Source organism: Pagrus major, chromosome 10 (assembly GCF_040436345.1).
Source record: "Pagrus major chromosome 10, Pma_NU_1.0".
Lineage (NCBI taxonomy): Eukaryota > Metazoa > Chordata > Actinopteri > Spariformes > Sparidae > Pagrus > Pagrus major.
The window spans coordinates 3,794,770-3,938,948 of record NC_133224.1 but is presented as its reverse complement, the minus strand read 5'-3'; the positions used below and the strand labels follow the sequence as shown (position 1 = coordinate 3,938,948).

The 144,179-nt window shown below is 42.9% G+C and overlaps 1 protein-coding gene and 1 long non-coding RNA gene across 2 annotated transcripts in view; both read right to left on the bottom strand.

Moving 5' to 3' along the window:
* Positions 1-42,828: 42,828 nt before the first annotated feature.
* On the bottom strand, positions 42,829-134,888 carry LOC141003408 (uncharacterized). The gene is made up of 4 exons (XR_012179713.1): positions 134,827-134,888; positions 133,869-134,019; positions 57,555-57,602; positions 42,829-42,938 (listed from the first exon to the last, which is right to left on the bottom strand). It is a non-coding gene; the product is annotated as an uncharacterized lncRNA (long non-coding RNA).
* Positions 134,889-140,413: 5,525 nt separating this feature from the next.
* dysf (dysferlin, limb girdle muscular dystrophy 2B (autosomal recessive)) overlaps positions 140,414-144,179 on the bottom strand; it is a 73,495-nt gene continuing 69,729 nt past the window's right edge. Inside the window, exon 56 of the mRNA XM_073474519.1 lies at positions 140,414-144,179. This exon is cut by the window's right edge and continues 627 nt beyond it. The gene's annotated coding sequence lies outside the window, so the exon portion shown is untranslated.

The following is a 144,179-nucleotide window of genomic DNA, read 5'->3' as shown; positions in this document are numbered from 1 at the left end:
GAAGAAGCTGCACGGAGGTCAAAGAGTCAAGAGCCAGCGGTGCATAATTAAGGAGATAATAACGCGAGTGATTAATTAGGACATTGTCTTTATCACTTTTTTTTGGTCCTTGTCTTTGGATCTCCACCTTTACTCGTCCTTCAGAGACCAGACTCCCCCTCCTTCTCCTCTCGCTGCCTCTGTCTTCTTCCCCTCCATCTCATCATCTTTCATCCAGATGCCATGTTGTTGATGAATTCAATCAGAAGCTCATTTGTCACTGTCTGGAAAACACACAGCGAGAGTGGGAGCATCCTGTGCTCTGACACATTGCGAAAACAATCACTGGATGCTTTGTGTGCGCTCGGGCGTCCTGAGAAAACCCTTTGTCACGCACCTAAAAAGGTCGAGTTTGAATGGGAACTCAGAAGTAAACACGGTGGTTCCTGTTGTATTCGGTGATATAAAACACACTTTCCATCTTTGCCTCCGGTGAGTTGGATTCCCCGCTCAACTCAGAAGGACAGCCAAAGGTTACCAGATGCTAAAAAACACAATGCAAATGTTATATAACCAGATACTGTATGAGTCAGTGTGTATTAACATCATGCAAATGTAGATTCTCGCTCCGAGAAGTTTATTCATGCAGTCGTGCCGTAGCTTTTTTCTTTTTTACTGTATATGCATCAAACTCTTTAGAGAGTTACTCTTATTCCACCAAATCAACCAAGATCTCACTCTCTCACTCTAAGTTTGGGTTAAAATGCTTCTCAATTAATCAATGCCGACATTTCCACCCAATCCTTGGGGCTCTACCTGGTTGATTCATGTTGATCGACATGTACCCGACACAAACAACATACTCTGGTGACATCCGTTACAAGTTGGGGCTTAAAGTAGTCCTACCATTTTGCTGCCTGACCCGAATTCCATCTTTCGGGCTTCAGCGCTTAATAATTTGCTATTATTGTAATCGAGAAAATGACTGGACAGAAGACGTCAGTCCCTGCCTCAAAATTCAACTTGACAAACAGTTTCAGCTGTTGCTAGTGATGATGGTTGACCTTGAACTTATGACGGGACATGTCGGGTTATGCCCTCGGGTTTTGAGACCACTTAAATGCCATAAAAGAGCTCAATTTGTTTCCTTTTTTTAACCAGTCTGTTACAAGATTACTGCCGCTAAAAAGTAACTTGTTATGTTACTGTGTTATCTACTGAGAAACGCTTTAGAGTACTTTAGAGTTACCAAAAATTACGGTGAAACCAAAGTCCAGACGGCCCGTAGCCAACTGTACATGAACCTTTGAATGTATTGACTCTACCGTCATTTTGTAGCCTTATTTACGGCCCACAATCGGTAACTCCGCAGCCTAATAATAGGAATGACAGACGCAATATAACATCTGCAGTGGCTGTATAAGAGAATCATTCTCCCCAAGAAAGCTGGCAACAACTGTGGACATTTATCATTATCACGACATTATCGTTAAAGAAAGAAAAGTGTTTAGAGCCTTTGAAAGCGGCTGCAGGATGTGCAGAGACCTCGCTTCGAGGGAAGAGATTTTGCAGAAGGGGACGATATGGGAGCGAGGACAGTGGAAAGAAGATAGATGGAGCGAGAAGTCGATCCAGGTGTTTTTAATTACGACCGCTGAGAAAACGGCAAGGAAGAGAAAAATGAAAGAAAGAGGATTAAAGATAGAAAAAAAATCAATCCCTTGCAGAGAAGATTTTTCTGGTTTTGTATTTTTCAAATTATCATTCTGTGGTCTGCAAGTGGCTGTGCACATGTGAGTGTTTAAATGTGTGTGTTGCATTCTGCATAATACGATCTGCATTCAATGACAACAGGGCCAGCTGTGTGAGTGTGTGTGTGTGTGTGTGTGCACGAGTTTGGGCCTAACGTGCGAATACATTTGTCTCAATGTGTTCTGGATGTAAATGTGTGTATGTATGAGTGAAAAATATGACGTGTGTGTGTGAGAGAGATGGATTAGTGGTGTTGACTACGTGTTATAAGTGTCATTGCTGTGCTAAGAGATGTTTTATCACACTGACACTCAACTACGACATTTAGCGCAGAAAACCCACATCCCCTACACACACACACACACACACACACACACACACACAGACACACACACACACACACACAGATACCCAGTAAAAATAAAACATTTTGTCGTCCTTTAAGGTTGCAGGGTGGCTGTAGCTCAGGAGGTAGAGCAGGTTGTCCAGTAATTGGAAAGTCATAGATGTAACCGATCTTTCTCGTTTTGACGAGTTGAGAATGACATTTAAAAATTAACTTTCTTACAAATTGGACCTTTAAGGGTGCTTCCACATCCGGGCCCGGATTGTACCGTACTCCGGCATGGTTTGCGATCCACATGAAAAGGTGGTCTCGAGTACGGTTCACATCAGGTGTGAAAGCAACTGTACCAAAGAACAGAAGTGGACTACGATGACCGTATGTTGGAGACGCAAGTGTTCGCTTCTTCTTCTTTAGGTAAATCGGTGGACTGCAAACCAACAAGGTGCATACGCAAGTGTACTCGTGGACAGAACGAAGCAATCGTTGGGATACTTAAGTTTAACTTGCACCATGATCTTTTCCTAAACCTAACTAAGTAGTTTTAGTGCCTAAGCTGGACAAAACTGCCATCGTTTCACAACAATAACCACGCAATGATGACGGTACAAAGGTCATTTATGTTGTTTCTCTTCTGTCTTTTGTCATTCTGTGAGGATGTGTCAACATTGAATATGAAGCGACATCCAAAAGATGCTTAGTTTAATTTAGCTTAGCTTAGCATAAAGACTGGAAACCAGAAGGAACAGCTAGCCTGGCTCTGTCCAAAGGTAACAAAATACACACCAGCATCTCTAAAGCTCACTAATTAACATCAGGTTTGTTTAATCCACTCTCACAGAGTTTGGTGATGTGCAGCTACAGCGGAGTATCTTCAGACACACCAGCACTAATGCGTTTGCACCATTTAACAGACTCATGATGCAGCTCCATTTACCCCGTCTGTCTCTTTCACATACACACTCAGACAAAGCAGACGACCTTAGCAACGGTCACTGAGTGGACAGACACAACAACATCCACAACACACTGAGGTCATCCTATAGAAAAGGGAGCTTCTCTCCATGCTAACACACACACTGTCTCACACATTTCATTAACAGGTGTGTGGAGATATTAGCATCGTCGGGTTCGGAAGCTAACAGCACAGCGGCGACAACACAACTCATCAATCATAAAACACAACAACGGAGGGAACAACAACAGTGACAACACAGCGACCAAAACACTGATGATTTTAGTTCATTCATCATTGTTGCTTCAGCAAATACAGCGTGATCATTTCCCGACCTTATCCAAGTCGTTTATGTTTCAAACCTGCCCTGATGACCCATTGGTTTCTGGACTACCATTTTGAAGTATTACAATCAACCATCTTGGCCTTTTGGAGCCAGAAGTGACCATATTTGGATGAGAGGGTGGAGCTGAGGAGGATATCCTGATTAGATCTGACGTGGTTGCATCTTGTCAATCAGAAGGTAGCCAAGTCCTAAAGCTTATCCTGCTTTATTGACTATTTTACTCTTAATGGGACCATAATTGACAAAATTAACATCTTGCTGTATTGAAGAAGACTTGAAACTAGCGACTGAGGTCGTGAATTCTTTAGGAAACTGTTCAGTGAGGTAATAAATCAAGTGAGAAGTAGGGTAATTTTCTCATAAGCTTAAATACAATTGGACTTGTTTTTGCAACCATTTGGCTCGTCCCCTGCTGGCCATTAGAAAGAATGCAGGTTAAGGGGACTTCTGCGTTGGCTTTGCTTTTCAGAACCGAATGTTTCATCCACTCGCCAACTGACTTTGGTGAAAAGTTTACCAAACCTTAACAGTCGACTTTTGTCTCATTCCAAACTTATGAAATACTGACGCTCTGGGATGGTGGGGATGGTCGGCTACTAACCCAAAGCAGCAGTGTTTGACGAGTTCGGAATGAGACTCATCAATCAACTGTCTACAAATTTGACCTTAAACAAGAAAGTAGCAGAAGTAGAGAGAGGAGAGGAGAGGAGAAGACAATCAGAGAAGAGCCAGATGGATCAAGTAAAAGTGAAAGTGGAGAAAGACCGAAAGGTAGACCAAAGTGCAGAGAGAGAACGAAAGAGAGAGAAAATGAGGGGAAGAAATATGAGCAACACAAAGAGAAAGTGATAGAGTCAATGATGATTGGTGGTAAGAAGAGAAAGGAAAAGAGAAAATGGAAAATAAAGCAAAGATGACAAATAGAAAGTGAGAGAGACTGTGGGGGAGAGCTAAGAATGCCAAATATGAAGAAGATATGTGTGGAAAAAGACAAAAACAACCATCAGAAGAGAGAAAGAATAATGCAAATAATGGAGGGACTTTAGGATTCAACTTTATGGATTTTGATGTATGAAATAGATTTAAAAACGCAAAAAAATGTAACAAGAATGATAAGAGACAAAAGAGTCTCAACCAGTACAATCTACAAATCTATTAAAAATACAGAATAGGTCAGGAAGGGAAATTAGACCGATGAATGGATGAAGAATGAAAGAGACTAACACCTTTCTCACAAAATCTCTCTCTCTCAGCCTCTAACAGTGTTTTATTCATTCTGCGAAACACAAACGGTGACAGCAGCTCAGCTATCGCAGCTCCGAGCCAGTGGTCAAATCGAATTATCTTACATTTCAACCATACAGCTTTTTGGGCTGCACAGCAGCTGATATTGATGTATTGTATTCTGGGATTTAACCCGATCCAAAACCACAGAGGCTGATCCCTGAAGTGTCAAATACGACTAATACCTGGAATTAAATACACATCTGTAACTCGCAGACACTTTGTTCTGACGTTTTTTGTTTTTTTTTAGCCGAGCAGCCGAGCACAGAGCAGCGTCCTGAGGGAGACGTAGAATTACCGCCAGCCACTGCACTAATCCATCTTTGTGTTTGATGCGGGCACAAAGAATGTATCTCGCATTATGTTTTCTACTAAAGTTTGCTGATGTAGTTCACCCAAAAAAAGAAAATTAAATTATCTTCTCACTCCATGCTGATGGAAAGTGAAGTTTTGTAGTCCACAAAACATTTCTGGAGAAGCAAAACAGCGTTGCAGCATTCTCCTAAACAACTGAAGAAGATGAGGACTTGTTTTAAAACATTAAAAAAACGGTTTAGCTCGTCTGTTGTAATCCAAGTCTCCAGAAGCACTGAGATCCCAAAATGATTTGAAAAGACGTTATTTACACCCTCGATGTCCAGTCAAACTTGTGCACTGGCTTCAGATGGGTTGCGCGCTAATGCTTTTAGCTTAGCAGCTACAGTGAACATTTCGGCTTTAAAAAGAGTGTAAATGACATCTTTTCAAATGAAATCAATATTTTGGATCTTTGGGTCGTTTTTACAAGTTTTTCAAACTCGAGCTCAAGAAATGTTTTGTGAACTGTGAAACGTGATCCTACCTTTTAAAGGCCAATGCTAACTTCTGGGTTAGCCTACAAAAATCATCCTTGAAGCAAAGGGCCCAGTACAGAGAAAATAAGAGAGAGCTTTTATGATTGACTAGCCCAGGTACTAGCTAACTAGCCAAGCGTTTTCCATTGGGTATTACTGTTGGCGCTGGTGTTGCAAACACAGCGTTAGCAACATGGCTACTTCTAGCTGCCTTGCTACTGTCCAAAGCAAAACACAACAGTAAGCATCCCGAGCTGACGGAGAAACTCTTATCTCAGTGCTTTGAAAAGAGTTTAACACCCGGTTGTAACAATAACTAAAGTTTGCTGTTCTTAAAAAGCGATGCTAACTGCTGGGTTAGCCTTCAGAAATAGCTACATCATCCTTGCAGCAGAGGCTACCCAGCTAACTAACGGTTAGTTTGTTGGCTACAGGTGTTTCCCAACTTACCCTGTGAGTAGTCACTAAGCCACCGATGTTATAGGACCAAATATTTCATGAAGAAACACAGATTTTTTTATTTTTATTTTCTGCACTCAGCATGAAGCTCTCTGGGCTGCATCAGGGGTAAAGTTTCTCTACTGCGGTCGAGGATATAATCGGAGTCAAGCTCATGACTAGATCTGGGGGGTCTGATGCTGATTAATACCTGGAAGGAAAGCACAGATCATAGTCTTTTAAAAGCAGGCCACCTATGGTGTTTTATAACACGAGAGCCAAATAAAGCAGGAAACGACAATCAGCTGTAAAATCTTGATTTCTTATCTCGACTAATAACTGTTTCCAAGGTCTCGTCTTTAGCAAGCATCAAAGTGGCTGTTACATGTCGGGATGCAGACACTATTCTGGCCCGAAAGCAGAAAGGTTTGTTTTCTTGCCCTCAATATAAAACTCTCCAGGCTCTGCAACAGCTAATGTTCCTGTATTGTATTCCAGGATATAGCCTAATCCAAAAACCACAGCGGCTGGCTGAGGATTCCCTCTGGCTTGTGTCTCTTTTTCTCAGATCTTTTTTTTTTTTCTTGTCAGTCCATCTTTGGTTCCAACGAAGACAAAGTGCACAAAAGACGTCTGATTGCAGGTCAGGGTAAGAAAGCAAAGGAAATTACCACCAGCCACCAAACATATGATGGTGAAACTTTGCCTGTGGGGGATAGAAATCAGAAAAATGTTTGGTTCGAGATGTTGGTTGAAACAGTGGCTGAATGCGGGGAGTTTGAAGACAAGAATAGTTTTCTGCCCTCAAAGTAAATCTGTCTGGGCTTCGTCACAGCCAGTATCACTGTATTCTATTCCAGGATATAGCCTGGTCCAAAACCACAGCAGCTGGCTGAGGATTCCCTCTGGCCTCAGGCATGGCTAATACCTGGAATAAGACACAGATCAGTTACTCCCTCTGTCTCTGCAGATCTCTTGTGGGATTTTGAAGGACGATACTGATGGTTTTGGCCCGACAACGCCAACAAGTCGATATTTAATACAGTATCTTTGAATTTAAACTTCTGCTTTAATGCTTTTCATGCCAAAATGTCCCACAAAATTACAAGTATTCAATGGAAAGGCATCTGAAACAGCACTTAGGCAATGGAAAAATATGATCTAACAATAATGAAATATGTTAAGCCTTTTCAGAGGTTTAGTTTCTAACCTTGTGAGATAATGTATCACTTTTACGTCACCGCCTCAGCTGTGGTGCATACTGAACTAAGACAGAAGCAACTTCCAAGGTAATAAATATAACACCTTGCATAACACAGGATATTGTCACTGTGCTACCAATTTTTAAATGGTGGACAGAAGTCTCACCAGGGTCGTGCACCCTTGTTGTCACTGAGAAACAGTCGCAGTTTGGTTAGGTTTAGGCACCAACACTAGTTAGTTATGTTAAGGAAAAGGCCGGGGTGTGAATTAAAATAGATAGATATAAAAAAAAGTATATAAAGTGTGATGTGAGTTAAGTTAGTTAAAAAAGGTCACTGCTGACTTTTGGTTTCACACGGGACACCAATAGTGGTCTCCTTGGTGAAAGTCTGATTGTGTTCGACACCTCCACCCACCCCAGCTTCCTTCATATCCTTCTTTTGCTCATAATTACCACGGCCACTAGAGATTCACACCCAACAATAAACATAAATATGGTCTTAATAAGCTGTTTGCAAGTGGTTAAAATCTCCCCTGTTATGTGTGACAACCCTTCGAGACCCTTGTAAGTCATCAATTGTTGTTGATGTCAACAGACACGCCATGCACAAATCAGCAATTAACAATGTAATGTAAGCTTGCTTGCTAGTTCGCTACTGAGACATCATCAAACTAGAAGTACTTATTCTAAAGAAAAGGACCATAAAACGTTGTAATGGCCCCTCAGTTTGGAGGTATGCCGAAAAAACTTCTGTTTTGTAGCCCGAACACTTCACCTTACCTGCGGGTATAGAAATCCATGACCTGTATCTCACCCCAAACAACAAAGTACGATTATACGTATAAACATGGCCTCTTTCTTTTCTTTTGTCTTATAAGTAACTACTAGAGTGCGACCCTCGCTCTGTCCTCTGTTATCACACACTCAGTTCCTCCCACATGTGTTTTCTATCTGTTGTCCTGGCTGTCTGCGAGTATCAGAGGCTGAGATCTCGGCTCACTCTTTGCATGACCCTCGCACTCTGAACAGAAGCAGGCTCGTACGCTCCGGAGGGACGGAGAGGAGAGGCTGACCATATGTGTTCACCATACAGAACATGCTAAATACACAGACGTGGCATGACACGTTACAATACCGCCTGTTAAACCACAAATGTAATAAAAGATGATGTAGTCAGATAATGTAATCCACTGTTTCAAAGTGCGGTGTATCACAATGACAATCTGAAGATCTTATGATGATATAAAGTGGTTTTCATATAGTTTGTGTACATTTAGATAAAGAAACTGTTATATCTTGTCTCAACAGATGTGAAGCATCTTCGGGAGGAACCACAGAGACCACATAAAGGCTCCTGCTTTTTCCAAAAGAAGAGCTTATTCCATCAGAAAAAAATGAAAATAACTGAAAGATTTCACACGTATTGGCTTTAACACATTGCAATATTCTCATTCACATGTATTAGACTGCAGACAGCTGACGAAATACCTGTGACTTCCTTTTGTTGCCTGTTTTATATCGAGTCAAATTAACCGAAAAAAAACGTCACCAAAGTTGAAACCACTGACATGTCTGCATATCTCCAGAGTTACCGCCAATCTATCTTTGGCTTCAGCTACTAGCTGCCGTTAGCTAGTTAGCCATGCAGCTCGTAGCTCTATTAACGGACCGGTTTCTGCCTGAACACAACCTCCAAGACCAACAGATCGGTTTGAAAACAGGGGATACAGTGCAGAGATGATGAGAGGTGTGCAGGTTACAATAAACAGTAAGAGAAAACAACATGAATAAAGTAGTGTAACTCAAGAAAGTAAGTACAAAATAAAAACTTGCAATAAAATATATTAAAATTAAAAGATATATTACATTTAAAGACTAAATTTATGTTTTTAAATAAAACATACTGTACATGTTGTTTTAAATAAATATGATGGAGTGTGTATCAATAGTAGGGAAACTGCAGGTAATGTCAGAAATACACTGAACGGCGTAACACACCTGCACAGTAAAACACCTGAGTTGTTCAAAGACAGCGCGGAGAGAGAGGAAGTGGTGATGCCAAGATTGCATCTCCACGGTAACAGTAACACGGGAGATAGCGTCTGGGCAACAGCGCACACCATGAGGGTGTGAGTGAAAACATTGTGTGAGGCCCGTTTGAAGATCCAAGTGTGTGTACCTACATCTATACAGGTGTGTTTGCTGACCGTGTGTGTCGGAGGTCACGGAGTCGCTTGATGGGTTTTGTTATGGAAATAAAAAAAATACTTGTTTGGAGACACACACCGTGAATCATGGCGTATACAACACACGCGTATCGAGGCTGGAGAGTAAACAGCGATGAAAGAAGAAAGACAAAAGCAGCTGACGGAGGACGGGGGAGTGAGGGAGTGAAACAGAGGACAAGGGGGAGGAAACAACGAAAAGCGGAAACAGTAAATGTGTAACATTTATAGTTCAGCACTTTTCAGGGTCGCTCTGTTCACTGACCCCCAACACACACATACAAAATCCTTCGCCCCCCCCTCAATCTATCTTTTTCTTCCTCAGCTCCCCGTCGGCCTGTATCAGAGCACACACACACTTGTATAGTGATATATGTGAGAGGGGGTCGTCCATAAATTTTTAAATGGAAAAAATCTGTCCGTCTCCGTCTGTTGATTTTTACTTCACAACAAGCCGACCTGGGTGGCTTCTGAGGGAGAGAAAAGGGTATGGATGGTGACTGGGTAGCACCGAGTCATCACGTTGTTGGGAGTTCAGTGCGCAGTATGTCAATTCTGCTGCTAAATCAAAATAAAACCTAAGTAGCGTTGGATCATGGGAGTTTTCGTCTATCCGATGTGAGGTTTCAGTCTCATTCACAGACTTCCTCTCTCCCGGATGTTATAGCGACGGGCGGCCAAATGAAACGCACCATTACCTTGAATATTTGGATTTCTCTGGTTTGAATATTTTTGGAAACATTTGGGATAATACAAGCAGACAGCTCAACAAAATATACAAAAGATTTTGAGTCGTTTTTAGACATTTCAATGCAAAAATGATATCTATAATTACTATCTGGGGACAAAGGTCAGGTTCCTACAATGTTAACCATTTATTTTAAGTGATAAGACTTGTTTTCAGGACTAAGGTAAGGCTATTTAAGTCGTTATATGAGGTTTATTTAAAGAAGATTGTCAAAGTAGATGTGATTTTAGCTTGAACACTAAACTTGATTACCAATAAATCCACCCGCTGAGAAACGGTTAAGAAAGTGATCATCTGATCTCTAAATAATAATCTTTTTGGTCACATTTCTACCTGTTTTCCCACTTATTATGATTTATATGTCTGTACATGGTGCAGTTTTGACTACTAATAATTTCGGAATAACTCCTTCTAAAGGTTTTTGTGAAGAGGGACAATAAATAAACACACTGAGTGCAGTAAAGGATCCATTTTAACACTAATGCAGGCAAACCCCCAAAAAGTTTCATGCTGTAACAACGCTGTGCTTAACGTCTGGTCAGGTTTAAACACAAGAACCACTTGAAATGACCACATTATGATTCAAAATACTCGTTTTCGTCGCTACAAATACGGCTGGAAAATGTTCCGATGTCTCGTTAACAAATTCCTGGTTTTGTTGCCACAAAAATTGGTTCCACGAGGTCCTGACGTTCGCTAAAATTACAAGTAGAAGCTGGAAAAACACCATGGTCTTATTCTTGAACAGCGGTCTGTTCGTTGGCAGCCATCTTGCCTCGCTATCGTGCCACAGCCATCCCCACATGATAAGAAAATCTACATACAAATGTGAAACGAGTTAAAAAAGACGTACTGCACTCTGCCAGAGGTATTTATGGGGGCAGTCAGTATAACAGTAACATGATTTAAAGTTTTAAATAGTTTATTATTAGTTATGGATTTGTCGTAAGTTTCTTTAGATCCAACGACGTTAGCAGAGTCACCTCTCTGTTCTACTCAGTTACATATTTAGGTAGTTTTCTTAACCTCTCGCCTCAGTGACACACTCTGCCATGACGGCCGCAGGATACACACACACTCTGACACACCTCAACCTCGTTTATACAGCTGTCTGAGATGTGTGTGTGTGTGTGTGTGTGTGTGTGTGCGCGTGTGTGCTGCTGACACTGCTTTTGCTATCCCAACTGAAACAGGGGGAAGAGAAGAACAGTTATTTCTTTGTTAAAGATCTTAAACTTACACAATAGTCGAGACCGAGAGGTCGGTGAGTCAAAAAATTTCACTTCACTCATCAATCAGATTTGAAACCGACATCTTTCATCCAAATGACTGATTCATCCACTCCATAATCTCCCCTCTATGACTCTCTCTCTTCACTATACACCCTCCTGTCCTGTGTGTTGAGAGTATAATTAGTCTTAGTGGACCTTTAGAGCGTTGTGTTGATATATACTGTACACCAGAGTCTACACGCTACATACATGTGTTTGTTTATGAATAAGTTTGTCACACTGATGGGAACAGCGATTTATACAGCACCTTTCAAACACAGCAGCACTTCCAACTGAAGGACATGAGGCAAAGAAATGCTTTCCACATGAAATCTCGTGCTTTTCAGATTCCATGTTCGATTCGACGGCTTTCCACATACATTACACCTTCGCTTCTTTTTCTGTCGGTTACATCCACCTTTGAAACTTACCTTCCTGCAACAACTTGTCTGTGAACTTGCATCTTCCCATCTTGGCTCATCCCTAGCTTGTTAGCTAGCTCACAACCACATCTAAAGATAAAGAAAAGATGACGTTTAGCCAGACGACAATGTCTGTAGCTAGCTAACATAACGTAAAACTGCTACTAACGGTGCAATCTCTTATTTATTAATACTAAGTTAAACAAACAATACTGGACTTTTTAAAGTAGGCTACGGCCTGTGACAATTTCCCATCAGCCTTAAACACACCATCTGCAAAAGGCCACGGAAACTCGACAGAAAAAAACATTTCCATGCAGAAACATCTCGTCCCAATTAATAAAAGGAAATAAAAAGTGCAAGGGAGAAAATGTACTAATCAATCAAAGGTGCATAGTCATTGTTGATTTTTAAATCAGATTGACTATTGAGCCAGCTAACTGCTAAGCGAGCTAAGGCTACCACTGACATTGCAGCTGTTATAGCCAAAGAGGTCGGTGTGTTTACCAGGACAACTACAGCTCACAATCCGCTCTAACCAACTGCAAGCAAACACAGACACAGCCCATTAACACCAGACAACCTCTGAACATACAGTTAGGTAAAAATCATGCTAGCTAGGTAATTCTTGTCTCATTTGTGGTGTGATTACACAGCAAATTCACCATGACCCACTGACCACCCTCCCTCTGGTTGTCCAGTGTACGAACGAGGACAGCCAGAAGGCACTTGATTGTGGTCACAGACTGTTTTGTGTTGTCGATGGGAAGAAGGAGCCTATCAGTTGAACTTTTATCCCCCTTTCCTGTTGTAAAACTTGTTGGATGACTTACCACGAGTACCAAAACCACAAAGCCACCGAGGTTATCATCATACAAAAACGACAGGATTGAAACGGTAGGATTCATAATACACTGTTGCACCATTGAATCCTGTCTACTAACTGACAACCACTCCTTTTATGTGGAGGCTTAAATTAAAGTAGATGGTTACAGACACCCAAGCTTTCTCCATTTGTTTACTGGTGGGTGCTGCCAGGACTCGATGCTATTTATCACTTGAGCGACCACCTTTGTTGATTTCTCTGAATGATGTGACCAGACCTTTACAAATAATCTTTGTGTACTACGCCTTCTAGACGATATGCTGTATACTGTATTTTTATTGTATGTATTCTGTCTATAGTAGTTTGTGTTGGACAGAAAGTGTTATGTCTAATTGTCTCATTCAGACCACGGAGGTCACTTAAACTTGTTCACTTTTCAGCGTGGGTCTGCCTCTTAGAAACAAATGATGTAGTCCTCTGGTTATGCAGCGGTTTCTACTTCAAATACAGTTAGGACACACCACACACCCAAACACGCATCCAGAAAGAATTCTGACCAAAGTCCTTGTGTGTCCTCACTAATGGCAGCGCTGACCCTGAATCAGGAATGTGGTGGTTTAGACTGTGTGTCCATCCTGTATGCACTTGTGTTTGTTATTTCCTGACGTGTGAGTGTGCGTGAGTGATATACATGGATCTGTAACGGTAATGTGTCAGTGCATGACATCATGGTGTGTAATGAGAGGAAGCTGGCTGTGCTGCGTGGGAATCAGATCCGATCCCGCTCCCGCGTGTCATCAGATATTTATATTTGTCAGGTCATAAACGCTGCAGGTGGTCTGTAAAATCAGAATGAAACAAAAATCAAATGTTGTACATTTGCAAAGAACAGAAGAGCAGTTAGTCTTCACAACAAGGAGAAGACAGAATGGGCCGACGCTTGCTTATTCTGGACGTGTTTCAGGACCGAAGGTCTGACGATGAGTGACGGCGGGTAACACACCAGGAAGGGAGGGGACGATGAATCAGAAGAGGTTTGGCCACGCTTATTATTATTCTGTGTGTGTGTCAGCTACCAGCACATACCAGTGGTGCAGTGAGTGTGCGAGCCCAGTACGTCTGTAACCACGAAGAAACACTTTGCACTTTCACCCTGTTCCTCTACTTCAGATGAAATCCTTTGAAAATATTTCTGACCTTTTCAAGGAAGGTTTTGAGTTTAATAAGCTACAACTTTGTCTCGTCAAGTTAATAAAAACTGTCTGGAGAAAAGTACTGACATAAAGGGAGGTGCTGAAGTAGCCATTTGATTAATGCTGATTTGAAAAAGACTGACAGAAACAAAAACTAATTGATGATAAAAGACATGTACAAACTCAAAAAAGTAGGGAGGCGCGGGCCAATGTGGAAGGATGTGTGTAAAATGTCACGGTGTAACGATATACAAAATTCAGAGTTCGGTTCAACAAAAGCTCATTGGCCATGAATCCAATAATATCTTGTATTATTTACAGATGAGTTTGGTCACATCTGCAGTGATGCACTGCATTGTAAATGCCTTAAAATCCAAAAACAGCACATGACAACAATGTTTCGTCACAAAGGGATCTGAAAGACCAGTTGGCTTCTTTTCAACAAAGCCTCAGAGCTGAGCATCGGTTTCCCTGCAATCTTTGAAATATTTTTGTTTGCAATTTTTGTGTTTATCTTGAAGAGAAAGCGTCACTGAGCTCAGTGACTCAGTGAGGCAGAAACTGTGGTTGCATCACACTCGAACAACTTGATTTAAACAACTTCTTCTAGGACCAATTCACAAGCGTTTTCTGATCTGCTGCCTCTGTTGGGAAAATCAGTCCAAGGTTAAGGAAACTAAAATTACAAAAACAAAAGATGTAGATGAAAATCTGACGTACTCTAACTCAGGCAAGTTCAGAAAATCAATCGAGACAAGACAATGTGTCAAAGTTTCATTAATCACATGCCGACTCCTTCCTCAATTTTTGACTTATCTGGTGTTTCCCTGGAAGTTATCGTTACATTGAATACAATTTGTTTTTCCCTGGGCTTGGACATTGCTGACAACGTTTAGGATAATGTAAGCACACAACTCAATCAAAGATTTATCAAAGGTCTAGTTGTTTTTAGACATTTCAAAACAGAACATATTACATCTTTCAGAGAACCTGATGTTGTCCGTTGGTAGGGAGCATAAACCAAGATCACTGATGTCGACCTCAAACGACTGCACGCCCAAATATCCACAAGAGGTTACTTGTCAGGAAAATATAAGTCAGTTTATTTTGGACAAAAACGGTGTTGCTTTGGTGAGAACAGTCTCCTTGACGCTGATAATGTCACGTCATCGTCCCACAAGCCTTTTTCTTGATAAATGAGTTTTAAGACTGGAATGCACATGACCAACTTAGGTTTAATGACCCTGACTTGAATCAAGTGAAAGAATGCTCATTAAGAAAACTTTTGTTTAAGGCTCAGTTTGTCCTCATAAGCCTGCTCATATAAATGTTTATTTCATGCTGTGAACTGCCAACTGACAAGCAGAGAGAAGGTTTATGTATTTGTTTTTGACCACTCCTAAACATTTCTCGCTGACGCAAGGACCCACAAAGTAACCACATCAATTTTTTTGTCTTGACTACGTGACACACTGACCCACGACACCAAATGTGCCCAACGTCCTCCAACGCAGTGACCGCAGCAGGCTTCCTCTTGACCCTGTTTTGGAAAAATCTGTCAATTTCGTCATGTTCCCTGTCGGGAAATGACACGTCATGTTGACAGGAGGGAATTCCAGAAAGCAAAAAATTCAAGAATTGTATGTGATTTTTACGGGGGTCTTGTGGGAAAGGGCTGGGAGCGCCACATGTTTTTTTTTCCAGGACAGATTTCCTTGAATGACACTAATGATGTCTGTGGTCTGTCTGGGCTGCTGATGGTCAGAGGGTGAGGAAAGAGAAGGAGGGATGGAAGGATGGAGGGGAGGAGAGTGGAAGGAGCGAAGGGAAGTGGGGAAAAATAAAAGACGGAGGATGAGGCGAGAAAGACCAACAAGAGGGAACACCAGAAGAGATGAAAAATAGAAGAAGACCAAGGTAGAAAGGAGGAGGAATCAGGGTTAAGAAAGGTAGAGGATGGACACAAGTCATGGACTGATGATGGAGAGCGAAAGGAAAAAGGAGGTGATGAAGTCCAGCAAGAAAATCTTGTAAAAGGAAGAAAAGATGGAGTGAATCAGAGAGAAGGAAAGAGTAAGGAAGAGAAAGAGGTGGGGTTCAATAACTCCACGTCCAAATCGCAGCCGCAGACACATGAATTCGGCCAAAACCTAAAGGCATCTGAAGTGCTGTTATATAGTTCATAACAACTGCTTCTATCATTATTAATAATATAAAACCGCACATTGGAATATGTTTTTCTGCCGTTTCACCAACCTGACAATTGGTTATACTCCACACAGACCAATAAAATCCAGCAAACTAGCTTGCACTTATTAAACGAGCACATGTACTCATGTACTGCAGTGGCCCAGCAATATGATTATGCACTTTAACAACCTGACAAATGAATAATATTCCATACAGGCTAATAAAAGATAGAAACAGGGCAATCAATAACAAATAATAAATGTCAACAACTGTAATGAACATCACCACACAGTCTGAGGAGTTGAGCGCTTTCCATTTTGCTCTTGTAAGGAGCAAAAACTGCACATCTGAGAAAGTTAACTGAGATTTTTTAACATCCCCACATAAATTTTATAACAATACTGTACAAGGGTTTGAGGAGGTTTTTAAGGGCTTGAGGATACAGACACTCAAACTCAAAATGAAATGTACAATCCCGATTCCAAAAAAGTTAGGAGGCTGGATCAAATGTGGATGCAAACAAGAATGCAAGGATTTGATAATCCCGTTCAACCTACAGTACAAAGACAAGACTTTCATTGTTCAAACACATTGTTTTTGTATTTTGGTAGATATAAATCCACATTTCTGGCTTACAAGTAGAAAAACTGTGCAAATTCTGTGCAGTTTAGTTAATGCAATCTTCTGCAGTACAAGGTAAGAAAAAGTCGGCAAGTACAAAATGACAAAAACCCCAACTAAGGAAGGTCGCCTTCATTAAAGCGAACTCGTGATTGTGTGTAAGCTTATATGAAAATGATCCCACATCTCACTTTATTTAATAACTCAGCAAACAGTTTCCGAATGAGTTTATGGTCTCAGTCTCTAGTTTCAAGTCTTCTTCAACTCAGAATAATATTCATTTTGTAAATTATGGTCCCATTTTGCGTAAAATAGACAATAAAGCAGGGCGTGATTTAGGGCGTGGCTACATTGTGATTGACAAGTCGCTACCACGGCGTCAGATCCAATCAGGGTATCCACCCCAGCTCCACCCTCTCATCCAAATATGGTCTTTTCTGGTGCCAAAAAACACCTCACAATGGTGAGAAATCCTGTGCCATCTTTGATATTGTGGCCCTTTCTTAGTCTGAGGACGGTGATACAGAATATCATGGTCTTCGTGTGATTAATGTTATGAGACACAGTGGCTGAAATGTGTCCATGATTCAAAGTTTAACATTTCTGACAGCAAGAATTACTCAGACCTTTTGGAAACACGATTGTTGATGTGGATCAGGCCCAGGTAATTGCTTGAATTAAAAAGTCTTTGAAGACGAACCTGAACCTCAAAGCAGCCCTGTATCCTGTTCTTCTGTGTTTCCGTGTTTAAATTAACACAAGGTTCCTGAAAGATGTTAAAAAGATGTGGGACGGAGTCATTTCTCGGCCTTGCTCTCTGGAAGTGTTTATTATTTCATTGTCTTGCTGTGTACTCTACCGCTGAAATGAACAAGCCTGGACTCTGCCAAACACAAACACGGACACGTAAACTTCGGCTCAGTCACTCCGTCCACTACGCCTGATTTTCTGACACACACACTCTCTCTGGCGAGCAATGCTGTGGTCATTTAAACCGCAGCTAAACATCCTGGTACCAGACCTCAGGTTTGCCTTGTTACCATGACAGCACAGCTGTTAGTCTCTCATGTGTATTATGGGATGGGATCGGGGTGAATCCGGGGTTAAACCACACATTTGTCTGTGTGTGTGCGTGCGTTGGTGACCATCCGCTGCCACTGTGACTTCTGTTTACGTGTGTGTAGTCGTTCGGCTGCATGTGTTACGTGTTTTCCTGCATGTGTGTGTGTGTGTGACACGCTGCAGATTACAGGTCTGCTATGGGCTGGCTGCAAGGCGCGGTGACTCGTCACTGTATAAACACTAAGTAAACAAAGACATCTGACTTTTGGCTGCCCTTCCTCACAGTCATATTACAGTGTAATAGTGTCATTCATCCTGCTGTGGTCGAAGAAGGCAGCTCGAGGCCGTAAGGATTCTTGTACCAGTCCCAAAACATTAGGACAGCTACATATGACCTGAATAACCATCAGTCTCACCTGCTTTAACGGGCAAGTATGTAGGTCTGATTGAGCACTTTGAAAAACAGAAGTTGAAAAATGTGCTTTAAAGGGCAGATGGAGAAAATGAGTCAAAAGATGGGTGCAAAGCTATAAAATCAAGAAAAAGAAAGAAGTAACGCAAGATGCTTTTAAAAGTGTTTTTAAAACAGGTGGTGTGTGAAGGAAGACATTCAATCCTAAAAACTGGAGCTGGCTGATAACATTGTATTTGGGATGTGCATGTGAAGTCTGTGTGCAGTAGGATCCAGCAGCGGTTTTATTTTTTGCGAAGACTCAGGATGTTGGACAGAAGACGATGTTGGTGTTTTATCAGGCCCAGTAAACACACAGACCAGTTGCATGTGTTGTATTCGGCCAGTTGAATAGGTTACTTACATGCCTAAAGGACCTATTCACAGTCCTTTAGCCATCCAGACTTGTTGGTTTTTGAAACAGGTTTATAAAGTCCTCAGTTACATTGCAACTGTTACACTCTGCACCCCAGATTGAGCTGCCCCAAGCACTTTCTAATCTAATTGTCGCCCAGCGTGTCTTTCATTTGACTTTTTATGCACCAGTGCAGCCTGTAGAAATCGAGACTCGTAAACTCGCACAAAGCAGCGGTCAACCATCTGACAGACCGACAGTACTTTCCCTAAAGCCACACGGCTAGTGTTGCTAATGCATCGAATGAAACTCCTCCAACAAAACCAAAGTCAGGAGTCGGTTTTATTTATATTTGCTGGTGCTTGCGGTGTTTCACAATTATTTGCCCAAAAATGATCATTTTTCAGGAGAGGCATGGCTTTTGTGACTCATGCCTTGTCACTCCCCTTTGGTTAATATTTCTATTGGTTATCTTCTTTTAAAATATTGAAATGTATGGATGATTTCACCCCAATATGTCAATTTGAGGCCGCTTCTCAACTTTCCAGCCGCAGTGGCCAACAGTAGCAGCCCGAGGCCGTGTCTACTGTTGTGGATGAAGCTCTTTGAAGTGGATGGAGCAGCAGTCTGGAATATCTTAACTACTTGACGGGAATGAGAGTGACCTCTGCTTGGCCCGCAGGTGATCTCCAGACATGACGGATAAAGAGACACTAACAGAGTCGGCAGTGGGTGTTTGAGCGTAAGTGTACATCTCCTCTGTGTGTTTGTGTGCAGCGCTGAAATGTTTAAAGAGGAGGCAGACGGTTCCTTTCCAGTGACATCAGCGCGAGAGGAAGAGGCTGCTATTATAGTCCCGTGGTGTCTTTAAACTCCTATTATTTGTGAGTGCTGGAATCTTTGCAGGTCAGCCAGAGGCTAGAGGAGCACTTGTCCTTGTGTCTTCTCGTCTGTCTCATTTTTTTCTTTTCAGGTATTTCATCCCGTCTTTTTTTTTTTTTCCTTTTCCAGATAAGGAGAGGTAAACAGAGCGAGGAGGAGACGCTAATGAAAGTATGAGAAAGAGGCCAACAGACAGAGGGAGAAGTACACAAGACAGCGATACAGACGGTGCTGTTGTGCCAAATATGTGATTGGTTCAGCTCAAATAATGGCGTCCTATACGTTCCAGTAATTGATTGGCTGTCTGATCCGGTTCCAGTCGCTGATTGGTTGCGATGGCGTCACAGTCCAACAGAAGTGTCATCCAGCGGGCAGGAAGAAGACTCCAAAGCAGGAGGTGACCAGGGCGCCGTGACATTTCAGGTCAAAACATCAAGTGCTGTCCCACTGTTTACAGATGTTTTTGTTCAATTATTTTATAACAATGAAGAAGAGTTCCCGAAAGATTACGGGGTGTGGGTACAAAGCACAATGGCTGAACCAAAGCCAAACTCAATGGCAGTGAAACTTTTTAGTGTCACGTTCGAAAACATGATATCACGTCCAGAGTTACATGTGTCTTTTCAGGGCAACGTCAGGCAGATCCTAATAGTTTCCACATTTGACACTCGAGAAATTGATTTGTGTGTCCAGGTCTGTGACCAATTTCTTATTTGTGCAACATTATAAAAAAATCTTAGGAAAAAAAAAAGAATTACCAGTGCCATCATCTGCTTTTACTTCCCGTTACAAAAACTCTGGAGGTTTGGATATTAAATTTAATTTTAATCAAATTTTATGAAACAAACACAAAACATTTTGATCAACAACGATTCTGAAAGTAGCAGCATGAACTAATTATTCCTTCACAATCCAACTTAAGTTAATTAACACATTTTGACGTCATCACACGAAGGCCTTAGCTTCTCGCTGCAAGAATGGAACAACGATCTCCTGCGGCCAGTTTGGGTGCGTCCAGGGGAAGTTGTTTTTTACTGAGCTTACAGTCAAAGCTTTAACAATTGAACTTAAGGCTGAAACTACTCCATTTTAATATACTTGACTTAATTTTCTCTATTTGTCCACAGAAAAATAACAAAGCAGAGACACGGAAGAAATCATCACAAGCTTGACATTATTAGAGAATCAGAGCATCCATTTGATGACCTGATAAAATCCAGTCTAATCCCTGCAAGACTATTCAAAGACATGCTGTAATGGCAGAAAGCAGACCATGTCGCATATTCTCTACTATCAGTCCTTTAAAGCAGCAGCCAAACTGGCAAACACGTTCGTGCTGGCAAACAGAAGCGAAGAGAATCCCAGAAATGTTGTTTTGAGGGCAGCAGCTTGGGATAAATGGTAAGTAGCTAAGCCCTGGTTAGGACTGGTTTGGCCCTGCTCTGGAAACCATGCTGCTGGGGAGCATCCAGAAGACACAGTAGGACGCTGGCTTAAGTTGAGATGAAACTATTGGCAGGACAGAAGACGTCTATAAAATACAGATATGAAGATGTCTCCATGTCCCTGATGATTCGTCCATCTGAGGCGGGGGCCAAGCAAAGGTCAGAGTGACACACGTCGTAGAAAAACAAACTTATGTACGCAGCGTGATTTGTCACCTCTGGGGTTGACTGTGGTCGGGGGTTATTATTTTTGTTATTGACAAATATAAATTTAACATACTAATATTTGGGTACCTTTGAAAGTTCAGACCACTGGCTGAAGTTGAAAAGAAACCATTGGCAGGCTAATAGACAGCAATGAAAAACTCTCGCTAATGATTTGTCCATCTGCCTCCAGAGGACGTTCAGGGGTCAGTGCTCAGCTCTGATTTATTTTATTGAACTGTGCCTCCTTCTAAGATATACATGACTGTTATGAAAGACACAACCTGAGGAGCCAACAGCTCAGTTACTAGAGGCTCAATTAGAAGGTAGAAATCACCAGGATGCGCCTCTTTATTTTATAGCACAGTCTCATTATTCTCACTCTCACCAGGCACATGTCCTATTAAATTTTATGGACTATAGTCTGAGATAACACAGTCGTGATATAGCCAATGAATGTTTTAGCTCTCTCCTTCTGGATTGAGAGTTGGGTAGGCCCTTCCAGGAAAATATACATAAAAAGAGTTTCAACATTTCAATGAAAATAAAACTCCATCAACAGAATATCCAGTGAAAAAAGATGACAGTGTTGGAGTTCAAGCGAGGCCCTGTGTCATTCTGATCGGATGCCAAACCTCAGCATTGTGTTTAGTTTACAGGTGATGAAAAAGCCTCGAGTCTGTTAAGTCTGCTTATTAAAATGGCAGCAGACACAGTTTGTGCGTAGTTTCCAGTTGTTTTTTGTCTTCATTTTAAAAAGGTTAAAGGTTCATTTATTAGGTTTGGTCATTTTACCACACCAGGGTTGTAGAAAAAGTCAAAAAAAATAAACCCAACTATTATATGTAGTCTGATGGTATGGCAGCGGATACCTCTCTGTCTTTTGCCAGATGGCAGCGGGGTGAACAGAAAAAGTTTTTTTTTATAGGAATTCTCACATAAATCAGTATTATATTGGTTTTCTCAGCTGAGCAGACTTGTTCCTTTCAAACTGCACGAAAAAAATCGAAATATTAAAAGTCAAACACAGAAAAGTTGGCTCAAAAAAACTGCAGGCCTCGATCTCATGAGATTAACATTGTCCACATCAGAGCAAGTTGTAATCAGGTTGGACTCAACTCTAACCGGGATTGATTGGGTTTAGGCATTAAGAAAGAAATTGGCTTAGAGTAAGAATATCAGGGTGAGCCAATCGGAGGCAGGGTAGGGTGGGTCAAGAAAAGCAGCAGGATCCATAATAATGTCTTAGAAACAGCACAGGACAGAAACAACACAGAAGAGGGAACTCAATCAAATCAAACATTTTTAGGGACTAAAACAACAAATGAGTCGTTATTTTTTCCTAAATAATATCAGACTGTGAATCCCACGACATCGTTAGTCACCTGCTTGGACACCTTCTAAGATTGTTGTCTGATGAATACCCTCTTGGACGAAGCATCGGTTTTGATTGAGGACTATGGCGACCGTGTTTTATTGGCGGTTGCACCTCTGAGCCTGATTTCTCTCTGGTGCGGACGAAGATTTATATCAGTGTAGCCACAGGAGAGGCAAAGCAGCTGCGCTCGTGCAAACTGTGGATGTACGGCAGTGCGATCACATAAAACCCAATCTGCAGAATTGGATCTAGAAAAACAGCAGAGAGATGCCAAGTGTAACCAAAGCTCTTAATTATCCCTTTAGTCTGGAGGTCAAAACTGACCAGGTCCATTTGTCAAGACACACCGAGGCTGCACCAAGCTGAAACAACAACCAGATACAGCCGGACGAAGGTTACGGGCAGTGCAAATGACTACAAAAAAGATGAATACACACATACTTAAAATAACTCCCGTATGACTGAACTGAGAGTTTAACACATGCTAGGATCCATCAGGGTTGAAATAACAGCCAGCACTCGGAGCAAACAGCGTGAAGTTGGACAATGTTTGGATGGAGCTGAAGTTGGCAGGCTGAGAGACAGCTATTAGGTAGAAAATGAAGACGTTTCTCCCTGTTGCTCATCGCAGCAACTTGGACTCTCCAGCTGACTCAAAAGGACAGCCAGAGGTTACCAGATGCTACAGTGATGCTAACTAATTAGCTGATGATCAGTCGGAGGCACTCAGCAGCCAGCCATTCCAAGTGTAGTACAACTGGGTAACTTCTCAGTGAGACACAGTTGGATTAATTATATTATGGATTAAAACATCAGATCATAGACATAAATTTTGGTCCGTTCACTCTGCGTCCTCTGCCCTTGTCCTGATGCTCCTCTATGCATTGGGTGCCACTTTGATAAGGCCCTGTGTCCACATAGTGTTTTCTCCTGGCTCCTGTAATTGAAAGATTACAGGCGGTCTTAAAAGTGAAACACCTTTCCCAGATTATTTACCTGCACACCTGAAAAACCTACATGGAAGGGGTAGGCACTTTTCTGAGTGGAAGACTCCTTTGTACACCGAGTATGGATCACTGAAGTGAATGATGAGGCTGCTGGGTGGAGTTACTGTATGTTGAGGTGTGCTTCTGAGTCTCTGTATCCATGGCAACAATGATGTTGATTGACAGACAACTTACCTGTCATTTTCTAATGTCAATTCTGATTGAATACTTTCTCCATAAGTTGCTTTATTTGCACCTATACTGTATGGTATCATATTTTGATTTAGACAGGTAAATATGTATGACGTGTTAACAGTTGGTTTCCTCAGGCATGGAGCCCCACACACACACACACACACACACACACACACACACACACGCACGCACGCACACACACACACAGGGAAAATAAAATGCAATCTGTTACAGGATTGTACGCAAGTGTGAATCTGTGATTCATCTCTCACACTCACACTTTAATTTTCCGTTCCTCTATCTTCCTTTTTCCACATCCCTCTCTTTCTCCATCACACACACACACACACGCGCGCACACACACACACACACACAGTACATGTTGACCTTTCCAACATTTAAACACATTTAAAATCACACACTTTCCCTTGTCTTGTACTCACCATCTCTCCAAAACACACACACCTGCAGACACACACACACACACTTGACCTTTATTAAGTACAATAGACATTCATGACACACACACTTTGGATTTCCAACACACACATAGACACACACATACAACTGGCAGGGGCAGAGGTAAACCAGTGACTTTTGGCCAACATCTGTATCACAGAGTTCAAGGAAAACACACACACACACACAGACACACACGCCAATCCCATGACAGCATAAGTACATACACACCCATGAAGGAACGTTGACAAACAACATGATTATGATGATGATGAGGTCTTTGTTCGTGAACTCTGCAGGACCTGTGGCTGGCTACTGTTACTGTAACGCACACACACACACACACACACACACACGAAGATAAAAAGGTTCTCCATCACACTTCAACGCGCTCAGCCCATGCACACACACACACACACACACACACACACACACACGTGGCTGGCATCCTCCGTTTCTGTGAGGTGACTTTAGCTCAACATCTGTATCACCGAGCTGGAGAAAAACAAACACGCGCAGAGCTTATGTTCGCTGTGGGCCAAAGATGCTGCGTGCTTTTGGTCAGCTCTGCTATTCAGCTGGCTATTCATAGACGACCACAGATTTATCACTCAGCACCGTGTGTGTGACTGCATACGTGTGCATCAGCAAGAAAAAGATGTGTGTTCAAGTAGAAGAGAGAACAAGAATAAGGAGATGAGGATGATGTGTGTGTGTGTGTGTTTACCCCGCAGTCTGTGTGTTTTCCAGTCTGTAATCATGATGTCAACCCAACCATCTGAACTTTAACAAATGTCCCACACTGACAAACAGATCAGAGACGCACATTCCTCGGGGACCTTGAATGCATCACACTGACTATATGTTACACAAGGAAAGTGGCAGCCGCACATGAACACATTCATACCTGTGGTTTTGGGATCTCCTCTGGCTGCGCTTCAACCGGTGAACTTCCACTGACCTGCAGCTTTGGCTCGGCGACTGAAATGTTTTACACCTAAGTACTCAGAGTAGTTTTACTCGAGTAAGAAACTCGAAGCAGAAAAATCCTAGACTATCGTAGGATTTGCGTGGTCTGATGCTTCCCCATAAATTAACAGTTGACTTGGTTTAGTTTTGAATTTTAACTTACACATTGGTCTGATAAAATTCGTGGAGATGTTAAAACTGCATCATGGCTAAATCGTAGCAGAAAAAGTTAAAATGTAACACAACATAACATCGTAAATGAAGAGAGACGTCCCGGCCTTCAAATCAACCAATTCTGTCTTTTCAGTTTCAAAAATCCACAGAAGAGTTTGTTGATATTTGGAAATGAGGATCTGCTGTAACATGGTCCCTCCCCACAAGGATACACAAAACTCTCCACAGGGATTGGGGAGTGACGATATGAACTTCCAATAGCTGTAACTGTTTATCCCAAGATAGTGTTATTGCACAGATAAAAATCATGAGCAACGCTGGAAAGAAACATCAGCCGACTCCTTAATGTCATAAGGTCCACGCTTACATTAACGAATGAGACTAACTACTGTTATTTTCCCGATAATAACAAGAATAAACAATATTTGAGGTCATCCTCGTACCAGAAACATAATACAAGAAGAAATCAAGGATGAAGTAGATTCAAAGAAGAGAGACACAGAATCAAAAAGAAGAAAATGAAAAGGACGTTGCTAATGAGAGGAAACCTGACTCGTTTGGGTTTTGGGCGTCATAATTAAGTTTCACAGTGGCGAGCAGAATCCCCTTGATGCCGATATGCCCGCTCACGATGAACACAACCAAAATTACGTGGGAGGAAAGGAAGGCTGAAGCGAATCCTCATTACCACAGTTATATCAGACTTTTTGCTTTATTTCTCAGGATTTTAAACAAATGTGCTCTCTGAGAATGCTGACGAGCTGTTCTAGAAATTACACAATAAGCTGCAATAATCTTTTGGAGGTGGTTCATTGGACTTTTTGGCTCATGAAAGTCGCTCAGTTTATTTGAGCTTCCCACTCAAATGGATAAATGACAATTCTCAAAGCCGGAGCCAAGAACAGAAGTAAAGCGATCAGGTGACAGCGGTGATTTAATCAGGGTCGTTTTCGCCAACGCTTCAGCACGGCCCTTCAGAAATGAGAGTGTTTCGTGGCAGGTTGCCATTTTATGGTTAAAGTGAAACAGCAAACATATGAGATGAATAAAGATGATGAACAGCAGTCATGCTGGGAGACACACAAGAGGATTACTGAGCTGATTTACACCAGATTTGTCGGGGCAATCAGGAGGTGAGCCTTGATTTGAGGTTTGGTTATGTAGTTTTTAAGACTGCCTGGTCCTCACCGAACCATCGTATCCAGACTTCATCATTCAGATGGTATTTGCTGCACACCTGCATCACACGTCGGTCAAACAGTGGATTCTGTTGAAACCTGCTAGAGAGGAACACATACACTTAAATGTAGTTAAACTATGGTTGCATGTGAAATCACTACTCCCTACTCACTATGTAGTGAGCTCATCGGTCAAATGAAAAGCACGTTTGGACACCACTTGGGTCATGTTTTTTGTTCCTCAAGTGCAATGCATGATGGTATGTAACGCTTGGTTAGTGACCACCAAGCAGAACACGATGTATGTATTCACAGCTACTTTGCACCGCTCGCTCTCTCCACTGCACTTTCTGTCTCTCCCTCGCACACACGTCTTTTGTTTTTGCAATTTAATCATTTCTAGAAATGCAACTGTAGCAAGCAACTCACTATCACTGTGCTCGGTCATATTTTAAGGCACCGCAAGTTAAATCCAGCGAAACACGAAACACGAAAGTACATAGTCGTTGCAGTTGAGAAGATACACCAACAGTCAAGTTTCAGCTCATCTTTATCGCAAATCTTTGGTCAGAAACTGGGCTTCTGGCTTTCTAGTTCGCATGTGATGAGATATGACTTTCTTCATTTTAGGTTAAAGTCCGTCATCGGCCATTTCTGTCACTATTGAGAAGAAACGTTGGACTAAAATATCACACTCTGTGACAAGGTTTTGATTGGAGTTGACTTGGTTTTGATTACAGTTGATCCAGTTAAGTTGTAACATAAGAACAGGTCAAATCAAATTATAAATTTGCCTCAAGGAGTCCATAATCTCAACAGCACGACACCCAACTATCCTTATTTGGATAATGACAAACTCCCCCCAAAAAACCCTTTACAGGGAAGATAATTAAAGAAACCCTCTTCAGGACAAGTGATAAGTTCAGTGTGACACTAACCAGAAGTTGGTGTTGACTTTAATTCGAACTTATGCTCGGCTGGTGCATTGATTTGGAAAATCCAGAAATGTGTCTGCAGGGTTTTATTGAATTGTCAGCTTGCTTTTGTTTTCCATCTTATAGAAGGAAACGACTAACAAATGACACCAAAATCAGAAATCAGTTTCCCTTCAAGTGTTTTTAAATGACGGCTCAATCATTTAAATTCATTTGACTTCCAGAAACTTTCTAGTTTATGGCAGAGAAAGTTATGAGATCTGGTTTGTCATCTAGAATAAGAACCATGACTGCACGAAGTCTCTTCATCCCCTCTGAGTTGCAGAAAAAGTGCATTATCTGCAGTGATGTTTCTCAGTGACTTTAATCAGTTTTGAGTTTCTGTCCCTGTGCAAACACAGACCGGGGGTGGAAAAATGACAACAAGAACTGGGAAGGAAGGATGAGAACTGCAAAACATATCAGAATGTACTCTTGGCCCAGAAACAGATTTTTTAGGAAAGAAGAGTCGGACGATCGGCGTGCTTGAAATACATTTCTACCACTTCCCCCTCATCTCTCTCTTCACATGCCTCTGTTTCTCTATCCATTTCTTCCTTTAACCACTCTCTCCCTTTCTATCTCTGTTATTCCTTCAGTCTTTTTCTATGTGTGTGTGTGTGTGCGCTGTCACACAGTGTAAGTGATACAGATAGAGCGACCGCAGCCTATGATAACAGGATTACTAGACAGCCGTGTTTAATTTGAGCTCAGGGCAAATACAGGCTGAGTGTGTGTGTTTGTGTGTGCATGTGTGTGTGCGTCCGTCTCCTCTGTCTTTTTAGGTGGCCTCGTTTCCAGTAAGTGCAGTGTCTGAATTGGCTTAGTACCTCAATTTACCTTCCTACGTGCACACACACACACACACACCCCTCATATTTGGATAATACCTCGATATCTTTGACCAGTTCACTTATTTTTAGAAGGGATCGCGTCCAAGGAACATTCTTCTTTTGTTTTAACTTTCCTTTCTCTTTTTCTTTTCCCTCTCTCACACACACGTGTAAAGAGATCATCCACGCTGTCCAAAAAAGAAGATGAGGGGAGAAATTTATCCTCCCGTCGCTGCCAAACACTCGAAGTCATGCAAACATAGTCGGTCCTCAGACACACACACACACACACTTTCCCTCTGTGCTGTGGTTGGGATTCTCAAATTAGCTGGTCAGCAGTCGGTCGTATCCGGGGGTGAGGCGGTGGAGCGGTGAGGTGGGGGGGTTGTCGGTTGGATTCCCGTAACTGAAGCAATTTGGTGCTATTTTTTTCTTTTAATGCTATCTACATTCTTCAAATAACCATGACTCTTGACATTCCTTCCTCTCTTTGTTTCAGTCTCCCAGTCTCTACACTTTTATTTGAATGTTTGTATTTTGTTTTTTTCCGTGCAGTATCCTGTTTTTTCATCCAATAAAACCATGGGGGATCATTTAGTTTCAGATTTCTGAAGGCGTTTTTTTCTCACTCACGTGCAGTTTTATTCGTTCCCTGATCCTAACCTTCTGGTTTTCCCACAGGACGGCAGCCTGACCTGTCGCACCAGATGGTTTGTTAAACAGAACCACCTGGAGGGCACCATTAGAAACTGATTGGATGAGCTTTCTGTCTCTCACCGTCTAACACCGGCTAACTTTAACCAATCAGATCAACAGTAGGAGATCCGATCACCAGCAGAGCCCGTTTGTAGATCAAACTCTTACGAAAGTCGAGAAAAGATACTTTTGTGCCATTTTCAGTCAAACCGAGCCGCGCTGCGCTCGTGATTGACCTGCTCCGGGACAGGGCTCACCCCGCCTCCACGCGGGCTGCGTTGACGACTCACGACTGCGTCCGACCCCTAACGAGCACCCGTCTACCCCTTAAAATCAAAACTCAACTCATGTCTGTGCAGGAAACCTATGAGAAAGAGGTGTGTTTTCAGCTCTCAGTACTTTTGTAGCTTCTAAACAAATCTCTTCAGTTTCTCTCGTCCTGTTTGTTCTTTCAAAAATCTTCTGTGTTTTACTGTTTCGAGAGTCGTGTTTAGTTACTGCTGGAGAAAACACAACGTTTCCTGTAACCGCTGCTTCACAATAAAAGCTTTTAAATGACTAAATAACGAGGGTTTTTATTGTGAAGACGCTATAGTGAATGAAACATGTTTGTAACTGAATTAGCAGAGCCACTTTGTTAGCGGTGATTCGATCGAGACAAGCACGTCATTAGTTTAAGACACACCTTCAAGCAGGTAGTCCAGTTGTGGTGGAACCGAGTCAAACCGAGTAGAGTCAGGCCGGCAGATGTGATGGAAAAACGGCATTGGTTGCAGAGATAGCGAGTGCAATGTTAGCATGACACGCAGTCAGAATGGCCACAATTACAAGAATAAAACCCAGATTGGACTTTTTCTTTAAACGTTTATCTGATGAGCTCTTTCTGATGATACGACTACAGATATTTACTTGTTCAGTTTCTCCATGCAGTTGTCTTATATGTACCAGAAAGTACTCGAGCAGCATTTTTGAATTCTGCCAACAAACCTTTTTGAAATGTTAAACTGGATCAGGCCGAGAGAAAGAGCAAGAGAGAAGAGAAAGCAGACGAGAGAGACAGAAAGAAAAAGAAGTAATAAAAGTAAAATAGAGAAATTCTGGCCTGAAAGAAAAGCCCTGAGTTTTGAGGTCTTGTCATCACCTTCTGAGAGGTTTGGACCACTAACACACACACACACACACACACACACACACACACACACACACACACACAACCTCTGGAGAACTGCTTAGTAAGGACCAAAAGCTGTGTAACTCAAAGAGGAATGTCGAAGCAGAGCGCAAGAAGAAGAAGAAGAAGAAGAGAAAGACGGAGGGAAGAAAAAAGAAAGAAACAAGGAGAGAAGTTTAAAGAGATCGAAACGGTTCAGATAAACATAAGAGATGGATCGTCTCAATAAACATGAGAGTGAAGAGACAAAATGTAGAAAATATCATAAGCAAGTTTTGGTTTTTAGTGTTTTCTGGGATTGGTTGAGTTAAAGTTCAGTGGGTGGAGATACAGAAAGCTTGTTCTGTGTGCGAGCTGTTGTCAGTGAACCTATAAAGCCTGAAGTTTTACTGGAGGACTTCACAGTTTATACAACATACAACACTGATTTGGGTATTTCAAGATTTTCCTTTATTGGGAAAAAATGGAAGAAACCTAAGGAGGTCCTAACACCATCTCATATCTAACTGCTGTCCCATCAGCGTCTGTAAATCAGTAATTCTGAAAAAAATTAAACATGTTCACGGAGAACCTAGACACGAGTGTGGGGGAGGCTGGAAACTGGATCCCAGAGGGCAGGCAGCCAAACAGGACCTGACTGGGAGCAACATACTGGATGGCTACTACTTTACTGTCTCTATATACTAAGATGCATTTGCATGTACTATGTTTCTATAAGAGGTCAAACCAATTTCAAGCCACAGGGTGTAATCGACTGGAGGATATGGTATCAGTGTCATGTTTTGCCTTGCAAAGGCATCTAAAGAACACTTACTGTGTGTATGAAGGGGCAATACCGAATGTAGGAAAGAGAACAAGAAAGTCTGCCTACGGAGTCGGTCAGGGTGGATGGATGGGTCACAAACACAGGACAATTTCACCAAGGAGAGCAGGGTTCTTGTCCTGTTTGAAACCAAAAGTCAACGTTTACTTATTTTAACCTACGTGCATGCAAAAGTTAAGTAACGTCCTTAGCTGTAAGTAGTTTTGGTGCCTAAATCAAACCAAGCACTCTGGGTGGGTGGTCGGGTTGGATCGATGGATCAAGTTTGGAGGGTTGGTGTTTATATTTCAAGGCAGATCGATCAACCAATCAATCTTTATTTGTAAAGCGCCTTCACAACAAAAGTCATCTCATGACACTTTCCAAACTGAGCAGGTCTGGACCATACTCCTTGATTAATTTATTTAGAGACCCAACATTTCCCCCATGAGCAAGCACTTGGCGACAGTGGCGAGAAAAAAACTGCCTTTAACAGGCAGAAACCTCGGAGCAGAACCGGACTTGATGGTGGGCGTCCATCTGCCTCGACCGGTTGGGTTCAGATGGTTAGCGTAGCTGCTATAGCATCAGTTATATCAGAACTGGAGAGTGCATTTCATTGAAAGAAGAGACTTGCATACAGTATGTTCATGTGTGATTGGCTTTTTATCACATGTTGATTAGAATTTCACATTTGGAAAATGGCTTAATGGGGAAAAAAGATAACAGACAACAGATAATGTGATAAAATAAAGTTAGCAAGAGTACGATATTAAATATTCACAAACTTAACACAGTATGGATACTAAATGGCAATATTATTAGAAGGTTTTAAGAGCATACCATTAAATTTCTCATAACGTTTTAACCAACCAGCACTGACCTTGACTTAAAGAAACCAAAAATCTGCCTCAGAGCTCATCTCTGGTGATCACACTGCGCTTGTGTTGAGACTACGCAAACACACACACACACACACAGACACACACACACACACACACACACACACACACACACACACACACACACGCACACAGAATTCTTTGCCAATGGTCCATGAGTTGTCGGAGACATAAATAGATAATGAGCCATCAAATACTGTATATGATCCACTTTTCCAGAACCTCCTGTCTGACCACAGAAAACAGAGCGTGGAGATTTACACACACACACACACACACACACACACACGCACACACGAAACACACACACACGAAACACACACACTTGCTCCATCCGTAATCATCTCCCACTGTAACCCCACGTTGTGCCGTCTCATCTTTCTCTTCGTATGCTTCAGAATATCCATGCTGTGGTGAAGTGAGGCAGAACGAGGGAGTCAGGAGGAGAAACTAGAGGAGGAGAAAGAGATGGAGAAGAAAAAGGCAAAGGAGAGACGATGAGGTGAGGAGGGACGGAGGAACGAGAGAAGAAGAAAAAGAGGAAAGAGGCAAAGAAGAAGGAATGTGGGGGGGAAAAAACCCAGAGAATAGCAGAGACAACTTTCCCCTTTGCTGTTCATATGTCCTCTGTCTTTTACTGTCTGTCCTCTCCACTCAGTCTCCCTTACCTCCTCGAGCCATGTTTACTCATCTCATCCTCTCCAACCTGTCATCAACAAGGTGTTACACAACAACATGAGTCCTTCTCCAACAGCTTTCTCGGCAAAACACATGCCCTCTCTGTCTCCCTCTCTCTGGTCATGACAGAATGTACTGAATTCAAAGATACTGACTCCTGCAAATTGGCCAGACTGTGTGTGTGTGTCTGTTTCATGTTCAGCCTCTGTGTTTGTGTGTGTTAGTGTGTGTCCCTTCAGCGACCCAGCACTTGGCCTTGTCCCGCCAAACTGTCTTTGGATGCCACACATACACAAAAATGTAAAACGGTGGAACTTGAAAAAAAAAAAAAAAAGATTTTTGTGTGCAGTTGAAGGCGGCTGACGTTGAACAGACCGGTCTCTGTGTGTGATTTAATTGAAGTGGAGTCAGTCTACCAGTTCTGGATTCTGAGCTGTTTAATTCCATTACATTCATTTTGTTGTTAGCGCCGCACGCTAACAACGAGCTCATCCAGGCTTCTCTTTTTCCCCCTCGTCCATCAGCTTCTTCCTCCATCCCTCTCTTCTTTCTTACATTTCTTACTTTCAATCTTCTTTTTAAATTCAGGTGACTTTAAAGCCTGAAAGGCCTCAAAATGCAGCTAAATTGTATTTCCAGAAATTACTGTTACTGTTGGATCAATTGCCGTAAATTGTATCACACATAGTATTGTGACAACACAAGTCATAACGGCTAAATCGCTTTTCCTCATCATCAGGTCGAATGTAATTTGTCCAACTCTTTGTTTCATGACCAAAGTAGAGACATTCCCATCAGTCTCACCTTACCTACTTTGCACTTGTTCTAATTATCAAATGTTTGCATGCCAACATGCTAATTTTTAGTGGTTAAAGGTCCAGTGTTTTGTGGTAACCAGCGGTGAGGTTGCAGATTGCACCCAACTAACCACACCACACCCATCACCTCAGCCTCTTTTAAAGCCAGTGGTGGTTTTGTCCATTCTGGGCTACTGTAGAAACTATCAGGGCTGATATTCAGCATTTTTCCAATTATCGGTATCACTGTTTCTTGTGTTCAATTGCCAATAAGATAAATGTATTTAAAATGCAGCAGAAAGTCGCAGAAAATGGAAATATGAAAGTACCTCAATCTTGTATTTAAGTGCAGTACTTAGTTACATTTTGTAAGCAGTTATTCACAATTTTAAAAAGACTTGATCAACATTTTTATTTTTACTTTAAATATATATCAGCTCCAATTATTTGCTATCGGTCGGTATTGGCCCTCATCTGTTGACCCCTAGTGTCAACTGGCTCTTTAGCAGAATAAACATAATTTCTACTAAACATTAGCATGTTAGCATTGTCATTGTGAGCACACTAGCATGATAGCGCTAGCTTTCAGCACAAAGTACAACCTCATAGAGTCACTAGCATTGCTATAGATTGTTGTTATTAACCATAACTGTGCAGGAGTTGTAAGAACTTAACAAACATTTTTTGTCTGTAAAAAGCAGAAGAAGTAAAGAGAATAAAGAAAGAACATATGGTCAAAGAAAGGAAACTGTATATGAAGGAGAAAACACACTGGATGACCTCCTCTTCCTCATTTTGAATCCTGTTCAAGCCTTTAATTGGCAGAATTGCAGAAGCACTATATCAGTGAGCGTGGTGTGTATCTGTTGGCTTGGTGTTCTGGCCCTTTAATTCCATACTGTTAATATATAACCTGTGCTCCTTTGTTTCTAACAGCGCTGTCGGTTTGAATCCCTCCGGTGGTCAGCGGTGGACCACACACACACACACACACACACACACACACACACACACAGAGTTTATAATTGGACACTGATGTACTGGAACAGACGATGAATGGTGAAAGTCCAAATGTGTCTCCTCGACCTGATCATCGTCTCATTAGTTGGAGCGACTCAGGCCCAGTGAGCGGGGAGTTTTTAAACTTTGGCCCTGACAGTGTTTCCCACATGTGCTTTTTGATGGTCCACCTGACAACAATCAATACAGGAAGACTTTGGCAAAATCCCAGTAAAGCAATTTTCTGTTGATATGTTTTCCCAATCAAGTATTGATGGGATATGTAATTGTAATCGTAATTGCTGCCTGGTGTATGTTCGTTGGCAGTGTTAATGTTCTTGAACCGTAAGAAAGTCTACAATCAGGTAATCAATTAGTTGTCAGCCATCAAAGTAATTGCCAACTATTATCAATTAATCAGTTTTTGAGTGGAGTTTCTATGATTCCAGCTTCTTAAATGTGAATATTTTCTGGCTTCTTTCCTCCTCTGTGACAGTAAACTGGATATCTTTGGGTTGTGGACAAAACAAGACGTCATTTTCTGACATTTTTATAGACCAAACAACTAATTTGATTGCTCCATCCATTGTCTGCTGCTTATCCTTTGGACGGTCATGGTGGGTTGGAGCCAATTCCAGCTGATGTTAGGTGTTGCCAGCTCTACCTCAGCACCAAACAAGCCACCCAGCTCCCCCTTCAGGTCCTCCGAACTGCCTGCTTACATAAAAAACCTGGATGTCATTTGATTTTCTCAAACTCAAAGACTGGAGATCTCTTCCTCGACCTTGTCTGCACCCCGGGCGTCACCCTGGACTCTACCCTCTCTTTTCAGGCCCACGTCAAATCCTCTTTTTACGATCTGAAAAACATCTCCGGCCATCACTCCCCGACTCCACGGCAGAATCCACGGCTAGTCCATTCCTTCATCGCCTCCCGTCTCGACTACTGCAATGGTGCCCCGCGTGAGGTCCCCAGAAAGGCCCTGGACACCCCCCAACCCCCATTAAGTCCTGCATCAACCACAAAATCCTTCTTTTGACTCACCAATCCCTCCATGCCCTCGCCCCCCAGTACCTAACGGACCTCCTCCACCCCTCAGACTCCGACATCCTCAAACTGTTTCTTTCTTCTCCACTGTGTAAAGCGTCCTTGGGTCTCTTGAAACGCAATGAAATTGTACTTTTTACTTTATTTGATTAATCAACAGAATTAGAATCGGTAACTTTTTTGATTTGTTTTAGTCATGTTTCATGTAAAAACATTTCAGGGCTCAAGATGTGCTGCTTTTCCTTTTAATCGTAGTAATAATCATACATTTTTGCAGTTTTTCAGGCTGTTTGGGGTTAGTACTTGTGAAACCAGGGGTAAAGAGGAGGCAGTAATCAGGGCGTCGTTACATTTCTGTCAAACCTTGCTACATTTCCAGCTCAGATGTCGTATGTCTACAGTAGGTTTAATAATTTCATCCATCTGTTAACATTTCCAGAGAAAATGTAATTTAATTAAAACTCAGACAAAAACATTTGAATGTGATTATGAAAGAATTGTGCATCTTATTGTTTCACTGGCTTCACTTCCTGTTTTGTTCCTGTCCTCTTTTTTTATTGATCTTCTCCTCTCGTCCTCACAGTAATCGAACACAATATTCATCTGGAAGCACTGAAAACACACACACACACATGCATAAACAGAAATACACACATTTCTCCCTCATTATTTGTGTTTACTCTCCGTCCTGCCGCACAGTGCGGAGCGATTCCTGCGATCAATAAAAAAATCGGTTGAGGAAAAAAAAAAAAAAAAGGGAAAACAAAGCTGTTTCTCAGAGACGCTGAGCTCGGCTGTTTGTGTGTGTGTTTTAATATGGCTGTTAGATGGCAGCGCACGAGGTCAGCAACACTATAAACACATCATAGAGCGCGATGTTAGCAGGCACACACACTCCTGACACACACACACACACAAACATCACATGCATTTTTTCTGTGTGTATGTGTGTTTGTGGGTGTTATGTTCGTGTGGGTTCTTGTTTGTGTGTCTGTGTGAGCATGTTTGTGTGTGGACATGCGGTTTCGTGTGTGTGTGTGTGTGTGTGCTCTGTTTGTTTGTGCGCAGTTTAAATGGGGGGCACTGGGAGGTTTGCGAGAGGCAAGCTGGTTTACTGGTCTCTAAACAGAGTTAATGAAGAGAGGAGTCAAGCAGAGGGCAGAGAGGAGGAGAGGAGGAGGAGAGAGGAGACAGAAGAGGAGGAGAGACGAGGAGAGACGAGACAGAAGAGGAGGAGAGAGGAGACAGAAGAGGAGGAGAGACGAGGAGAGACGAGACAGAAGAGGAGGAGAGAGGAAGAGAGAGAAGATAGAAGAGGAGAGAGGAGGAGAGAGGATACAGAAAAGGAGGAGAGGAAGAGGAGAGAGGAGGAGAGAGGGGAGGAGACGAGGTAGAGGAGAGGAGGACAGGAATGGGATGTGGAGGAAAGACTGAAAGAAAAGAGGAACAGTGAGGGAGGAGATCTGACGAGGAGGGAAGACAGGAGGAGGAAAAAGAGGATGAGGAGAGAGAAACAAAACGAGACAAGATAGAAAAGAGGAGGCGAAAAGGAAGGAGGAGAGACGAGGTGAGGAGATAAAGAGAGGGGAGACGAAAGGGAGAAAAGAGAAAAGGGGAGAAAGGAAATTACAATGAGGCAAGAAGAGACAGAAAGGGAGGAGAAGAGCAGATAAGGGAGACAAGGAGATGAGGAGAAAATATAGGAAGTATTAGAGAAGAAGGAGAAGGAGAAATAAGGAGACAAGAGTGAAGAGAGGTAAATAGAGAGGATTTGAGAGAGAAATAAAAAGGAGAGGACAAAAGGAAGAGAGGAGAAAGGAAAGGAGACAAGACAGAGGAGGGGAGAAGAAAAGGAAATGAGAGACAAATGAGACAAACGTGATGTGAAGACTAAAAGAAAGGAGGAGAAGGAAAGGGGGAGAGACAAGGTGAGGAGAGGAGAGGGGGAGGCAAAGACAAAGAAAAATAGAAAGAGGTGAGAAGAGACAGAAGGGGAGGAGAGGAGCAGATAAAGGACACAAGGAGATGAGGAGAAAAGGAAAGGAAAAATGAGAGGAAAGGAGAGATGGTGATGGAGGAAAGTAGCAGGAGAAGAGAAGAATGTGAAAATGACAAGAGAAGAAGAAAAGAAGGAGAGAGGACGAGGAGGACTGGAATAACATTTGAAAGGACACAATGGTTATGAAGAAGGGATGAAAGAGAGGAGGAAGACAAAGGACAAAATGGAGGAAAGAGTGAGGAGCAGAAAGAAAAAATACAAAAGTGTGAACAGAGGAGGAGGATGAAGGGATGAAGGAGGAGGAGAGGAATCTGAACTATTGGCACCGCAGGCTGTTGAAACCATCCCGCTCCGCCCGTCAGCAGGAGATGTTGTTTTGTGCAGCGTGCTAACAGAGAGAGGGAGATCTGAGGCAGACGGAGGGAAGTGTTTCATCACGCTGAAGACTGAAGAGAAGACTGATCTTCAAACTCTGCAGAAATCTGCATCACTCCTCAAAAGTAATTTAGTTTTCGGCACGTCACCTGTAGGAGAGCAAAAAGGACACCGTAACTCAGTGACACAGACACCCTGAAAATAACATTAAGCTAGAATGGAACTCAGTAGAGCGCATACCTCCGCCAAGGCACGACAGTCCCCTAAATTTGCCTGATTTTTTTCATCTAGATCCATGCGTTATTCCCCGAGAAATTAACAAAAATGTCGAAAATGCCCCATCTATGGATCCGACCCTTCATCCAGATCCACACCAAACATTTATGGGGTCTATTCTGGGCCGAGAAACATCCTCCATCTGAGATTTGTTTCAGTAGTTTCTGTGTAATCCTGCTGACAAACCAACAAACGGGTAGAATCACAACGTCCGTGACAGAGGTCATCGAGGACAGAGACTGAATGAAGATAAAAAAATAAATTTACTACCTGAAACTAAACTTTTACTGTGTGAACGTCGTCTGAGAGCGGGTGTAAATTCAAACTAAATTGGACAATTAGGCGCACACAATTAAATCAAACCACCACTTTCTCTTCTGACTAAGCCGTAAACACATTCTGAGAATGCCTTCGTGAGTGAGGATCTTTAGTAAAACACAAATCTACGAGGCCTTGAAGGCACCGTTAAGACAAATGAGATGACTCCTACGCCTGTTCTCCATCCAGCTGGACCACCGTGGAGGTTGGCCTGACGGTAAATCGTCCTGCGGTCTGAACGGGTTCACAACTGGAGGCTTCGACCCTCCACAACGCAGCAGACCCGACGGAGCCCAGCAGGACGTTTTTTTTTAAAAAAAAAAATCTGTACCAAAGGTGTTTGATTTGGTCGGTCCAGTCTGGCAGAGCGCTGCAGTCGAACCCGAGCCAAGACTCACCGAGGCGGGGATCTGTCAGAGATCCTGGCAGCAGCCAATGGGAGCTCAGCTCCAGGGGGAAGAGAGAGAGAGAGAGTGATGTGGAGGAGGAGTGCATCAGACATCCAGAATCAGAGAAAATGAGAAACAAACGGCAAACACATCATCAAATGTGTCCTTTGTTGGGATTTTACTGAGAAGTCAAAGTGAACTGCAGTTTCTCTGGAACATATGGCCAAAAGTATGTGGACACCTGAACGTGTGAGCATTTATCTGCTGCTGTAACAGCCTCCAGTCAACTTTTACAAAATGTTGGAGCCTGGCTGCAGAGATACGTAGTTAAATGGTTTTATTGTTTGTCTGTTTGAAGTGTGTTTATTGTTTATATTTCCGACTTTGTTGTGTTGTGTGAGTCTGAGTCTGCACAGGGAGTTTTATTTTGAAAAATTGACCAGATGCACCATGCCGTTCCTGTGTCTGTCTTCCGGCCTGGCTCGTTCTGCTCTGTGCAGCTGGACGCTGTCCGCTTCCGTCATTAATAGACTTGACGCATATTCGCTGAACCGCTTCTGAAACGTGCTGCGGCTCAGCTGGTCGAGCCACGCGACGTAGACGTGCCCGGTGAAATCTTCCAGTTAGAACGAGCCTTACGTATCGGACAAACCAAGCACAGGCTGCAGAGTGGGCCTTTTGTGTGTGTTGTGGCAACTGTAGGAGAGGACGAGACGAGGGGTGTCCAGTTGGTTGCAATCTGCAACCTCACCCCTAGATGCCACTAAAATCCTACACGCTGAACCTCTAAGATCTTCCTTCATTAGAACTACGAGGCCAAACGATGAGAAAGAGAGTGTGTGAACGGGGGTGTCCACATACTTTTGCCATATACTGTATTTTGAATCGGTCCCTTGTTTTCATTTTCGCCCTGTTTTCTCATGTGAAGGCTTCATATCAGCTCAAATCTGAACCTTTATCTGTTTTTCTCTTTCTGTCTCTGTGCTCCAAATCTCTGTCTTGTGTCTCCAATCGCTCCGCTCTCCTGTCCAAACGTCTCTCATCGTCTCCTCTCTAATTTTCTCTCCTCTTGTCGTCGCTCCAACTCTTTCTGATTTTCTCTCACTCGTTTTTTTTTTGATTGCGGCTCCTACAGAGCGGGACCACCAGTCCGAGGTGCTGAAGACATCCTGGAACGTCGCCGGAGGCCATCGAACACGAACCCGAATCGTGGCTCTGGTGTGTGTGTTTCTGTGTGTTAATGTCTTGCATAAGTCCGTTTGGGTGTGTGTTCTGCTGCAGAAGGGCGCTTCAGCTTCGGGCCAGAGGTTTAAGTGAGTCGAGGAGGGCGGGAATTATGGGAAATGAAACAAAGTTGAACATGAAAAACTTCTGTGCGCGCTCGAACACACAGATATAAAGCAGACAAAAGTTTCAAAAGTCAAACGTGCCTGAGAGATTCACAAGGGACAAACCACTTCGGTGAGGAAAAAAAAATCATTTTTTCACTCTTTGATATGTAATTATCCACTCTCTCTCTCTCTCTCTTTCTGTTCCCCTGTCTTTGTCTATGTCTCTCTCTCTCCCACAGCCTGTTGAATGATATTAATTGGCAGGAAGCAGAATTCGGCGTATAAGGCCAACGTTTCTGCAGAGAGCCAGTTATTGCTTTAATTATCCGTCAATGGATTCAGCATCTGTCTGCACTAAAGACATGGCTCGCTGTGCTGGAACGCTCAGCACACACACATGCACACACTCAACACACACACACACACACAGGTTCAAGCTACAAGTTCATTGTCCCTTAATGCTGGAGCTTGCCAGAGTTTCAGACGTTTTGCCCTGCAAGTATACACACACACTCACTTAACGTACGACCGTCCAATAACATATTTCATTCCTGATGGTGAGCTGGTTCCTATGGACCCACACTCATACCTTCCTGACCTTCTGATTCAAACACACACACACACACACACACACACACACACACACACACACACACACACACCCAGACTCAGTATTTCAGTCATAAACAGATCATAAAGGCCTGTCTTTACTAATGACTCGGCTAAAGAGAGAAACAGATCTTCTGTACGGAGAGGCTCTTTACTGCCTGGCTTCTCTCCCTCCGCCATATTTTTTTTTTGTTGAGCGTTCCCGACGGCACTCAGAGCTTGGCGGGTTTTCATCGCCCAACTGCGATTTATTAGCGTATTTAAGCTTTTCAACTTGCAGGTTCAATATGTACAGACATGAGGAGTCGAGGGCTCCCACACTGCATCTGTTTTGAAGTGTGAGCCAAACGGAACAAGGTGGATAAAGAAGTGCCCCCCGGTTTAAAAGAGGTTTTGGTGAAGCATTTTTTTCCTACTAAAGACGTCATAACGCCCAATTCTTCCAGTTCTGGTGAATGTAAGCTGTGTTTGTAAGCTGTTTTTTCCCAGGATGCTTCCAAAATGTTCCTAAAAACTCTTGAAGGATCTTTATGACATCGATAAATCATCTTCTTGGCAGCCATCCCATCCTCCCCCACTCTTTGTTACCAAGTGACATCTGCAATACTTCAATACTGCAATCTATCTTCTTGAAATAACAATTACTTTGAGATCAACCAAATGTCATTAATTAAATGTCACTTTGTTTTTGTTAGGGAGCCAAATAACAGCGGTAACAGCAGGGTAACAACTCGAGTATGCAAGATCGAAGTTTTTGTCAGAAAACAAAGGAAAGATTGTGTTTTGCCTTGCGAAGTTCTGTCACCACAAGCACAGCTGGAAAATGTCTTGATGTCTCTGTAAAAATCCAGTGGTTTCACGCTTACAAATGTTGAAACACGTCTCAAACAGTGATCTGAGGAGTGGCAGCCATCTCGCCTAGTTGTGACGCCACCCCCATCCCCTCCACTTCCCAACGGCTCGCCAAAAATGTCCAGTTTTGTTGCCACTAAAATGGCTGCAGAATGTTTCATTAAAAATATCCAACAGCTTCACGCTTAAGAATGTTAAAATGCCATCTTGAACAGTGGTTTCATACTTGGTAGCTGTCTTGCGTTGATGTAAAGTAACATCCATACACTCTACCTCCTGATGTCTCGTCAAACATAGCTCAGAAATGTCTTGTCTTGTTAAAAATATGTGATTTCAGTGATTTCACGCCCTACAAATGTTGAAACACAGTCTTGAACATTGGTCTCTGGTTTGGTTATCCGGTTTTATTGCCACCAACATGATGGGAAAATGTCCCGAAGTTGCTTAAAAAACATTTTCACGCTTACAAATGTTGAAACAGCATCTCAAACAGTGGTGTCTGGCTTGGCAGCCGTCTCATTTAGCTGTGACACCAACTCAATCTCCTCCACCTACCGATATCTCTTCAAAAACATCGGGTTTTGTTGCCAGTAGCAGGGCTGCGATGTCATGTTCAAAATATCCAGTGGTGTCACGCCTACAAAAGTTGAAACATGCCGTAAAGCCACCCCCAACTCCTCCACCTTATACTCGTGTAATGTGGATGTGATATGACACTTGTTGTAGAAAGATTAATGTGATATGCATGAAACCGCCAAATCTGAATGTATCTGACCTAAACCTCTAACAGTGTCTAAATCTTCTGCTCTACAAGTGCACGAACAGAAGACAAACAATCGGCCTCATCAGCAGAAAGAGCGCAAGTCCAACTTTAAAGCCGAGGAACAAGACGTCTCGCTCCCACAGTGTTTGACTGACAAGTGAATTCTGGGAAGTACAATGCAGAGACACCACAGCAAAGAGCAATTACCAACAAAGACGGAGATAAATTTAAGAAAAAAGCTCTGTAATTTCAGTAATTATACATCACATTAAATCATTATAATCCATCCTGCTTTGATATTCACGCAGCCACTACAGCTCTTGTTCATGTTATGACAAAGTGAGGGAGTCACATGATAATCCCAAACACATGTATTTTTAAGCTTTTGGCCATAAATAAATATAAGTGGGGATCATTTATGGAGACATTGTTTCTTCATGTGATTGTGAAGAGAAAATAGATCCAGCAGGACTGATTACATAACGACCGTCAGAGCCAAAAGGGTTTTAACATGTTTGTTGATTTCATTCATCATCAGGGCAAATAAAGAGATGAAGAAGAAACAGAGGGGACGAAACGTCCAAAGAAAGTCCTCACTTGTCTTCAATTCCTGGCACTTCTTTCTTTTTCTACCCATCTTTCTGCCTCATTCAGTCGCTTTGTCTCTCTTTCCCCCTCCTCCGTCTGTTGGTGTGCAAACTCTCCCGTCCATGCCAGGCTGAGGACCGCTGCTGCCAAACACAATAATGTTGTAGGACACTGTGAGACAGAAGAGCATATAAATACTTCCACATTACTGGAATAGTTAAGGAGAGAGAAATGGATGGCTGAAGACGGAGGACAGACGGGGCGAGGTGTTCCAGAGGGCAAAGTGTGGACGGACGAAGGGAAAATGAAAGAAAAATAGACTCGAGGCGACGAACCGCAGGCGAATTATGACTTGTTCTTTTCATCCTTTCGTAACGAACATTTGTACATGATTAAAGCGACCAAATATTCAAGAACGCTGTGTCTTATTGCTTTTGAAAACATACTCACATGATCAAAAGGGCTATTTTAAAGAGAGGTAATTGTTTAGAAGCATCATGCCAGGTTTCTGAATTGCTCTGCAGAAGAAGAAAGCATGTTGTTTTGAAAGAATGTCCATTTAGATTTAAAGACATATTTACTGGATATATATGCAGCTGCTCCCAATGATTCTTCTGAGTTCTTTATAAAACTACAGATGTTACAAAATATTAACGTATTTTAAAATGTACCTGTGGCGCCTTCGATTAAAAAAAAGCACCAAGGAAAGAAGGCCAGAAAGAGAAAGAGGGATAAAAGTGAAGGTTGGAAAGAAGCAGTTTTTTTACGAACATGCACGAGGCTGTTTACTCGGTCCATCGTTGGATGGATGGATTAGGGATGAAAGACAAAATTAAGCAATTGAAAGAGACACATAGGGAAGACGGGATTATGGGTGAATCCAAATTTCCAACCTCTGGACTTGTAGACTGAACCTGACGGTGATATAAGCCATTAATAAACTTAACTCTGTAGCCGATTTTTCTACATATTTCTGTATCACCATGGCCGAAATGATCCAGGTAACACTTTAATAAAGTAACTGTTAGACACGTTAACAACAAGGTCTTTGTTTTTTCAGTCTGCAATTGGAAAAAAACAAAAAAAAAACAACCTCACATCTGTGTTGCAATGAGTTGTGGGTAATTAAAACACTGAATTCCTTACCAGACTTAAGCAGCCCCATGCAGACTCGCTGGAAGTCTGCAGAAATTCCACCTTAAGGCCCTGTTGGACCGGATAAATTGTAGGTTTGGACAGACCGCAGCACTGGCAGCATGCTGGCAAAGTCCAGGATTCGGCCTATTTTTGACTCTTTTATCATGATTACAATTGTTGCCTAACGTGACCAAGTAGTTCTTCTTTAAACAATGATGGCACAGGTCCCCTATAGTCAGGAAAAAGTCGTGAACCAAGTCTTTGTTGTGCCTAAACACAATTAAACCTCAATCACAACAATGTAAGATCAGAAACAGGTTTTATTTCTATTAATTACCTTGATCTGTGACGGTTTTGGAAGTCACTGAAATGATGTGATCCTGGCCGTCAAATCAGAATATCTGTGGTTCTTACACAAATACACTCAACACATTGCGGTTTAATTTTGAGGATTTGATGAAAAATGAGTGGTGAACAGGTGGTGATGGCTGACTGGAGCATCACCAGCCACCACATAAATTTGATCAGCCAACATTGGTGCCACCTTATGAAATTTAACATACTGATCGGTTATTAGAGTATCACTTTCCACCAATTTTATAAATTTCAGCCAATGAATAAAGATTAAGTGTTCTCCTGCGTGTTTATCTCTGGTTGTGGAACGATCCTGAAGATTATAGGCAAAGCTGTTTGTTAGCAAAATTTTGATTCCGAAAATGGTTGTCATTAATATGTCATCGTTAAATAACACTTAATCCCCTTGATGTGACTCTGATTCCACGCCTGGGCGTCTTATAAATCTGTTCTGACACATCCCTGATGGTTGAGCTAAGACACAGGATTTAGAAATACAGGAGGAAAAACAGGGGTAGGATCAAAGCTTCAATCTTTGAGATGGTTCACAAACTCTTGCCACTTTATCTGCCATATTATTGCCAATTGTATGTGTATGTACTCACAGAGGAGGTCAAACAGTAGGGGAGCCTTTTATATCAAAGTCTGAGAGCCCGGGCTGGCTCTGCTAGGCACAATCACTCCCGTATGACCCTGTGTGTGTTTCAGAGCTTAAATCATTCCAGCATGATCATAACAATGTCATCAGAGAGTTGGGAGGCGAACACAATGTTCCATAAGTGTGTGTTTGCATCCAAATATCTGTCTGCACACATACGTGCCTCTGCGCCAACTGTATGTTTGTAAATTGCGTTTGAATGCACGTGTTAGCATCTTTCTCTTTACCCACGTCTGTATGTGTGTGTGTGTGTGTGTGTTTGTGAGAGAGAGAGAGAGCTCTGTGCGAGCGTGCATCCAAAATTAACAACCCCGCTGTTTCAGAGGTCGGAGCACAAAAAAAAAAAAAAAGCTAAAGTCAGGATTATGGAAATTTCAGAGGCCGGAATTCCTCGGTTTGCTTCCAAGCATCATTCACTCTGAGCGAGGTCAGGTCCATAAAACACACACACGCACATAAACACACACACGCAGACAAAAGGGTAGTCAGTGTAACGTCGGTGAACCGTGTCAGTATAAATCTGATAGTCCCAACATAATACAACGACGGCCACAAAAATGTCAACAGTCTACTTAACCCCCTGGAACGGATGTGAAGGGGAACAGCAGAGAGAGAAAAGAAAACGCAGCGATGGATAAACTGAGAAAGAAAGAATGAGTGCAAGGTGGCCAGAGCTAACGCAGAGCTGCAGCGAAGCAGAAGGTAAAAGAAAACAGAATAAAAGAGAAGAGTTTGGCATCGACCGAGCAGAATAACCACCGATACATGTTCACCTTCTGGTTTTGGGTCACGTCTCGTCTCATTGTCGTCACACTTGAAAGAAGATTTGCAGGCCAGCACCGCAGCACTTCTTCATGATCATTTCATTAAATTATTACACTTGGCCATAAATCGGTAGCAAGAAAGAATTCTCGATAGATACTAGGCCTCAATAGAGCGCATACCTCCACCAAGAGGCAACAGTCCCCTATATATAAAGGTCCATTGTGTTTGTTTAGGTTCAGAAGTCGGGGCCGAACACCAACCCAAAGTGTCAGTATTTGACAAGTTGGGAATGAGACTCAACAGTCAACGATGTTGCCAATTGGAGCTTTAAGTCCACTACATCTGGATTTTTATTTGGATCTGTATCAAATTGTACTCACTCATAGACACCAGCTGCCTGAATACAAGTATTTTTCATCAAGATCCATGCATTGTTCCCTGAGAAATTTAAATGCAGTGTTACAGGAATGGAGTAAAAGTGGATCCGTCCATTCATCTGATCTGCACCTAAAAGACCCAGCCCCCGTCCAAGTTTAATGGAAATCCACCCAACCAACCAACCAACCAACTAACAAACCAACTAACAAACCAACCAATCAACCAACCAACTAACCAACCAATCAACCAACCAACTAACAAATTAACCAACCAACAAACCAACCAATCAACCACCCAACTAACAAACCAACAAACCAACTAACCAACCAATCAACCAAACCAACCAACCAACTAACAAATTAACCAACCACCCAACTAACAAACCGACAAACCAACATACGGACACAGGTGAAAACATAACTTCCTTGGTGGAGGTAATGAGGCGTCTCCTGAATGGTGATCTATAAAGATTACAAATGAAGTTTTTGGCGGGGAAACAAATAAGAAAGTAGTTAGAGAAGTCCACGTTCTCTCCACCAGTATGAGGGTTAGGGTTAAAATGCTAAATGAACAGATGATAATATGCTTGTTACCTCCTCCAAGGAGGTCATGTTTTCACCTGTGTCTGATTGTTGGTTGGTTGGTTTGTCAGCAGGATTACACAAAAACTACAGAACAGATTTCCACTAAACTTGGATGGAGGATGTCTCTCAGCCCAGAATAGACCCCATTAACATTTAGCGTTTGGTGCGGATCTGGTTAAAGGGACGTATCCAGGAATTTTTATTCTCACATTCATTAACTTTGCAAGATAGAGCATTTCTCGACATTTGTGTCCATTTCTCAGGGAGTAATCCATGGATCTTGATGGAAATAATCAATGAAAAAAAACCCCATCATTTGTTTTAATGAGACCACCGTGGAGGTCCTGAAGCCAAAAACAGTTGAATCTGGCGTCAGTTCTGCTGCAGTGCAACATAATCCAACGAGGCGCTTTGTAGGCCAATCCAACTACATACAAATGAGCGTTTTGGCTGATTGTAAAATGAATGGGGCACTTCTACTGGTTTCCTGAAGATTGTTGCCATGGAGGATAAACTGATTGCCACCTTGATCATTTTCCAGAGTTTTAAAATTCTCTTTCATTGAATAACAAACTGCTGTGCGGCGTTTTGAAAAGCCTTGGAGTCATCAATGGTGGAAGAAGTATTCAGATCCTTGACTTATATAAAAGTACTAACACCACAATGTGAGAATGCTCCACGACAAGTAGAAGTACTGCATTCAAACCTAACTTAAACATACTGCAAGGAACTTTCAACTGGTTATGAAACGGCATCATTGAATACCAATGACTCCTTATGATTGAAATAGGACCATCATATAACTAAGTTCCTTGAGGAAAGAAGCTGCTCTGTGGTCTGGTGGTACGGCCCTAAAACAAACTTTACTTTGTTTCACCATCACCATCTTGTGTCTACAAAGACAGAATCAGCAAAAGTGAAAGTTTCTTGCGATAGCTTTAAATAAAAGTATGTAAGTATATCTTTGACTCTTCAGAAAAGTATCAAAATTAAAAGTACAGTAAATGTTTTCCTATTATATCTGATGTTTTTGGATGTATATGTTGGATTTTATTACTATAGATGTTTAAAGGAGAAATTTGTAAGATAGTTGATTGTTGAGTGTCATTTCCAGGCCGTCAAATACTTTTTGTATCGGTGGCCGGCCGACCTACCAACCCAAAGTGTCGATGACCTGGGAATGAGACTCAACAATCAACAAAATTGTTTCGTTCTGTTTTGTACTGATTCTCCTATTAAGCGTAAAGGAACTTAAACTGAATTTCTTGTAAAATGACTAACAAATAAACCTTGAAACAGCTTGTTTTCAGCTTTCTGACGATGCATTTCCTTGCTAATCCATGAGGGGTTTATTTAGCTGGAGAAGCAGGAGAATTTTCTCAACACATCAAGAAACACTTCATCACAAACATTCAAAATCAACACATCTGGAGGAACATGGTTCTCACCGGAGAGCAAGGATTAGCAACACGAGTTGCTGGTTTTCCACTATCATGCAAACCTTTTCCGTTTTGCTTGCATGGACACCTTCTGACCTGAAACTCAACTCTTCAGCTCCGCTCCCGCAGTAACTTCTCACCCTCCGTCCTGTTCCGTCCTATCCCGTAAACCAAACCTCTCCTCCTCCCTCCTCCTGCCCTCCTAACATTAAACTCACCTCTTCCCTCTCCTCAACCCCAGATTTCTCACCCTACCCCCCCTCCTCCACCTCCAGCTGTAACCCTAAACTTACCTTTAAACATTGTTAGCCCCCCTCTCGCTCCACACAGACACACACACCTCAGCTCACCCTGAGCCGGCCCAGTGGCCTGACCTTGCCTCCTCTCCATTTTAACTCTCCCATAACTTCACACAGAGCTGAACTCGTGCCCCGAGCACCGCCTTCCTCACACACACACACACACAGATGTGAACACTCATACATGCACACACAAATAAATGAAGACACGTTAATGCTTCCGATCTTGTCTTCATGCCTGAACTCCTCACTGTTTGTGTGTGCGAGTAAATTGATCTGTCCTCATAAAGCTGTCTCATAGAGCGGCTGTTACACAACACGTTACCTAAGAATTTCGAAGTCTGCGTCTGAAATCAATCACTTCTTCGTGATGTGGATGAATCTGTGGAAAACAGTGAGTCAGTTGGAAAAACCACGAGGCAACATCACAATCTGTAAAGTCCTTGATGAGTTGTTTGTTGGACAGAAAGTCAGATTTTGATCTTTTTTTTCTAGTGCATTGTGTCATGAAGCTGTGGCGATCGATTCTTTGATTTATGAAGTGGATGAAGTGTGCGGTCGTACAGCGAGACTCGGTTTTTTTCGCTTGTCCCTGAAAGTAATCTCTTCATAGACAGCATTGTAAAAGACACCACAAAAGCAATCAGTCTGTTACTACTCTCTTCATTATGAATTATTGCATTCACTCACCTTAAAAGTAAAACACAGCGTCGTCAGGCGATGTAGTTTTCTCTCAAACAAGAGTAAATAGTGCATTTGTTGGGACTAGTTTCAGAGGTGGATTAATCTACATTTGGGAATATAGTGAGTAGTTTGAGCAGCAGATGGTGTGTGTGTGGGATCAAATGAAAAAGTGTGACCCATTGATGAAGCTTTATTGCAGTAAGGGACACGATATATCTGGCTTTTTGATATAGAAATAGTAGTTAAAGTTGCTGTAAGTGTTGTTTTCTTATTTAAACAATTGTTTAAAAGCTCTGTATTCCAACAATATCACTGTTATAGAGTGTTTGGTCAGTAATCTCTCCTCCTGCTCATGCAATAAAAGAGAAAAGATATTTTCTGGTATCCCAGCCCATCTATCTATCAGCCCATCCCTATCTATCTATCTATCCATCCATCATAAAGATGTATATTTTTTAAATCATCACGTCTCTCTGTAAGAAAATACGGTTCAAACACATAAATCCTGTCATCCGTCTTTCCCTCTGCTCTGCCTCTCCATCCAACATTCTCAGAAACAAGAATATTTTTTTAAAAAAAGGATGCATTTTTTGGCCCGTAGACGACCATCAGCTCACTTTCATTGTTAGTTTTTTTCCCTCCCCTTCTCTTCTCCTGTGGTCATTGGAAGGTCATACACTCCTGAAACATCCGCTGGGTTTCTCTCCCAATTCACAACCATCCGCTCTCCAATATATTCTCACATTCTCTGCAGTTATCACATTCTCAGATGTTAGTCAAGAGGGCAAGAGGTCTTATGGATTCGGAGAATACCGAAGTGTCTTGCGCATGCACACACACACACACACACACGCACACACACACACACACACACACACACACACACACACACACACACACACACCACAGCGTCTGGCCAGCCCTTGTTCTTTGGGTGACCCTTGCCTCTCTCCTCTGTGCTCTCACCCCGTAACTTAACGCTTATTTTCACTTTGCACGCACACACAGGTAGAAAAACACAAGATCTCTCTCAAAATAGATATCCAGGCAGTCTGTCTCACCTTAACAGGTTTTCTCTCTTCGCACACACACACACACACGCACACACACACAGCGCCAGTGTGTGCTGACCTAGGAGTAACTCAGTGAAGTCAGCCAATAAAACACAGAGGAATCGTCGGCACGTAACTTGACATTCTAGTGGTTTGTTTGGATAACCTCTCGCTGCGCCGAACCAACACACACACACACACACACACACACACACACACACACTCACGCTCGCACTACAGCACAGTATTTTACATTTTACGACTCTCTCGATCCTGCAGGACCCCACCGCCTCGCTCGGCCCCCAGCGTTGCCCTCTCGTCCACCCCGCCACACACACATATTTAGTCTACCGAGCCTCTGTTTTCCCAGCAATTATCTCCAAACTAAACAATTACCCAGAAGCGGTAACTACAGACCAGAGTTATTGTGAAAGACATGCTTTTTTTTTTTTAGCAACGTTAGCAGCATCGCTTTAAGAGCGGTAATGTCGGTCATGTTATGAAATATCTCGACAATTATCGGATGGAGAGCCATGAAATTTATACAGACGTACGTGAATTTTGTCCAACACTTCAGATCATGACACATCGACTTTCCTTTTACATGATTGGGGTTTAAGCATGATCTTCTTATTTAAGATAGCGCTTACTTTTTTCAGCGGTTACAGGACAAAGGCCAATAAACCATCTCAGGAGAGTTTTGGAATAAAATGTGGCACTGATGAGAATAAAAACAAGATTTTCGAGACAGAGTTATTATTCTGCATCGTGTAGTTTCGGTTTACGAGCTTGTAAAGCTGCACTTTCTGACTGATCTCCTCTTCTTTCGTTGCATCTTCAGCAGTGAATCTTTTTTATCTGCGCTTGTCAACATGGTGCTGAGCTCGACTCATCATACGTCTTCTTTTCTCTGCTCCCGTCGTTTCCATTTTAGCGTATTTCTTCTTCTGGTTTCTTCAGTTAACTTGTTAGTTTCGGGCAATATTCAGGATTTCACACAAAGAAAAATACAAACCACACGTCACTGAGAAGATGTCATTTTTATTAAAGAACAAAGATGTCTGTCAGTTGCTTGTGTCTGATCGACCTCTCCTGTTACTCACACACTTCACCGTAAGATAAGTGCGTCTTATTCCTCACTTTTAGCCCGGGCTTACTTTGTCCCAGATTTGGACCTGCACCTATTTCATCGGAGCTGGAGCCGCCTTTGTCACAATCGAAATCAGTGAATATATATTTTGTGCAATATTTAACTGTTATCTTTTGTTTTTCCACTGAAGTTGCTCGTAAAACTGTGAGTTCTGTGCACGTCATGCATCGCGGTTTAATGCTTTTCGGCGTCTTAATATTGTGGCATATGATGACTGTAAACCTCACAAGCGAGTGGGCGTTTGCGCTGTGAAGCGGTGAAGTGAGTGTGGCGTATTTAAAGTGTGTGTAGGTGCGACGCTGTCCAGAGTGCTACACCAGAGCAGAGGAGGTCGATCGAGAGACAGAAAGACAAACTAGATCAAAATCAAAAGCTTTTTATCAACTTTCTTTTTAGTTTGACTTAAACACGATCTTCTCATTTAAGATAGCGCTTACTTCTTCAGTGTTTACAGGACAGAAACAGACAGAACGTGACACTTAGCTCAGGTTCTCAGCTCTTTCTTGGTTGTACATTTAACTTTCAGCCTTAATTCCTATTTCTGCATGTGAATGAGTTAAACGATACTCAACAAGACAAACGGGGATGGAGTCAACTGTTACTTCACGACTCTCCCTCTGATTTTTAATGGTTATTATGAATGTTTTTAAGAGTTTAAACAAAGCTCTGTTTGCAGTTTAAGTTTTATTGAGTTTAACAGCTTGAATCTAGGCGTCGTCCAGGTTTGATCATGTACTCCAGGCGCTGTGGATTTTCGATGCGTTCCCTCATTTTCTTGTTCTCCATCGCCCACCTGAACGGCGCCCTTGCCCCTCGTTTCCCAACTTTGTTCCTCCTAACTTGGCCACGAATCGACATGGCTTTTCTTTGAATGGTTACAAAAGGTCAGAAATCGTATACTAACCAGATCAAGGCTGATTACTGACATCACTTACATTCAAACTGACTTGTAAAATCTTTATAAATGTTTGTCTTGAACTCGTAATCCAGCCTGAGACCTGATCCCAGTCTCTCTGCAGGTCCAATATGTTTTCATAATTGACTGAAATTCCACAAAATCTTGCGTTTCCAAGACAAAGTCCTGTGATCGGCTTGTTCTCTGGAGTTCTGATGTGGTTTCTGTTTGTAATTTACGGTTGGGCTGTCGGATCAAACATTCATTCACATCTCACAAATAAATCATGACGATTTCCCCGAGTTATTCCTCTGAAACAGTTAGTTACACGCGCATGGTCGCAATGTTTTTAAGTTTATATAACTTTAAAGGCCAAGTTCGTATTTCTTGACGATATAATGTGCACATACTATGCCTGCGAGTGTGTGTGTGTGTGTGTGTTTGAGTGTGCATGTGTGTGAACTCCTGTTCCCCCTGCTGTGTGTTCCAGGTCTGTATTTATGAGTCTCTGGGCTCCCACTGAAAACCAAATCTTCTTTAACTTTTACCTCAACGTGACCCTGTGTGTGTGTGGATAGGTGGCTCTGTGTGTGTGTGTGTGTGTGTGTGTGCGTGTGTGTGTGTGTGAACATGGTGCCAACAGTGTCATCATTACCTCACCCTGACCTCTGTGTGTGTGTGTGTGAGAGAGGCAGAGTCGTTTTCACCTCTTTACCTTAGCGACTCTGAACTCCCCACAGAACAACACACTCTTTTTAGTCTTTGTGTGCGTGTGTGTGTGTGTGTGTGTGTGTGTTAGGGAGTGTGTACTTTCACGTGAGCAGACAGCGGATCAGGATTACTTTTACCTCTCACCTAATCCCCGACCTTGACCCCCCAACAAAAGCTCTCTCTCTCACACAGTATAAAACATCGTAACGGCGGCGTTTTTCACTCCGTGCTTCAAAGGAGCGCGGCGAAGTTTTCGGGGGAAACCGGCACATTCGTCATTTTACCTGTGAAGTTATGAGAACGCGGACACCAACATCATCCGCGTGCACCTCATAGATCACCGGCCGCACTTCGACACACACGCCAGGACGACTCTAAATTCACAGCCCCGACTGTCACTTTTAGGTGCTGAAAGTTTCACGACACCAGACTGGATGTGAGAATTGTGTAAATCTGGTACTTCAGCGTATATAAATCTTTCTTATAGATTTAAAGCGAGTCTGTGTTACTTTTTGAATGTTGCCCCGCCATAAGAGGCAATTATATGATGGTGAAATGTTAAAATATAGTGTAACAGTAGCACATAGACTCATAGAATGAAGAACAAACGGACCCACGTTTAAAAAACCCGTGTAGACCTGCTAATTTTGGTGGAAAAGGGACATTAGTTGAGTTGCATGACCTTGTTGTTTAGTAATTACATTTTCGTGCTGTGAGTCGTGGTGTGCTGTAGGCCTTTATTATAATATACAGACAAAGAGTGTCGTTTAGACCTGTGGCTTTTCATTTGATAACTATTCATTAATCTAGATAACAAAACAAACATATTAAAGTCCACATCTGGTGTCGCATTGGTTAAAAGGTGCCAACGCCAACACTGAACTGTAAATCAACTCTTGCATTTCCCGTCCAGCCTCTCTGCATTATTTCATCTCTGGTAATTGTAGCCTACACCACATACATGTGGTAAATTATCCTGTCATAATATCCGTGGCAGAGAACATGGCCGCCATCATAAAGTGAAACTGTAGGGAAAAAAGTGTCGGAAGAAAAGGCTCTAACCTGATAATTTCTACTTAAATATCGTAAAAGACAAACATCTGTGAGGAGAGAATCATCTGTAATTTTAAAATATCGGCGCTGTGCACGCCAGGCGACGTTTCCTCCGACACGGTTTCATGAATAAAGAACTTCACCTTCCCTCTCAGAGTAAAATATCCGCTCAGCCTTGACTGGGGCTCCTCTGGTGCCGTGGTTAGTGTAACTGTCTCCACCCTGCTCCTCCACTGGCTTCAGCTGGAGTTTTAATATCGGACAGTCTGACCACAGAGATTTCACAGATATCCCAACCTTGTCAACTGCTACCTTCAAAGTGGGTGTGTGTTGTATTTCATACGGTCTTTTTTGTCTTTGAACGACTGCACAGATGCCAGTTTTTTCTCCGAAGGCATGCGCCGTATGCTAATGTGTGTGACTCACGTCTGCTGACTCCTTCGCCGCCCCTTGACGCCCTTATATACATATATTTGCCAGTGTGTGTGTGTGTGTGTGTGTGTGCTTGTGTAGCAGCTATATAACATCTCTAATGCACTCTGACCACGGATGCTCCGCAGATTGGCCCGTCGTGTCATCTTCTCTCTCCGGTGGTAAAAAGCAGACGATCCTTCGCACACGAGGTGCACATTCAAGCCCGAAAACTAATCTCATTTTGGCTGAACTTGTATTTCTGGAATGTGGAGCGCTTTAATGTAACTGGGGAGTAAGTAGTTTCTCGTGGATTCGTCTGGTGCAGGATGCATATCAAAGGGGTCGAAGGGTTTCAGTATCTGGCTCAAGGACACATAGATGGAGACAGAGTTTGATTAGGGCTCTGACTACAGATCCTATTGGCAACTCGTCTCGCAATCAGCATTGCGGGTACTATATTCACATTACATTTGTCTGTAAGGCACTCCTGTGTCGTATGACCGATCCTTTATTTAGTAACTTTAGTCACTAACTTCATCAAATATCTACAAATTGGTGGATAGAAAACAATCATCGAACATGCCTGACCTCTCGTGATATCCATGAAATTCAACACAGCAACTCTGTCCAGCGTCCTGTGGACAGTCTTTTGCTGACACCGAAGAAGAACAGATACCCAGAGAGACTCGTCCTCATGAGGTATAACCACAGCTTCAGTGATAAACACATTAAATAACCTGGACTATTATAAAGCCATGGTTTGATGAGCGAGGGACTCAAGTAAAGCAGCAAAGGGTTTAAGGGTTTGAGTGTGTTTTGCCTGTTAAATGCAGTCCAGACACCATTTAAATGTTGTTTCTGTCTTTTAAGTCTTTCATCATCGTCTAGTAGTGTCAGGGTGTTAAACTTGTACAGGAAAAGGGTCTGTCAATGAAATATTTAATCGGCTAACAGGCACACTGGCAGATTTCAAACATCACAAGAAGCTTAAATTAAACGCAGGTCAGTGAATATTGTTCAAGAGCTGTAAATGTGGTTGCCTTCAGGTTGACACTAATCTTTATGAGGTAAGTTGATCACTCTGCATAATAACAGTACATGAAGTGATTGTTTTTCCAAGAGGGAATGAGTCGAACCTCTCAGCTACCATCGCTCTCTGCTCTGTTGAATCCAAATGTGGCATCCAGCTGAAATTAAAAGGCCGGCACTGACCGTTCTCTTACCTCGCACTAACGACTGTTATTGTTCCTCAACTGGCAAAACTCCCCGCTCACACTTTCAGAGAAAGGTATTTGAGAAATTTCGCCCACCTGCGTTTCCTTAGGTGGTGGTGTCTTGGCGAAGCGAGGCGGCGTTTTTGAATCCGTGACATGAAAAAGTTCTCCCCTGAACCCGGCACAGATACGCAGGCTGGCAGCTGTGTGATGTGTTAAATCATTTTATCAACAGCACTGTTTTACGAGCGCATGAACATGGTAAACACCAGCAGGAACCTGTGTGTGTGTGTGTGTGTGTGTTCATGTGTTTGTATGTGTTCAGCTATAAAGCGATAGAGGAATGTGCTTTCACTGCTTAATGAGGTTGATCAAAACAGTGAGGCGTCAACAAACGAGCCTCCTCACACGCGAGGTGAAGGAAGGAGAGCGATGGAGGGATGAGGAGGGGCTGTGTTTTATATATAGAAGTCCCATCTGGGCAAATTTGTTGTTTTCATTTAGCCATTGATGAAAATTAAAGCATATAAAATTTGTTTATTTGGGCATTTTGGAGGCAGCACTCCAAAACAAGATGTACATAAAACACACTTATTAAATATGGCCTTAAAAAGTTAAGATTTTGGCAAACTGTGTCCTATTTCCAAGGAGCAACTTTAGCAATTATTATTTGTTTTTCTACTTTAATTTACTCTTCTTCTTGCTCTGTTTTGGTCTCCACCAACTCCTGATAAGAGTAACTGGTTCTTAAAGGTGCTATACGTAAGAATTTTAGCCAAAAACATTACAAAAAGTTACTAAAATTATCAACAATTCTAATGTCATGATGTCTATATATTTTGTTGCAAAGATATATATACCAAAGTTAGCACGCTAACCAGCTAGCCATATCCCATCCCGGTCTAAAGCTCTTGTACTAGTGGTGCAAACGCCAACAGTCCCCCAGTTCTCCAAACTCCCAGTACGGACTGCTAGCTGCACGGCTAACTGAGCTAACAGCAGCTACAGTTATTAGCAGTCAGCAATATGCTGCCCCCTATCTGTGTTGAATTTGACACCGTTTGTCCACTAAATGCTTCATTATGTTCACTATGTTAGCTGTTATGTTAGCTAACACTGTCAGTGCAGAGCCAGACTCTCTGGAGGAATAAACACCCAAAATTACATCAGACTCTGCTCTGAACCGGAGCTGCTGACTGACAGGAGGAGGGCGCAGAGATTACTTTTTAACTTCTGGGATTAAAAAATGGATTTATCTTCACTCCTGTTTATCAACCTGACTGCAGCAGTGATCCGCGGAGGTGTTTGTGTTCTGTAATGTCGACTGCTGACTGGAGCTGGAGGGGAAATGTTATTTACTTCATGAACGTAACGCTACAGAGAGGAGAGGGGGAAAAGAAGAGAGAGAACCAGAGTCTCTGCTGAGTGCTGTGGTCAGTCAGAGGTTGACCTGAATTCAAATGCACAGACATTTGGGTCGAATAAACAGCCAAATTCACTTCACTGGTGGTGAACACACCATTTCAACAACCTCCACTGTTGATGAAAATCTATCCAATATGACTCTGGCACAAATGCTCACGGAGAAGATACATTTTTAAAGTTTGTTTCATGTTGTTATTAGTCTCGTTCGCTGACTTCCCTCCTCACTTAGACGACTGAATGAAACGCAGCTACCTTGAGTACACTTGAACATTGTTGGAAACATTTGGGATAGTATACAACTCAAAAAATTCATAATGAAGAAGTGTTACATATGATATTTTTAAGTGCTGTGGAGTTGTGGGGTTACAATCACATTAAAAATGCAGGTTAGAAAGGCAAAACAACAATCCAAAAACTAGAGGAAACTGCTCCGTAAATCTGAGGGGAACCGAGCACTTGGTGATTATTCTCTGTGGTTGTGTTACTATGAGTGACCCCATTATATATAGTCATATCGCTCACATTTAATATATATCCATTGAGTAGTGCAGCTTTAAAGACAAAAAATAACTTACCTGCAGTGCATCAGCATTAGTGAGTCTTCATCTGCTGGGACTTCAAACCTGAAATGAAAGAATGCCAGAAATATTATGTAACCTACGTTGTTTATATTAACAATAAGTCCTGCAAAGGAAAAAAGATATGTGATAAATGTTTGTGACGTAAAATTTAACATTCTCATTATAGACTGACTCTTGGGTTTCAGCCCCTCGACATCGCAGTAACGATCACAATAAAACAACATTATAAAATAGAAAAGCAAGGCAACAACGAGGAGACAGATTTTTCTCCATTTTTGGTCAACCTAAGTTTAAAAAAACCTTGTTTATTTAGTAAGTAAGTCATAAAGATGCATGTTAACTGTGATGGAGTCATACTCAGACATTTTGGAAGATGTTTTTCATACCAGACAAAAAACAAGGGAACAGCAGTAAAAGAGGTTTAAAGGCTGAAAACAAAGTGTAACAGCAGAAACGTCTGCGGTTCTGGAAATGATGATAATAAAAAAGGAGATGTTTTTCCTTAATTAATTAGAGCGACGTCACTGGGGTTACAACAGGGCAAACAGGTTGAGGACAGAAAAAGCGAGACACGGATGGAAGAAAAAGCTCTCAGATTAATGGCAAGTGTAAGAAAACAGCAGGATTTACAGGAGCAGAAGAAGAAAAATGAGATTAAGCAGAAAGAAGACAGAGTGGAGATTTAGTGATCGAGGTAAAACTGAGGTTTGCTTTCCAAATCTGAAAAGTTTCTTCTTCTTGATTCCCCAGGATGACGGTAAATCTTACGCTCCACATCGCGCTGCCTGCAGTGTGTGTATGTGCAGTCTGTATAAATCTACAGCGTGTTTTCTTTCGCTCTGCTCGAGTGGAATATTTTTCTAATGAGTGTTTTATTTCTGACTCCGACTGTCACATGTACGAACGCACACTCGCACACACACCGTCAGACACAAGCACATGGAAATGAAATCAAGTGGGAGACGGAGGGGCTTGCAGAGGCCAAGGGACACACACACATTCATATACGCACACTCTCCAAGTTCACTCATACTTTGTTTATTTGCATTTTACAGCGTTGTCCTCTGACTTACACGTGCACTTGTTTGTGCACATTGAGTACACACCCCTAAAATGCAGCACAGCACGTTCGCGCTATCTGTCTTCGTCTTGATGCCGCCCACCTTGCGAACAGCCGAAAAACACTCATTTCCTGGCAGAAGAAACGTGGAGGACGTCAAAGCAAAATCGCCAAAAAACAGCATCTGTGTGTCACACTACTCCTAAGTGACTTTGTGCATGTTTGCGCACTCTATACGAGTTCATAAGTATAATAAAACATGCGTGTTTGTGCACCACTGATGCCAAAACCAAAACATCATCAGAGTTTCAGGAAGGCATTGGAGGGTGTGACCTCCATCGCCACCATCTATCTCTCGGCTGTGTGTGTGTGGAGTCACCAGATAACATCTCTGATCTTTTATCGCTCTGGGTTTATTGTTATTCACCTGCCAGACAACATGCTCATTCAGCCTGCGCAACCTTTTGGCCTCAACTTCACCCAGACAACTCAAGCGCTTCAGCCACAGGAAAAAACAAAGACGAAGAAGAAGATGAAGAAGAAGATTAAATGCCATACTTTACGTAAACACTGGAGCAGTCCTGGTCCTGCATCTTCTCAATTTTCACTAAATGTCACTTGGCAGATCCCTTATTGTCCAATCCAGACTATAGGTCCATGATGGCAGCCAGGCGACTTCAGTGGCAGGAGATGCAAAACATCACCAGAAACACATTTAAAAAAGCAAACACAGAGAATATGTGATGATATGCTTCTGTGCATTATTTATAAGGCTTAACTAGCTTAGCATGAAGACGGTAATTAGGATCAAGTGCAGTAATTTCCTGTAAAACAACAACTTTCTGTGTTTTTATGTATCTTTGTGTGCTGGTTAAACCAACGGTTGCTGGGAAGCTAGTTTTGTTAGCTTTGGACAGAGCCAGGCTAGCTGTTTGCCCTGTTTTCCTGCCTGAGTTTTCACTAAATGTCACTTGCCAGATTCCTTTATCCAAATATCTTATAGCTCCGTGACAGCAGGCAGGGGACAAAAGTGATAAAAGCCACGACTGCGATGGCAGGAGATCAAAAACATCCCGAGGAGCGAATTTTTAAAGGCAAAGACAGAGAATATTTGATGATATGCTAAGACTCTTGTTAAATCTCTCAGGGCAACTCACTGACAACTTCAACAACTTCAACACTGTTCCTACACTCCAACCTTTCATACAAAGTGTTTGTCTGTCAGTGTGTTTGTGTTCCCCGTGAGCATCAGCACCAAGAACACCACTGATGCCAAAACCAAAACATCCAGGTTTCATCAGAGTTTCAGGGAAGACATCACAGGGTGTGACCTCCATCGCCTCCCTCTATCTCTCAGCTGTGGGTGTGTGCAGTCACCAGATAATATCTCTGATCTTCTATCGCTCTGGTTTTATTGTTACCGGCTGCAGATTCACCTGCCAGACAACATGCAAACATTCAGCCTGCGCAACTTTTTGCCCTCCACTTCACCCAGAAAAACTCAAGCGCTTCAGCCAAAGGAAAAAACAAAGAAGAAGATGAAAAGCAAGAGTCAATGTGGATGCCATAACCTGCTTTTCAAAGGCAGAATGTCTTCAGCTCTAAAAGTGCTGGAGCGATCCTGCATCCTCTGAATTGTTGGCAAGTTATGCTCATTGGATTCCTTTATCCAAAACAGGTTATAAATCCATGAGAGTGGGCAGGAGACAAAAGTGATACAAGCCTCAACTATGATGGCTGGATATGCAAAACGCCACAGGTAACAAGTTTTAAAGTAGCAAAAACAGCGAATATCTGATAATATGCCAAAGTTCTTGCGGATCTTGTTTCAGAATCTCTCAGGACGCCACGCTGATGACCAAAACAGCTGCTACAACCGGTCCTACGAGAGCAGGAAGGAGACAAAACTAATACAAGCCTCAACGACGGTGGCAGGAGATGCAAAACGTCACAGGAAACAAGTGTTAGAACAGCAAAAACAGAGAATATCAGATTATACGACAAGATTATCTTGATGTGTTTCTCAGAATCTCTCAGGACGCCACACTGATGACTACAGCAGCTACTACGAGCATTCACGGTGGCAGGAGATGCAAAACGTCACACAAAGAAAGTTATGAAAGAAGAGAAAGAATATTTTTTGGTACAATGTTTTGCTCTTTCTGAGCGTTAGATGGGAAGATTGATACGACTCTTCTGTACGTTAGCTAGCAGGTTGCATTAGCTTAGCATAAAGACTGGAACAAAGAAATAGCACGGTCATTTTTGCTGTTAAAACACAACCTGTCGTGTTTTTTTTATATATTTGTGTACTGAATAAAACAATAAGGTCTGATACCTAGTGAGCTTTAAAGGGGCTGTTTTCCCAGTTTCCAGTCTTTATGCTAATCTAAGCTAATTGTTTTCTGGCTCTCATTTCTTTAATAAAATGTAACAAAAATCACGTTTTCGGTCCACAGAGCTGATCTGCCTTTCGGTCATGATCAAGAGATCGCAGTTCAAAGTTGATGTGATTTGAAATGAGGTCATTTTCAGTTTATCATGGCACAAAAAAACATTTATGTTTGTGACCCGCTGCGTCTTTTGCGGGCACATTCACTCTGTTGTTATTGAGTCTGCATAAATGTCTGCAGATCCACTGAGAAAACAGTATGCCTGTTAGGATTTCATCACTGCTTTGTGCGCCTCGCTGATTCAATCTGCTTTGTTTGCTGCAGATTTCTCTGACTGATACAAGTGGGCACAATATGTTTTATACACAATGAACAAACCTTTGTATTTAGTCTACCAGCTTGTTGTCGTTGAGAGAGGTTTTGTTGATGTGAGGCTTCAGTAAGAAGTCATCGGCGGTGGTGGAGATTTATTTTAGAGTTGTGTTCGTGCGCGGCTTCTGATGTGGATTTGGTCGCTGCAGGGTTCTTTGTAGGTGACCTTGACTTTGTTTTATTCTGGTTTTACTTGCGTCTGCTTGCTTACGTTGAGGTGAATGTTTTCATCGGCGTACCTCATCAGCAGTGAGGATAATAGGTTGGATAAATAAACTCAAGGTTCATAGTTATTAGTCACTCCACGGCTGACATCTGGGGACTTGCCTACATTGCTACAAAGGAAACCAAAGTCGGGCAAAGAAGATGAGAAAATCAAGACAAAAATTAAATTACTATTCAATCTGATTTTGTAGATCTGGTCCAGCTTTGTTCTACTGTGCTGTACAATTTGCAAGATCATAACAGACAGTTCAGGCTAAAGATGAACACAGTTACAAGATCCAACCAGGGTAGAGGCTGATCCTCACGTTGTGTTGTTGTTAATCTCTGTGATGAACTGTCTTTGACACTCTTAAAGGTCCTATTTATAAGAAAAAATGATTTTTGAGTCTCTTTCTTACAAATAGGACCTTTAATCATTGCTTATCAGTTTTTTGGGAGATTTTATGAGGTCCGTTTTGAATCAGGCACGAGTTTTTAATTTGGTAAGACCTCATTATTCTACATCTGTCTAGTAATTTTGCAGCACGCACAGCACACATGGAGAGTTTTTGGTACTTATAATCAAGTTTTGATGGTGTCTCCTGGCATTTGCATGAAGTTGACCACTGGACGATTGTGCAATCCAAGTTGTGCTATCTGTAAAGCGATAGCTGTAGCTAGAAATGGATGCATCATGGATGCGATGCAAGATCTGGATACCCGGGCCAAAAGATGGAACTTGTTCTGTTTAAAATACATTTCTGGCTTCCAGATTTCCTTCCAGGTGTTTCCAGAGTTCCTGCCTGGCTCATAGACCTTATATTTTGATGACTGATCACAGATTTTTAGATTTGATCTCAAAACTCTCGGAAAGGTTTCTCTTTGCTCAAGTTAAAACATTTCATAACTTACACTGATGAGCTTCTGCGTCAGTTTGTGCAAGCCCGAAAAACACATTTGCATCTAATCGCACCTTTTCTTTGTCTTTGTGTGCCTCACGTTCTGTCCTGACACATCGTTAAAGGCTGAGTTGAGAACAGACGTCCCAGGACTACGTTTGTTTCTGGCGCAAAATCCTGAGATCTCAGCAAAATAGGTGAAAACTTCCTTTAAAAAACAGAAATCTTTCCTATCTTTGTTGAGCCTCGGTCGTGGTGGCGGCTGCTCAGAAAAGATCTCCAAGGGTGTTAAGAACAATCTAACCGATCTGACCTTCACCGGCAGGAGTTCATGAACTGGAAGGAGTCTTATCTCAGCCCTGGCTTCCCGCCTCTGCCTCTTCAGATAACATTCAGATTCAGCTTGTTGCCCGAATAACATTTTTCAGGTTTCGTTACCTCTCTGTCTGCAGGAAAGTGATGAAATCTGTTCGGAGTCCGATCCGAACTGTCAGAAAGGTTTCGGGCTTGCCAACATCTGTTATATTCCCTCTTTATTTCTCTGTCCGCTCTATATTAATCCCATATATATTCCGTCTTTTCATATATTCTGCACATATATCACTCTCACGCTGTTTCTTCATCCTCGTCCTGACACCTCGGAGTATCGTTCTTACACAACACCCTCGGTGTGAACTCTCCGCTGGCAGAGGAATGACTCAGGTGTTTTTCCATATATATGTGTGTGTGTGACCGTTCAGGCCGTGTGTGTGTGTGATTTGTGCAGAAGAAACATGTGTCTCGAGTGTGTTTGTGTGCGAGAGTACAGTCCTGTTTGTTTGCGAGGAGAATGTGTGTGTGTGTGTGTGTTTGTGTGTGTGTGTGTGTGTGTGAAGGAGAGAGAGAGAGTCAGGTGTCAAGTTTACCCCCCGATCGACCCAACCTGGGAATGATCTAGTCTCAGCAGGGGAAGCCAAAGCTGCTCCTCTATATATGTGTGTGTGTGTGTGTGAAGGTGTGTAATGTGTTGTGTGTGTGTGTGTGTGTGTGTGTGTGTGTGTGTGTGTGTGTGTGTGTGTGTGTGTGTGTCTAACCCGGGGATGACTCACAAACCATCTGGAGGCCAGATGCAGGTTAGAAAACTACTCTCTCTCTCCTCGTTCCCTTCCTCCAGTTGCTGTTAGTTCCCTTAGTTAACCTGTGAACTTTGACCTCCATGCTGTGGCGTGGGTGTGTGACTTCAGGCTTGTGTGTGTGTGTGTGTGTGTGTGTGTCTTCCTGGTTGAGTAAACGGCGAGGTCGCGGCCTTTTCTCTAGAGGTCGCGAACTCTCCCTCGACGACCTCTGGAGTTCAAGTTCACTAATTGACCCTGTTCCCACTGAAACAGCCTCCATCTTTCTCCACCTTTCTTCCTTTTTTCGGCCTCTTTTCTCAGCTCCGCCTCCCTGCCGCCTCGTACAGTGATTAACTCTGGGAAAATACACCCTAAAATGTGTTACAGGTGTGTCCCTGAGTCAACACTGTACTAAAGTGACACACTGAGACTGCCTCTTTTCAACTCTGTCATTCAAAATGTTGCATCACTTTTTTATCTGACATTTATTAATAAATGAAAATAAAAGCGCGGCGAGGGAAAACAATTCTGTTTAAGGTCGAGGTTAGAAACATAAAAGTGAGAAAGTCTAACCATTGCATCTTTTCTCTGCCTCCTTTCTTACTTTGTCAACAAAATGACTGCGCAAAGAGTAGAAAAAGCTGCGAGAACAAGCGGCAAAAAGCGTTTTCCAAGTGGTTTTATTCTTGGCGCCGTCGTCGCAAAGACAGCTGGATAATTTTAGTTTTTGCTCAGTGTAGCAACTACAAACAAACATGACTTTATTCATTCATATAGTCTATAATGGACATGTGAACGGTTAGAGATGCACACATTTTGATCTAGCGTTACTGAAAATATCATTACCTCCGATCCTCCCTTGGCAAATAAATATCCATAAATCCGCTTAGAAATCACGGAAAACATGCTGCCTATCGCACAACCAGAACCTGCCTTAGAATTACCACATTTTTAAGTTTTCATTAGTATCACAGCAACCCAGTGATATCTGCGTGTACATCAGTGGATACACTGCGAACAATGACTGCTAAGAGCTAATTCGGCATACTTTTAATAATGACAATTTGCCAAAATATAAACAAATATCAGCACACTTCATGCCTGATTTCCCCAATTAGCACCAAAACATTGTACTCCCTCTTGGAGTACCAAAAAAATACCATTACCTCTGATCTGCATTGCACATGAATGTCCATAAATTCAATCAATCACAGAAAAAGATGCCGCCTCTTGTAAAACCAGAACTTGCCTTAGAATGACCACATTTATACATTTTCACTAGTATCACAGTAATCCAGTGATATCTGTGCATACATCCAAGGATGCATTGCAAACAGGGACTGCTGTTAGCTTATTCGGCATACTTTTAGTGGTTATGTATTGTCAAAATATAAACAAACACAGGCAGAGTATTGGAATTTGAAAGCTCATCATGTAAAGAAAGGCTGCAGGGTTAAGTGTCCTGTAGAGCAAAATGTACGTAAAGATCATAATAATTGTGATAATTTAAAAAAAAGTATCATTTGGATTATTAATAAAATGCATTAATGTGTAAGAAGCATTTCACCGCTGCAGTTGGAGCCACTTTTAGCTATTTTCTTATATTGCCGGGTATTTAAATCCACGACATGTCGTCATGTAAACTCAGGACACCAGGGTTCATAGATAACACAACATAATTGTATCTATCCGAGTGCTTTTCGGGAGACACACTGTGGAAACTTAATGAGCATAATGTCTTAAGTGCAGCCACAATGTTTCCGCAAGCACGAGAACAAAGCTGATCCTTCGCAGTGGTAACACTCAGGCCGCTGCAGGCCATTCTTTGTAGATGAAACACGTGTTTATTTGCTGTCAAATATTTCTCAGACAACACCAGCCTTACCAGTAAATCATCAAAATAATTGACTGTGTGTGTGTGTGTGTGTGAGTGTGTGTGTGTGTGTCGACCCCTACCAGTAAACCAGTAAAACGTCAACGTAACAAGACAGCGGAGCCGCAAATCTGTCTATTGTTGAGCCAAACGTTCTGATTTCTCCACCCGGAGAGGCCGAGTTTGTGCATGGGCTGGCGAGCGAACGCACACTTAAAGAGTTGAGTGTCGTTTTTTGGACTGTTGCTGTGTGTGTGTGTGTGTATGTGTGTGTGTGTGTGTGTGTGTGTAATGAGGCTGGACAAAGAGATGAGTGGATGTAAGAGCCGGGAGTGTTTTGGTGTCAGCAGAGAGTTTGTGTGGGGATATTAAAGGGTCGTTCCGGTTCAAGTGATCGGCAGCGAAGGCTCGATCAGAGGCGCAGAGGAGCTGATGATTTTAATTAGAATGAAACAGATTGAATACATTTTCTCGAGCTGTCAGAGGAGAGAAAAAAGGCCGTCCTCTGATAATTCAAACAGGTAAAAGACATTAACGCTTCCTCTTACTTTCACCACAACGCTTGTCATCGCCATCACCGAGCGCTCCACGGGGTGCTTTTATTTTGAAGGGGGATCATAGGGGGAAACAGCTGGATCGCATTCATCAATATGCATGAAGTTTGGTTTTTTCTCGCTATGTGCGCATATACAAACAAAAGCTGAACTCAAACAAACCACAAAACGGCCCACAAACTGCAGCCAGACTCTGCAGTAATGCTTTACAGTTACCTGCTGTGCGGAGGATGTTTGTTTCTCTGGACACCGTTCAGGCCCGGTGGTTGACTTTTGTGGAAATTTTTCTTTTTGAATGACAGTTAAGAGCCGAGGGAGAGACAGGGGTTGGGATTCGAACCAGCGGATACACAAACGCCTCAAACCAGCTGAGCCACCGGAGCATACAGACGTTCAGCTGAGCAACGAAGGACTACCGATAGTGTGAGGAGAGCACTTCTGACAAACACGAGTTTAAAGCAGAACGCGGGAGGAACACGATGAGACGACAGTGTCAACACATCACGCTGCAATTAAAACAATGTGTCTTTAAAACAACAAACATCAGCCTCACCGCTAACAATCCTCCTTTCATCAACATCTGCTCATGACGACTGTTCAATTCGGTTTAAAGACAGATTACGGCAAATAAACTGGAGTTCAGGTATATTTCGGGCGCTGATTTGTCACTAAACATTCATATTCCAAATCCAGAGGTGCACGTTTGACGAGTAAGACATAACTTTTATCTCATTTAATATAGCTTTCAAAATATATTTTCTACTAGTCATTGCACTTTATTTTGTTAATAAAGCATTTTGAAGTGAACCAACCTGAATAAAAAGCAGAGCAGCAACGACTAATTGATTACTTGCCACCTGTTTTGATAATTTATTAATCGTTTCACTGATTTTTCAAGCAAAAATGTTGAACGTTTCCTGTTTCCAGCTTCTTGAACGTGAGGATTTTACTGCTCTTCTTTGTCATTCATTACAGTTAATGAGGAGTCTTTGGGTTTTGGACTGTTGGTTGGACAAAAGAGGGAATTTGAAGACGTTTCTTTGGACTAAACGATTAATAGCGGATGAAAATAACCGTTGGTTGCAGCCCTAATGATGCTACACGTAACGGATAATACTTAAGAAGTTGTACATTTAATCCGGAGTAGACGTTGCACAGAATAGTACAGCCTCGGAGGGTATAATCTTTATTTATATAGTTTATTTAGTGTACACTTTTACAACAAAATGCCGAAGGAATCAAACTAAAATTGTGTATTTATTTATGTTGTTGTCATGACTTTGCAGTCCCTGATCTTTGCATGGATAGGAAAGCCAAGTGATGAGCACAGTGGACACACAATATGACTGCAACATGAACCCAAACACACCAAAGACAGCGCAGCCTGACGACGTGGCCGTGATGTAAAGACAACGCAACATAACGGCGACACACTGAAGTGAAAACAAACTGCATTATTTCTGAAACACAGTTTGAACTTCCGTCAATAACAGCAGTGTTTCATGGGAATTACGGGGAAAACATCCCCCTTCGTACTAATGTTTTTAGCGTACAGTAGAGCGTTTGGTATTCCAGTACCGTTAATAAATCATATGAGTAAACCAGTGGTCCGGTGCAGTCAGCGGTAGTTGTGTTTCTCAACACTGGGAGCTCTCTGTGACTCCTCCATGAACCAGCGCTTGATGTTCTTCAGATGAACAGAGGAGAGGACGAGGGGGAAGGATGAAAGACGGGCTCGGTAAAGAAACAATAGGAAATCTGCCCGGCAGATGTCTTCGCTCCGTTTCCCAATACTCATGTTGAATCTGGGGGAAATCTCTACAGTGTGTGTGTGTGTGTGTGTGTGTGTGTGTGTGGAGTATTTTCCCACAGAGAGACGAGGATGCTCCAAAACTAGCCGATGGTTACATAGTGTGTGTGTGTGTGGTGACGTCATATCCGTTTCACACACTGTTACAGTTTGGTAACCTGAGCGTGTCAGTACGTCCAACACACCCACGCACACATCTACTGCGTGGCGTGAAGTCACTGACGGTAAACTTGACGGTCGTGGCGTTGCGAGGAGGCGTGTGACGTGTGTTTCGGGGATGATACCGGTGGACATTTCACACGACCGTCTGGTGGAAAGTTACGGGCTCGTCGCAACACTACCAGTAACAAACCTATTTTTGGTTCGACTGGGTGAATTTCAAAATAATAGTAATTATGATTTACCGAAAGTTTGAATGGTGACGTATAAATGTTCCCCTGTCAGTGTTTTACTGTAATATCTGATGTTTTTGGGAAGTGCTGCAGGCTCGCTCTGATATATTTGGGATTATTCCTGATCAGACGAGTGTTTTTCTTTAAGTTAACCCTGACTTTCTGCTTGTATTTAACACTTCAAGGGGGTTATTTCAGATTTCACTGGGCTATATTTGATTTGTTTCTATATTTTATTCCAGAATCTTCCCTTAATTGACACTGGTGAACTACTACGTCAATGAATGTCTGGAGAACAGTTTGTCAAGTGTTTTGTTTGTCTCAAGTTCTTCTTTGGAGAATAAATTCAAAGTCAGAATTTTAATATTTACAATATAAATGAGGTGATAATAAAAAACGAGCTGTTCCCAGAGCTAGAAGAAAGGTGGCGGGGTCCGCCACATATAAACAAAGTAAAACATTTAAGGTCAGTTTGTTTATTTAGTTTATTCAGTCATGAAAACAAAGATCTTTCTCTTCTGATTCAAATTTCTTCCCTAAAACTACAGAATGCTCCTTTAACAGTCTGAAGATCAAATTAATCTGGCGGTTTAAAGGAAGTGAGTTCACCACACCTCTCCTCATCTCTGCCTGAGGCGAGCAGCTACGTTGGCCACTATTAGCATAGCGCACCTGAATCTCCCGTCTGAACTGTCAGTGTTGCATTGTGGGTAACGTAGGCCTGAAGGTTTTGACAAGGAAGGAAAAAAAGGCAACATCTCCGGTTCTTCTGCATCAGTTTTGATCCTTTCTAATCTGCTCATCAATCATTTGAAGCTTTGTTGCCAGTAAAAACAGAAGTCTTCTTTTCCAAAGTAAGTGTGAAATACAACAATAACAAACATAGAATAGAAATATACGTATATACAAAAGATAAAAATAACTTGAAATAAAATACAAACGTAAACTTGTATTAAGAAAGATCTCTGAGTCCTGCAGCGACCATGATTAAAGGTCCATCTCTCTGCATCGATGACCGTGCACCAAACAGAAAGCCGATGTTCCTGCCGCTGCCGTTGAGCCAAAGCCTCATTTCATCTGAAGGTTTACAAGCTCTCTTGACAGGTAGGGGCGACTTCCAGCCCTCAAAAACCTCGTTCAAAGACAGAATACAAAGCCAGAGCAGACATTTGATGTTTGGTCAAACAGGCGAGACACAACAACCAGATGCCGACACTGTTTCCCTTTTGTCTCCGTGACCGAACGGGCAGCGGGACAGACAGCGGTTTATTTCCCTCTGCCACGTTGTTTATTTGGCTGTTTGTGGGACACTAAACAAGCGATCTGTCGCTGGAGACGTCTTGTCCGTCCACGTGCCAGCGCGGTCAGCCGAAGCTAAACAAGCTCAGAACTCGATCCGGGCGGCTCTGGTGCTCCCAGTAGGTGGTTTGGGACCTGATACTGTTCATTTCGAAGCCAGACAGGAAGTTTTGGGGGAGGACATGTTGGGGGACTGAAATCTAGTTTGGTTTCGCTCCGTGTCACAGCTTCCATCTGCTTTTCTTACTTTGTTGAATCCTTTTTTTTTTTTTTTTTTACATTTTTGATATTTAAGTGACTGAATTATGAGCTTACAAAGGCTGCTTCACCTTTTAATTGTATTATTGGCCCATAATGTTATTAGCAATTTCCACTGATTGAGTGTAGCGTACTTGCTTGGTTTATTTGCTATTGAATTCTGATTGCACGACACAAAAGATGTGTTTTACGAACATATTTATGCTTTTTAAAACAAACTCAAACAGAGCTGATAGCTCCTGTTCCACCGGGGATTTTAAAAAGAAGTAAAGAAAGAAGACTATTTACAGCTTTCATTGTCGACAACAACAGCAAAAGATGACTAAGATGTTGTATTTCTGTCCTTTCTGTTTGATTTAGAATTGTTTCTTGGGACGTGTCGTGGCAAAAAGTCAATATATAGTAACAGAAAAATGCCACTTTCCCGTTCGGTTTACCATAAACCCTTCAAATGACTTGTTTTGCCAGAACCAACAGTCCAAAACTCACAGATATCCAATAACAATGGTATAACAGAGAGCAGCAAGCCCTCACATGTGAGGAGCTCGGACCCACGGATCTATTACTAATACTAATACTGGATGTAGTGTCAGAGGCGGAAGCTGCTCAGTGGTGCATGAAGCCAACAAGTTCAGTTTCACAGGGATGAAATTACCCCGTTTCTCCTCATTGTTCAACCAACAGAGCATTCACAATGGAGCCGCTGACTTCTGGTTTAGCCCTCGGCTAACTAACGGGGATAAAATGATTTAATCGTGTGGCTCTTTATAAACGTTATCAAACCAAATGGATCCAATTCTGATAATAAAATGTCATTTAATGGGTGTTGTGACACTTAAAACACTGTTTTTACATTAAAAAAACTGATCCTAAATCACCCATAATGCAGCTCATCAGCTTCTTTCAATAGACTCTTCTTTGCCTGTTAAGCTGTCTCGTCTTTCAAACTCGAATCCCACAGTTAATAACGCAGGTTTCCTTCCTAATGATGTCATACGGGTTATTTTTAACACCCGAGAGAGAGAGACTTCTTCAGACCTCGTGTTTTAACTTCACAACGACTGTAATATCAGTTATAATAAAGTTTTAAAGCTGCGCTAACATCTTACAGAAGAGATTGAACATGAATGGCTGTCCCATTACAGTATCATCTCTCTTCTGCATTGTATGCTCCAAGAAAAGTAATCAGAATAAATAAACAGCAGTAACATCAGGTCAGGATACAACACAACTGGAATAACTGCAGAAATATCTGATCCTGATTATTCACATGCCGACGATTTAGATCAATTTGTGTCTTCTTCTTTCCATGAAATGAGGAGATGTGTAATTTAAGGTGAAGGAAGAAGAAAAAGAAATGTCTCCTGGCCTTCATTTGTATTTCTGAGTGAGATTCATGCGCCCTGAAGCACAAAGAGCCTGAGGGGGGAAACATGAAGTAAAACAGCCTCGGACTGCTGCATGAAACTGATTATGTCCCGGCGTTGATAAAAGCGTTGCGACATGAAGTTCAATGAACACGTTGTAATACTGTAATCAGCAGCCACTCCTGATCACTTTAATCTCAAGATGTTTGAGCCGCCGAAATCCTTCGAAGAGGGAGAAAATCCCCGGCTCGGAAATGAAGCGTGCTCATGCGCATCTTTTCCTCATGATCTTCAGATTAGAGTTGATCACCATGAAGATCTGATTTGAAACTGAAATGTAATTTCTCTGTTTCTCTGACAGCACATTGTCACGCTACTTTTCTCATGTAGTTGAGGAGGTAAAGGTCAAAGAGTCGAGGACGCTCTCTCTCTCCAACTATTGATTACACACTTTGGTCCAAAAAGGGTTTTCACTCGCTGTGTCGCACTTTGAGAAGCTGGCAGCAGCCATTTGAAAACCATCAGGGGGGACATACCATTTCTGTTAAAATGAAACACGAATCCGTCCAAACGGCTCTGTTCTTACTACAGCTTATGGAGCTGAGTGGAACGGCTTGCATGTAATTTTGAGAGAATTGGTTTAGTTCCCCGTTGGCTCCGACTAGCATTGCTAACAAATGTTAACGCCGGGCGGCTGCCAAATTCTCATAGAGGACCTTTTTGGACATCCTGCAAAGAAATCTTGGTTCATCATCAGGAAAAAAAATACTTCTTAAAACCCCTTAACCTTTAAACTCTGGATCTGGCTGAACTTCACTTCCCCTTATTATTCCACTTTAATAGCTTCAAGGGTAAGAATTACAGTGACCTGCTGGTTATTTTGTAAATGTAGTTATCCAGGCGAAGCTTTTTCATCACTCTGATCCAAAGACATATTTCACACCTACGAGGAGCCCAGAACAAACTACACTTCTCTGCTGTTTGATACACCAACACTGGACATATTAAACACCTCGCTCAAGTGCACCTGAAGGGCACACGCGTTGTTTTTTAATACACTTTCTCTGCTCTAATACGGATCTTTAAATGACCCTTGTTTCAGGGGAGAAGGAGGAAGCAGAGTGACGTTAAGAGTCTGCAGATGAAGGAGATCAGGGCGACTCGATGGCTCACCGAACATCAGAGAGACCGCTGTTCTCATCTCTCTTTGAGCCAACAGTAAACGTTGGTTACTTTGAACCATCCCTATGATCTTTTCTTAATCCTGACCATGCCGTTTTTGTGACAAAAAGCCTACCCAAATCTTAACCAAAGCTGTGTTTGATCAAAAAACAAATGCTTGTGTGTCGTTCTGGGGGCGATTACAAACCATGTTGTTTAATTCTGAGGACCTGTCGGCCATGTTGTTATTAGTTGGCTTTATAAGTCTACTTTATGGGTCTTGGACTCTCAAAGACTCAAAGTAATACTTCAGATATTCAAGAATGTTTTGGGACGTCCAACAAAGTTTTCAGTAAATGAAGAGGGCTTAAAACCAACCAGTAGAGATTTTGGATGATGTTTCTGGACACAAAGAAAGCACTTTATCATTTAAAGTCTGGCACCTAGCTCACATTGATTAGCCCGGGAACCAGACGAATGTGCAGAGCTCATGCTTTTAATTTGCTTTGGAAGTTTTCCTTTCAGACAGATTTCCACCCGACCTGGCTCGTCCCGGGCTAATCACAACCATTTATCTAATACGGGGTTGCTTTGATACGATGATTTACAAAGGAGCGTCAACGGTCCAGATTTGAAAAAGTCACAAGGCGAAATGTTTCACTGCTCTGATTGGTCCAGGCTCACAAAGCTCAGGTCAAACTGTCAAACTAGGCAGTGCTGTAAGACCTGGATCATCGATGTGTCCGTGAAGATCGTGGCCTGTGTTGTGACTTGATGTATTACTTTATAACAAACGTAGATGTCTTTGGTGATGGTGTTATTGTTCAGCTGATGATGCGATCTACCTCACAGCTTAATGTACTTCCTCACGGTCAGGGTATTGAAGTACGGGTCTCCAGCAACATCTTTTTAGCCATCTTCTTAACTCGTATATCTATTCAACATTGACAAACCCACAGAGTTTAACAGGAAATGGTAAAGTCGAGGGAGGTTCATCCAGGTACCAAAGTTGCTCAACTGTTATTGGAGCACCCGGAAATGGGCGAGACTTAGGAGGGGTCGACTGAAAGACTTTGTTTTTCATGGACACTTTGAGCAAATGTCAATTTCACACGTTGCATTTGGAAAATGTGTAAAATTTAAACCTTCTACTTGGCAGACTTGGTCCTGTGCCATATGATCGCAGTGCGCAACAACTATCAATGCTTTTGTTGTGAACTTGCATAGAGTACATTTCCGACTATAAGAATGAAATTCCAGCCTCAGATGAAATGACTTATTGTGAGTTATTGTTTTGTTTAGTTATCCAAATCAAAACTATTTCAGCCAGCCAAACAAAAGTCCAAAACCCACAACCGCTCTCCACAGCCTGAACCATCAGTCTCATTGACGGGAGTGTTTGCGTATTGCTTCCTCCAGTAAATTGTTGTTGTGCTTTGCAGCTCATGCGTGTCGATCTATGGACAGACATCAGTTCTCTTAGAGATCAAACTCTTTTTTTTTTGGTTTCCACCAAACAGCGGGCCGAACTCTGCAACTACCCCTCTCTGGTTTCTGGGATATGCCGACGATGAGGTCTTACGAGTATATGAACCTCTCCCTGACCCTCGCCTCCCCTTTCCCCCCAAAAACACACACACATATTCTCGTTTCCCCCCGTTATATAAAGCCCTGGATTGGTCCAAATCGACGTTTTTCTCAGCCAATGAACTAGCCTCAGATATTCGTATAAAATTCACATCAGCGTGAACTACTGGCTGATGGGATTCTCTTCATAAAGCCTCTCCAAAGGGTTTCGCCCTCTCGCTAACCTTTCTTACCCTCCTTATTCCTCCTCCTCCCTTTATTTTCTCCCCATTTTCTTTTACCTCTCTTAACCCTTTCTCCCTCCTCCCCTCCACTCCCATTATACCTCATTCTCCTCTCCTTCTTCTGACTCTTTATCCCCCCCCCCCCCATTTCATCTTCTCTTTCATAATTCAGGCCAGTCTGTCATCGACCCGTCCATGTGATTCTCCTTTAATACTCCCATCCCTCTTTGCTTGATCTCCAAGCGTTCCCTTCCAGCCGGCGATTCCCTTTTAACAGCAAGCCAGTGGCCTTTCACAATCTGTTTCGCAGAGACGATAGAGAGACCCCGAGACAGCCTCGGAGAGAGAGAGAGAGGTTTAAAAGTCTAGAAGGAAAGATTGGAAGATACTAAACAGATATTGAGAGGAACAGATGACGAGGACTGAGAGAAGCTGTGTGAAAAGAACAGATTTGGCTCATTTTAGACAACGGTGGGAAGTAAATAAGTGTTCAAGTTCAACATACAACATACAGTTTGATCAGTTTATAAAATATGAGACGTTATTATGAGGGTTGGGTACCGAAGTCGACCAAATTACACTTGTGTCTTTCACTGTACAGATCGTAAAGCCCACTGAGACAATGTGATTGTGATTTTGGGCTACATAAATACATTTGATTTGATTTCCTCCCTACCTTTTACAACCGCTGGGACATTTTTGTTACAACACAGAGAAAAGGGAGCATTGGTGTAGTATCAGTATCGGTTCCCATCCCTACATGTTATAGATCTAACTACCTAAAAGTATGTAGTCAGAAGTGGCTCCACCTCAACCGGCTACAATGTTAAAATGCTGAGGAATCAGCTTCATCGTCTTTAACTCCACCACCATCACCTCAACCGGTGACCCATCATTTTTTCAAAGCTGGAGACGGATGCAGAGGTTGCTGTGTTTCTGTTTTAACGTTGCTATGTTTCACAGAGCCATCCGTGATTTTGGGGAGCCGAGTTTCTAAATGAGCACTGATGGGATGGGTGTGTTTGTTTGGCCACGAATTAAAATATCAACAGTCTTTTCCCCAGAATCGATGGCTATTTAACCTTTGTTACCTCTAACTGGTAACATCGTGTATATCCTGGCGCCTGGGCTGGTTTTTTTTGTTTGTTTTTTTTAGCAAACATTACTCAAACAGGAGGAAATAGTCGATTTCTTGGGAACTATTTTCAGCTTGCATTGTTGCTTAAATGAGCATTTAGAGTTGTGTAAGTGGAACCGAGTCAAAATCAACAGTGTGACTCACTGATGAGTTGTTAATATCTGTTGGACAAAAAAAATTGAAGATCGATGGCACGGATCGACCAGATTTACCACCTCGCTACACCTTCCTAGTCGTACTTTTATACCTCAAGAACTAACTTTATGTTTTGCTGCATTATTAACACACAAATGTTTAGAAAGAGACTGAGTCGGAGGAAGAAGAGAAACATTAAAGAGAAAGAAGAAATGAAAGACAGACATGTATTAGCACATTGTTACTGCAGTGGCCAGTCAGTCTGGGAACCCGTAATAACCCTTCGACACTAATGACAAAACCACACACACAAACACACACCCTCTAGCCCTCTAAACGTCTCATCCACCCATGTATCTTTTTCCTGTCTATCAGTTTCTCTGAAGTTACTTTTTTCCGTGGGCTTCCTTCTCTTTTTCCCTCTCTCTTCGTCTTACACACACACACACACACACACACACACACACACACACACACACACACACACACACACACACACGGCCAGTGTTGCCATGTTGATGGTAAAACCATCCCATATCAGGGTTACTCGGAGGGGAAAAAGTCATTCCTCCTGACAGCCCCGTTAAGAGAAGAAATACCTCCACCACTAAAACTGGACTTGGGTTTCACGTCGTGACACCACACCAGACTACATTTGATTTTCTGGGTTATTTCAAGTGCAATCCGAAGCGCCAAAATGCTGTAAAAACCAGTCAGTGAGACAGTGACGCACAATTGGTGTTTATCGTGTCCGGGATGCAGCCGGAGAAGCCAAGTGTCTGATTCTTCACCCTTGTTTTTCTCCGTTAGCATGAAATCTATATCATACTGGTTATTTCCACTCTGCTTTTGAGGTGCACATAAATCCTGGATGAGGAGTGGACCACCAACTCTGTGTTGAAAATAGGGTGGGCTTAAAAATATTGGCAGTCAGACCGGAGAGTAACTCAGGGGCAAGTGGACTTCAGATATTCATTAGCTGCCTTCATCATTTATCAAGCTGGAGTTCTTTAAGAAAACAAAGAACTACATTTGATTGCCGGTGCGGCTTTCCAACCTTGGTCGCAACACGGAGGTATTATAGAGAGCAATGTTTGCGGAGGCAGCAGGGATTTAGAGTCACTTTAGGCTGAAGGCATTCAGACAGTAGAAACTGCAGCCCAGAGGTTTTTTTTTGCCAAAACGAGGAGGAAGATTTTTATAAAGTCTGCGAGAAAACGCCCAGAATCCAATCATGTCGCATCAGATTCAAACCACATTCGTGCATCGGATGAAATATGAAGCAGATTCAATGAATGAAAATGTCATTGCCCACGCCTTGTCTTACATCGGACGAGTCTGTTCGTCTGGCTGCACAGGTATGGTTTCATCAGAAAAGAAAGATCCAAGGAAAATGTTTGGAAATCTTTATTCAGAATAACGATTTTACGGTCATCAACATCCACGGCCAGTCGTCTTTAACTAACGGGTAAATTATTAAGACATGGAAAAGTGCTTCAGTAGTTAGGCTCAAGGTAACGTTATCAAACCAACTCTTTGAATTGCTCTACCACACTGATATGCAGCATCTCCTCCAACCGGCGCGACCTGTGGATGTGAGCCATCTGTTACTTTACTAAAAGATTAATCGTTAAGAGTAAGGATTTTTAACCTTTTTGCCAGAAGAGCACCTTGAATCTATCTTTTTTGAGATCTTGTGAGCAACTTCAACACTCTTTGTTTGATGGACTCTTTCCCTCTGAAGATATTGTTGCATTTTGGTCAAGTTAATTGCAGACACTTTTACACAACCATTACCCACAGTGTGTACGTGCATGATTGTGTGTTGGACTGCACATCAGTGTCGTGGATGAATAGATCAAGTTTATGTTGAGGCTGTCACAGCTACTCTGTGTCTACTTATATCGGAGCAGCAGCGTTATCGTAGTCACCAGAAGCCCAGAGATCCCAAATGGGAGATTTCGGAGACTTTGATTACTCCGGATGAGCTGTATGAAGCCATGTTGTGTTTTGTTTGTTGGTTTTATGTTTTAAAGAGATGTTTTGCGGACTACAAAAACTTCACATGACTTTCCATGGACATGGGGCTGAGGAGATAATGACTGAATTTCCATTTTGGTTAAACTTGTCCTTTTAATTAATGCTGGAAATGCTGGAAATACTTAATACTTGCAACACTGATTCAAATTTCCAGGGAAATTCATCTGAACTTCTTTATCTGAATGTTTCCTTCTTGCTGATTAGACTGTTGAGAAAAAACCTCTTTGTAAAAACGTCAATGCGAAAGAACACAAAGTGAGTCTGTTGTGTGCAGGAATCCTCAACTGTGTTCCTGGGATTAATAAACTGTAATACGAGGGTCACGGTTCATCAAAACTGGGCCGGTCTGGTTGGAAAAGAGTCGATTTTAGCATCCACGTTTAAAAACAAGATTTAGTGACAGGAAAATAAATTCCCCTGTGATCATGAACCAGGGAGAAAACACGGTTTAGTTCTCAGAACCACCTTTCCATTTTAGACTGCAGCCCTTTGATATTTTTTCATTTTGTCCATGAAAAAGAGATCACAGTGCTGGAAAGGTGGGCTGAAACAATCCTAATAATATTTTTTATTGATTGTTTAAAGGCGCACGCCAGGGCCCAGCGATAGACCTGCAGCGCCTGATCCAAGTTCCAGGGGTTTGATATTAAAGATTTTCCGCCTTGAAACATAAACGGCCGACATCTGTGAAATTAATAGGGTTAATATCTGTAGTATCTGTAAGAGAAAAAAATATTAAAATGATGTTACAGATACGCTGCTTGGGCACCGAGCTAGAGAGCGATACGTTTTTTTTTAAATGAGCCAGTGACATCGTCGTTAAGAGGTTTATATCTCACGCCAGCTCCAGGCCATCGTTTGTCGCAGCTTCCAGGGTTTTGATATAAAATACAAAGAAACCAGAGGCACCACACATCTGCTCGAAACATAGAGGTTCAATATATTCTTTTCCATTTCAGCTTCAAGCACTCGGTGTCTCATCCAGAGACACTTACAGCGAGTGAGAGCGCTCGGTAGGGGTTCGGAAACTTGCTCACTGGCACGTTGGATGATGGAGGAGGACACAGAAATCACACCTCTGACCTCTGGACTGTAGGAAATATCAAGAGGGATACAATAACATTACTTTTACTTCAAAATCAGTTCTTTACAGCAGTTTATGTGCGCTAGACATTACCGTCTCTGCTTTTATTCTTTTCTAGGTTGCTCAGCAGTTTAATTTAGTTGAAAGATAACATTTCAGAGATTTATAGACTATAAACTGCCAAGGAAATAACTGGGGGGATCCACGTTTTGTCACGTCCCTCTTTGCAAAGTAGGCTTTCACTTACTCCTTCGTTGCACTCGGCACGTCTCTGTCACCTAGCGTTTGCGCCGCCTGTGGTGCAGCTGGTGGAAACACAAGCACTGTCGAGAACGATCAGCTTCGGCGACCGGATCGCGGCTGTAACGCGGCCGTGACGGTCCTGGTACAATCTGGGGATAACTCTAACAACTCTAACTGACATGGAATAGAAAGCAACAACGCCCCACGACAGGTGGAGGTAGGGGTTGAGCGGTGGATCATGTACAGGACACGGTATTCGTGTCCAGTGACAAACCAAACGTCAACGATCTTTACCAGAACCTAAACAATCTAGAGACCATCTTGCGACGTGATCACATGAGCAACAACACCTCATCAACGTGTCCACAGACAGACAGCGAGGAGAAGCAGCGTCCTCGGCTCTGGGCCAGAGTAGGTCCAGCTATAGTCATACAGTTGGCTGAACACATGACTCTACCATGGGCACCTGTCTTCTGGCTACCAGATCTGGACCACCTGTGGCCCACGAGTCATTGCTGTAGGTGGCCAGAGTGGAGAGGAACGTGCGACCCATTATACAAACTAGAATATCTCAAAGACCGTTGGATGGATGGTCATGAAATTGGGTTCAGATATTTATCCAACATCTACACAATTAACTGGAAAACAGGAAGCTGCGTCCGAAAACCATCTGTGTCCCGACTTCCCATGAAACTCGACTGTGTTGTTATCGTATTGATCAAAGCAACATGGCTACCAATAAAGTGAGCAACAACTAGTCAATACCCTACACTGATGAAACCACATACATATCTGTGTGTTTTGTGAGCTGCATATGTGTTTGTGAGTGTGTGTCCATTTCCCGCCACTCTTCACAGCAAACAGACCAATAAAGCAGAAAGAAATGAATGAATCATAAAAAGTGGCTCCATGAGCAGCATTATGAATCATTTTATTGATCACACTGGGGATGTTACGACATCTTCCAGGCCTTTGATGATCCTCCTTTGTAATGCTATACAGCAGCAGTGCTCGGGGTGCTTTGAATCTCTCTCAGTTTTCCAGACGTTTTTAGTTCTTTATTTGGGATTTAACATTCAATTTGGTTTAATTTGATTGTGTCTCATATCCAAGACTCTGGCAATTAAAAGAGGCAATGTGAAGCGCCACTACGAGACAAAGCAAAGAGCATCTTTCTGAACTGACCCCCTCTTAGCACATAGATCTTACATATATAACAAAAAGAAAAGCAGCTGGTGCTCAACTTTCGACAGCATGCAGAGCTTTTTTCTGTCTTTTGCACGAGTGGCTTTTCAAATCGAACTGTCTGTCAAGACTTATGAGAACTATACACCCAAAAGTTTCTTCCTTTCAGTGAAAGCTGGAGGTGAACAGCTACAATCGGCAGTATAAATGTTTGCATTGCATGTTTTTGCAAACCACGGATATGTTGAATCTCTACGTTTCGATTCTGGTTCGGTTGAGGCAATAAAAAAAACCCCCACTTGGTTAGGGTCAGGAAAAGGTCACGGTTTGGCCTAAAATACACGGATTTTTAGCCAAAGAAAAGGTTGCACACTAAAAAGACCTGAAGGAGGTCTCGACCCAACCTGTCCACCTCCAAGTGAGAAAGTCGGCTCATATAGAGTAGATGTCATCAGAACTACATCACTTTACGTATCGTATGCATCATAGAAATGATGGTAGTTTGTATGAAACACTGCAGAAACATATCCCAACATTTTATTCTGCTGACTGAGCTGTCTGTAGTAAAAACATTAAAAACACAGGTATGATCCTTTAACCTCGTCCCGAGCTGCTGCTGCTGCTGCTGTTGCGACCAGCTCCTTGTTTCCTCGAGCTCGAGAGGAAGCGACGGAGTGATTTTCCATGGACTCGCACGGCGGCGCGGCAGCCACTGGATTTGGCCCGCAGGTCTGCTCTGCGACGGTAAAGCCATGGGAACAGAACTGTAAAACACTGGCCTGGACACACTACTGACAACACACACTGCCATTAAAACAAAAAAAAAAAAAAGGCCTTACAGGTATGTGTGTGTGTGTGTGTGAGAGACAGGACGGTAGAGGAAAATAAAGGAAATGAAAGAGCTGAAAGGTGGAAATTTATAGAAAAGGGAGATTAAGAAAGAAAAACGTGTGTGTGTGTGTGTGTGTGTGTGTGTGTGTGTGGTTGTAAAACCCCTATACAAGGTGCCAACGGCTGTGACCTTCGACCTGTTTTGAATGTTGCTGTATGTTGGAATGTGTATTAGCAGGATTTGGTGTTCCGGTGCCCCTGAGGGCTTGTGTGTGTGTGTGTGTGTGTGTGTGTGTGTGTGTGTGTGTGTGTGTGTGTGTGTGACCTCAGACATGTGTTCGTGTTAACTGGCACCATTAAGCCTTGAGGGGATCATTAGTGGGCTCAGGGAGCTGCCTTTACTGTACATGGTAGGGGACCTTTTGCACACACAAAAAACGCACATGAATGGACTTAAACACACATTCGCGGTCTCATGGTCTGCATGAAAATGTGAACTGAACGCCTGAAATACGCTCACGGTGTGACGAACACGGAGGCTCCGGCACGGCGGCCTGAGCGTTTCACCATGTATCGCCAATTTACAGTAAGGTCCGTATTTAACAACCATAAGAAGCCATTAAAAAATGCTACACAACGATTTTTCAGGTTTATATGGCAGCCGACGTTGATGCGAACCACCAAAACTCCCCTTAAAGTTCGGCAATTTGAGCTCCATCGTCTGTGCTAACTCTTTTCTTTTTGGTTCCTGGAGCAAAAGCCGTGAAAGATTTAATGGTATTGACGTGCAAAGGCCTGCTAGTAGGTAAAGGAATAAAAATACTTTCGAGTCAGTCTTCATGTTGACGATGAAGCATAGTGTCTACATACAGTCAGTTTTGCTTCACGAACAATCCCTCCGACAGCATCGTACGAGACGATGAGGTCACAACCCCCTTTCAACCAAAGCAAACCAAGTGCTGGTTCAGAGTTGGTTCAACCTGCAAACCTTTTTAGGACCGGTTTGCTTTTCCACGGATCGTCTCAAAGCCTCCGCTCCAGTGCTGATCAAAGTCTTTTTGTCGAAGCTAATACTTCAAAAATAAATCAAAATGTAACTAAATTTGAAGGCACAACAGGCCGCTGCATCTGCATGTGCCACCGTCGTCTTGGCAGGTGATGGGACGGACCATCTGTCTAACCTCCTGAGCAGCCGCCATTATTGTTTTTTACTGAACAGTCGCTTCCCTCTACGGTCGTCGCATCTAAACTCACCGATGGCTGCCAAAGGTGCTCACTCACAAATTTAGTCAGACTTCTCTTGTAGATTAGTGATGCAGAAAAAACAAGACAACACTCTCAAACTGTCTATTTTGCCTTTAAATAAGACGTTCTGTTTGTTATTTGACTTGCTTGGTACAATAATCCAGGAGGAAATCAACAAGTACAGAGACAGCAGGGCGACGAGCGAAGCAACTGAAAAGAGGAAGACGGACTGAGGATGAGTGCTTCCACGCTTACACACTGGACCTGCTTTTGGCCAATTTAAGTGGTCTCTTTGTCCTCCTTCATGGTTCCCTTCCCTCCTTTTCTCTCTGCCCTTTCTTTCGCCCTTTTAACAGTAACCAGAGAGGCCGAAAACAAACGCTGGGAGAAAGAGGGAGAGATAGGGGGGAGACGGAGGAGGAGAGAGGGGCTTAAAGAGGGGTGGTTAGGAGATAAAAACTGTCTCCTCGCTGTAAGAGAATCCCTTCTTTTTGCTCCTCTTTTTCTTGCCAGATAACGAAAAGAGCAGGTTTATCTCTTGATGCTCAATTGAGGCTGTGTGTGTCTGTTTGTGTGTGTGTGTGTGTGCGTGTGTGTGTGTGTGTGTGCATGTGTGTGTTGGAGACGAGTTTCTCAGACCCCCGACGCCCATCATCCCCCTCTTCTTCTTCTTCTGCTCCGTTTTCCGCCCCATCCATTCATTCACAGTTTCACAAGACGAGGTCAGTCCGGCTCTTTTGGCACGGCGTCCACACACACACACACACACACACACACACACACACACACACACTGGGTCGTCCCTCAGGTAAGCGCAGTGTGTATGGGAAACAGACCGTTCAGGGTTCAGAGGGAGGTTGGCTCGCCTGATGCAACACGGACAGAAGTGAGAGAAGATGAAAAAAACAAAAAGAGGACGAAGGCGCGGAGGGTTAGCCGGGCCGTGCTCATCCCCGAGCGTTTCACGGGAGAATCTGAAGACGTGTGAATTTTCCTCTTCCATTTCCCCCTCCCCCTGATTTCCATTTTTCATTTACTCTGCTCTTCATTTTCCAAATTGTTTTCTGGCTTTGGCTTTGCTTCTTTCACTTCATTCGGTTTCCAAACTCCAACCGCTTCATTTGTTGTCTTGATGTTTTTTATTCTTTGTGGTTTGTGCTCTTTACATCTGCTACATCTATTAATCATTAACTTCCTTGTTTTTATCCCTTTGTCATCATTCATTTCTCATTTTATCATCTTGTACAGTTCATCTCTCTCTCTATCGTATCTGAAGGCTTTCTTGCTAGTTTCTTTTTCTTCTCTTTTATAAATATGCATCTGATAGGGTCATACATCCACTCATGTCCCCACAGGGATCAATACAGGGTTATTTTGTCTTTAAAGGTTCATTCTGCAAAATCTAATCCGTATGTATCACTACCAACATATTAACCTGGTGACTTGGCCCCTGATCACCCCCAACTTGGACCTTTCTCGCACTTTATACAACCGCACAAGAGGGACGCTTCAAGAAGAAGTGATGCTAGAGGAGTAACTATAAACTCAAGCTTACGTCAGGCTGGTGAGAACAGACTGCACCAATCGGCTTTCGTGCTACGACATTTAGCAACTGGTTGTAATATTTAAGCGATATCCAGACAACAGATCTGTGCCAAGACTTCACACTCCTTTTAGCAAACTTGAAATGTAAAGGCGATATTTTGGCTCATCTGAAACATCTGAGATTATGACGCAGCAGGAAAGGTAACGCTCAGAGGAAAGATCTAATGTAAGATGCCTCGGTATGACTGATGAAAACAGCAGAAATTCATCCATCAATTTATTCTAATTAGCACTCAGGGATTTCTTCTCTCTTCCCCTCTCCTTCACCACCCTGCCCTCCTCTTCACCTTCCTCTCCTACAGTCCTCTTTCTGCTGAGTGGGAAGCTCCAGGCTGACCCCCACCCCATCAGTCCCCCTTCTCCCCTTGCCCCGGTCAGAGCACCTCTCCTGGGACACGCCAGGCAGCGAGGTGGGCCTCTCTGGCGGTCTGGACCGGGGATCTGGTTAGTGAGGAGGAATGTGTGCAGTGTAAATGAACACACACACACACACACAGTCAAAACACATACCTGCGCACACCTACACCGTCACACACAACAAACTGAACTGAAACACACAACCCCTCTCAGTGTCGAGGCAGACGGACTGATGAGGAGGAGTGACACAGCGTCTCTTGTCTGTCAACGCTCCCCTCTCATCCTTTTTACCCCTCAGCTCATTCACTGCGCTCATCTCCGGGGAGGATGGAGGGATGGACTTTCACTGATAGGACACAAGTGAGAGGGTGTAGTTTACCTCACGGGGGGGAGACAAAGGGGGGAAGAGGGAGGAAGAGGGTGAAGTGAAGGGAAAGGAAAGGAGTGTTTAAAAATGCAACATCCATATATTTTCTTTTTGGAAGATTTGATGTGTTACATTAATGTTTTTAAAAAGGTTTCATGAGTTCATACAACACTTGAAAACACTTGAAGATGCTGTAATATTAAAGGAACAGTCCACCCAAAAATGGAAATTCAGTCATCATCTGCAACACTCGAAAGTCGGGGTGAGGATTTCTTAATCCACAAAACACTTCTGACGCTTCGAGATCCCGAATTGATTTTGAGGTCATGCAGCCACTTCAGTGCGCGCTAACGCTTTTAGCATAGCAGCTACAGTGAAGATTAAAGCTTTAAAAAAGGGTGTAGAAAGAAAAAGAAAGACTGTTATTCTCCATTTGATCACTTGATTAGAGCAGGTATTTGTGTGTGTGTGTGTGGCCTCATAATCCGGTATGTGAGTGACTCAGTCCTCTCATTAGTCAGTCTACAACCTTCTGCCATTTCCTCAAATTAACCCTGTAAAAATACTGTGTGTGCGTGTGTGTCACCCTCAGCGTCGGTCACGCCCCGCTTGATCGATTGCCGACCTTTCAGTGCAAACATTCTGGTAAAAGTCACTGTTTGTGTGCGCAGACACCTGCTCCACATGGTTTTTTTCTTCAGGAGTGTGTATGTAAGCGTGTGTTGGAGTGATTACACGATGTCTAAGAGTCCTCGATGAGAAACTGTCCGGCTCAACGGCGAAGAAAAACAAAGAGAAAAGAGACTTTGTAGAAAAAAGATGGATGTTATATGTCTTTTTGGGGCATTCAGGGGCTCTGTAGCGAACGTGATTGCAGCATCTCGGTCTAAATCATTGATTTGTCGAGGACACCGTCATTGTTTCTTCCTCTGAGCCAATGTCCGATGGTTGTAGCTACTTTTGTGGCTCGCGTTCAGTCAATAAAAAAAGTCACTTTTGCTTCAATGTCCATTAATAATCTTTCCAGTTTATTCTCTGAACTTTTTTGGGCACATCTCAATGAAATACAGTGTTACACCTGTCTTTCACTGAAAATGCAGAGGGTAATATTATAATAAATGGCTTGAACCTGCTGAGGAAAGGTCAGATCTTTGTAAGAAAAATGGATTCTCACTCCTAACTCCCCCAACTGACGCCTGGGATGGTGGCCGACCGGTCGTACAATCCCAAACGTTGCAAAATGACCTCCACCTCCAAAGCCCATCAGGGTGCACCAAACCTTTGGTGCCTTGTGGACACAGGAAAGTACAAAGGTGTATGAACAGCAGCTATGAAAGTTGCCTGCCTTTTTGGTTCAACCTATCTCCGTGAATCAGCCTTTTCTGACATGAACTTCATTGAGAACAAACACAGAACACGCCTTACTGATGCACATCTACAAGACTCACTCAGAGTTGCAGTGTCAAATTATAGCCCAAATTACAGCAGATCACAGGTAACTTTCTTCCTCAACTCTCTCAAACATTATTTTTAATTATCGTCGGGTGCAGCCCTGGACTGCTTTATACCGACAGACGTGTCTGTGCTGGTTATACCTAACGAGGCATGAGCTTATTTGAGTTTTAATGAATCCAGATGTTTTGATAACTATCTGCTATCTGTGTGGAGTGTACTACTGAACATGCACATGAGAGACTTCACCCAGACAAGTATTTTTGAAATGTTACTGGCTTTATTTACTCTGAGTTTGTGATGCCTATTATTCATTTTTTTGCCCAATGTCACATGTCTTAATGGCGCCAGCCCGAGCCCTCTAAGAAGATGAGGAAAAACAACTGTCTCCACTAGACTTGACTTTATTATCAAGTGGGTTTAATTCTGCAGACTGTTATTATTATTTTTTTTTAGCTAATGAATGCTAGTGGGTGAACCGGAGCACCCGGTGGAAACCCGTACAGAAACCCAGAGATATCCTCCCTCCACGGACGGCTGGGCGTCCAACTGTCCAACTGTTTAAATCTCCACATTGTTACAAGTAATTATCGTTAAAGGTGAACCGTGCAACTTTATGTTATTCAGGAAGTTTGTATCAAACAAGTAGCCCTTCGTATAGCGCCGTACCCTTGAAGTAGCTCTCCGTTTCAAAAAGGTTGGTGACCACTGGCATGCTAATACGAATCTTAGCATGTCTAGCTGACATGCTAAACTAAGATGGTAAACAACAAAACAGACACTGACATCCCAAAACCTTGACAGTTACATCCACACACACACATCCAGACTCTCGATTTCACTCAGTCCAGCTCTTATCCGCCAATCTCTCCCTCCTCCTCCTCCTCCTCTCTATTACAGTAGCTTGTCCATGCCATCAGCCGGCTGTAATGCCCCGTCATTACACTGTGACTCTGTGTAAACCTTATCAGGCTGTAACCCTGTAACATGGCTCCACTACAGCTCAGACCTCTCTCTCTCTCTGTCTGACTAAATGGAAAGGGAGTCGTATCCATTCAGACTCTGCATTTGAGGGACTTTGCAGTAATGCCTGGGAGTAGAAGACTTTTAACTGTTAGGGGTCAGAGTCCGTGCCCTTTTTCTTACAACTGTAGCTTCTTATGTGGTCCACAGTGCACTGTAACGATTATATCTTCTACTAACTGCATCAGATCAGGTGTATAAATCCCTCGGCCAGAGTTTTGGGTCACTTATGTTGACATCTGCTGCAGACATCACAGTCCACTGCATGTTTTCCAGAGTGTTTCCTGTTCTGCATGTTTGAGTGGACTCTGGCCCTCCGGCTCCCTCTAGTGGACAAACTGGGAACAAAGGTGAGCCGCAGCTACAGGTGTTGAACTGATCTGTGTACAAGATGATCGATCACAGAGTCAAGAGAGTCTCATCAGGTCTGAAAAGTGTTTCTTTGATTCTCGAGCACGTCTTTTTTTAATGTTTGCAGCGGAGAGAGAACGAGCAGTGAGAGTGTGTGTGAGTGTGTGTTATGTTTGTGTATGAGCCTAATAGTATGTTATTAACATAATTCACAGTGATTAGAGCAGAGCTGTAAACATTAGAGTGAAGGACAAGCCAGCTACTGTACAGACACACACACACACACACACACAAGCCTCCAGTCTTATAAAACAAACACAAAACAGTACGGTATTTAAGAGACTGATTCATCACGAGGTGTGTGTGTGTGTGTGTGTGTTTCAGTGTTTTATAGTCCCATCTTGTAGCAGACCAACATTGTGCTCAGCGCTCGAAGGGATTTTAATGTTCGCGTATTAAAACAGGCAGCAGTAAAATACACAGCAGCGATGGTAGAGAGCGCACACAAAACACACACACACAACAAATAATTGCATTAGACCGATATGCAGTGCATTAAAGGGAATTAATGTAGAGGATGTAGGTGGCGGAAACATAAAGTGATGCACTTGATGTAAAAAGCTTGACAGGTGTAAAGATTTAATCTAGAGGTCATCAACTTCAGGGTTGAACCAGCATGTTAATTTACCAAAATTTTGGCCACTGGACGCAAAATTAAACACAGTCGTAACTGTCAATGTGAAGAGGGACCACTGCGTTTCGACATCTGTAAAGGTGACACCACTGGATCTTTTTAATCAGACACTGGGAGTTGGGAGTTGGGACATCTTCTGTCATATTTTGTGGCAACAAAACCAAGAGCGCTGACAGGGCGATGTCGAGAGGTATGGCTACTGGCTACAACCAGAAGAATAACGCTGCATGCCTGAAAACACAACTATCGAGCTGAGAAACACTCAAATGTGGCAATCTTCTTTGGTTTTATAACTACAGGCAATCACCTTCACAATCACATAGCTAATTGATCCACTGTTATTAGATTTATTATAAGTACCATTAGAAAATATGGGCTCGATCAAATCTCGCATTGTGCGTGAAAATCCCCAGATTCCAGCTTTAATACATGACGAAGTTTCTTTATAACATCCTCTTCAGTAAATCCTCCCATCTGGCGTCACAGCAGGTTACAACAAACCATTAAATCTATATGTATATACTTTTTAACCATATGGTTAAAGAGAGACGGCAGGAAGGTGTGTTAATGAAATATGGAAGAAGACATGAACAAACTCGTTAAGACCGACCCTGGTGCTCCTCACACATTGAAACCAGCTGGTACCCACTATATGCCCATAGTTACCTGTATGTTCAGGGGCCCATAGCTGGAGGCTAAGAGCCTGGTATGTGTGCAGACATGGTATGTGTGTACCCCCACTGTGTGTGTGCATTTATGTGAAGGTGCATGTTTGAGCTCCAGGGGTAGAGGGGGTCTGGCGGGGAGCTGAGGCCCAGACGGGAGGCCCGTCTGCCAGCCGCAGCAGCTCTGCAGCCCTGCCTGTCTCCCTCCACACCTCCAGGCTGTCACAGAGGTCCTGCAGCGCTGCTGTTCACCAAAGCGAGGCAGAAACACAGAAGCAGCTGCTGCAGAAGTTCTCAACAACTGTCAAATCGAATGTAACCCTCGATCAAAACATGGCATATAAGAATATTAAAGCCAGAGTTTTTCAGACAGATGTGGCTTGTAATGTTCGTGCTTTGGATGTTTTTTCAAAAGGTCACCAAGGCCGAGTTGCCCATTATTTTGGCTAACATGGCTCGACGAGGATCTTCTGGTGATATATCCTGGAGGGAGGGCAGACTGTCGGTTTGGTGCGGTGGTTTATGAGAAACAGTGTCTGAGGTGGCGTTGGCGAGGAAATCTGATCCTGTTCGCAGGGCGAGAAACACGAGTGACAAGTCAGCAGAAGTTTTCTCCAGAGCTCAGCGAGATGGGAAATTCGGCCCACATGTGGACGCTGAACAAGCTTGTCTTAGTTGGCAGAGTCGGGAACATTAGTCGCAGCCGTCGGCTAATCAGATTTCTGTGCTTATTTCCTCTCAACCAATGGGACTGACAGCAGAGTCTCACCAGCTTCAATCCCAATCTGTCTCCGTCTGCAAAGTGGCTTGATCTAATATTTCACCAATTTATCAATAAATCAAAACATTAAAGGAGGAAAGGGTCCTTTCACTGCAGGGCAGCATGCTGAAACGACTAACACAGAGTTTTTCATACTTGGCAGTTTATGACCTCTTCGGTTGTTGACTTCCTGGCGAATTGTTCACGTGTTTGATTGCCTTTGAGCCACATTATTTTCATGGCTCTGGACATGGCAAAAACAGTCTGTCAGTTGGTCCGCTATTTTTGGTCCAGACTAATAGTTACCAGACAATATTTAACTGTGATGAGTTTGGTTTCCATCTAGCTGACAGGTCAAGTGAATAACATTGATCATCCCGTTACAATCAGATGTTCTGCTGGGAAACCTTGGGTCCTGGTCTTCATACGGATGCCAGTTGGCACGCATCACCCACCCAAACACTGTTGCAGACCAAGAACTCCCAATCGTGGCAACAGCCCTGCCACACCAGAACTCTGCTCAGAAATGGTCACCTGGTCTCTAAATTCCCAGGATGTCAATCCGATCGAACATCTGTGGGACGTCCCGAACAAGTCAGATCCTTGGAGGCCTCCATGTGGATCAGACTTGGCTGTGACCCGTCAAGGCATGGAAACAGGACCTCTGCTGGTGTTCGGTGGTGTCTGGCACCAAGGCGTTCTTTGAGTCCTGTGGGTTTTAAGGTGGGGCCTCCGGGGATTGGACTTGTTCCAACGCTTAATTGGATTGGGATCTGGGGGATTTGGAAGCCAGGTCGAGGCCCTGAGCTTTTGGTGACGTTCCTTGGGCCGGTCTAGAGCAGTTGTTGTGGTGTGGCAGGGTGTATTGTCCTGCTGGGGAGTACCACTGCCATGAACTTGCCCTGCAACAGTGTTTGGATGGTTTGTGTCAAGTGGTATCCACATGAATGCCAGACCCAAGGTTACCCTCGTGCTCCTTGAAGTCCGGCCAGAAACTTGCTCTCTGCAAACTGAGAATGAACGTAACATGGTGAACACAACATCCAGTTGCCAGAATAAATGTTGGAAATTTAGGTCTCTGGAAATCATGGATATTTTGTAACATTTCTTTGGGTTCAACTTTATGTCGTGACAACACTGTGCTTGTGTTCTGGTTAGGTTTAGACACAAAAACGACTTGGTCAGGGTTAGAAAAAGATGAAGTTTTGGCTTAAAATACCTGGTTCTGTCACCACAGACACAGCTTGAAATTGTCAAGATGTCTGCTTAAAAATATCCAGTCAGTTCACGCTTGAAAATGTTAAGACACGTGCTCTTGCTTCGCTGTAAAATACCTGGTTTTGTCACCACAGAGAGGGCTGGAAAGCATATTTGGAGTTTACAGAAACGTTAAAAGCCAACATTTTATTCTGGGGACTGGTGCTGTGAACAATTTGTCACCTTCATTGTTTTATCCAACTTCCCATCACATGTTACTGCAGAGAGGAGAACTGAAAAGCGTCCTTGGCGGAGCTTTCTTGGACACTCAGAGGTTTTAGAGTTGTCAAAGCAACATTTTGCATTCATTAACTGTTCTGAGAGACAATGAAAGCCAGAGGACAGACTTCGGTTTTTAATTCAAAATATCAAAATATAGCTCTTGTGCTGTTCTTGTGCTGTTATTTGGCATTTGATTCTGAAAATATCAAGTGTCAGATGATCATTTAACACACCGCAAGTTAAGTTTATATCGCAGGCCTTGCTTACGTCTGCATTATCTCGACAAATAACATTGACCCAATTAAACTGCAAAACCCCTTTCCTCAGGAGTTTCATGTGTCTATGAGTTGATTTTCTAAGCAGATAGACACATTTCCAGACATGTGGTTTTAACAGGAGGTTCATTTATATAACAAGTGCAATTAATAGTTTTTTAAATCTCTTTATAACGTATCTAATTCCTTAAAACTGTCATCTGAGAAGCACAAATGAGAAATTTATGAAAGAGAAAAAACAGGAGATTGGACTTTCTGCTAATCTCTACCATCTGCAAAGGCTGGGAAAACAATGTCCAGAGTGTGCCTAACATTATGTTATACAACACACCATCAGCAGCGTGAGTTATGAAGTCAGAGAGAAGCTTTTACATCCATAAACCGACTTTGTCGTCTGCATGATACCTGAGCCCGCCTCAGTCTTTAAAACGTCTTTTGGACCGTCACCAATCTTGTGTTCTCAATGCCTTCCCCTTAGAAATCCAGTCTGTTTGGGACCCTGTTTGTCATAAGCAAAGTGGAATCGGATGCACGGCGGAGAAAGAGAGAGAGAGCCGCAGGGGCACGACGCTGACGTCCAATGAAACGGCTCGGACGGATGCAGAGCGAGGACTCGGCTCTGATGTGGATGAACGCATGTGGAACGCTGCAGAGTCTCCATGCGTAAACAAACATATATGTTAGCAATATTCTGCGGGATAAGACATCAAAACGCTGGCTTCGACCACTTTAAGTCCCCAATCAGATGTGTGTGTGTGTGTGTGTGTGTGTGTGTGTGTGTGCGTGTTTCTCAGCGATGTGTGAATCCATACTGTGTCGACGTGTGTGTGCATTATTTTCATGCGTGTTCATAAATGTGTGCACATCCAGTGGGAAAAGAAAAAAATCAAGATGTGTTTGAATGTTGGTATGTTTACAGTTATAAGTGTTTACGTGTGTGTGTGTGTGTATGTTTGTGTGTGTGTGTGTGTGTGTGTGTGTGCGTGTGTGTGTGATGCAGACCAGATTGTGATTTTCTCCAGCAGCGAATTGGCGAGTTTGTTAAAACAACGTTTTCTATCTCCCATCCAAGACCACAGTGACCAGCCAAGTGCATTCGACCTCGGCACACACTTAGACAGACACACACACACACACACACACACACACACACACACACACACACACACACACACACGGGGGAGTTGTGTAACGGAGAGTGAGCAGGAGTACATCTCCGTTTCCAGATGCAGAGATGGAAAAAAAAAAAGGAGGAAGAGAGGAAGAAACAGAGAAGACAACTCTCCTGGAGTTTGCAGTGAAAGTGACTGTCAACGTAACACGTTGCCTTCACGTTTCATTCTCTCACTCTCGGACACAAACGCTGAATTTTCCATCCGAACACATCACAAAATAAAAATGTCATCAGTTAAGAAGAGCTGAAGAGAAATTAGAGATTTGCTCTCTCGGACCTGAGGTACATGTGACCGCCGTTCTTGATTTTTCCTTCAGAAGCTCCAATTCAGATGAAAATAGGCCATTTTGTATTTTCGTAAACATTTTTCGAACAGAGCTCTTCATTCACACAGTCGTTAAACTTAATTGCAAGTGAAGTGGACGGCGTGCGGGAGTCTTTTTCCTTGATTTTGAACAGAACTCTCGCAATCTTAAAGTAGGAAATTTAACACCAAAGAAAAGAAAAGCAATCCACGGGTAATTGTTTTGGCACGACAGCGTCTGAAAATTTGTAAAAATGTCAAACACATTTTGTTTTCGATCGGTGGTAATCAGATTATCACATTATGATGAAAATATTCAGACATTTGGGACATTCAGGCGTCGGAAAAAAGTCCGAAAATATATAATACAAGTGGAAATTAAAAAACTGGAGCTTTTCATATTATCCTCTCTTAAAAAACTGGAGTTTAGGTGGCACTTTTCATCATCTTGCATGAACTTCTATGACGGTCCCTTACTTCAGCTCGTCTGTCTCTCGGGAGTCAGCAGGGTGCAGTGCTATGACACTACACGCTGAGGTAAAAATATCACCTGTGGAGCACAAGTGAAGCTGAGCTGCCTGTCAGATGTGGTGGAAAGTGATAAAAGTTATTGAGGATGTACAACATCTAATGTGTGAACACTGAACTTGAGTGTCATGTTTGTGGCAAGTTGTGTCAGCCGAGTGGTTTTATATTCCCTTCTTCATTTCTTCCCATGTCAGCTCTTACTCACGATTTGCTTTCCTTCCTCTCATCACCTCGACCATCCTGACTACCTCTTTGGATCGAACTATCTGCCTTCGTCCTCTCCCCATCTCTGTCCATCCTCCCTCTCTCCGTCTCTCTCTACGTCACCATCTCCATCCTTTTTTTATTCCTCCTTCTTTCTTGCTTCCTCCATCCCTGAATCATCCCTCTCTCTCTGCTTTCCTTTCTCTTCCCTCTCTTGTTTCTCTTCTTTTTGCCCTCTGCCACTTCACAAACATCCCTCACTCTCCTGATGCTCTGCCTCTTCTTTTCCCCCGAATTTAAACAATGGTTACTACATATCTTATCTCTCTGGTCCTCCTTTGTCTCTTTCTGTCTCGACTTGACGGATGAAAAAAGTGAATGGAAACAAATGAAAGTGAAGACGAGGAGGAGGGAGAAAAGATTCTGACAGGAGTTTGCCTCCCTGCTCACATCCAGTCGTCCTGCCCAGACACCGACGGGTGGCTTTCATACCTACTAATAAACTTGTTTCCATCGCACACACACCCACACCCACACACACACACACACACACACACACACACACACACACACACACACACACACCAGGAACATAATGTTGGCTTGTTTCGAGTTGGGACCATAAAACTCAAGCACACTCACCAAAACACACACTTTAAGGCGGCTGCGTTGAGGCTCGGCCAACCTTGTTCTTTGGCGAGCGCCGTGGCACCCTTCTGTGTGTGTGTGTGTGTGTGTGTGTGTGTGTGTGTGTGCGTGTGTGATTGATACCCCTACAGTCTCTGCGATATATCCCCGAGATCAGTTGCCCCGCCAACCGTGGTCAACAAACAGGCGACTGGCATTATCCTCTCAGTCTTGTGTCTCCTTGTCTGCAGCGGTCGCATCGATAAAGTTTCTCCAACGGCTTGAAAGGAGAGAGAGGTGCAAACGTCAGCATCTTTCAGTGTCTCTCTCCCCCTCTCTCCTTCTTTGTCCAGAGTTATAAAAATAAACCAAACGCTGCCTTTAATCATTTTTATTCACGCGAGGACATGAAGAGGCTTCGCTCCAGAAAAAAAAAAAACTCACACCTAACCTCACTAAACGTCTGCTGGCGTGAAGCGTGAAGCACATTGATGGATATTATGAAGGCTGTGAGTCATCTCGGAGCCTTGGCGTGTGAAAACCTGCTGATGTTCGGATGGAAGCATCTGCGTTTTTGAAATATTGACGGATAAATCGAAGGTACCAGCGCCCAGGAGGGGAGAGGGTTGCAGTCTGCCGTGGAGATCTTGTTCGTATGGAGGCTCGTTCATTCCAAACTCCATAAAGAAAAAGTGAGAATTTGTGCACAAGCAGCAGGAAGAAGTAACTTCAATTTTGAGTTCATTTCCCAAAACAATTAGCCCGCCGTCTCTCCGAGCCTTTCTTCTGAGCTCGAGTATCGTCTTATTTTGACACTTGAGGACAGACTCGCCGTGTTTACACATCGCCGTGCGAAGCGGTGTCACGCCCGGGACGCCTCTTCACCCTCAGAGGGAGAAAACATGGCAGCGTCCTCGCTCAACGATTGACAGAAACCGCCTTGTTTTGCTTGCCGTCTTCTTTTTAATCTGCGCTGACGCTGCAGCGGCGGGGCGCGAGCCAATCACAACACGGTCGCAGACAAAGGGCGGGACTTGACGGTAATCAGCGAAGTTCAGAGACACAATGGGCCCCGACTGTCAAAACCAAATGAAACTTCAGTGCAGATGAAAGGGTTGGACGCTGTGCTGTGTAATTTCCTCTGGGCAATAAATGCTCTTATTCAGGTTCGTGTGTGAACGCTCCAAAATGATTTTTTAGCTCACAAGCTGCAATTTCGCTGCATACAAAGACTTTTCCTCAGTCAGCTTTAATATTGAAGTTAAATGCAGTTTGTACAATTTCCTGGGAAATGAGGATCCATTTTTTTCATGTAACGTTCTTCTGCCACATGATTTTTTGTTGCCATCTTATGTCACATCCTCGCTCTGCTGGTTCTCAGAACCGTGTCAGACTCGGTCCAATGACTGGCTCTCGCTACGAGCTCCTCGAGTTGAGCCCGGAAGATCTGCTTTCAGTTTCGTCTGCGCCGACCACCATGAACGCTATACAAATTTATACTTTGGTGCTTCTTATTGGATTTGAATCCTTGTATCGCTCTTTGTCACGGTTCTGATCCATTTGATTTTGTATCTTGTTCAATCGTGATCAGTTAACTTGTCTTTTCTTTCCCTCAATGAGTTTTGAGTTACTACAAAATGGCTGAAATGCCGTAATATCCATTTGTATTAAATGTATTAACTTGTATTTTAACTACAGATACTTGTAGATGTATTTGTTCCCATCTCTGGTTGTCGTTAAATACATTTTTAATCGGTTAAATTCTTAACGGTGATTAATCGATTCATCGTTAATCAATATTCATTAACATCCTGAGTTTAAATAAGTCAAATGATCAGTTATCCTGTTAATTATATTTTGATTGATCGCTGAGTTTATTAAAAATGGAGATAATCGACTTAGAAATCTCTCAAAAGTCAGTTTTCGTGCTCATTTTAGTTCATTTAGTTTTCATACAAAAGTCATCCACAGGAGACGGCAGGTCAGAAAAGAGGGAGGTGCTGTATTGTAAATTTTATCTTTGCTGAAGGGAGCGCCAGACGTTATTTTTGCAAACATAACTCTTCTCCTTCTGAGGATTTAAATATCAAATATCTTGTTTTATTCAAGCAAATAGTCCCAAAACTAAAGACACTCACATCACAATGATATAAAACAAAAAAAGCACATCTGATGAGCTTTAGTTTGATGAAACTAAAAATCCTTCCACGCTTGCAACTTGACAGACACACACACACACACACACACACACACAGACACACACTCATCCATCAACTTCCTTGACGACACTTCAGGACCTTCCAGGAACCCCCCTTCTAGGAGGTTGCCACGGTAACCTGCGGGGTCAGGACCCCGGCGTGTGCCACAGTCGACCGACCGCTCGTCCCACGCAGCACGATGTGGGAGTGTGTGGATGTGGAGCCGGTTCACACACAGAAGCTCCTTTATGTTGTTCACAGAATGGAAGCAGTTGTCAGACAGCTGTGTCTACACACACACACACACACACACACACACACATACAGACACACACACATACAGACACACACACACACACACGGTCTCTCCCAATGAACCTGGTTCCCATTGCCTTGGGTGGAGATGGAGACTGCCAGTTGGACATCGCCCAAGTGAAACACTGAAAGAGACGTATACTGTGTGTGTGTGTGTGTGTGTGTGTGTGTGTGTGTGTGTGTGTGTGTGTGTGTGTGTGTGTGTGATGGAGTAGTTCAACAGTAGCCGAGCCTGAATTCATCCGATCTGGACGTCGTGTTTCACGTGGACGAATGTGTAGGCTGCAAACAAAAAGTTGAAGAGTTGAGGAAACCTTCAGCGACACGACGGCAGATGAACGCACCGACTCTCTGCCGTGTGTCAGACCCGTGACGTGCGCTGGTCCTCGTCAGTAACGAACAGGTCCAATGAGACCTTTTTACAGAAGGACTAATATCTCGAAGCCTCGAGTTGCCATCTTGTGTTTTTTGGATCCAGAGGTGACCATATATTTGGACGAGAGGGTGGAGCTTTTAGGATACCTGCTTTATCATCTAAAATAAACATCATGCTGCGTTGAAGAAGGCTTACTGTAAACTTGACTTGACTTTGGTGGTGTCACGGACTCCTGTGGAAATCCCCCGATCGTATCCACTGTGTGTTTTTGTGCCCTGACTTTTTTGACGTAAAATGAAGACGACGTGGTCGTGACACAAATGACAGAGTGCTGCCATATTAAAGTGATATCTCAGTAGCATACAGACGGAGAGCGAGAGGGAGAAATCTGGACAGTAGACGACTGTCTCATCTCATCATCTCATGTGGTTGTCGCGGTTCACAGTCAGGGTGTATTTATCTTTAACCATCCACACCCAGGCAGGAAGAGACAGCTGGACCCGGAGAAGAAACCCGAAGAGAGGATGAATTGGAAAATAGCAGGGTGAGATAGAGGTTGGAAAAATATACATGAGAAAATGTCTCTTTGACCCAGTTTGATGGACAGATAAAGGACAGAACACATGACTGAGTCTTACACTGAAGAGAATCAGGCTCTTATATCAAAGAGAGAAGTTTATCAAAGGGTGGATGAAAGATGACAGGTTGGACGGATGGAGGAGAGAGAAGTCTTTGTCTCAAGTGTTGTGGCAGGAGCAGCCCATCCTCATCAGAAAAATGACCATCGAGGTCGACTTAAAGAAGCTTATTACGATTTTATTTATGTTTCTTGTTCGGCAGCGACCTCTAGTGGATGCAGCAATGATTACAGCAGCAAAGGGGGAAGTCAGGTGAAGGCAGTAAACTGTTTCCTGATGAGTTTATGGTCTCAAGTCTTCCTCAACTCAGCTTGATGTTCATTTTGTAGATTATGGTCCCATTGAGAGTAAAAAGCTGTGATGTGATTCAGGGCGGGGCTGCATTGTGATTGACGAGTGGCTACCACGGCGTCAGATCCAATCAGGAAGCCCTTCCCAGCTTCGATCTCTCGTCCAAATATGGTCACTTTTGGCTCCAAAAAAAGAACAAAACAAGATGGCGACGGCCGTAACGCCAAATTCAAGGCTTCAAACGGTCGTCCGCAAACCAACGGGTGACATCATGGTGGGCCGACACTTATATATGTTCAAAATACATTTATTAAAGTGATTTTGAATCATTGATCGGTGGTGTAAATATATAGAGAGAGATCAAAACAGAGAGTTAGAGATGGAAGAGATCATCCAAAGGACAGACAGACGACCAGAGATGGAAGAAGAACGGTGAAGAGCGAGTGATGAAACAGAGAGCAACCATCGGACCGTCCCAGCAGAGACACCGAGTGGCATGCCAAGGTGTGTGTGTGTGTGTGTGTGTGTGTGTGTGTGTGTGTGTGTGTGTGTGTGTGTGTGTGTGTGTGAGGATGCTCCAGGCTCACATATGTAACCCATCGTCTCCCGGTGAAGGTCCGATGGACTCCACCACATTTTATTAACATGAAGATAAATGGGCCAATTATAAAGCGTCACAACACACTAACAGGCCGCTACTTGTCTGTGTGTGTGTGTGTGTGTGTGTGTGTGTGTGTGTGTGTGCCCTCGACATCTGTGGATGTTTATCACATCATTGAAGAGAAAGAGAGGGAGAAAGAGAGAGAGAAAGGCAGAGAGGGTGGGGAGAGAATTAAGATGCAGAGCGAAAGAGGAGTTAATGAGGATGATTGTGTTCTTCCAGTCGACCATGTCTGTCTCGGCTACCAGAGGAACCGTGTTTGACTCATCCCGAGAAAACCAAAAGCCACAATCAAGAGAGTTAAACAGAAAACAGGAGAGAAGGCGAAAAGAGGAACACGGTGACATCAGGAGGCGGAGATGGAGAGATGAGTACCGGCGCAGGATTAAAACTGAGACACGAATCCGGCTCGCATCCTCGTCTTGTTTACCACAACGTCCACATTTGTCTATTGCACTTCTCCATGCAAGACAAGCTCTCTGACCCTCACCTCTGTCACAGTTTGAAAGAAAAATCAAATGAGTTATTTACTAGAGAAACCTTTGAGCAATCCAAGAGCTTTCTTCATGCAGTTCCTTAAAATTTGATGTGAGTTTTCCAGAACCAAGACATTTTTTCCAAACCTGCATTTATGTGGAGCATTAAACCTCACAAATGAATGAATGTCAGCCTGTCCCTCCTGTCCTGTCTGCGGTCACCTGCACTCTACTAACTGCAGAAAATCCACCATACAGTTGTCCTCATTTATGTATTTTTCTCTTTTTTGCTGTGAGAAACAACTGGCACTGTCACAGAGAGGAGTTTCTGAACATATTTGGGTTTTTGACCCAGGTTTTGGTTTCCCTCATCCAGATCATCGGTTTTAAAGATAGACAGCGTCGTGTTGATCTGAAGCCGTCGAACAGCTTCAGAGAATTGTCATGAAACGTTTTTAGTTTTCGACACCCACGTTCAGAAAAGGCGCTCTGATTTTTCCGACAAAAGGTCGTACATACAACAGTGTGCAGATGTCGGGTCTCTGTGAATGTATTAGAGTATGGTGCTCCAGTGCGATTTGGATCAATTCGGTCTTCTGTCTCTGAATACAACTAAAAGAAAGTGTTGTGAATCTGCAAAAACTCTGATTTCACTGCTCTGTCTACTGTCTTCCACCAACCATCGTCACAAAGCTGAAAACAGGCTGTTTTTCTGGCACCACGTCGGGACAACAACGCTTCGAACGTGACGATTGTATCGAAAATGATGCGTATCTGTAGATTAAACTACTCGACAGTGTGTAAAGGAGTTAAAATGAGCTCAACCTTTAACATATTAATCCAAAAACATCAGATATAAGAGGAAAAACACTGACAGGGAACATTTTACTTGTCATACTTTTGAAGTATGCTTTTACTTAATACTTCCAACATGATAATTAAATGATAAACGCATTATCGTGCCCTTAAAAGGCGATGAGTGAAATCTCTCTCTGTTCACATCTTCCCTCCATTTTCGTTCATTTGTCACTTCAGACTCGTGCCTTCATCTTTCCCTTTTCTTCTGGTTTGTTTTTTCTTCAACACAGCGGCACAACAACTTGAGTAGGATGGATGGATGTGGCCGATGGAGAGCCTTTTACATCTGTCTGCGTGGGCCCGAAAAACAAAAAACAAAATAAAATAAAAAACAAAGATGAAGAGAAAAAGGAAAAGTTCAAACACCGAAAACCGACTCAAATGATTTTTCTTTCCCAGCTTTCAAAACAAGAGTCGCGACGTCTCTCTGAGGCTGTAAAGACGCAGCGGAGACACAACTGTGGCCTCGGGGTCGTGTTGTGTACACGAGTCAGAGTGTTTGTTATCTCGTAACACACTCTGCACTTCTTAATCACAATCTGATCGTTGAATAAAGACAGTATTTTTTAAATTAAACACCAGATTTAAAATCAAAGCCACAGATATTCACCGATATGTTTAATAAAGATTTTAAACTTGTGACCCTTCTGGAAGTTTTTTTGATGCGAACATTTGTTAAAAATGTGGGAAGTCGAATTAAAAACAAACACAAAGAGACAAAGAGCCTCGTGAAAAGTCATAAAAACTAAGTAAATAACAAGAAAAGATCCTGATCTGAACCTTTGACCCAGTTGGGATCTGAAGATTGTGGGAAGAGACGGGGGATTAAACACGCGCTCGTAAAAACGAGTTTAAATCGGGACTTGAACTGGTGACCCTGGGCGTCTGACCATGTGGAAAACAGTTTACGGGTTTGAATCCCAGCAGCTAAACAGAGGCCCATATGGATCCAGTTGTCCATCAAAGGCCAGAGAGGGAAAAATAAACACTTTTTATATGATTTCTCTCTCAGAGACTCCAAAACACTCAGCTGGATCCGACTCGCTGTGTTTTTTTGTTTTTTTTTACATGTGTTTGTGTGATTCTATGTGTAAATGTGCATGTGTGTGTGTCCTTCCCGAGCATCGATCCCGACTGATGTGGCCCGTCCTGTGCTGTTTATTTACCGCCTGTAATTACACAGAAAAAGCAGAACAGAGAGATGAAGGAGTGATGGAGAGAGACAGAGAGTAAATGAAAAACAGGAGACGGTGAAGGAGGAGAGAGAGAGAGGAGCAGATTATTTGGGGTTTCCTGTTTGAGGTCAGGGACAGATGGGAGATAGAGTCTGTAAATCTGATTCTGGAGGTCACATTGTGTTACTTTAGACGTGTTTTGGTGGGAACACTTGACTAGGATTCATCAAAAAATAATATTTGAGGTGAGTATGAAAGGGAGTTGTAGGTGGTGGAGTCAGGAGAGGGGTGAAAAACGTCCATTTTATGTGCGAATGTCAGAGAAAAATGTGTTTATAGGAGGTCGTGGTTGACGATACAAAACGCAGGATTAGCGTTTACTTGCAAGAACTAAAAAAAAAGCAAGAAAATATCATTCTTTCTTTGCTTTGGACCAAACTACAGGTGTAAAGACTGTTATGTACGTTCACTGCCCAGACTCAAGTTCAAAATGATCACTCAGTGTGGGACTAATGGTGCCTCAAACGCTATCCTATCAACCAAGTCCTGACTGAATGGAAGGATTGACGATGACTCCCGAAACCACATAAATGACCATCAGAGGGTACCAATGACAGGCGGTGTCATAACAGTTGGAGAAACAGCAGATATATTTCTGCTTTACTTCACAGACTTGTTTCATCCTCCAAATTATCACTATTGAGTGAAATCTGCCAAACCATCTGGCCACAACAATGGTCGACTCCCACTCGCCTGAAGCTTCGTTGTCAATGTGGTTGCAGAAACAAAACCTTCAGCTAAACAGTCATCGTATCATGTGTCATGAATCAGAAGAGTTGCGTGCTTGCGTCATGTTGGGAGCAGGTGCAAGTCAGATTTAAGCGACACCATCTTCGATAGAGTGAATCATTTCAGAGCAATAAGAGGCCGGGGCGAGCAGACGGAGGTCACAGATGTGAAAGAAAAGTCGATTTTTTTGGATAAGTTGAGCACCGTGACCCCGCCTGAAGGATTCTTTAAGTATTGTCCTTTATGAAAAGTGCCCTATATCCCCCCCGTCCTCCCCACCAAACCAAACAAGCATCCAGCCATCACAAACACTAAATGCAGGAAATTTAAAAAAGACGAGGGCAAAAGGACAGCAGGGACCGTGTGTGTACAAATACAGGAAATACCAGCTTTCTCCTACAAGTGCTCTTCATGCATTAAACATGTCATGGCCACAACTGTCTTGTGAGCTTTCCTTTGCATGACAACGAGTGAAGACTCACACACACACACACAAATACACACACCTCCGACGGAGGCAGCGAGCTCTGTCACGTAAGAACAAACCGCAGAACAAAACCGAGGCAGAGCAACAAGAATCGCAATGACAGCCGTGTGACAGGAACAAACCTCAGACTGGATCTGAAACACACAACCGTGGTCATCGGAAAACTTTAAACAAGCTTCTAAACTATCTGCGGAATCGAGCAAATCTGGCGTCAGCTGAACTAAGAAGAAACCAGGACTCTCCTCACGGTAGATTTAGTGTTTAAGTGTTTGTAGCCGAGCCTGACCTTTGACCTCCACGCAGGGAAGGACACATTTTCCAGGATATGGATCAAGAAAACCCAACATTGCTCTGGTGGTGCTGAGCAGGACTTTTTCGTCCGTGCAATGTCCACAAATAAAGAGCGCAGGGTTTCCTACGTCTGAGATGCTACGATAGTTAGCATCAAACTTATGCAGATGACATAAAACTGTAACTGAAAGGTAAATGTGCAGTAAAATAAGAGCAGTGTCGGAAGAAGCATTCAGATTCTTTACTTCAGTCGTACCAAAATCCTCCTCAAGTAGCCTGAGAGTGAAGGAATATGATCAGCTTCAAGAATCAAAAGAAAATGTAGTCTTTTTTAAGCGATATATAATTATATATGACCATGCATGAACGTGTGAGCAGCATTTTACTGTTGTAGCTGCTTTATATACAGTTAGTTTAGCTCAGAGGTTACAAATCTGAGGGGTCTTAGTGAGCTGACAACTTTGCCAACAGCCAAACTTCAAGCAAGTGCATCAACACAAGCAACGTATCTTTGCAAGCAAGCCAATTTTACTAGTCAACAGCAACAAGTCCAGCTTAGCGTCCGTCTGCAGCCTTTTATTTTACAAAGCGCCTGCCAATGAATGAAAGCAAGCCCAAGATTTACTCTCCAAGATTTGAATCTCGCTCAGTCACGGTCTCCGTTTCTCTTCTTAGCTTCCTCCATCAACGTCCTCGTGCGCTCTTCTCCGCTGTCATGATGTCTGCGCTGAGAAAACGAAGCTAGCTTCGTGTTATAGTGCCATAGTGCCATAGATCGTACTCGCTCAACCCAAGTTACATGTGCAAGCACAGGTGTTTGGGATGTTGAAAATGTTGGAAACCACTGGTTTAGTCTTTAACAATGGGCTGTAATTTTTAATCTTATATGTTTTTCCCTCTGAATTTTGCTCTAGTAGAAGTATAAAGTAGCATAAGATGGAAATACTGTGAGTAAAGAACAAGTTCCCTAAACTTCATTTAGTCTGAGAAAGTTTCTATAAATGAGAAGGTGGTTGATTAATTCTACTATCCAAGAAGTTGTTTATCTGTATTTAAACCACCTGTTTTTAATGCATTTTTTTCACTTTTTTTCACTATTAGTTTAAATAAATCAGAAATGTATTTTCACAGACTGAGGTGTGAGGTGATTTTGTGCGGCAAAATGAATGAAAATTAAATAAATAACGTCATTATGTCACAGTCATAAACATGACTGGGTAGACCGAGGTCACAGATCTTTAAAACAACTCGACCAAATGACGTGTGAAAACAGTTTCTGGCTACCAGCATGGAAATAAAAACTCATTATGAGATGATTTCTGAAGTCATTGAAAGTTTTCTTGAATAGTTTTGGGTTAGCAGGGAGGAGGTGGTGTGTTTGCTCCTCGGATCTTTCCATCACGAGCTTCGTCGCACGTCTTGGGCCCGTGCCGTCCTCGCTGCGTTCTCTCTCTCTAATGATAAACAAAAACGCCATAAAACTAATCCTCATGAAACGCAGCGACATCAAAATGGGCCTAAACAAGCACCGCTGTGTTCTGCCCGGGCTTTCGAATTCTATCCACATGTTCCCATTTGATCCCTGTTATTGCAGTCGCTGAAACACAAATCCCAGCGACATTCCCACAACCACATGACTGGGACTGCCTCGGGGTCAGAGAGAGACGCTGTTTGCCAGTTTGCATACATGCATTAGTGTTCGCCCGTGTGTGTTTCTGTGTGTGTGTGTGTTTGTTCTGTATGGTTTGGTCAGTAGCTGCAACACACTCTCAGCTCGTCAGTGCGCACCCTCCTGGTCGAGGGGAGCCCTGTGGACGAGCAGCGGTGGGCCCTCTGGATGAGATGGGCCTAATGGATGAGGTGGTTTGTACTTCAAGTCTTGCTCTGCACTGGAGTCCCTCTGACAGCACAGATTTAACTCTTCCTTACGGTCCAAACTGTTAGACAGTCGATTGTTAAGTCTGATTCCCAACTCGTCGTATACTCGCGCTTTGGGTTGGCGGAGGGCCCGACCTACCGACCCAAAGCTTCAGTGTTTGACGAGATGAAAATGAGACTCAGCAATCAACTACTTTACAAATTGGACCGCTTTGAAATCCCACAAGTTTAAAAGTAATGTCTGAGCTCTCCTCCTGTCTGTAAACAGCTCCGTATCAGAGCAGAATCTGACCAGAAGGTCTGGATCTGCACCCGCCTCTGTAGCTGGCTCTGAACTTGGAAATCTTTTGGGTCCAACTCGAGTCTAGAGTCAATTGAGAGTCGAGTCAAAACAACATATAAAAATGATGAAAAATCTCATAAACTCATGACCTCCATTGAAAAGTTGTGTTTGCTTTAGGGTGAACACAGTTTCCAATGAACAGGTAGAGTTTTGTGATCAATAAACTAATAGACCGACACAGATAGAGCAATGAAAAAGGAACTCGGTCCAGAGTTTACAAGAAGCGCTTCATTCACAGCCAAATTTCAACCTCCAAGGGTGAAAACTGTGGCTGCTTTACGGTGGAGATCGTCGTGTGGACCGACCGACCAACACGACGACCCACAGAGCTGCTGGTCACAGCCAACAAGAGTGAGAAACATCCTGAAAGTCTTAAAAGCAGAAAGCTGAAGGTGAACTTTGAGTCACCAGGCAGAGCTGAGCGGTGACCACACCGAAGCCAAAACACAAACCCTGGTTTAAGACCAGGCCTTCCCGGACCCTGCTGAGCGATGTGTGTGTGTGGACCCAGTCAGCCGTTTTGCGTAGGCTGCGGTCAAATCCCAGTCCAGCTTACAGTACAGGCTGTGACGCAGATCATTGCCCTGCCTGAATGAGTGTGTGTTCAGTTGAATCACATGTGGTGGTGTTGAGACTTTCACTTGAACTCAGTTCGTCACACGGAGCTTGAGTGTGGTGACCTGGGGGCGGCACGGCTATGTGACTGTAAGGAATACGTACAGCCGACACATGCCAGTATACACACACACACACACATTTATACTGGGTGTAACACATGTAAATAAATGGACCTGCCATTTTAAAACATGTCTTGCTCCATATCGCACCTTTACAGTGGCAAAAAAAGCCATTTTGTAGTTATTCTTAATGGTATTTTAGAGTTTAGTTTTGTGCAATAACTCAACTTTTATGGAAGAAATATTTGCTGGTTTTCCTTCTGCTGCCCTCAGGAGCAGCTCTGAACAGATAGCCTTACTTGTTAGCTAGCATTTTTAGCAGGTAGGCTAGCTCTTCGGCTACAGTAATTAACAAACCGTCCTTGTGAGCGGTCTTGCAGAATGCGGATACCGCTCTCTAGCGTTCGTCTGTTTCTCTCTCCAGGTTTCTGTTGCCATCTTCCTCTCTGGCAGCTGCAGTGAAAAGCTATCATGCTCCATTACTTTGACATGACTGGACCAACCTCTGTGCACACACACCCACCCACACACACAAACAGACACACACACGCAGGCTACACACTTCTTCCAAGAATATTACACAATACAAAGGCTTTTATAAGAGGGATACAGCACGCTTTGTGAACTCTGTCTTTCTCGTGTACTGTATTCATTCACACTCATTTAGGCTGCAGCTTCTTTCTCTCAACATACTCACGCGCACACACACACACACACACACACACTTGCCCGATTGGTTCACACATGTTGCTGTAATAATTTGGGGGTGAATAAAGGCTTTTTATTGAGGTTTAATGATGTGTTCACTCTGAGCGGCTCTCTAATAGTGACACAGAACAGAGAGCTGGCACAGGGATCGGCCTTTAGCTGGGTGACTCACACCTACACACACACACACACACACACACACAGACACACACACACTGGTGTTACAGTGAGTCGCTGACCCTCGCCTGACAGTCTGTCAGTATACGAGTGGGAAAAGTCATGTCTCCCACACTGTTAACATGGACTTCACATCCTCTTTTCTTACTTTCACACCCTCTTCATGTGTTGGTAAAAAGAACATGCATGTAAAAGGCTCTCAGGGCGTATTAAACGGGAATGGGAGCCAGAGGAGACGGCTACGGGTACTGTGACAAACTAATTAGCCTGTAACATGGAAAACTGGTGCTGCAGCCAGAGCAGAGGACACCAATAAGGTTTCTCCGCAGCAGAAAAGGACATCTGGCGCCATCGTGGAGGCTCAGTGGAACGACTGGTGGCGTGCAGGTTATGGTTCAATCCAGTTCCAACGAACGGTTAATATCAAGTGTCGTTTAGTCTAAACAATGTCAGGAAAAGAGGGGATTTAAATGTCTTGTGTGTCTGACCAGCAGTCCCAAAATCCAAAGATCATTGATTCGTAACAATATGAAGACATGCAACAACTTCCTACATTTGAGAAGCTGTAACTCACTAAAGTTTGGCATTTTTCCTCCATACATAGTTAAGTTAGCAGTAGACAGGTTTTTGCTTCAACATACTGTTAAATGTTGGTTGCACAATGTAATGAACAGCTGTGAAATCTCCTGGGAAAATGAAGGCTGATCTCGTGCAGCCTGGCACCATTTTTATCTACTTTCACGTCCCATTATAGACTAAATAAATATATATGCTTTCAGTTGAAGATCCAATCATCATTATTTTACCTCTTATACTGAACAAAGTGATCAATGTAATGCAGATAGGGCCTCTTCCAGTGACAAATTAACAACGAGTGACTTACCATGTAGTCAGGCTGGCAGCCTGGCACCATTTCTATCTGCCTTTACGTCTCCATTTTACACTAAATTAATATATATATGGTATTAATTCAATTTATCAATATTTTACAGATTTGACTGAACTGAATGATCAAATGTAATGAAAAACTTACTTAATACAGTAATAAATATTTAATAAAAGTTAATTGACAGTTGACTAAAGTGTCTAGAAATCATTTGCTGATGGTGTCCATTATTGTAAGACTTATAATTTATTACTGTTCCTCAAATGCTGATGGACAATGTCAGTGTATTTTCCTCCAGAAATAAACAAATTAAGTCTGAATTTCTTATTAAAGCTTTGTAAATTAACCTACAATTAAAATTTGAATGGGATTTTGTAGTTAAAGTGTCATTAAATAGACTTATTTGTTAGAAAAGGCGGGTAAGTTTTCCTGTCTCTTAAGCAGCAACCAGTGCTAATGTGCCTGTCTTGTTAAGTAGGTCGACCATCTTGGGGGTTAAGGAGCCTCCGTATTGTTTACTTTAAGGTGCCTGGGAAAAGACCCAGGGTTCAGGAGCAGTTCATAAGGCCCTCGTAAGATGCTGCTAAGGGGCCCGTAAGGTATTTATAACATGCTACCATAGAGCCCCCCCACTGCTAAAACAAATCATTAGCATCCTGCAAAAATCTTATATGACTCTGAAGAGGCAATTTTTGAGGAAATGAGAAAACCTGGCTCATTTTCTCATCGATGCTGCTGCATTTTTGACATTTCAGAAAGGTGCTGTCAAAAGTCAGGCCTGGGCTCAGAGTCAGGGACGTTTATGTAACCGGCTCCTTTTGTTCCTCTGATTTAAATAGAGGTCATTGACTCACTCGCTGACATAATTAAATCAAAAATTGGCTTGTGAAGAGGGTTAATTGTCATCAAATCAAGTTAACGATACTTGCAACAACGCCATCACATTATTGTTTGGATATTTTCTTGCATTATTTGCTTCTTATTGAATTACAGGCTTCATCGCATGTCGTTTTATTGCATTTGCTATGGGAAATGATTAAGTTAAAGGCCTCCAAAGGGTCAGACGGAGGGTAGTGTCTTATTGACTGACCACTGCACAGATTGAACCCGTGACCTCGCAGTCGCAGCGCAGCGTCCAAACCACAAGGCCACTCCTCCATGTGTAAGCGGTCTGACTGGAGAGGTTTTGGTGTCAGTTTGGGTGACAGGAGGGTCTTTGTGCAGCGTTGAGGGCCTGCCTGGGAAATTGTAGTTTAAATAGCGCTCGGGGGCTCGTAAGAGCGTCCTTGATGGGCTCGTTGGGAGTTCATAGTGTGGTGGAGAGGGTTTGTAATGTAGTGATGAGGGTTCATAAGGCTGGTGTTACAGGCACAGGAAGGTCAGGAACTCTGCAAGAAGCTAATGGTGGGTCCTAACTTGTAGCCTCTTTCTGACCTGACGGAGAAGAATTAGATTCGCTCTGCTTCAATTCATTTATTTCAAGCAGCTTCCTGTGTTGGTGTACTTTGGCGATGCATGAATACAGGATGCCTTTAACCTCATTATTTTCTGATTCATTCACTCAATTGCTTGTTGGTTTATTTCATCTTGTCATCTCTTATTCCCAGCCACTCTGCCTCTCTTCTCTTCCCCCTCATCACCCTCTCCTCCTCGATGGGAAGCTTTGGGTCAATGTGTTTAACACACCTACAAATATACGGCCTTTCCTCTCTAAAGACGGCCCCCCGTTTCTATTGAGACCCCAACATGCTCGTTAAAATCCTCCCATAACCGTTCATCCCCCCTTCCCCTTTTCCCTCAGCTTCTTTCCTGCTCTTCTCCGCCTCTTGTCTCTCCCTCCTTATCGTCATATTTTCATTTTCATCTCTCGTCTTCAGTCGCTTTCACCCTCTCCGTCGCTGCCCTTTTCACCTCTCCCATCCTGGAGGTGAAGAGTGCACAGGAAAAATGCCACTGACGTTTCTTTTTGTCTTGCACTTTCCTTTTCTCATTTCCTTCCACATACTTTCCTCCCATCATGGCTCGCTTCGCAATTTCTCCGCGCTCCCTATTCTCCACCTATAAAAGCCCAGGGGTGAAGAGTGCAGAGGAGAGTGTTTTTGCTGTGGGAGTCATGGTCATTACCGAGGTATGGACGATCACCAGAGGGAAGGAGTGATGGAGGAGAGGAAAGAGCTTGGAGGAAGACTGGGCACTTAAGCTTTATACTGATTGTCCGTTCAGCCGTCGACCAAACTTGAGAGCGATTGAGAGCATTTAAAAATGTTGTTTACATCACTCTGGTTCAACCAAAGCAGGCGTCATGAACGTAAAACATGTCAACCACAAATACTTGCGACTTCGGTGATCTACTGACTTTTACTCGAGCTTCACCGTGAGGTCGACATTTGTGGTTTTGACGGAAATATTTCAACCGATATTGGACGGATCATCCGGAAATTTGGTACAGTCGTGTCCCCATCAGTCAATCAATCAAATAAATGAAAACAAACAAACAGAAAAGACCGAGTTATGACGTCGTGAAGCAGTGTGGGATCATGGGACTTCATTATTAACCTCATACGAAACACCAGCTCGTCAGTGGCTCATTTGCACTTGGATTCAAGCACAGTTGCTGTAAGTAACTACGCTAACTCCTCGGTTTAAGTTGGTGCTCATGCCATATATCATTAGAAAGCTTAGATTCTTGTGATTCGTTTCATGCAAACCCTTTCAAGATAAAACCACATCAGGCAGGTACAATCTTATTAATAAACAAACAAGCCAAACAACAAACAAGCCGACAACATTTTGGCAACTCAGAGATGAGTGCTCTCAGTGTTTAAGTAGTAAATCAACCTCCAAAACAACGGTCTTCTCTTATTCACAGAAGTCCACTTGATGTATTTAAGTGAAATATTTAGTCCAAAACAAAGTATCCCATGCATAAATGGTGACAAATGTTTTGATTGACACCTTATATGCCAGCCCTAGAGCCCACAACAGCCAACATGTGATCACAAAGACAGGCTGATGGAGTAGCCACTGGGTAATATTGATGATTGGCACAAATTTTGGTGCCATCGTTCATGTTCCCCAGAGGATGAATCCTGAATTAATTTCGCGATCCTATAACCTTTTATCTAGCGCCACCACCAGGTTGATGGATGGATTACTACAGAGTTCGGTGCAGACAACCTTGGTGGCCCTGAGATCAGGTCAAAGTTTTCTTTCTTCATTTATTTATTAGTTTATTTGACAGGGACTGCACATGTAGGCATTGTTACATCTAATTAAAGTGCAACTGATGCAATATATACGGGACTTCCCTGGTTAGGTTTTTGGGACAATGACGCAGTAAACTGTTCGCAAAGTATTTCTCAATGAAAAAGGAAACCCAGAAAAGCCAGAAGACATAACAAAATTTAGTGCACCACTCATGTTCTTTCCCCATCTTGAGAATCATTTTGCATTTTACACTGCGACATTTTGGCAGGTTTTGACCCCCGTAACCTGGATAATAAATGCCCTCCGATCCTTTTCCAGTCACGTCCGTCGCCCATAGCCCTGATGTTCTTTAGCACCACCGATGAGGTTTAAATCAAGATGAACCTTCTCCGGTCACAAATCCTTAGTTTCCTCGAATAATTAATTTGTTTTGGGCACAAATCATGTTCGTATTGGCCGCACTTCATGCTCTCATCAGGGGGCAAAAGCCCAAGAATTGGCAATATCCTTCACGTAGAAACCAATTACTGTAAATCCATTTCTGCATGGTGGATTTTCAGGAAATGTAATCACTGTGTTGCCATATAAATGAATTCTGAAACGCTTAAATATTTCCACTTTCCTCTTGTTATATCAGTTGGTTTTCATCCTCTTCCCCCCCCTCCTCTTTTCTCTCTGTTACTGTTTCGACTCGTCTTCGCTGATGGCTTAAGCAGGCCTCGTGAAATGTCTCCCCGCACGGAAAGAGAAAGAGGACTCTGAGGGGTGATCACGGTTCAGAGGCCAAACAAATGTTCTGTCAGATTTACTGGCTGAGCGAGGTTGGTGGCGCTCCCCCGCACACACACACACACACACACACACACACAGAATAATCCTGCGGACAAATTTAGACAAACACATTATGTCATATTATACACCCACGCACACCTCGTGACCTCACCACTACACGACCTTCCTTCACCTTTCCCCCGCCTTTAACTCTTTAACCATCACCTCCACATTCACCACCGCATGGCCGACCTTTACCTTCACCCTGACCCGAACCTGACCTCGGGTCCACCCCTGACCACTCACTTATAAAATACTCTGAAGAAGCAGCCCGCTAACTGACCACTCTCTCTGCTTTTTACTTTTTCGCTGTCGAACATTAAAACATTCTCAGTCGTACCTAGGTTTTAAGATCCTCGCAGCTCCTTCCTGCATCTGAGCTTTTGTTTGACATGTGAGAACTTAATTTCATGGGTAACAAAATTGTTCACGGGTGGAAAAGTCATTTTTAGGGGAAAAGAAATGTGCTTTCACATGTTTCTCTTTGATGATGGATGTCAGGGATCTGTGACACACATTCATAAAGATTTCATTTTAACAGCATGAATAATGTAATAGGTTTTTGGATATTTGGCTTTGTGGTATCAGCTTACTGAAGCACTTAGAGATTTATGTCAGTCCTGAAAAATATTGTTTTATAATAATTTTGACCGTTTTGTTATAAACCAACCGTATTGTGAAGCTGCAGAGGAAAAGACAAACATTAAGTCTTGCGAACTAGGGATGAGTTCAAAGTTGTACGTGTCATATCATGTTCAGATTACAGGTATGTTACCTTACTTTCATGTTTGGACCTGGAGGATATGGTGGTGGAGTCACATCTGGGCAACAAAGCCAGTGACCACAGTAAGAGCCTGGGTTTCAACATTTGTAAGGGTGACATACTTTTAAGGAGACCTCAGGACAATTTCCAGCCACGTTTGTAGCGTTAAAACTAGGTCGCATCTTGCTTTTCAAGCCAGAACAAGTTAACATAAAGGAACATAAAGTCGCAACATAAAGAAAAGTAAAGTTTAACATAGAAGTGGTTTGCAGAAACATACATTGCAGACATTTATTCTGGCGATTTGGTTGATTTTTTTTTGTGTTTGACTAAAATTATGCAACTATTTTGGTTTACCATTTAAATTATCATTTCAAATAATTGCTTAAATGATTTTGTATTAAAAAAAAAAACTTCCAGCTTCTCGGTTGTGAAGATTTTCAGCTTTTCTGTGATTTAAATCAATGTAAACTAAATATCTTTGGGTTTTGGACAAACGGACAAACAAAACATGCAATCTGAAAACCCCATCTTGTAGTTTGAGTAGTTAAAATGGGAATTATCCTTATTTTTTCCACTTTTTTGGAGACATTGAGACTTATGTTTGACAAACCACCAGTTGGTCAATCACGAGGATAAGAGGATAAAACCTTTTGGTTGCAGTCCTAAAACCTTTGTTTACATTTCCAAAACTTCCAATCAAGCCCTCTGTTGTTTTGATCAGATTACTCCTCAAACATTAATCTTGTATTCAATCTCACTCAGAAATATGTCCATTCAGAGACGCTGACAAATGTTATTATATCAAATTTGCTGGTTCATTTCATTCCCTCGGTGGTTAAGTTTGGTTGTACTGGGTAGTCCAGTAAAAGAAATGGTATTCTCCACACACACCCACACATGCACGCACGCACACACACGCACACACACACACACACACACACACACACACACACACAGTGATGACCATACAGAAAAATGAAAGCTCACTGCTCAAATGGAGCCCCAGAGATTTGCTCTTTGAGGATCACAATACCATCGACCGTCTGGTAACGTTCTGACATTTTTATATTTCATAGTGTGTGTGTGTGTGTGTGTGTGTGTGTGTGTGTGTCTGTGTGTGTCTGTGTGTGTGTGCATGCCTTGAGTGTATTTTGTGGATGTCAAAAATGGGAGTATTTGTGTGTGTACATGCGATGTGACCCTGGTTCCTCAGCTGGTTTTGTTTAGCACGAGACGGTGCAGTCGGACCCTGTGACTGATCTTTCGACACCTTTACAACACACACACACACACACATGCACGCACACGCACGCACATGCACGCACACACACACGCAGACACACGTACATACAAAGTCACAAATGAGCTCTCAGCACCTCGGCTACAAGGCATTCCTGTGACATGTACATGGATAGGGCACGGGGTCACACTCAGGCCCGGCTGAACCAGTGTGTGTGTGTGTGTGTGTGTGTGTGTGTGTGTGTGTGTGTGTGTGTGTGCGTGCGTGCGTGCGTGCGTGCGTGCGTGCGTGTATGTGTGTAGAGTTACTCCCAAGTCTTGATCTTAAACACCGGGTCGAATTCATCCAATCAGAGGATGTTATCTAAAATCTTTACCAGAAACAAACTCTTGAGCGACATTTATTGTTTTGCTCTGTTTTCCATCAGGGTCCAAACATTTTAAATGTGTTGTGTAAGAAAATAGAAAAACGAAGCGTGTAATCCGTTTCTGGAGCGCTGACGTGGAATTTAGCCTCACAATAAACATATTCGAGGGAGAAGCATCTCAGATTTTTATTTGTGTGTGTGCGCCCTTGAATACACTCCCATGACTCCGACTCAGGACTGAATTCCAGTTAGTGGGTTTTACTGTGTTTGTGTTGTATATTTTATATTTTTACATGTTTGTATTTGTATTTATGGAAATTGGCCACTTTTCTCTGCAAAAACCACAGATGAGTTAACACCGGACAGACCGGTCTGTTGAGGTTGAATTTTCTATTTCTCTCTCATCGCGACGCTGTGCTCATGATCTGGTTAGGTTTAGGCACAAAAACCACTTGGTTACAGTTACAGGAAAACATCATGGTTTGGCTTAAAATACCTGATTTGTTCGCCACGACCAAAGATGGAGATGGTTTGACTTCCCGTGAAAAATAGTCGGTTTTGATGCCACAGAAACAGGTGGAAATGTCCCCGGGAGTCCTTAAAAATATCCAGTGGCGTGACTCGAACTGCGGTCGCACGTTTGGCAGCTTTGTTGACTTAATAACAGTAGTATGTGTATTTAAAATGGCGGCACATGCACAAAACAAGACTCAGCCTCCACCCCTTACTGTTTACTCTATTTACTACCTTTTTATGTATATACATTACTCTGTATTTATTGCTTTTTGCATGTCTGGCTAGAGGCTAAAAAGCACTTTACGATACGATACGATGCACTACGATATACTGTATTGTCCCCGTGTGGAAACTTGTCTTGTACTCAAATGCTACGCACATAACAGCCTCCAATTTTGTCATTTCGTTACTGTTTTTGCAACAACATTAAAGCGGAATCTAAAATCTTGCCAACTGATAAAATAAAACACAATATCAACAGAGGAAACAGCCATCCAGTTCGTGAAAGCTTTTCTTTTTGCTCGTCAGGATGATTTTACCCGCTACACAGGAAGCGGCATGTTTAACATTTCTGTTTATTTGGAATAAAGCCAGTAAGAGCTGGACAGTCAGCGTGAGCAGCGATAGCCGCCGTAGCTTAACAGGCAAAGAAAACCTCCGAAGAGCTCAGAGTCGCAGCATGCCGTTTGATTGACAGGTGATTTCTGGGACGCGCACCAAGAACGCCGAACCGTGGATAAATCCTGGTTGTTTGACAAAGCTATAATTACATGTACTGCAGTAAGTGAGGAGATAAGTGGAAAAAGTCAAATCAGTCATGCAGTGGTCATTATAAAGTCATACAGGCTCAAATCTCACGCCGCTACATGCCGTTAATGCAAAGTTGTTTTTTCTGTAACCAGCTGCAGAAGGCTCACGCTCGCTCTCCTTGCACTAGAGTAACCTCTCTCTCTCTCTCCCTCTCTCTCCCTCTCTGTCACACATATGACCCTGCAGCTTCGGGGGGTGGTGGTGGTGGTGGAGGCGAGGCGAAGAGAGAGGGAACTCTTTTCCATAGACGTCAGAGAGCAAACACAGCACCCACAATCGCACACATGTACGAACACACAACTCGGAGCGGGGCGGAGGGGAGGGAGAGCATGTTTGTGGTTAGCGCTGAGGAATTACCACGGGCTTATTCCGTCATTTGCCAAAGCTCGGGGGGTAAGGAGGAATAATTCCAGCGAAACACCAAAAACCACAATAAAGCGTTTTCTGCTGAGAGAGTGAGAGAGAGAAAGAATGGAATGGAAAAGAGAAAGAGAGGGGCGGGGAGGCAGCGAGGGGCAGAGACGAAATGACACAACCAGCATCTGACCCTTCGAGAAAAAAGGATGGATGGATGGACGGAGGGATGCAGGGTGGCAAGGAGGGAAGAAAAGGATGCGAGCAGTGGTGAGTTAGAAGGTGACCACACGACCTCCAGTGGCAGATCAAGGTAAACATCCACCAATATGATCAAACTTTCTGGTGGGAAATCAGCTGTTTTTACCTCGACTTTGGCCTTTTTTCTTCTTCTGTACATAAAGGAGAAGTTTGTTTTTACAGAGCCTGTAAAACCTGTTGTAAAACTGTCTTCTGTGGCCTCGAGAGGAGCTGCCTAAAGTCTGCTAATCAACATAATAATGGTATCTTGGCTGTAGCTCGGAGAAAATCCCTACAGAAAGTTGTGTTACAAACTCAGCACGTGGATTTTGATCGAACAAAAGATGCGACTGAGTTTCATTAGAGGAGGCGTAGGAGCCCGTTTTAGGCCCGACAGTCGACAGCCCTGTATCACACAAGCCATAACTGCTTAAGTATAATTTAAACACATCAAATCTCAGATATGCAGCAAATTTAACCCACTTATAGACGCCAGCCATCTTAGCTACACATGATTTTTTTCAAGATCCATGCATTATTCCCTGAGAAATTAAGGAAAAATGGCGAAAAACGTCCTATCTTGCAATGTTAAAGGAAGTTATAAAAACGTCCTGGATCCGTCCCTTTTTCCAGACCCGCTTTAAAAGTTAATAGGGTCTGTTCTGGGCTGAAACACATCCTCCCTCCAAGTTTAGTGGAAATCTGTTTAGTAGTTTTTGTGTAATCCTGCCGACAAACCAACAAACAGACAGGCACAGGCGAAAACCTGTGATCTGCAAACCCGTTCTCGTTCCCAGGTCATTAAATCCCGACACTGTGTCTCGCCTCCCTCATGTCTCAGACACTAGAAACCTTTTCTACCAGAAAGCCACTCTAACATGTGGTTAACTGTGTGAAATGGTCATCGTTAAGTCAGTTGGTTGGTTAATTTTAGGCAACAAAACCACCAAAAGGGCAAAATTAAGTACAGTGCGTTTTATATTAGACGTGCATCTGTATGATATGCAGACAGCATGATAAATGTCGGTGTTCAACAATCTGGGAATGAGAATGTTATGGACCCGAAACAGCAACTCCTCCTTTACTCCCTCCAGGCAGTGGTATTAGCAATATTAGCCAGCTGTTAGCAATATTAGCAGCCAGAGGAAGGACCCGGATGCCCAGTCTTCATGATATATATCTTCTGATAATTGCACGACCAGCGGTGGAGCTTATTTTGTGGGTACTTTCTACGGTCCCTGTCAGTTTTCTTAGATTTGAAGTGTGGAAAATCAAAACTAAAGACTAAAGTTTAAAGTCTCATGCCAGAATAATACAAGTAGGGAAACTGAATTCTGAGTTTCTGTAACCGAAGCCGCCTGAACAGCAGCAAAACTAGATGGAGTGAGATAGAGCGAAGGCCTTCACTGAGCTCTCATTGTGCTGCGAAACCAGAAACAACAGTTTGACATGTGTGCCAGACAGCAGGCGAAAGTTCAAGTCGCTGAAAGAAAATTTCTGTGAAAGTTCAACTGCTCCGACGAGGAAGGCAATTACTGCTTTGTGCCGTGACTGCGCGTCGCCACCGTGTGCTGGATAACAACCCGAAGAGATCAAGAACAAATTACTTTCCCGTCAGGACAATCTGTGAGAAGATGTTAAAACAAAGGTGCAGAGAGATGGACGACGCCGCGATGAAAGACTTAACGGGAAGAAAAGATGAGACGGTCGTGAGTGAGTGAAAGAAGAAAGAAAATGAGATGTGTAAGACTCAACATAACAGTTTCATTCTGAGGCTACATTTTCTTGTCATTTCCAATCTTTGCATCCTTTTCTTGCTCATTTTAATCCTCTCTTTAGTGTCACTGCATCATCCTCAAGGTGCTCCATCACCTGACAGTCGTGAAGGCTCAAGCATGATAATTCGAGGAAATGAAAGAGGGATGAGAGAAAGAAGAGGATGAGTGACGCTCTGATTAAAAGCTGGAGGGTTTTTGCGATGATAATGACGCATCTGTCCGCTGCACCTGACCCTAATACCTGCAAATGGCCTCCGTGACATCTATCAGTGTGCGCATCTGTCTTTGAGTGTCTATAACCGCCTTGATCCCTCGAGGAATCCGTCACGTCTTTCAGCATCTTCCTATTTAGACACCTGGGGAAGACAATAACAGGCGGACCACCTGCAGGAAGATATTTGAGGATGGACGGACTGCTGAAAGACGGATAGACAGTGAAGAATCGGGGGAACAAAACGTTATCTTTACATTGGGGCAGCTCAGGATAAAGTCACATTTAAACACAATATGTAATTTCTGCCACCAGGGGGCGCTCTATCGAGACAAAACAAAGGACGTCTGCCAGGTGTTGTTGCTCAGAGCTGGCCAGCTCTGGAGGAGAAAGTTGAAAGCAGAGACGGACCTACTGGAGGAGTCACATCGGATTTAGACACAAGCACCACTTGGTTTGGGCTAGGAAAACATCATGGTTTGGTACTCTAAACAACACCAAACACTTACGCTAGCTGCTGCTAACACACAGCTAGCGGCGGTTACCTTGTAAGCTCAGTGACCCGAGCAGCTAGCGGTCGTATTGGCTGACTCTGCCCAGACTGGGAGCTCTGGGAGTGTTGGTGTTGTTTTCTATCGGTCTATCACCTCCTGAGGTATAAAATAATTCATATTTCTTACATATTGCACCTTTAATGCAGAGATCTTACATATTATAGCTTTAATGTGATCACAATCCAGCAAAACCTGGATCAACAACTTCCCGACATCATTCCTCCAGCTTGACGAAGTTCATCTGACAAACCCGACATGACGACCACAGCGTATTGAACACTGTCCCTGTATCCCGACTCGTGCCAATTTATTTAAAAGGAAGGTAATAAATGTTGGTCGTCCCATTAATTTTCCCTCAAACTCACGAGTGCACATCATAATTTCCATTAATAAGTATGACGGTGTCTCGTCTCGTGCTCTCAGTAATGGCAGCCGAGGTAATCCCGGGTAATTCTCCATTCGTCAACCCCGCAGGCCGAGTTCACTGCCAGTAATTGCACACGAGGCATCAGGTCTCATCTTCAGGGTGAAGAATTGAGACAACCGAAAAGAAAATGGGAGAGATTTACTGTAAAGCTGAGGTCAGTCGGTTTTTATAACTTTAGAACAAACACACACACACACACACAGACACAGACACACACAGACACACACACTATCGAGCCAGACAGATATGACATCATTGTGGTCTGTGATTCAATCGTCACAGGCGGCAACCGTGAGCCGAGCACATGACCGCAACCTCGTATATCAAGACCCCTGCAGTGTGTGTCTGTGTGTGTGTGTGTGTGTGTGTGTGTGTGTGTGTGTAGACACTGGTGTGTTTTCTAATGATGAACTGCAGGAGGGGGATCTGTCTGTTTGGAAAAGCTGACAGCTCTATCCATTTTTCTGTCCACACGCTCGTCTGTCAGATCTCTCTTTCTTTCTCTCGGCTTGTTCTGGTTTAGTCGAGATTGACTTCATCTCTTTCCGTCAGTCCATTGATCAGTGATTAATGATAATGTTTATATATTTATATAGTTAAATAAGCTTAACTTAGACGCTGTAGTTACCCCTCTAGCACGTCCCGAGGCGCTCCTCAGAGAAGTCTGAGTCAGGAGATGGTTATTTACATATATTTTTCTTTATTTTCTTTTTACATGAATTGAATGTCAGGAGGAGCAGATGTTTACTTCGCTGAAATGCCTAAAATATATTCAAAATTCAGTATATTTTACTGTAACCCACTCTCTCTTCGGTGCATCTCTGTCCACATTGTTATTTCTATGATGTCATCGTGTCCTGATGGCTCCTCTGACCCGTGATGAGCTGTAAATAACCCCAACGAGCTCCTCAGCTCTGCCTCAACAACAGCGCGATCAATCCGTCTCATAAATATCAGATACTGAATAATAAAAGCGGACTCTCAGACTGACCCTGACCCTCCACTCAGCCTTTTCCTGTCGCTCCCGGTTGATAAATTCAGTCTCTTCAGTACATTACTGCCCTGCGGCGCCTGAGGTGACACATGCTCTCTCCGACTCTTGGCGCATGGCGTCACCAGGTATTCACTGAGAGATCTTAAAACAGATTTTAAGGAGACAGGCTGTTATATTACTTGTTTATGGGGTATTGTTTCTAATCGTGCAATAAAAATATTTAACTCCCCTGCATTAATTCACATATCGGCGTAGTGATAAAAGTCAGCCATATTTATAGATCTTTAAGGCTTAATGACTGTGATGCTCCTGAAGTGGCAGGTGTCACAGCTGTAAGTGGAGCATCGACATTAAAAGACTGTCAGCGGTTTTCGCATTTTAGCTTCAATGTCGAGATGATCTTCAAAAACATTGTGTAAACAATATATTACCTCTTTCACACTGGACAGCAAAACCCAACAAAACTGACATTTGTCCACAATGGGAAAGGTTACAGTTGGTATTTACTGAGTTTCAGAGGCGTTTATTGGCTCCAGCTCCAATCAGCAGCGATGATAACATGATACCCGGATGGACATGCTAATCCTCTGCTATCTGGCGCCATGTTACGACATGAATTAAAGTTTGGTACGTTATTATGCAAGTACTTTTCTTACTTGAAAGAGAGACTGAAGCAAAACATTTTAAAAAATAACCACTGTAACATTGTCACTCACCTCCATCTGCCTATTAGCAGCTTACATTTAAATTTTGATGTTAAATACTGCAGTGAGACTCTTAATGTTTCCGTGAAAGCCAAATTTGACGTGTTATCAGTCACATTTTTGAGTGTAAGACAAATGCTCAATCTCCTTTCAACTCTGTTTTGGTCTCCACCAACTTAAAGGTCCCATATTATGCTCATTTCTGGGGTCTACTCGAACACGTTTACATACTTTACTGTTCAAAAAACACTTTATTTTCCTCATTCTGTCCATCGCTGCAGCACCTCTATTCACCCTCTGCCTGAACGCTTCATTTTAGTGCCTGTCTCTTTAAGCCCCCCCCCCCCCCCCCCCCGTCTGCTCTGATTGGTCAACTCTCACAAGCCTGAGCAGGAACCGCCGACCGTGGTTTCGGCACCAGCTCTGTGGTTGTTTTTGTAACCACTGTATCGTTGTGACATCATAACCTTACGGAAGTCTTGACGGCTCGTTTAAAGGAACAGTTACGGGTTGTTGTGTGCATCGAGCATGGGACCTTTAAAAATGATCAGACTCTTCCACTTTCTTCACTAACGAGTCGCTAACGTTCGTCAGCTGTTCGGTGCTGAGCAAGCAGCATCGAACAATAAGCTAAAGGAGGCTAAAATACCTCAGCTGAGTGTAGATTTCTCACTTTCACATTAGCTCAAGTATTTTTGATTTAGTGCTCGTATAAAAAAAAAAATATTGATTACTGGCGCATTAGTGAGCGAGTCACTAAATCTCTTCCAGCTCCAGGGGCGCTGCTCCGCGGCTTAACTCTGACCTCTGACCTCCGCTGGATCGGTAAAGTATCACCTTATTATCAAAAGTTGGACGATCCCTCCCGCTTCAGTCTCTTCAGCTTTTATCAGGTTTCACACCCCGACAGCTGTTGAGTTCGAAACCAGCAGGGCGTCCATCTCGCTGATGGTGTGTGTGTGTGTGTGTGTGTGTGTGTGTGTGTGTGTGTGTGTGTGTGTGTGTGTGTGTGTGTGTGTGTGTGAACAGCACCAGAATGTGTTTTACAGCCTGGGAAGGCACCGTCCTCGGGGCTCGTGTTGTTAGTGAACCACATTCTTCTCTCTTCTCATAATCACGCACAGACCCACAGTTCAACACCAGGGCAAGGCTCAAACACAGAGACACGCTGCTTTCATCACAGAGAAAGAAGAAAAAAAAAATCTCTCATTGATATCTTTTTCTCATTACTTTAAAATCTTTTTGTTATTAGCATCTTATAGCGTTCAATAGAATATTCTGCCGGAGCATTTGTACACACGATAGCGGTGTAATTTTCAAAGCGCGTCATGCTTTTCTATGCTTTGAAAAACTATATCGTTATCTCGTGTGCCAATGTTTTATTAAAATAATCTTGTTCCCTTATTCGAGGGGAGGTTCACCTTTTGTTCGTATGATCCCCTTTGAGCTGTGTTTATATATTCCTTTTTTTTTATTTCAACAAGATGAAAGCTGTATTTATGATAAAGCTGCAGTCATAAAAACGTGCAGCACAGTTTGCCATTTTTCAGGACTGGAAAGATTAAGGCACTGTTTGCCCTTTTTTTTTATATAATAATTGTAGCCGGGAGCTAAAAGAACTTATAAAACTTAAAAGAAAAACATTTTCCCTTAAGCTTCAGAGTCAGAAGACCCTAATTTATTTTTGTTTTGTGGTATTGATCATTCTGAAGCACTATGAGTCACTTTTTACAGTTTTAAAGCAGCCTCAGAGGCACGAACCACAACACTCACCTCGTAAAGCTCTTGTGGCTAACTTGAGCAAACAGTTGTGCAACATTAGCATTCATCTCGGATCATGTTTCTTTTTCACCTGATGAATTTAAGTCAAAGATTTTGGTTTCCACCAACTCCTGAATGAAATATCTGGTTCTTTAGCTGCTAAATGTTAAGCTAACTTCACTAGCTAGTTGCTAACTTTGTCTGTCTGCTGTTTAGTTCTGGATAAGTAATGTGCAGTGGATTTATTTTTCTCTAAAAAAAAAAGCTGCCTACTGTGGTTGAAAGCAAGATTCATGAGACCGGAGGGAGTGAAGCAAAATAGCAAAGTCGCAGACCATAAAAGAAAACAATGAGCTAAAATGCTAAATGCTAAAAGGCTCTAGAGAGCAGGGTTGGGTGATGATTCACAGCTGATGTTTGGGATTGTCACTACCAGCAACACTTTTAGCATTAAATGTAGTTATATGACATATATGATCCATTGTTAACAATATTAGCCTATATGCTAGCAGCTCTATGAAGCTGTAGTAGGCACAATGCAATACTGACTTGTTGTTGCTGCTAACGTTAGCGAACAGTTGCCCATTTAGACGTCTATTTACACACTGTGCAACATTAGCATTCATCTTGGATCATGTTTCTTTTCACCTGATGAATTTAAGTCAAAGATTTTGGTCTCCACCAGCTCCTGAATGAAATATCTGGTTCTCTAGCTGCTAAATGTTAAGCTAACTTCACTAGCTAGTTGCTAACTTCTTCGTCTGTTCTGGATAAGCAAGATTCAAGAGAGCAGTGAGACTAAAGCAAAATAATAAAGTCGCAGACCATAAAAGAAAACAATGAGCTAAAATGCTAAGTGCTAAAAAGCTCTAGAGAAAGCAGGGTTGGGTGATGATTCAGTAACACTCTTAGCATTATATGATCCATTGTTAACAATGTTAGCCTATATGCTAACAGCTCTAGCTCGTAATCCATCCATTCACTGATATTCTACAACCGTTATCCTGTAAAGTTGCTTCATACACACATTATTATATATATAAATAGGCTTTTAAATGCCTCATGCTTGGAGAAACACAGCACAGACTGACACAGCAGAGGTATTACAAGGTGAGCAGATGAAGGTAATAATAAATATTGTTTTGTTTTGGGTTTTTTTGACCCAGTTAAACCTCGCTGCAACCTTTTCCGTCTCGAAAACTGCTCGGAGGATCGTCTGCACGTGTTCTTTAAACAAAAGCAGAAAGCGGAGGAAGAACAGAGTTGTTCAGACTTCTCACCTCTCCCTCATCTCCCTCGCCTGTCGTCTTCTCTGAGGCCATGAACCTGACAGGTGTGAAATTATACCTCCTTCTCCTCCCTCCCTCCATCATGCTCTCCTGACCTCCGCACACTCACATCTGGCAGATGGTTAGTGGGAGTACGAGAGGGTGGATTCATGTGGGACAGGAAACCAGGCTGATATTCACAGTTTGTGCCTCGTACACTTCTGAAATGTTCTTGATGAGTTACAAAAACGCATGAAGTTGCATTTTGGACCATCGTGAAACATCTGAACCATATATACATGGATTTCTGACATAATATCTGACTGTTTTATCACATTCGAGTCTGTTTTCAGGGAACTTATATCACAAAATGGATCAATTATGAAAGAGAGACACCTCATTACATTTTAAGCCCAAAATTAGACATTTATAAACAGTAAAAAAAACAATTAATACATGTGTTAAACACTTTAATGTTGTTTGTAGCCAACATACAGTATGATCCAGTACCCAGCGTTTTGGAGACGCTTCTTTCACAATGTTAGCTTATTGAGAAAAGTATTTTTTGAGCTTCAAAGCCCGGCGCTCTTCCTGGGGGCTCTGGTGGAGCCCAGTGCTTGTTAGTTTCTGGGTCTCTGTGAAAAACATGAGTGTGCTGTGTGCACCGTGCTTAACGGGAATGTGGTGACAACGAGAGCCCCGGCAGCACATGTTTGCCCTCTAACCACCGTCCAGTGTGACTTGTGGATCATTTTGAATTCAGGAGGCCTTTTGCAAGATATTTTATATTCTCCCGCTGGTACTGCAGCCCAGATACACTGGGTTTGTTTTGCCACTGGTTCCATGTGAAATAGTGATGTGAAGGCACACACCCCGGCGGCGTTTGTCAACATGAATAAACCAAACGGGATCAAACTTCAGGTGAAGCGTTTTTTTTTTATGTTAGAGAGTGAAAGAGAGCTGATTTCTGTCTGCACAGCAAACTCAGCAGCCGTCACTCTTTTCTCCACTTTCCCCCTTTTGACTGACGGTTAATGAGCGTTAAGTGGAGGCCGTCAGTCTGCTAACGTTACCGGATCAAGTGCATAAACACAAGAAGCTCGCAGAGAAGCCAGCGTTTCTCAGCGAGCACCCGTCAAGTGTGTGCGCGCATTCGCTCGAGGAAATACTTATGCATGCATGCGTCATTGCGTGCGATTATGTGTATATGTGATCCGTGTGCGTCATCGCGTACAGCATGCACGTGTGTGTTCTCATTATTGTCTTTCCGTTTAACAGCAGCGTTTCAAGAGAGTTTGCGTCTCGTCGTCCAATCATGCGTCAGCCTCCGTGTGGTAATCGCTCTAAGCGATGCAGAGGCAGAGCTCCTCGCCGTCCTTACGTCTGCGGCCGCCGCAGAGTTCAGCCTCAGTCCTCAGTTCACTTCTTCCTCTCTTTCCATTTCTTACAGTCTTCCTCCGGCTCTCGCTTCTCTGCGGCGTGTGTTTTAATTTATTCATGGTCTTCCATGTGTCGCACAGCTGCGCCACAACTTCACCAAATCCTCGGGCCTCGCCTCGAAATCTGCGCTGGCTGCCGCTGTTCTCTCCACGCGAAGGCTTTGATCCCGACTTCAGCCAAAGTCGTTTTGTGACACGAGGACGGAGACTTAAAATGCAGATCACGCTCACTCGAACATAGAGACATGAACGCCCTCATCTGTGAGAGGAGACGTGACAGGTGACAGGAAGCAGTGCAGGTCGGGGAGGCGGACGTTTTTCCATTTTCAGTTAAAGTTATGATCAAAATATTGACCCAGAACTTCACTGCTCGTCATGTTGTGTTCAGATTTGAATTATGCTGCTTTGTTGTCCTTCCTCAACACACCTTTCTCCTCCACCTCATTTCTTTCCTCCCTTTTCTTTTATCGTCCTCTTTCTCTCAGTACAATACTCGGTCTGTGTGACTCAAATAGCAGCTCAGGTACAGTGCTGTGATCTCCATATGGCTCCCATTCACTTACTGCGGAGACAGACTATACTGTAGCAAACCGGGCTGTAAAAATATAACAGAGGCAGCTCTTTAAATGTAATGAAAACCCTGCTCCTCCACTTAGAAGGCTGGAGTTTCACCTGGTTGTTAGAGATATCGTCTTATATCGTACGTAGGAGCCTGTAGGTCGACTTGTGAGGGTGAACTATCAACTGAAGTGATCCCAAAACATAATCATGAGCATTTGTGCTCGATAGTCTTTCAGACAGCTGCTTGCTTTGTTTGCCTCAGCTAGAAACAATGCTGATGGGTGATGGTGTGAGACTGAAACAAGCAAAGGTTCAGAACCTCACATGTTCTAACTTGTTTGTGATTCGGTACCATATGAAATATTTTCCCTCCCTCTGGTTGTCGAACTACCAGGGCATCCGGGAGGTATGTGGCACGGGAGGACAGCCGAGAACAGGCACTCGGCCGTGGACACCGGTCCAATTGATCCCCCTCCCTCTTGATGTCCTGCAGACTAACGTCATCAGGGCCACAAACATCTCTATCAGCGTAACTGCATGTTCAGTGGTTGCCTGCTGTTAACGGGTTGTGCTTGGATTTTTCTTGTGGCTTGTTTGTACATAAATAAATAAATGTCTCTGGGCTCGTTCGGTAGAGCGAAGAGGCCGGGTGGCGTCAGTCCACCTGTCGGCTCTAACCAACGAGGCCCAGAGACACTCTGACAGTGAAGAGCAGCTCGGGATGATTTGTGATCCAGACAGGAGCAGCAGAAGACCAGGAGAGAGGCCGAAGAGGTCGGTGTGTTTACCAGGAAAACTACAGCTCAAAAATCACAGAAAACAGACATCAGCTGAGCTACTGGGTGAGACAGAAAATGGTTTCAATCGAGCATAAAGAACGCAACTAATGAAACCAATCAATCACAGGCAGAGTGAGCGGTGGGGATCAATAATATCTCCTCGGTGGGATGGAGTGGTACGACTGAGACCAGGCTGCAAAATATTGACTGAACATGTACACAATAAAAGCCACATATGGACTTCTTGATCGCTCCCTCTTCATGTTTCTCTTCTGCTCCGTACATGTTTTCATTCATTTACAACAAATCAGATTAATCATCCTCTAATTTAAACGATGAACATAAAAAAGGTTCACGTTAACAAGAACAGACGTTACGGAGGAGCGGGGGAGACATTAAACGAGACAAAAATCTGAAGTCAAGACAGAAGGCCTGCTCTCACTTAGGGTTCACATTCAAGGCTGATTAACACACACACACACACACACACACACACACACACACACACACACACACACACAAAGACATTTATTAATCTAAAAATACTAAAAGCACGTTGACTAAAAGGATTCATAGAAACATGTAGCAGCTGTGTGTATTAAAACATACAGGTTACACTGTTCAGCTTGTCTAATTAAACTAAATGAACTTGGAAAAATACAAAAACACACACACACACACACACACACACATTCACTCCAGTAATGAACTGTACTTTTCAGACAAATTATATTAGTAGAAACACATGGGTAACACACACACACACACACACACACACACACACACACACACACAGTCATAATCTCAGCTCATAGGCATTAATATCAGGGGTGATATAATGACTCCCGAGGGCCCTGACCTTTATAAGTGGGATGGAAAACAAAGGCAGCGCTTACACAGCCGCCCACAAACACACACACACACACACACACACACACACACACACACACACACACACACACACACACACTACTCCAACTTTTTGCTATGATTTATTGTGATAAAAGGGAGGACCGTGGCCTTGGCAGTCTGCGCTACATTTTTACCAAGATGATGTTTTTTTTCTACCCGGTTATTTGTGTTGGTACTGAAGCAAGACTCAGTGTGTGTGTGTCTGTGTGTGTGTGTGAGGGTCTAAACTGGTGTGTGTGTGTGTGTGTGTGTGTAGCCTTCCAACTAAGGAGTTGATATCTTTCCAGCTACTGAAAACATTTATTTATTCTTTCCTCCCTTTTTATATAAATGGTCTTTAGCAGTCAGTGTGTGTGTGTGAAGAAGGTGAATGACTTTGTTTTTCTGCCGTAACCTGAAAATTTATGTTAAAAATTGTTATTGTACTTTCGATTAGTTTTTATGTGCTTTCTGAGCGAGGGAACATTTGTCATCATTACAGGAGTTTTTTAAAATACGGCCAGAATTTTAGTTTAAAATGAAAAAGAAAATGAACAGACTGAATCGACAGAGAGTGAAGAAACAATAGTGTTGACGTTGTGTCTACAGCTTCACTTCTAAGTCTAATAAGTCAAGAAAATAAACTGACATTATGTTTAGAAAGGAGATACTTCACTTATTTCCCTACCTTAACAGAAAAATACAACCACACACTGTCTGAATTCAAGCTTAATTCAAACTCGACATAAACTGAATAAAACGTGCCGAACCAGTCTTGGTTTGTCTTTTCCCAATCAGCTCTTGGTTCATCAGAATAAATCCTCAATTCACAGAGAAAGATGTGAAAAATATTCTGGGTCTACGCCTCGTTTTCACCCGTTGTTGATGCCCGACTCTCTCTAACCCCTCTTCAGTCATAGTCCTGGACAGAGCCGCTGTAAATCGCCTCCATACTTTATCTCCTGTCTTCAAACTGACCTCCGTCGATCTCGGAGGCTGTGTTCGGTCTGGTGTCCAGTCGTGTTCACAGGGAGGCCTCAGTTATGCTGCCCCCTATAGTTTCGGAGCTTCTGGTCATTTCTTACAAATTAACCAATTTATGTGAAAGTTGCATTTTACTGCTGTCAGAAAAACAGCTTTGTAACGACGTATCTTCCAGCTAATCCAAGAGGGTTTATTTTGCAGGAAGAGTAAGAGCAAAGGTCTCTGCTGATGCTGGTAAACGTCTGACTTCAGTTGGTAATTTGCTGATATAATGTTACTGGCAGCTGTTTGTGACGAGCCAAAAGACAAAATCAGCATCGCAAACAACGATGAAACAGGAAGTCGTACCAGAGGGAACTGGAGGCAGAAATACAAGTCTGAATTTAAGGTTTTACTGATTACTCCTAATATGCTGAGGTAGAGGTTTGAAGTCTAGACCGCCCACACACACACACACACACACACAGACACACACACACACACACACACACAGACACAGACACACACACACCAGAAACCCCTTATTAGTCAGCTAATCTCCGTGCTTCTACAGTAGAGCTGCTTTAAAAAACACACACCACCAGGGGGGTAACACTAAATCAACTGGTGGGACTGTGATGAAGGCCGCAAGTACAACACACACACACACACACACACACACACACACACACACTCCTCTAATAGCCTTCTTGGCAGAGCTACAGTGCTGTTATCTTAATGGGTAAATGTGCAGTTGAGTCAGTGAACGCCACACAGAGACACACACACACACAAAAATATATATCTAGACGATAATTTGTTTAGTATAGTAACATATTAATGTATATTAGTATAGGAAGTAATGAGAGTAAGAGTACTGTAATTGAAAACATTGTAAATGTACTTTATATATATAAACACACATTAAAAACTGTCCGTGCAAACACACACACACACACACACACACACACACACACACACACCAGCCTGTACAATGTTCTGCTCCCTATACCTTTGGCTCTAATTGGCGGAGGCCTGTGATTGGCCGCTGGACACCTGCCAACAACCAGTGAGAGGCCTCGGTCTGCTCGATCGAAACCACGGCTCCTAAAACAGCAGGAGAGCAGTGTGTGTGTGTGTGTGTGTGTGTGTGTGTGTGTGTGTGTGTGTGGTCACTTTAGAGTACAAACAGTACTGACACACACACACACACACAGGATGTTTCACATACTTTATTAATTTAAGGTTTTATGGTAAATGTAGACTGTAATCATGCAGCCATCGGTACAGTAATTGTGTGTGTGTGTGTGTGTGTGTGTGTGTGTGTGTGTGTGTGTGTGTGTGTGTGTGTGTGTGTGTCAGCCACATGTGTTAGAGTCATAACACTCACACTAGGAGGTTTTAAAGCCACAATGGTCCTTGTAATGTAACGGTTGCTGCGCTGCGTACATGAAATGGTCGACACACCTTCGAACACGCAGAGAAACGAGTCGCACATTTGCACAACGATGAAGCCATGAAATGTGGGCATGATGACACAAACACACACACACACAAACACACACAGTTTTGCTGAAACGTGTGTCGGCTGATGTTCGGTTATCCTTCGCTTTGACTGCGTAGTTTAACTTAACGGTGACGTCCACTGTGTCACATTTTTCCCCACTTCTGACAAACCCATCGTCCATCCGCTCTGCTTTGTTTGGGACGGGGAGAACATACAAACTCCACACAAAGGGCCCGGTTCCAACCCAGAACCGTCTTCCTGCGAGGTGACGGCGCCGAGATCAGCTCGAAAAATGATCCCGACTTTATTATTCTGATGTTAAAAGACAAATATAAAATAATGTTTGGACACGTAATTTAAAATGAAAGCATGAAGGAAACCTCGCTGCAACACACTTGCATGTGGAAAATACATGCTAATATCCTGCTGTCACACACACACACACACACACACACACACACACAGACATCAAGTAGAGATTAGAGTAGACCAGTCCTACGCTGAAGTAAGGGAAACAGTTATAACATTAAGTGGTCGCCGGTGGAAACTGAGCCGAGCTGTGCAACAGAATTAGCACCGATGTATGGCTCTATTGTAGCAGACGCCTTTGAACACGCACACACACACACACACACACACACACACACACACACACACACACTATATGCACTAATGTCATTAAGTATTAGAATTACACACACACACAGATGTGAAAAAGATTTGGTGATTAAAGGTTAAAGTTTAAGAGCAGTCATGACAAAACACACACACACACACACACACACACACACACACAGCGTCGCCCCTCACTCTGAAACAGGCCGAGAAAACAAGCGGTAAACTCGGTTAAAATGGATTTATTTTATGAAATCTAATAATCGCAGCAATAAAAACATATTGGAATGATGTTTTGGCCGTTTCCTCTCTGACGTCTAAACCCCCTTTTCCTGCTCGCATTTACAGAGGTGAGTGAAAGGATATGAGACATAGTGTGTGTGTGTGTGTGTGTGTGTGTGTGTGTGTGGAGCATTAACTCGAGGATGCAAAGAAACTAAAAAAAAAGAAGAAGAAAAGAGTCCAAGTTACATTCAAATAAAAGGATTTAACCCAACAGGATATTACATCATGAAGCTGGCCGGCGTCCCAGTCGCTTTTGATTGGTCGTTTGAGTCTGAACATGAAGTCTACGCTGATTTAACTTTAACTGCGCCGCCCCGCTATAAGTCCCGGCTTTAGGAATTACATATAAACTGAGCATTTAATTAAAATAAATACAACGAGAAGGACGACTGGATGGAGGAGGAAAAAAAAGTAAGTAAGAAAGGAAACAAAGAGCTGTAAAATTAGCGAGGAGCGAGTGAGGAGGGCTTAGAGGAGGAAAGGAGTTACGGATGAAAGGGAAAATCAAGAGAAGGAGACCGGAGTCATTGAAACGAGGGAATAAAAAGAGAAATATATATATATACGAACAAAAAAAGGAGGAATAAAGGAGTGAAGCGAATGTATTTGGATCAGGTTTTGGCTGCTTTTCAAGGCTTCTAATGTTTTAGGAAAAGGGGAAGCAAACCGCAATATGAGTGGGTAAAAATATTAAACCGAGGCTCGTCTGTCCTCGCTGGCACCGCTTCTCCCCAGACAGAAACCAATTAGAGAGTTATAGACCTCCGGATCAGGACACAAAGGAATCTAACACAGAATATCGTGAGCTTGCTTACGGCGTATTAAATCATATGAGTAAATGCGGGCAAGAAAGCGTCTCTCACTGCCAGTCACGGTGGTCCCGGGGCCGCCGCTGGCATCGAGAGGTATCAATAAAGGTTGCGACATTCAGGAGTCTGGAGGGGTTTAATGTAGCGAGGAATAAAAAAAAGGTGGATGAGGGGGAATAATGGAGGCAGGGTGGCCCACCGTCTGCAGAGAGGTCATGAAATACCCTCAAACGTGCGTGAGATGTCAAAGAAAGGGTTTTATATTTCATTTAAAAGATATAAAAAGGTAGTTTAAGGTTCAAATGTGAAGCAAATACTCAGTGGAAGAGTTCAAAGTTGTGATTTTTGGTGTTATACATTTCCTGATGGACAGACAGCTTCACTCGTTACTTAGTTAGTTAGCTCAGTTAGCAGCTAACAGTTAGTAATCCTATTAGTTAGCTGACTCTGTGGAGGAGGAGGTTTTCAGGCACGAGGCAGGGTAGACCGAGTGGGATGGGTCAGCTAGTATGACCACTAACTGCACGGCTAACTGAGCTAACAATGTAGCAACAGATAAATCCATCCATCAGTTCAGTGACGGGTGAAGCAGCTGGAGGACATCTGAGTTAAACAAGCTTGTGAGGAAATGGTGAAACACTGCGGCGTGTCTGAGCTGCGGTTATAAACTCGACAGGACGGAGTAAACAATTCAACTTTTAGCTTTGAAATAAGGTTTAAGGCATCTAAGGCGCAGGCTCACCTGTCTTTTAAAGGGGATGGTCAGTGTCTTTATACATGTTACACCCAGAATACACCCACGGCCCTCTAAGAGTCTGAATACAACCCCTTTGCACCTTGCGCCATGTTTATCCACCGTGTAACTCAGAAAAGGAGTTGGACACACCCTGAATTCACTTCAAACCGTGCGCTATAAATCGTTTAAATGAAGCCACCACAAACGGATCAGGACGCCACAGCGATAAAGAGTTCAGCGACCGAACCAGCACCGCTCTCATACGAGACAAAGAACAATGAGCTGCTCTCAGAAACACTGTGTGTGCACTTAGATTTATAGAGCAATCATCACAGTACGAAACTCACTTTACTATCTGTGCAGCAACACAGAGGCATATTGTGTAACTGTGACCACCAGAAAGCAACTGGAAACACACACTGTTAAACAAACAAAAACACACATGAGAGGGCTCATAAACACTGTCAACAAACATCCAGCAACACAAAAAACAATGTGGGCACGCAGAGAGTAAACACTGTAAACACATGATCATCAAGAATACACAGAGAACATCAGGACCAGGCTCAGACGTGCACCAGACCAGCGACTCGAGTCAGATGATCCAGTTCTCAAGCAAGACTCAAGTCACAGGGTCAAAGTTTCAGGCAAGTCCCAAGTCATCTCACCTGGGCAAGTCAAATCTAGTCCTTAGTTAAGGCAAGTTAGTTGAGTCTGTAGTTCAGGAAAGTCGAGTCAAGTCGAGTCGTTAGTGAAGGAAAGTCGAGTCTTCAGTGAGGAAAGTCGAGTCAAGTCGAGTCGTTAGTGAAGGAACGTCAAGTCGAGTCGTTAGTGAAGGAAAGTCGAGTCAAGTCGAGTCGTTAGTGAAGGAAAGTCGAGTCAAGTCGAGTCGTTAGTGAAGGAAAGTCGAGTCAAGTCGAGTCGTTAGTGAAGGAAAGTCGAGTCAAGTCGAGTCGTTAGTGAAGGAAAGTCGAGTCGTCAGTGAGGAAAGTCGAGTCAAGTCGAGTCGTTAGTGAAGGAAAGTCGAATCAAGTCGAGTCGTTAGTGAAGGAAAGTCAAGTCTTCAGTGAGGAAAGTCGAGTCAAGTCGAGTCGTTAGTGAAGGAAAGTCGAGTCTTCAGTGAGGAAAGTCGAGTCAAGTCGAGTCGTTAGTGAAGGAAAGTCGAGTCTTCAGTGAGGAAAGTCGAGTCGAGTCGTTAGTGAAGGAAAGTCGAGTCTTCAGTGAGGAAAGTCGAGTCGAGTCGTTAGTGAAGGAAAGTCGAGTCTTCAGTGAGGAAAGTCGAGTCGAGTCGTTAGTGAAGGAACGTCAAGTTGAGTCTTTAGTGAAGGAAAGTCGAGTCCTTGAAAAACAACTAGACTGAACACATTTAATGAACAAGTCATTTAAGTGAACATGCCTCAAGTCAAGTCATACAGAAAAGAAACGTAAAGGCGGCCACACCAAACAAACATTAAAATACTTTCTGATGCAGACAACCCCTGATAACCACAGCCATGAACTACACACACTTCATTTCACTTCATCACTGTTTTTACTGTCAGCCTCGAAGGTCGTTAAGCGCTGCCTTTAACGAGCGAGCAAAATGAGAGCCCCCCTCCGTCCTGCTTAACGAGACAGAATAAAAGCCCCCCCCCGTAACAGCCCGAAATCTTATTAGCACTGATGCTAATTTGTAATCATAACATCCCACTGTTTCAGTAAAATCTCACTCTGCGTGAGCGAGTGTGTGAGTGTGAGAAAAGGCCACACACACACACACACACAAACACACACACAACACAAAACAATAGAAGTCGAGCAACACCAGGCCGAACAAAGACGGGCATTGTTTTGTTGGGACGAAACTGTGAGACAGGACAAAGTTACAGCTCCCACACTGCACAGCACACAAACACGGACAGTAATGATGTTGCTCGGGCCCGATGTGCTCAGAAAAACATGACAAACAGGGCGTTTTTGGTTTCTTTTGTCTCGTTGAGCTGTTGAACTTCCTGTCAGGCGCAGGAAATGGACAAGTGTTAGATGTCAGGAGCCTCTCCTTGACATTTACGGACTGTTTGTAAGTGTGTGTGCGTGTGTGTGTGTAGGTGTGGGTGTGAATGACATCCGTCAAAGACCTTGAAGACGTGCGAGGGTGCCCTGTGACTCCAACACTTACTGTTCTTTTCAATGTCGAAGCCGTTTCCTTTAAAAGTCCCTTCAGAATAAGTCTGGGACGTCCGCTCTTGTACTCTCACGCTCCTCTTCCTCCTCCGGCTCGGCTCTCCCGTCTCGTAACTTTTTGGTTGGATGTGTGAAGGTCGAAACATCTAAGATAAAGACGGACAGGACATTTTAGAAAAAGGCACCTTGGGAAATTTCAGGAATGTGTCGGGAGTTTTTAAAGGTTTCCCGAGGTCAGACGAGTTTTCTGTAACGTGCGACACGCTTAAATTAACACGACACGTGGAGGATGGAAGACAGTCATTTTCTAAGCTAATATATATTTTCTATCAACTATAAAGACCCAGAATTATGTCTCAATTTAGGGCTGTAACTTTCATTTTGAGTTGTTCTGGTGAAAATGAATGAAACCTTACAGAAAATGCCATCAAAACACATTTTTTTCACAAAAAAATTGGAAATTGAAAATATTTACTACATCCTAAAGCCCCTAACTCTCACATATGTCTTAAAGTTATGACTGTATTGATCTATAGGTCAGTGATTCTCAGTATTTTCTCCCTTTAAAGTGGAGCAATGGGCCGAAAACTGATTTTATTTTCTCAAATTGTTTTACATAAATGCTTTTCAGAGCCTCCAAAATGGTAGAAATGTCCAGTTATTCACAGTAAAGTTTAAAAAAGATTTGATAAAAGTGTAAATAAAACAAAATAATGTATTTTTTTATCTTTATAACCATCTTGTGACCCTTCAGATTTATCTTGTGAGCTCTCAGAGGTTTGTCTAAAGTATTTTTGTTAACAAACGATCACAAATTAAATCTTTTCATCTCTACATGATCCTTGCACTTGAAATCTGCCGGCTTGAAAATCAAATGTGCTTCAGCTGAGATCTGTTCGGCATTAAAAGAAAGCGTGTTACAGATGCATGTTCATATAAAACGCTTCAGATACCTTCAGTTGATGCAGAGGATGTTTGCAGATGGAGCCTGAAGTTGAGCACAAGCAGACGAGAACATCCACTTCCTGGTTTGGAGGCACATGACCAGAAGTGTGTCACATGACCGGCATGAACCTGTCAGGAGTGGGTTTCTGACTCCAAAACACAGAAGATGAAATCAAAACTGCGATCACTTCTGAACTTTCTCCAACGAGGCCTCACCGAGGAAGAAAAAGAAGAAGCCCGAGATCAAAAATCCTCATTTAGGATGACTTTTGTGTCAAAAACTGGCCACATCTGGCCAAAATTAAACAAAAAAACTATTAATATAAATATAAATAAATAAATACAATACATTTAAATGATTTTAATTGCATATTAATTTAAGTAATTGTATTCAAATTGTCATATTAAAGCTGCTGTAAGTGATATATATGTATGTATACATATATATGTATTAAAATAAGTGTTAAACAGCTCTAAAGAGTGTTTGGTCAGTAACTCATGTCTCTCCTCCTCCTGCTCATGTAGTAAAAGAGAAAATACATATATATATACATATATACATACATATTCTGGTATCCCCGACATCGACGTCGGGAGGGGAAGTTAGCTAAAATGACGACAGCGGCAGCAGCTTCAAAACTGCTCTTGATTTTTGTCACTTTTTGTCGCCTACAGTTGAATATTTTCAGAGAATAATGAAGAATATTGGTTCATTTGCACTTGATACACACTTATCATGAGCTTTTGGGCTTGAAAAGTTAAAAAAATACTTTGCTATACTTTAAATCTAACGGTCCAGGATATCATGACGACAAAACTCTCACATACAATCTCAATAAAATCTATTCAAACGCAAGTTATATCACGGGAATGTCAGTTTTATTTCAGCTCACAGGTTGAGAACCAGTGTTGAGACGATGGTGACGTCCAGACTGGACTAAATTTGGATTAAAGGTTTTTGGAAACTTGTTGAAACAACAGATTTGTAACCTAAATGTCTAAATAAACAAACATTTACTGTATTGAGCCCAGTTTCAGCACATACACCCTCTCATCCTTTGACCTAATCAGTTAACGATCACTGGTTTATGGACAGTGTGATAAACGTCCGTGACAACACTCCCTCCTCTGATCTCTCCGTTGCGAGACATTCTCTCCTCGCCACATCATCGCGCCGCTCCAGCTGTTCCCATCAGCGGCATGTTTCGATGACCCGGAGGATGAGGTAAAGAGCAGACCACCCTCTCCTACCTGGGTGCCCTGGAAGACGTCGCAGCGTGCAGCTACGCGGTGACTAAACACCTCAACAATTTGGTGATTAGCATCTTGTTAAATTATACTGCTTTTTCCACTGAGCTGTTCAAACTGCATTCCTCACTGCTAGTTAACACAAAGACTAATGAGAGGAGCATGGCGTGTAAAAATGACTTTACAAGCGTGTGTTGGTGGTACGCGCACGAACGGCAAACAAACAAAGACACACAATGCAAGTGTATTGTGATCCGGACGAAACGTGCACGTCAAATGGGGTCAGTTTGTTCTGTGAAAGCAAATCATTACCAGACTCGTCAGTCCAGAATCGAGCTAGAAGACACAAAGACTCTGATTCATGTTGAGTTACGGGTGGTCGTTAGCTCACGTTAGCGCTAAACTGCCATTGCTGTAATTAAGTCGTAGATTTATAATAGATCCAGATTCCGGACCAAAAGATGGCGCCCGTTCAATCCAACGAGAGTCGGTCGACTGAAGAAGTTTCTTGCTTCCAGCTTTAGTTTCCCACGCTTACATTGTGATGACATCGCAGATTTGACTGATTACAAATGCATCAAAAGTTCAGAAAAGAAATCACGATTGAGCTCGTTTGCAGTTCGAGGTGTCGACAGTTTTCCGAACGTCTCTTTTTAAAATGGGGCTCTTTGGGGAAAACGGAGATGTTTTCGCTGCAATACTGCAAACAGCCACTAGGTAAAATCCAGGACGAGCACCAGTTTTCATAGTGGCCAAACTGTGTAATTACATCGTCACATGATGCACTGCGGCCCAAAAAGACTTTAAGCTAACGTCGTGAAAGACGGGGCTGTAAAACGGCGGATACATTTTTTCAACGACTCGTTTCTCATAATCATTATCAGTCATAATTTGAGCCATTCGGTCCAATAACATTTGGAAAGTATCCAACTTCAAGCTAGCCAGGTGCTAAACAGGAAGTTAGCCGTGAAGTCTCTAGTGTGCACAACACGGTCGAGTCATTTTGGCTTCACGCGACAAATGAACAGGACTTCGCCTCCATGGAGATATGGGATCCGATGCTGAGCGCTGCCACCACATCCAGCTCTGTAACAGTTATATTTCTTCTGACATGTCTGGTGAGTTACCAAAAACTGCTTCAGGCTCATGACCGCCTCGTTCTGAACTGAGCTGAGGGCCGACGCTGATGTCGATCGTCTCATTTCTGCAGCTGCATTGATCTGTGAAAATGAAATTGCTTCATCGGTAAGGGAGCGTATCGAGGTTTGCAGCGTCCCAAGTGTCCACGTTGAGCCTCCTGTTGCTTTTCAGATCAAATTTGAGCTGTTTCAGGTTGAAATAGTTTGTTTTTTTATCGGAACAATGCTCCAGAAAAGTTATAAAAATAGGAGTTCAGGTTCCCCCATTAAGTGCGTGATATATAGAGATGGGGAACAGGAATAACCCCTGTCAGTACATCCAGGAAACCAATGTGGGATTAATATCATAATCTCATTGATCAAGACTGCATTCATGTTTCTCTACAGTCTACAGGGAAGACGTCTACCTTTTTTATATCTTGTGTTTTATATCTCCCTGATTCAAGGATCAACTGACTCATCTTTTTAAAAACCCTCGTGTCCAGTCAACATCGTACCCCAACTGCTCTTGTGCAGCTGGATCTCACTACAATGGAGTCATTTATTCCCTTCTTTTCCTAAATTTCTTCCAAAAAAGGATGTAAAAGCCAAACCATGAACATCAGCGCTCACTGACAGACGTCTTCATCCAGTCGAGACCCAAAAGGCAGAGATCTGCTCTCTGGACGGCCTCGAGAGGTGTCAGAGCAAGCTGTTAATGCACATCTGTACACGTGTGTGTGTGTGTGTGTGCTGAGTGTTTGCAAGCTGATATCACATGTCTCTGTGTGTGTGTGTGTGTGTGTGTGTGTGTGTGTGTGTGTGTGAGAGAGAGAGAGAGAGAGAGAGTTTGTAAGCTGATATCACTCTGAACTTTGGCAGTGTGAAGGATAGACTCACAGGTACAGATGGGGCTACTGTGGTTTAACTCGCTGCAAGTGTTTGATGTTGTAGGCCTCCTCGCCGCTACGTGTGTGTGTGTGTGTGTGTGTGTGTGTGTGTGTGTGTGTGTGTGTGTGAGGTGATAATGAAACAACTAGACTCCAGTTTGCCAGCCTCCCCTCCGGTCATTTTCCATCACATCTGGCGAAACGCGGCGCACTTTGACCCCTCCGCGTTCAAAAGCAGAGGATGCAGGTATGCACGCCGGCCGTAAACAAAATATCTTTTTTTTTTTGTTGCTTTTATTTCATCTCCGAGGCCGATTAACATAGCAGAGGGATGAGACAACAGGATGAGGAGAACAAAGAAAGAAAAGGAGGGAGGAGGAGGAGGATGGAGAGGCGGATGTGGCCGAGCGTTCGGGGTGAAGAAGAAGAAAAAAGGGAGTGTGGTGCTCGTTGCTGTCTTGATTTTACCGATGTCTTCTCACTTAAGACAATCAAATCACAAAGTCAGCAGTTAAATAATAATTCAGGCAGATGACTGTCATGTTTGCTAAGGCGCGGGTGCCATTTTCTTTAAAATGTTTTTGCCGGTAGTTTCAGTCGTGGGTATTTTTTCCCATTTCGTACACTTAATCTGCTCGTCCTCGCTGAGCTGATATCTAGCTCTTCACTTCGTTACCATAACCCAAATAATTTTTTTTAAAAGTATAGATAACAAATATAAACATCTAGAATCTACAGGGATGACGGACGTAACGGAAATATGATGAGATCAAATTAAAAACAACTGCTAGACTCATTTACGACATGTATTATGAACAAGTGTCAGTCGTCAGCAAACAGTAAAAACACCACTGATGTTTATATATTTTTACATTTTACAACAAATACTCAGATTAAAGGATAAAAAGACAAGCAACAACAAGTAAAATAGAAAATATTTTTGCAGCGTAACATTTAATTAAAGCACAATATGACTGTGAAAAGAGAAACAAAATGATTAAGATGAAGATGTTAATAAAAACAAGAATATTCTAATAATAAGACATAATAATTAAAAAAGGGTTAAGTTTGGACTTGTTTTGGTCTTGAGTTGAATTAATTTGTTTTTAACTTTAACTTTAACTCAGTTAGATTTACGGAAACACTTTTTTGGAAGAAAAAAAAGGTCTAAATTCTCAGATTAAAGTCAGAACACGTAAGAAAATACTCGAGTACTCTTCAGTAGATTTGACTGTTTCAGTGTAAAACTAACGATCTACGATTATTAATAAAATAAAATAAATAAAATCAGACGTGGGACACTTTCAGCTGCAGCATGAGCGCAGCCAAAGACTACAGCTGAAAGTGTGTGACGGAGGAAGTGATAAGGAGTGAGGAGGAAGAGAGAGGAGGTCAGGGCAGGGTGAGGAGGAGGAGGAGGAGAGGTGTGTTTTGAGAAGGTGGGGGGAGGAAGAGGAGGAAGACGAAGGCGAAGGTCAATGAAAATGAGGCAGCGAGACGGAGGAGCGAGGACGGACCACCGCCACGGCCCACCCACACTGAGCACACACACTGTGGTCAGAGGTTCACCTGCAGTTCACGTTGACCATAACAACACCCCTGAGAAGGAGAGCGGGAGGGAGAACGTGAGAGTGAAGAAGAGGAGAGATCTTGATGTGATGTGGTATCGGGAGGGACGGACGGGTGAGGGTAGGAGGGAGGAAACGAGGGGAAGGCAAAGTAATAATTTAAAGTTGTGGGAGCTCAGGAGAGGAGTCGCTCAGAGAGTTCTGAGTCCAACTTCTGCAGACGTTGCGGGTTCGAAGCGAGGTCAGTGAACCAAACACACATGTACTCTGCACGCTGACACATGTATCTTAATCCTAGTCTTTCTCTTAAACACATCAGCACCATTTAATGTATGCCGAATTAGCTATTAGCACTTCCTGTTTGCAGTGTGGCCATTGATGTACAGATAACTATCACTGGATTACTTTGAGGTGGAAGAAAACTTAAAAACGTGATAATTCTAAGGCAAGTTCTGCAGTTATGACACACGTTTTTTCCTCCTTCATTTTCTAAGTGGATTTATGGATGTTTATTCACAACGGACATCTGAGATATTGTTATACTTGGATGGTTTGACTCATATTGAATCTAAAAATATGTATATCGTGTCTGTGCGTTGAGATTTGACTGATTTGTAGGACTTGGTGTAGCCAAACTGCATCACTGTCGTTGACTAAAATGGAAAATATTGACATTTTAGGACAAAGTTTTTCAAAATATCTCGCTTTAAAACCCATTTTATACTCAGCATAGTCGTACTAATAACAAGCACGTGAAGAAACACACGACGCTCTCATCAGAAATGCAGTTTAATTGATAATACTGACACATAATGCAGTGCACACAGTATTGCTCTTTGGAGATATGACGTCAAATACACGACACGTCGAGGATACATTCCGTCTGTGCCTCCCAGAAAACATTAAAATATCACAGAAACTTGTCAGTCAGGATCGACCACCTCTCACACAAGACAACAAAGCATTCACCGAGATTCCCAACATGTTATAGTTCAGTGCAGTTTTACAGTTTGTTACAGCAGATTTGTTTAAAGCTGAAGCGTAGTGCAGCATCTTTCCAGAGACTTCGGGTATTTTCCTTTGAGAGATTTGACAGTGTTTAAAGCTTCATAAAGGCAACTGGAAGCTGTAGTTTATTAAAATACGCAACATCTTGAGTGTTTCTGGTCTCTGTGTGGTTTATATGCTGAGGCACGAGTCAACGTTAAGCAGCAGCAGCAGCAGCGGGTGTTAAGCGTTCGTCAAGGCAGCGAAGCTTAAAAAGCTAAAGGCACGTTACATTCACTGACAGCAGTAACATCGGACAAAAACAGTGCCGAGCCAATTGTTTTAAAGGCGAGTTCGCTGTACGAAAATATAAGCGACACGACGGCGACTGACAGCAGGATTGTCGACATACAGGTCATCAGCAGGATGTTTCAAGCTCTCTTTCAAATATATAAAACTATTTCAAGAAAACTAAATGTCTCTCCAGGCAAAATACACCGATCTCATCCAGGTATCTGATTCATTCAGACACAGAGCGCTGGGGATTTTCTCTTTTTTTGGTTGTTTCACCACATTTTTTTAAACATATTTACAAGTTTTTTTTATTCCTGAAGATCACAGCCACGTCTTTTATTCTTTAAATGTTTCATTTTCTCTTCACTATCATCGTTACAGAAGTAAAGTCTAAGCATAACCAAGGACATTGGTAGGAATCCCAGCGTTGATTAGCTTTTATTTCAAGTCAAACTCTCATTTTTTATCATCTAAAGTGACAAAACCTTCATTTCTTTTTTGTGTAAACAGCTAGAGGAACCGCAGGACGCCAAACAAGAAAACCAGACCCAACCATTCCTCCAAAACAGCTGAACTAACCAGCTTTGGTGTATTTAACAGCCAGCGTCCACAGGATCGGACCGCGCCACGGCCCAGTCACGGTCCTAGCATAGTTTCGATGTCCACATTTATACTTTCAGTCTAAAACTAAACATTGATTTTCCGCACCTCACAACCAACCAGCTTTGGTATATTTAGCGGGCCCCGGTCCACAAGATCCGACTGTGTCAAGTCCGGTTGTTTTAATGGCGTGATCACGGTTCTAGCTCGGCTTAAATGTCCACTTGTTCTTCAGCATTTCAGTTTAAATATGTGTTTAGTTTAGACGCCAAACCGGGAAATGCAACCCAACCATTCCCCTTTAACCACCCAAACACTAAACCTTATAATGCTGATGTTAAAATGAAAAGACGTCTTGTGTCAGCTCCGGTTGTGTTACGGCGCAGTTATGGTTCTGTCGTGGTTTCAAGTTCTCTTCAGCCGCCACATTTCTGATTTAGTTTAAGACATTTTTACAAGCATAAAAACACACATACAGCTCATCTAAATGTGGTCAACGTCTAACTGTCTAACGACTCCTGGCACGTAAAAGATAGAGCGAAAAAAAAAGAGCCATATTTGAGGTTTGGGAGCAGTTGGACACGGCCACACCGACTGTCTCACAAACGGGTCCAAACACAGCTCATGTTCCCTGTTAGTGGGTGACTTATCCAACACTTGGTGAGTTCTGCTCGTCGAGGATAGTAAGAGCCGATGTCGAAGGATCAAAAGCTGGTTGGCCGCCACAAAGCCAGATATCCCGGTGGTAACTTTTCTGACACCTCCTGCTTGAAACCCAAAAAGTCTGAACGAGCAGATCCAGTGAGCAGTGGTCACAAGGTTCGCCTGCACCTTTATTCCAACTAGAATCGCTTTAAACCAAACAAAGAAAGACAAATAGTCGACCTCGATCGATGTAGTTTCTTTTCCTTCTCAGACTCGTGGTGACAGGTGAGGACGACTCTGTCCGAGCAAAATGCAACAGTGGGTTCTGAGGAGCATTAACGAAATTTAAACTCTGCGGGAAACCCTTTAAAATAAAAGAGTTTATGAGCACGAGGAGACAGATGCTGACATCCAGTTCAGAGCGAAAAACGTTCAAACTCGGATGGTTTTAAATGCGTCGTTAACCGATTTTATATCTCCGAGGAAGCTGCGCTGCTGTGATATACGCTGTGCCGGAGTTAAACCCTCTCTGACCCTGACGACAGGTTGCCAAAACCTGTCCAATAAATGAGCCGCTCCTGAGTCCATGTGACTTTTGTTTACGGGGCCGGGTCGGCTCGTAATCGGCCCGGTGTGAACCTAAAACCGACCACGCGGGACGAAGTCAACTTTTCCACTCCGGTGCGGACCAAAGCAAACTCTCTGAACACACGATCGAGGCCGACGGAAACATCTCGAGACATTAGAAGGAGGCGCCGAGAAGACGAAGGTGCAGAAATTAAACAGGAGAAGAAGAGAGCGGAGGTCAAGCTCTCTTCTTCTGGTCTTTTTCATTATGACTCAGTGTTGTCCACGGCTTTAGTGTTTTTATGTCTAAGTCAGCGGGGGATATTTAAGGATCACACACACACACACACACACACACACACACACACACACACGAACTACAAACATGTACTGTACTTCAGGAAATCCTGAAGAATCTGGGTGGATTAGTTCCTCTCCTCTAACCTTTCCTGTTCGGACTTGTGTGTGTGTGATGAAGCCCTAACACACACTCCTGAATGTCTGCAAACACACACCTACAATAATATAAAAGTGTGTATGCTCAAACACACACACACACCGAGAGAAAGAGAATGAAGGTTGTGCTCATTAAAAGACAGACTAACCTCCATCCTCCAGCCCACGACCTCAGTTGTGTGTGTGTGTGTGTGTGTGTGTGTGTGTGTGTCCCTTATCTGCACACATCAATCTATCTAAAACATCCTTTGTACTAATAAAGCTCAAACCCCGGATCAACAAGAGCAAATCCCCGACTTAACCCGCTGAACCCTGAGAGTGCTGAAAGACTGCAGGAGGAGGAGGAGGAGGAGGAGGAAATAAGAGGAAGAGGAAGAAACATGAAAGACAAGGAGGCGAAGACGGAGAAGGAAGAATTTGATAAAGCAGGAAGAAAAAGGAAGAAGTGAGACGAGAAGGAAATGTTTTAAGAAAAGGGAAAAAAAAGGAGGAAAGAAAAGGAGGAGGACAAAGAAAGTAATGAGACAAAGGAGACGATAAGAGAAAGAACAAAAGGAGATAAGGGAGAAGGACACATGGAGGAGGAGGAGGAGGAGGAGGAGGAGAAGGGGGAAGGTGAGGAGGAAGAATGAGATGAAGTAGAACAAAAGAAGGAGGAGGAAGTTCATGAGAAAATGAGGAGGAGGGAGAACAGGAGGAAAAGGAAGTGTAAGAAGGAGGAGATGCAGGAGAAGGAGAGGACATAAATGGGAGGAAATAATGGGGTTATTGAGACGAAGGAGGAAGAGGAGGAGATGAAGGCAGATATATCACAGCTTTGAGTTTCCAAACACTATTTTTTAAACTGATAACTGCTGACAAGCAGCATATGTGACGTTATAAGGCAATACATAGGAACACCGAAGACCCAGATTTCAGATTGCACTTGAAGGCAGCACGCAGAGACGACTCAAAGGGAATAAACCCCGTCTGACTCTCTTTAACTTTT